Source organism: Pygocentrus nattereri, chromosome 6, assembly GCF_015220715.1.
Source record: "Pygocentrus nattereri isolate fPygNat1 chromosome 6, fPygNat1.pri, whole genome shotgun sequence".
NCBI classification, from domain to species: domain Eukaryota; kingdom Metazoa; phylum Chordata; class Actinopteri; order Characiformes; family Serrasalmidae; genus Pygocentrus; species Pygocentrus nattereri.
In genome coordinates this window covers 14,963,967-15,085,661 of record NC_051216.1, presented here as the reverse complement: position 1 = coordinate 15,085,661, position 121,695 = coordinate 14,963,967, and the positions used below count along the sequence as shown (strand labels likewise).

At 40.7% G+C, this 121,695-nt stretch overlaps 6 protein-coding genes and 1 long non-coding RNA gene across 11 annotated transcripts; 3 read left to right on the top strand and 4 right to left on the bottom strand.

Moving 5' to 3' along the window:
* Positions 1-6,812: 6,812 nt before the first annotated feature.
* On the bottom strand, positions 6,813-33,664 carry marchf4 (membrane associated ring-CH-type finger 4). The gene is made up of 4 exons (XM_017691574.2): positions 32,184-33,664; positions 19,049-19,204; positions 17,516-17,708; positions 6,813-9,320 (listed from the first exon to the last, which is right to left on the bottom strand). The coding sequence occupies exons 1-4, from the start codon at positions 32,580-32,582 to the stop codon at positions 8,890-8,892; spliced, it is 1,179 nt and encodes a 392-aa protein (XP_017547063.1). The 5' UTR covers positions 32,583-33,664; the 3' UTR covers positions 6,813-8,889.
* A 4,782-nt stretch (positions 33,665-38,446) lies between these two features.
* Positions 38,447-51,086, top strand: smarcal1 (SWI/SNF related, matrix associated, actin dependent regulator of chromatin, subfamily a-like 1). The gene is made up of 18 exons (XM_017691572.2): positions 38,447-38,504; positions 38,852-39,185; positions 39,267-39,615; positions 42,635-42,685; positions 42,892-43,152; positions 43,418-43,468; positions 43,892-44,075; positions 45,801-45,951; positions 46,162-46,323; positions 47,431-47,496; positions 47,743-47,883; positions 48,072-48,290; positions 48,474-48,544; positions 48,946-49,048; positions 49,360-49,542; positions 50,327-50,427; positions 50,517-50,613; positions 50,876-51,086. Exons 2-18 carry the CDS (start codon positions 38,931-38,933, stop codon positions 51,062-51,064), a joined length of 2,634 nt encoding a protein of 877 aa, XP_017547061.1. The 5' UTR covers positions 38,447-38,504; positions 38,852-38,930; the 3' UTR covers positions 51,065-51,086.
* A 23-nt stretch (positions 51,087-51,109) lies between these two features.
* Positions 51,110-68,590, bottom strand: nme9 (NME/NM23 family member 9). The gene is made up of 19 exons (XM_017691573.2): positions 68,541-68,590; positions 68,396-68,438; positions 66,785-66,842; positions 66,184-66,287; positions 65,899-65,970; positions 64,190-64,306; positions 63,857-63,932; positions 63,688-63,770; positions 62,566-62,658; positions 61,425-61,579; positions 59,649-59,857; positions 58,473-58,617; positions 58,036-58,143; positions 57,091-57,242; positions 55,142-55,286; positions 53,661-53,926; positions 52,763-52,858; positions 52,323-52,451; positions 51,110-51,824 (listed from the first exon to the last, which is right to left on the bottom strand). Exons 2-18 carry the CDS (start codon positions 68,426-68,428, stop codon positions 52,324-52,326), a joined length of 2,040 nt encoding a protein of 679 aa, XP_017547062.1. The 5' UTR covers positions 68,429-68,438; positions 68,541-68,590; the 3' UTR covers positions 51,110-51,824; position 52,323.
* On the top strand, positions 60,115-71,132 carry LOC119263622. Of its 2 annotated transcripts, XR_005130394.1 has the most exons (4): positions 60,121-60,546; positions 61,447-68,215; positions 70,563-70,725; positions 70,943-71,132. It is a non-coding gene; the product is annotated as an uncharacterized LOC119263622 (long non-coding RNA). The 2 variants fall into 2 exon arrangements; XR_005130393.1 differs by having other exon boundaries at positions 60,115-60,546; positions 61,447-70,725.
* A 5,064-nt stretch (positions 71,133-76,196) lies between these two features.
* LOC108423913 (death-associated protein-like 1-A) lies at positions 76,197-80,019 on the top strand. Of its 2 annotated transcripts, none has more exons than XM_017691571.2 (4): positions 76,197-76,355; positions 78,328-78,415; positions 78,720-78,777; positions 79,523-80,019. In XM_017691571.2, the coding sequence occupies exons 1-4, from the start codon at positions 76,289-76,291 to the stop codon at positions 79,637-79,639; spliced, it is 330 nt and encodes a 109-aa protein (XP_017547060.1). In that variant the 5' UTR covers positions 76,197-76,288; the 3' UTR covers positions 79,640-80,019. The 2 variants fall into 2 exon arrangements, with proteins under 2 accessions (XP_017547060.1, XP_017547059.1); XM_017691570.2 differs by having other exon boundaries at positions 78,717-78,777.
* Positions 80,020-81,151: 1,132 nt separating this feature from the next.
* On the bottom strand, positions 81,152-87,101 carry si:dkey-10c21.1. Of its 3 annotated transcripts, XR_001857591.2 has the most exons (6): positions 86,863-87,101; positions 86,354-86,656; positions 82,889-82,927; positions 82,492-82,634; positions 82,139-82,189; positions 81,152-81,978 (listed from the first exon to the last, which is right to left on the bottom strand). XR_001857591.2 is itself a non-coding variant. In XM_017691566.2 (5 exons), the coding sequence occupies exons 2-5, from the start codon at positions 86,649-86,651 to the stop codon at positions 81,734-81,736; spliced, it is 633 nt and encodes a 210-aa protein (XP_017547055.1). In that variant the 5' UTR covers positions 86,652-86,656; positions 86,863-87,096; the 3' UTR covers positions 81,152-81,733. The 3 variants fall into 3 exon arrangements, 2 of the variants coding, with proteins under 2 accessions (XP_017547055.1, XP_017547056.1); XM_017691566.2 differs by lacking the exon at positions 82,492-82,634 and having other exon boundaries at positions 86,863-87,096; XM_017691567.2 differs by lacking the exons at positions 82,492-82,634; positions 86,863-87,101 and having other exon boundaries at positions 86,354-86,852.
* Positions 87,102-89,822: 2,721 nt separating this feature from the next.
* Positions 89,823-115,066, bottom strand: LOC108423911 (protein FAM171B-like). Its single transcript, XM_017691565.2, has 8 exons — positions 114,811-115,066; positions 94,984-95,217; positions 94,657-94,749; positions 93,484-93,627; positions 93,215-93,385; positions 92,824-92,940; positions 92,580-92,703; positions 89,823-92,029 (listed from the first exon to the last, which is right to left on the bottom strand). The coding sequence occupies exons 1-8, from the start codon at positions 114,971-114,973 to the stop codon at positions 90,763-90,765; spliced, it is 2,313 nt and encodes a 770-aa protein (XP_017547054.2). The 5' UTR covers positions 114,974-115,066; the 3' UTR covers positions 89,823-90,762.
* Between the last annotated feature and the right edge of the window lie 6,629 nt (positions 115,067-121,695).

Here is a 121,695-nt window from a genome sequence, read left to right as displayed (position 1 = left end):
CAAGCAGCTGGTGTCCTGGTGCAGCAGCAACCACCTGTTGCTCAACACAAAAGACTAGAGATAGTGGTGGACTTCAGGCACAGCGCCCCCCTCACCTCACCTCACCTCAATGGCTCTGTGGTTTCCACTTTGTAGTCTCTCAGGTTCCTGAGCACTGCTAGTAAAGTGACCTGAAGTGGGATAGCAACACAGCCCCATCGCCAAGAAAGCACAGCAGAGAATGTCCTTCATGAGACAGCTGAGTCGTACACAGCAATCATCAAGTCTAACCTCACATCATCCTTAACCATCTGGCTTGGTTGCTCCACCTCACAAGACGGAGGCAAACATCAGTGCGTCATCAGGAAGTCAGGTAGTCTGTCAACGCTTCAGGACATCTACAATAGCAGAGTGATGAAGCACACCAGCAAAATAACAACTGACCCCTCTCGTCCTGGACCTGGTAGAGGATTCAGGACCATCAATACCAGCACAGCAAGACAGGCTGCCTGTGGTGCAGTGGATCAACTACTTTATGATCTTCAAAGGCGACACATTTAAATGACTATTTTTTTTTATTGCATATTGCACAGTGAGATGATAAAGCAGCTGTCTGCCAATGTTCTGTCAGCATACTTACTAGCAGTTTATATCTTGTGGTGTAACAACATATCTGCCTTCACCTTGGATACAGTACAGATCTTGATCTTCTAAAAATGTGTATTTCTTCTCAGTCAACAGCTTCCATTTATTTTTTGTCAGGTCATTTGCTGAATAGATCTTGTCGTCTTTGTAATGATGTACGGCTTGCCTCACTTCCTAAACTGTCACTAACAACACATTTCAAAAGCAAATGTAACTCTGTAATTAAGACTAGCTCTGAAATGAACACACCTGTTTAATTAGGCACAGCTGCAAAGTGTATTTTCCTAAACCTCTGCTTTTGCTTCCCTGAAACAACATGAATATTCAAAATGTGCCAATTTAAATCAGCATTAGAATTGGATACAAATAAGTTTAATGCTCCCAGACTGTACACGTTCAAAGAGATCTCAGTCAAAACTTGGTGAAGGACGTGTTTCTAAGGACGAGTAAGTGAAATACCTCATATTGTCATCATATCTTCATTTTTTTGCATTTGAGGCTTAAACATCTTGGATCTGATTCGGTGGGAGATGTTGTTATGCAAAGATGTACGACGTGGTCTAAAAACCTCACCAAATCTGACCTGATGCCTCTGACTTTTGAATGATCATTTCAGCTGCTGTTGCAGGGTGAAACACACATGTGCACACATGCATGCATACATACGTGTGTGTGTGTGTGTGTGTATATATGTGTGTGTGGGTGTTTATTTATATACTTAAATGGTGCTGCTTTGAGTTTTCATTTGTCTGGCCTTATTTTCCATGCAATAAGAATGCAGACTAAAGTACACAGTAAATAAATGAGTGAAATTACATTCCTCCAGGAACAAGGTGCACCATGGAACTTCTTTGTTGAGTCAAGAATTCTCCCAGCCTCTGTTTCTAGGTCTGCATCTCTTGATAAACAAAACTAAATGTGCCTTTTTTTTTTCTCAATGTCTAAATTAGCTGGCGCTCCTTCTGTCACACAATCCCATCTGCCATATTTTTCTCATGGGCTTGCAGATATGGACACCTGTGACACTGCTGGAATTCAAACTCACAATCTCCTGGTGTTGGGAGGAATTATTATACAGTTGCACCACAAGAGACTGTGCCCTGCTTTAAACTTAGAACAACAAATATCTTCTCAAGTGTATTAAATATTTGTAGGCACAAAAGCTGAGTTGCTTCATGTGTTCCTGAGTGGTGCAGTGGGCTAAGCCAGATGTGAGCAATGCCATCCATAACTGAGTATCCAAGAGGAAATATCTAGCAGGACTGTGTGATGGAAACGGTCTTGGTCAGAGAGGAAGTTGGGTATAAAAACAAGTTAATTTTATAATAAATTTAATTTTATAAGTAAGAAACATTTTTTTAAAGCTTTTGACTCAACTAAGAAGTTTGTTTTGGGTGAACTCTTGTGTCCTCAAGTTGAATCAACTCAAGAAAAGCCATGTAATCAGTTGCTATATCGTTTTGAGTTGAGCTGACCTCTCATTTTTAACAGTGTATGTATTGTAAACAACCAATGCTCACCAATGTAATTTAGCTGATCTTCACCCCAAAAAAAGTCCATGTTAAATGGATCAACCGTGCATGGAGCAGTGATGGAGGAGTCAGGAATAGGTTTTTTAAAGAGAAGTAATTTAATACAGATCTGTTAACATTCGGGGGGAGGGGGGGGGGGGGGGGGGGGGGGCTTTGAAATACAGCTGTGTGAGAAGCTGTGAATTGTAATTATAGAGGAAAGCTGTGATAAAAGCTGGTGTGAAAGAGATAGTATAGGAGAAAATCAGTGAATCTGTTGAATAAAATTCATTGTCTAACAATTAGAGCGGAAATTATTTTTTGCCATATGATCGAAATAATGGGTGTTAAATGTGAGCTTAAAACCTATTAGTGTTATTGCTTTTATTTCGCTGCAGGAATGAAATGCTGTTTGATTTTAGTGCTTCTCCTAAAGTGCAGAGAGGTCAATTAGAGATTTTCATTAGAGAACATGGAGATGCTCATTGCCTCCTAAAACTCAAAGCTTTCTGCCCTGTCTCACTTCCAGAGGTGAGTAAAGTAGCATAGTGTAGTGTTGTTGCTTCTGTCAATGATGACTCATGTAAAAATAAAAAGTAGTCATGCTACATTTTACATTTTGTGTTTTAATTTTTCCAACATGTTAACCTCAAGAAATGAGAAAAAAAACAAACATGCACTAAATATGCCATATTTAAGTTCTTTGTAGAGGGTGTGTTAACTTCTCCACTTTCAAAATCAATAAAACATTTATTGAGGGTGTTCAAACTTTTGCATATGACTGTACCTGAACAGGAGTAAAACCTATCATGTGAAAATACCTGTGTAAGTGTAACTGAGTAAATTGTGATTTCACGCCTTAGCTCACTCTGCCTCATACACTCTTCAGGGTTCATTTCATTTTCCCTTTATGTGGTTTTTGCATGACTAAAGGCTCATAAATTGTGAATATAGTGCTGTGCTGAGTCAGAGACCACCTTTTAATTATTAACCTCAACTTAAAATAGCCATTAAGAACAAGATATACAGTACCTCACAGAAGTGAATACACCCCTCACATTTCTGCAAATATTTGATTATATCCTTTCATAGGACAACACTATAGAAATAAAACTTGGATATAACTTAAAGTAGGCAGTGTACAGCGTGTATAGCAGTACAGATTTACTGTCCTCTAAAAATAATTCAACACACCACCGTTAATGTCTAAATAGCTGGCAACACAAGTGAGTACACCTCACAGTGAACATGTCCAAATTGTGCTCAAAGTGTCAATATTTTGTGAGACCACCATTAATATTTAGCACTGCTTTAACCCTCTTGGCCATGGAATTCAACAGAGCCACACAGGTTGCTACTGGAATCCTCTTCCACTCCTCCATGATGACGTCATGATGTTAGACACCTTGAGTTCCTCCACCTTCTGCTTGAGGATGCCCCACAGGTGTCGTCCATCACCTTTACCTTCAGATTCCTCAGCAAGGAGATTGTTATCTTGAAGGTGTGTTTGGGGTCGTTATCATGTTGGAAAACTGCTGCAGTTTCCAAAGGGAGGGGATCATGCTCTGCCTCAGAATGTCACAGTACATGTTGGAATTCATGTTCCCCTTAATGAACCGCACCTCCCCAGTGCCAGCAGCACTCATGCAGCCACAGAGCATGATGCTACCACCACTATGCTTGACTGTAGGCAAGAGACAGTCTTGGTACTCCTCACCAGGGCACCGCCACAAAAACTGGACACCATCTGCACCAAACAAGTTCATCTTGGTCTTATCAGAACACAGGATATGGTTCCAGTAATCCATGTTCTTGGACTGCTTGTCTTCAGCGAACTGTTTGCGGGCTTTCTTGTGCATCAGCTTCAGAAGAGCTTCCTTCTGGGACGACGGCCACGCAGACCGAGTTGACGCATTGTGCAGCGTATGGTCTGAGCACTGACAGGCTGACTTCCCACTTCTTCAACCTCTGCAGCAATGCTGGCAGCACTCATGCGTCTATTTTTTGAGGCCAACCTCTGGACATGACGCTGAACACGTGGACTCAGCTTCTTTGCTCGACCCTGGCATGGCCTGTTCTGAGTGGAACCTTGGGTACCATGCTATAGCTCAGTTTCTGGGTGTTAGCAATCTTCTTATAGCCCAGGTCATCTTTGTGGAGAGCAACAATTCTATTGCTTACATCCTCAGAGAGTTCTTTGCCATGAGGTGCCATATTGAATCAAGTGGTTAGTATGAGTGAATTGTACCCAAAACACCAAATTTAACAGCCCTGCTCCCCATTCACACCTGGAACCTTATAACTCTAATGAGTCACATGACCAGGGAGGGACAACAACACAATCGGGCACAATTTGGACTTGTTCACTGTGAGGTGTACTCACTTGTGTTGCCAGCTATTTAGACATTAATGGATGTGTGTTGAGTTCTTTTCAGAGGACAGTAAATTTATACTGCTATACAAGCTGATTAGCTATCTGTGTTAACAAGCAATTGAACATGTGTACCTAATAAAGTGGCCGGTGAGTGTGTGTGTGTGTGTGTGTGTATATAAATATAAATATATATATATATATATATATATATATATATATATATATATATATATATATATATATATACACACACACATATATCTCCTTCTCAAGCGCGGGGGGAGCTATGAGCACATCCCAGCAGTCATGAGGTGGAAGGCAGGATACACCCTTGACAGGCCCCTAGTCCACTTTTCACAGCTTCCATTCTTTTCGGGAGTCCAACCTCTTAAGACTGAACTTTTCAAGTGTTTACAAATATCCCTGCAGATTTCTTTAAAAAACTGAAAGCAAGACTCCTGAAAAGAAGGGAAGCTGTGAAAAATGGACACACAAAATATAAGAAAAGATATTACATCTAGTTGTTGAGGCTTCTGTGTAATATTATGTTAAATATTTTTTTTCTTGACACTGAAAAATGAATAACATACTGATTAGTTGTTTTGACTGCAAATTGAATGCATGCTGGGTGGACTAGCACAGTACTGTAGATATGAAATGTACTAAACTATGAGCTATAAAAGTTCATTAGCGAACCAGATAAAGGATAAAAGAAGCTTCTACTTTTGTAATGGAAGTTTGAAATCTAGCTGTCAAGCGCTGTTGACTGCCAGGGGTCACCTGCTACATTGGATTGTGTTTGGCCTAGTCCAGGCCTGCCCAAAGTGTGTCCCATGGGTCAAGGTTACTTGTGAGGATGTTTGACTTGGCTCAACAGAAAATCACTCTAAAGCCACCTCTTCACCCAATGCAAACTTTAAACTATAAATAACGTATTCCATGTTTATTTAAAATGAAAATTGTATTTTTGAACTAAAACTTAGTAAAATGTTTTAAATTGCATTTATTTATTCATTTAAAACCTACCTACCTTATTAATTTGTATAGTCTTTTTCGGCCCTCAGTCAACCACAAGTGGACCCCCAAGACAAAAAGTTCTGAAAAACGAATGCTGCCACTACAAAAATCATTCTGTAACAAAGTTCCTGCATAGGAGCAACATCTATAAAACCTGATTGCATTCAAGTCCTTCATTTTCTGTCACACTGCAAAGCCTGTCCTAAAAGAATAATGCAGTAAAGTAGCACATACTCTCAAACATTTCCATTGATTCTAATCCCAAACTTTTGTTAAATACAGTACTTTTTAGTCTTATGGCCATAATGACCTGATATTACCTTGATACTATTTCATCTCACGTGTCATTACTCTCGCTCCTGAGCAAATGTCTCTCTTCTTGCCACAGTTCTGTCAGCTTAATGAAGAAGGAATGGAGTAGACCGCCTTAGAAAAGAGGTTTTTTCTTTTTCTTCAGGCAGAGATTTGTACTCTGCACATCTGCCACATCATTTTAATGTCTTCAGCTTGGAAAAAAATGGTAACAACCTGTAATGACTATCATTTCAAACTCTGAAAGGGAACAGTGCAGCACTCTGATGTTCTCAGTAATGCTTTATCCTTTTTCGTCAGTTAGGCCTCCTGAAAAAGAACATAAAAGAACAGTGAGGAAGAGGGCTGAGGATTTTGGTTTTGTGATCAGAGAGTTCCAGTAAATGCAGACAGTTCTGGATATTACAGTCTGCTCTCTCAGGCTGTGAGGCTGTACAGTTGCATTATGTTATTTGTCATGTAACCTTTGTTAATCTTTTTTTTTTCTCGGAGATTTAGTATATGTGAAGAGCGTATATGTCTGAGTTTAAACAAATCCTTTCTTTATGTCACATCCTAAAGCAACATTCATCCATCTTATAAGATGCTTATCCTTCTGGGTTGCTGAGGGTGCTGGAGGCAATTCCAGTGTTCATTGGGTAGAAGGCAGGAAACACCCTAGACATGCTGCTAGTTCACCGCAGGGCAGACACACAGAAATACACATACACACACACCTAGGGGCAATTTAGCATCTCCACTTGGCCTGACTGCATGTCTTTGGACTGTGGAAGGAAACCCACACAGACACGGGGAGAATATGCAAACACCACACAGAAAGGACCCTGGTCACCCAGCCGAGGAACCAAACACAGGCCTTTCTTGAGGCAACAGTGCTACCCGCACGAACAAAATGTACACAGTTGCTTGGGTCACATGGTACAATCAATATTTGTGTCATGGCCTTTGTGTCATAGAAGCTGAAGCAAATGATCTTTGTAAACCTCAGTGCTTTAATATGGAACCTTAAACGTCAAAATGTACTGCATTATTTGTGCATTACTTTGACAAGTACATCAGGATTACCACAATTGTTCAAATGAATGCTATGTGGTATTTTTTCCTCTGGTTTTTCTTTTTCCATGCTTCTCTGTTCAATCACTGAGATCAAGGCAGTGTTTTTTTCACAATTCTCATGTTTGATACACTAAAAAAAAAGTGTAAGGCTCAACTGCAAAGCGTGCGCCTGGTATATGTTTGATATCTCTTCCTTTAAAAATAAAAAAAAGATATTCAACTTTTAAACTCTTCTCAAACAGGCTCCGCTCCTCCTACTTCAAGTCATTTCCAAAAGCACTGCAGCAAGAAGGCGCTGACTTCAAGAAAAGTGTGAAGAGAAGTGGGGCAAATGAATTCATAGTGAACTCTCAACAACCCCCCTCTTCCAAGAAGGCTGTTATTGTACCTCTTGCCCATTGATATCAGCTCTCCATGGATTGAATTATTCAGCGGTCAAAGACAGACAGTTCGAAACTCGGCAGATTCTGGCCTTTTAAAAGCGCCGCCTGCTCATCCACATCCAACACAGCCAAACGGAGGCAGGCCTGGAGTGACTGTGCCTACAAATCCTTACAAAACACCCTCTATGTTTGTGTTTACCATTTTATATGGAAATCCATTTCAAAAATTCATGCTCATGTTCACAATGGCTTACTGGAAGTTTATTTCCTTTTCAGTTAGATGTGAAATGGCAACAACACAAAAATAATCTCAAAAAACACCATCATTAAAGGTGGAAAATTGGGAACATCAGACATAAGCACTTAATGGAAACCCATATGACTGAGACAGCAATGTTTTTTTTCTTCTTTAACACTCCACAAGCGTAAGATAGAGTTCTCATCATTGAGTCAGAAATCTTCATCTTGCCCTTTGCGAAAAGGCTTATGAGAACCATTTGAACCGACTGAAAGCAGTTATGCTGTAGAACTGTAGAATACATAATGTCCATAGAAGAGACATGATAATGCAGATCTGCTCTCTCAGCGTTTCAGGAGATGCTGGCCAGGTTGTGCTTTGTGAATGAGACAGAGGTGACCGCCTGCTGTTTACCTTCAGCAAGTGGACTGCTTTCTATGCTGTTTTCCCTGGAGAGCTCACACTTATTTAACATGTGTTTAACGTAAGTTAAACATGAAAGTAAATGTGTGACAGACTGATTAAGAGACACAGCTGTGTCAGAAAGGTACTGTGAAAAGTCTGAGACCTTGCTTTATTATTTAAATTTCCAGTCAAATTGGCAATTAATGCAAGCTTTTCAGCATTAGAAAAAAGCAGAAATCATGTATTATTTTTATTATTATATATTAATCCAGTTAGAATTGCAGATTGCACAGAAATCTCAACAACCATTTGCATCACTCTTTGCATTTTCTGCTTCTCACCAACCAAGGAATCCCAAACACATTCAAAGATATTGAGGTCTGGACTCTGGGGTGGCCAATCCATTGTCAGTAGGGGCTTCTTGACAGCTGCATGTCCTTTCAGACCTATAGTATTGAATTATTATCTCACAGTGGACAGATGGACAGAAACACCTGTGGATTTTTTTTCAGATCTGAATCAAGAGTGGAGCTTGATTTTTTCCTCTCTCTCAAAGATCAAAGCTTTAATATTTAATCTCCTAAGAAATATTCCCTATTAATAACTTGTACTTAATGGCGGTTTTGACTGGAAAATCAGTGAATAAAGGGTGGTCTCTGACTTGTGTGCCGTACTGTATGTAAGAAATTATTTTTTTTCAATCTCCAGTACCACAACAAAGGTATCCCATTATGTAATCCCCTCTACTATACCAATTCATGTTCTACTCTTCTGTCAGAAAGGACACAGCATCCAAAGCCCTGAGGAGGCCCATTTCAACCCAACACAATAAGCACTTTTCACAGGAACAGCATTGTGCTTTTTCCATTTTTGACAAGAGCTCCTGTTTTTATGAAGAAAACAATCACCTATTTGTGCTTTTTTTGGCTGTCAGAGTGTGCAATGATAAGGCCTATGGTCCCATTTTGTTCACACAGTGGTTACTCTCATGACCAGTTCTCTGGGCTGGTGGCTGCTGTTGCTGGTATTGCTGGGCTGGCTGCGCAGCTCGAGGGGCCGAAGGTGGCTCAGGAGATGGAGGAAGTTGTAAGGACAGTGATGGTCAGTCATAGCTGACCCATTGTCATGGTTATGTGTAGAGTCGGTGTGTAATGCCATGGCGTTCGGTGTTTCAGGGGATGCCATGGCTGCAGCAGCCATTAGAGAAGAGGTGGAGGGTGATATGGCGGCTCCGGCCTGCTCCTGCTGCTGCAGCAGAGAGAGTGTCCACTCACTTTCGCTGGCCTTCAACTCCTCACTGTCCCTCTTCTTATCATAGTTCAGCACTTTCCACTTCTGATTCACCGCCTGCCAGCGATGGAATATGCGGAACACGGAAGGGCCCTCATGGACAATCAGAGCTGAGAGAGATATAAAAGAGTGCTGGTTATACACCGCAAATCAAAGTCTGGAATCAACAGTTACAGTAATACAAAACCAATTTTATTGTAAGTAAATGATTAGAAGGTAGATTGCTTGTGTGCAAAAGGCCTGGAGATCTCCAACCAGACTGCGCTAAGGTTACTATAAAGCACAGAGGTGGAAAAGCCAGTGTTGTCAGTAAGCTTGAGTTCATTGATGTGCTCATAAACTCATGAGCGTACAAGGGCATTTTGGATGCAAACCTGCAGAAGCCATCAAAGAAACTGCTCAAACTGTAATCATCTGAAAAATACCAACCACCCTTTGAAAGAATAACTTGCTAAAAACAAGTTTTGGAATGTTCTTTTTATTTTAAATACCACTTGGTTTGACATTTTCTGTCCTAACGCAATGAACTGAATATGCTTTAAGTATCGAACAAATGTCTCAGCAATTTCTAAGGACTCTGCATGTGTCAAAACAGGGCCCAAGGCCATACACCATTCTTTTTTGCATGGCTTTAATATCCCTGATTCAGTTGATGAGCTAATAATGAAGCTGAGTCAGAGGTGCTCTAGCACAGAACCTGAAACAGTGCAGGCTGGTTTGTCTTCAAAGCTAGACTAGCTAGGTTATCTTTCTCTTATTTATGAGGCCTGCCATAAAGTAAAGGATAATTCTGGTTGATTCCAGTTGAAGCAATTACATAGATTAGAGTCAGAATTATCTGAAACTTGCTTTTATACTAAGTGGCAAGCTTACTTCAAGCATTGTAGCACAGAAATCATCGTAAGTTGACAGAGTGATCTAAGATGATATTAGCCATGTTTTTGAGAAAATGGCTGCACCAAAGACCTATGATAATAGTTTCAGGCTGAATGTAGATAGTAATTGAAAGAAGAGAGGAATACAGCTTCTATACTCTCCAGCTACCATCCATCTGGCAGATATAAATGAATCCATAACAACAGAAATAATGTGTATATACACATGAAATGAAATGCATGGTTCTCTCCTGCTTCGGTAGTGTGCCACTTAACAAGATGGAATACAGACTGCGCACAGACACTAAGACTAGATTGTTAAGTCTCAGATAAGTGAGAGCTACACCTGATACTGAAAAACAAACAGAAGGGAAGCAATGCTGTAGCTGGGGGAAAAAAGGTTCATCGGCAGGTCGGATCACAGTGAGAGATCTATAATATCTCTTGTTTCCCAGAATAAGTGCCAAACTGTCACATGTTGAAGCAGACTGTTGTTAGGTAATTACATGCTGATGTAGAGCTACAATGCAGCACTGCATGTCAGAAATCTTCTATAGAATCTGGCAGGAGTGGAAAAAGTACAGAGAAACTATACTTAAGAAAAAGTATGTTCAAAATGTTACTCAATTAAAAGTGGAAAAAGCCAAAAATACAAAAAAAATCTTAAGAAAAGTTATAAAGAAGTGGGGATGAGCTCTTGCCTCAAGTGGAGGAGTTTAAGTATCTCGGGATCTTAGGATGGATGGATGGATGGATGGATGGATGGAAGTCATAAAGAAGCTATATTCCCATATGCAAAACAAATATACACCACCCTCTAGTCCTTCATCAGTGGTGACAGGGCACTGCCCGCAGGATGCTGTTGGCTGGATATTTTGGGTTGGTGGACTGTTCTCAGTCCAGCAGTGACACTAAGGTGTTTAAAAACTCCAGCAGCACTGTGTCTGATCCACTCAGACCAGCCCAACACACCACCTCCAGCATTACTGCAGTGCTGAGAGCGATCCACCACCCAAATAATAACCTCCAGTGGGGGTGCGGACCTTTGAATAACAGGGTAAAAGGAGGCTATCAATGCAAAACATCAGACGGACTACAGTCTGTAATTGTCGATCTATAAACTGCACCTATATGGTAAATGGAGCTGATAAAATGGACAATGAGCGTAGAAACAAGTGGGTGTATTTAATGAAGTGACTGGCCAGTGTATATCTGTATATTTTTCACCATATGTGTCACATTTGTAATAAATTTTCTTATATGTTTGACATATGTGTAAATATAAGAATTTATATTATTATGCATATTTCATCTAAATATGTTCACATTTATTTATTTCAAAATATATACAAATATGTGCATATATTGATGTGTATTTAAATACTCAAAAATAACACAATATATTTTTTAATATAACATATAATTTTAACATGAGCGAAAAATAGGCATGTGAAAGTACAAAGTAAATGTTTTAACAAATAAATGTAAGGTTTTAATTCTTGGTATTGTGTTACATGATGATGTATACAGTAAGAATAAGGAATAAAGTATTAATCTTTCAAAATCATAATTAATTTCAGTTTAATTCAGAACCATCAGCCTACTGTGTTTTGCACACAGAGGAATTTCGACCAGTGTATTTAACCCATCCGTGCAGTGAAACACCCACATACATGCACACTAGGGGGCAGTAAACACAACTCGCCCGGAGCAGTGGGCAGCCCTATCCAGGGCCCCCGAGGAGCAGGTGGGAGTTAGATGCCTTGCTCAAGGGCGTTTCAGTCATGTGCTGTCAGCCCAGGCGGATCGAACAGGTGACCTTCCAGTCACATGGCTGGTTCCCTAACTGCCAGCCCACGACTTCTAAATGCTGAGAGCTATGGTCGTAAAATCTGATTGGCTGAGCCACGTTCAAAGCCATTGTAAAGTACCTAATATAACAGGCCAAAAGATATCTAACAGGCTAAACTCCTCCATTAATATTCAATGTTAGACTTTGATTTTAAGTATTTCCTGAATGATTCATTGTAAAACTGCAATTTAAAAGTAAAGAATGTGTTACTTGATTGTCATACATACCACATTTGGTGATGTTGTTGCCTTGATGCTAGCCTAACATGGGAAACTGCACTGTGGTGCTAGAGGATATTAGCACTATTGTTGGATGGTGATCTGATGAGCAAAAACTGAAGGTGAAGGTTCATGTATTAACCAGTACTATATTAAGATATTTTCATTATTATATGATTAGGAATCATTAAAACATTCTTTAAAACATCAAGTTGGCAGATGAATCTGTTCAGGGAAGGAGCCAGAAGCACAACCCATGTTACACAATGTTCCCTCTGCATGTTGTGTTCATTTACACATTTACACCAGAGAGGTCTCCAAATCCAAGAAACTCAAATAGTGTAGCTTTAAATTATTTATTTGTCATACGTTATTTTGTCAATGTTCTGTAAAAGCAGTAAGACTAGAGTTACAGTGGATCACAGGAGTCTTACCACACATTAGGGGGTTTTACTCTGCTTCTCTAAGAAAACCCCTTATCCATGATGAAATTACAGTAACACATGGCTTATTATAGTATAATATAGTAACAAAACACAATCACTTAACTATCTTCCACCCCTGGAAAATCTGGTTCAGTTTTCTCTGCATTTTACGATAAAGTATAGAAGATTCCTTTCACCGAGGACGATCTGAGTCAAGACATTCATTGGAGCCAGCTTGCCCTTTTTTTCTGCGGAACGCCTGCAGGCTGCCACGTTCATCTCAGCAGAGTGGCATTAACCGTCCACAGCCAGTCACATCACTGCAGATAGTTCAGCACTCCTCTGCTCATCCCTCAAGTCATTCTGTCATCCTCCTCTCCTCTCACTTCTCTTTTAACTTGACAATTAGCCTTCTACTAATGATCAGTAGAGTCTTTTGTTCATGGCTGCTTGACAAATGAAATCTTTCCCACTTTGTATCTTTCGCTTTCTCTCTCTTCCTCGATATGCATAAGACTGTGTGTGTTCATGCATATTTAGTGCAGTATTAAATTGCTGTTTGGCTTGAGCAGAATAACTCAAGAGCCAGGAGATCACAGAGCCCATATCTAATTCACACCAGTCACCCAGAATCATTCGAGTGAGTCTGTTCAATCATGATTCAGAGGTTATACCATGTAGGTTCTAGTGGCGTCCTTGTCCTGGTTATTTTTTAATAAGCCTTTCCTTTGTATTTGCTTTGGTTTTCACAAGACAGAAAACATGAATGGGTGCTATCAAGTAGAAAAAACATGCTTATAAATATGCATTTAAATTTGCATTCTAATTGAGTTAGATAATTTGTAGTCAAAATGTTAAAGATTCAAAAGAGGATGCACTATATGACCAAACATATCCGTTATACACTGCTCAAAAAAATAAACACATCCTAGATCTGAATGAATGAAATATTCTCATTGAATACTTTGTTCTGTACAAAGTTGAATGTGCTGACAACAAAATCACACAAAAATCATCAATGGAAATCAAATGTATTAACCAATGGAGGCCTGGATTTGGACTCACACACAATTAAAGTGGAAAGACACACTACAGGCTGATTCAACTTTGATGTAATGTCCTTAAAACAAGTCAAAATGAGGCTCAGTATTGTGTGTGGCCTCCACGTGCCTGTATGACCTCCCTACAACGCCTGGGCATGCTCCTGATGAGGTGGCGGATGGTCTCCTGAGGGATCTCCTCCCAGACCTGGACTAAAGCATCCACCAACTCCTGGACAGTCTGTGGTGCAACGTGGTGTTGGTGCATGGAGCGAGACATGATATCCCAGATGTGCTCAATCGGATTCAGGTCTGGGGAACGGGTGGGCCAGTCCATAGCTTCAATGCCTTCATCTTGCAGGAACTGCTGACACACTCCAGCCACATGAGGTCTAGCATTGTCCTGCATTAGGAGGAACCCAGGGCCAACCGCACCAGCATATGGTCTCAAAGGGGTCTGAGGATCTCATCTCGGTACCTAATGGCAGTCAGGCTACCTCTGCCGAGCACATGGAGGGCTGTGCGGGCCTCCAAAGAAATGCCACCCCACACCATTACTGACCCACTGCTGAAGGATGCTGCAGGCAGCAGATCGCTCTCCACGGCGTCTCCAGACTCTGTCACGTCTGTCACATGTGCTCAGTGTGAACCTGCTTTCATCTGTGAAGAGCACAGGGCGCCAGTGGCAAATTTGCCAATCCTGGTGTTCTCTGGCAAATGCCAAGCGTCCTGCAGGGTGTTGGGCTGTGAGCACAACCCCATCTGTGGATGTCGGGCCCTCATACCATCCTCATGGAGTCGGTTTCTAACCGTTTGTGCAGACACATGCACATTTGTGGCCTGCTGGAGGTCATTTTGCAGGGCTCTGGCAGTGCTCCTGCTGTTCCTCCTTGCACAAAGGATGAGGTAGCAGTCCTGCTGCTGGGTTGTTGCCCTCCTACGGCCTCCTCCACGTCTCCTGGTAGCTCCTCCAGACTCTGGACACTACGGCTGACAGACAGCAAACCTTCTTGCCACAGCTTGCATTGATGTGCCATCCTGGATGAGCTGCACTACCTGAGCCACTTGTGTGGGTTGTAGAGACCGTCTCATGCTACCACAAGTGTGAAAGCACCACCAACATTCAAAAGTGACCAAAACATCAGCCAGAAAGCAGAAAGGTACTGAGAAGTGGTCTGTGGTCCCCACCTGCAGAACCACTCCTTTATTGAGTGTGACTTGTTAATCGCCAATGATTTCCACCTGTTGTCTATTCCATTTGCACAACAGCTGTGAAATTGATTGTCAATCAGTGTTGCTTCCTAAGTGGACAGTTTGATTTCACAGAAGTTTGATTTACTTGGAGTTATATTGTGTTGTTTAAGTGTTCCCTTTATTTTTTGAGCAGTGTAATTAGTGAATTCAGCTACCTTAATGTGCACCTTTTACTGATACAGGTGATTGTGCTCACACAGCTTGTAAAATCTTCACAGAAATGCATCAGCAGCCACACATGAGTCTGAGGTCACCATGCCCAATACCTCACCAAAGCTCTTATGGCTGAATGCAATCAAATCACAGCAATGTTCCAACATCTAGTGCAAAGCCATCCCAGAAGTATAGAAGCTGTTAGTGCAGCAAATGAGAGGTCAGCTCCACTTAAAATGACAAGTTAACTGATTATACAGCTGTTTTGAATTAACTGAAGGGCACCACACACACACACACACACACACACACACACACACACACACACACACACACATACATTTTCTGAACTGCTTATCCTTCTAGTTCACAGAGGGGTGCTGGAGTCTATCCCCAGTGGTCATTGGACGGAAGGCAGAATACATCCTACACAGGTTTATGGGTACTAGTTCACCTGATTCAAACTTGGTTTAGTCAGTTCTCAAAACTCCCTTATCTAGTTCTGCTAAACAACATCGAGTTTGTAATTTTTAACTCTGTTTCCTCAGTGGCTGGGGCTCTTACCTTCACACACTCCCATCATTTTCTCCTGTTGGGTTTCCAGATATGGACAGCTGTGGCTTTGCTGGGCTTTAAACTCACAGTTCCCTGATGCTGGGATGAAGTGTTAGACGTGATCATGTTGCTTTTCAGAGTTAAAAACAACAAATATTTTACTTTCTCATATTTTCTACTACTCAACATTTATGGACACAAAATGTAAGGCATTCCCAAGTGGTGCAATGACTAGGCCTTCACCCCAACAGGAGATTGTGAGTCTGAACCCCAGCAACTCCGTGGCCATCCGTAAGTGGGTACCCAAGGGAAGAAAATGTCTGATGGCACTGTGTGATGAAAAGTTGATCATTTATCACACTGAGAAGTAGAACTAAAAAAAATAAGGGAACTTCTGACTCAACTAAGATGTTCGAGTTGGGTGAACTCTAGAGTTCTCAAGTTTACTTAACTCTAGAAAGCTGTGTAATCATTTACTTTATAATTTTAAGTTAAGCTGACTTTAATTTTTACAGTCCAAAGGGGCACAAATTCCCCATTAATACCATTGATTTCAGAGGTTAAGCAGCTGTCTACAAACTTTTGGACGTATTGTATCTCAAGGAGTAGAAAGGTAATTTTGTACCCACTTTCTTCAAACTGAGATATCTTTAAACCAACCTCACTCCTGTGTCAGTTGGGAATACGCTCTGCCCCACATTTGAAAGCTAACACTCCTCTGCTTAAGCACAGCTGAGTACAGCTGAACTTAAACCTTAATCTCATTTAGTCATTTCATTTCACAGCCAGCACACACACTGATGGATTTATGGAAGAGTCACATAAATCCAGAACACTCTCTCTCCTAAATCTCCTGATAAAGCTGCAAAGATGTCAGAGCAAGCAAGAGACTTTTGGTTTCTGTATAAGAGCTCATTCAGTTCTGAAGTCAATGGCTCTGTGGTCTCACCTCAATCATATCCTTTTAGGAAAGACACTACAGACAGTAATGAATTCTTGTTCTCTCAGTCATTCTTCAGATTTTTTGAATAAATGGCATCTACAACATGTCTTCTAACTTCTTTTCACAAACAACTGTAATTTCCAAAGATTAGCAAATTCAGTGAATGCTTAGCTTGGCACAACCACATCTATTCATCTATCCCTGAAAGGTTTCTAACTGGAATCTAACCAGAATATCCAAATATATGTATTTCCTTTGTACTAAAGACAATATTCACACAAAAGGGCATGTTTTGTGAGATCTTATTGGGTAAGTCTGAGTCACTGGGCAGTTCTGAGGTTATTTTTTATTTTTTTTTCTCAAAATCAGCTTTTCTCTACATTCAGCTCCAACGATTCCAGAACACCTGCTTTCTTGAATATTTGCAGGTTCGTACATAACCCTATTCTAAAGGGTATTACAGAATATAATCCTTGTTGCTGCATTTATACTTGATTTTGTACAAAATGACCTGAATATGTTTTATAATAACAGTGCATAGTGCTGTCCCAATTAAAAAATAAAACAATGTTTTTAAAACATTTTTATTCTTACATTTTTTTTTAACTTTTTTAAGTATGTAAATGCTTTTTTTCATGTTTTTTTTTCACAAAATTTCCAAAACAAAAAACTGTGCGAGAAAGATTCATTGTAATATCTACTATTTAAAAAATGACCCATTTCACCTGTAGTGTCTCGCATTAAAAGTTGTCTTTGGCAAATCTCAGCTTCACTCATCCACTGAAAAAAAGTGACTGAATTGATTTGGCTCAAAGGAGTACAAAATTTCCACAGGAAGAAAACAGGTTACATTAACACGATTAAGGCAAAACTATGCTGATGTAATATATTTCATTTGTGTGGAAAAGATTTCTGCATTTGAATCAAGTAAGCGCAGTACGTGACATCATCCACTGCAGACAAACTTTGACCAAATGGCTCCAAACTCACCGATGCAGACCACGTCCATGAAGCCATACATGCCGTAGCAGATCTGGAAGAGCAGGTCCTGCCGCTGCCACTTGGCCGAGGGGCTGAAAGAAGACCACACCAGCCAGGAAATGCTGGCTATAAGGAAGAGTGAGCCCAAGATGGCTGCTGCAATCTGGACCTTCTCTATTACTGTTAAGGAGATGGCCTGCCACTTAAAGAAAGCACAGAGAAAGAAATGGTGGCTTTTTCGTCTTGATTTGAGAAAATATTTACCATAATTCTGACATAATGTTTCAGCAGATTGTCACCATTAACACTGCACAAGATCTAGACTAGATTTAAAGAGGAATTCCACAGATTTGTTCAACATTTATGCGCATTTCAACTATTGATACGTGACGTCACTTGATGAGTAATAAGAATGTACTGACTCAGATTTCTTTACAGTGGTGCTGATTGGAACCAGGGGTTGCCATATCTACAGTGCAAATATAGCCATTTTATCTACTGTGCAAAATGATCAGTGAACCTATGTGTCCTCTGAGTTTTATATGTAATGTTGATAATGACAAAATAGTGGTAAGTCTAAAAAGATGAGGGCCATTTTGCCTCAAAAACCCTGAATGTATTTCTCTGCCACAGCCAAAGCCTAATCTCAAGACCATTACATAACTATAATAAAATACTCTCTCAGGCCTTAAGTGGTAATTGCAACCATTAAATCTAATAGCTCTCTATGATGTATCTTTTAGAGACATTAAGTAGTTTGAAAGTCTGGTTCCTATCACCACTACTGAATTCTGACTTGATAAGTTTCTCTAGAACATTTAAGCACAGTTTACATCCGATTAATCCGAATGACTTTGATACTAACTGATCTTACTGATTGAAATATGCAATAATTTTGAAAAACACTGGTGGATCTCAACATTTTCACCCCAGACATGTGAAGTTTACTCACATATGTATTCAGAATATAGAGCATTCAAAATACTATGAAGTTATTTCAATGCACCATCATACCCCTGCACACAACATAAAGTGTGTGATGAGAAGTATGGAAAAAAAGAATAAAGCGTAGTGGGTATTACAAATAGAACACAAGACAACAAGTAACAATAACTATAAGAAATCAAGCAATAAAGATGGCTGGTTAGTATAGAATGAAGTGGAAGTGACAGGGTTAAATAGTGTGGTGCAAACTGGCAGGTATGAATTTGTGTATATACATCTCAGAACAGTGCAAAATAATACAGTATAACACAATGTAACACCAATTCAACAGTAAAATACAATATAAGATACAATGTGTGTACAGCATGTTATGGTACACCACACCGTAATGCAATGTGTACAGTTGGGAAAACAACCAAAAAGATAATGTACACAGTGATGTCCAGTGAGTGAGACAGGGCCCTGCCAATGTTTACTGTTGAGACTCGTCCTACTGGAATAATTCATTTCCATTTCCAAATTTAGATGTTTTCACTGTCAGCACATTTAAAGCTCTCTGATTCAGACTCTGAGAGGCAGGCCAAAGCAAAGGCTCACCTGCAGGGGGTTCTTGGTGCTGATGGCGATGACCTGGTACTTATAGTAGCAGAGCTCGCACGTCCAGGAGCCTCTCTCACTGATCCACTTAATGAGACAAGGCTGGTGGGTACTGCGCACCGAGCCGCTGCAGCGACATGGACTAAGCAGCTCTCCCTAACACACAGAGACATAGGAGTTACAGAGCTTAAGGCAGCAAACTTCCCCATGCACAAGTGCTGAACTGGCAGGAGCATTTGACCTATGTTTCAATAGTGACAGAAAAATGTGTAAGTTTTAGTTTCATTAGTTGGAGATTTGATGGTGTGTGAAATGCTAATAAATACAGAAATACAGTAAGGTCAATTTGACCTGAATTCAATTGAAAGCAGTACAAAAACGTAAAATGTAACATTTTTAAAACTATTTATTTTCTATTATAAATAATAATAAAATAGTAAATATTTGTTCATTTCTAAAAAGTTTGTATGGGATGTTACCACCATGTTGCATCACCTTTCCTTTAAAAAACTAAGAATCATTCATAATCATTTGGGGACTGAAAACACTAATTGATCTGGTTTTGAAGCAGTTTTTCTTTGCTTTACAGTGTGTTACACATTTTCAGTGGGAGACAGGCCCACACATCTACCCGTACTGTACACAGTCATAATGTGTAGAATGTGACATTATCTAAAATGCAACATATGTTGCTCCAAAATATCATAGAAATGTTTCACAGATGTGCAAGTTGCACACGTTGTGGACACTGATACACTCCCCTCATGACAGACTCGAGCTTTTGAACTTTACCCTGGTAACAATCTGAATGTTTTTTTTCTTCTTTTTGTCCATTGTTCCCATTAAAATCGGAAAGGTTAACTCGTCAAACCACAATACACATTCCACATCAGTACATTTCAGAGAAGTCGGCCCCATCTATGGATGTTGTTGACAAATGGATTTTCACTTTCTTAACTTGTATTTGTGGAAGACGTGAAGAATGATTGTTTACTTATGCAATTTTGGCAAAATGGTGAGCCTCAAATGATCCTTGCTCGTAAAGGCCTGGGCCATTCTTGGATGCTCCTTTTATACCCAGGCACCACTGCATCACCTGTTTAAGACATTTCACACATTCCTAGCTTTCTGTTTTTATTTGCCTCTCATGTGCTGTTCCACGTTTTTCTTTAATTAAATACATCCAGCTAAAGTTCATACTGCTTTTGTCGTTCACACTGGCCTCTTCATCATGCTTCATATGCTGTGATTGATGGTGTAAAAATGCAAATGCTTGTTAAACAGATGAGTAAACTGCATCAATTGCAGAATGTTGTGGAATCAATTAGAATTAATTATGATGATATTCAGTAGAGTATGTACTGAATCAGAAGAATTGTAACTGAATTGAATTGTTGCAAGGTTACAGATTAATTTACACCTCTTTCTCATTTTGTAAACTCTGTGCTGCCAAGAAGAGGCAGATTCTTCTTCCTTCTTCCACAGTTTTTATAAATTACATGCTGTCTCTCCCTTCATCCCTGCAGGCATTTTACATTATTAATAAGATCAGAATGGTGGAGTCCACATATAATGCCAGCCTTAGTGCAGAACTATTGCACATATTTTATTGATATCCTGTAAGAAGCATCAGTGTCTCCCATCTGAAGCAAAAACATTTCTCTGTAAGTGATCATAATTGGTGATTAATTAGTGATGAATACCTACTAAATTGCCACAATAGTTTTGTTGGATAAGTCTCCTTGTTGACAATGCATTCTTACAGCTTTGTAACGGTTGTCTTTAGTATCCTCCATTTAAATCACCTCCAATCAAGTCGTCTTTTTGGAATTCATAGCACTATATGCTGTACATGAGAAATGATGCCAGGTGAGAACTTATCCTGGAAGAAAGTCAGGAGTTTTGAGATTTACAATTGATGTGTAATAACTAATTTAGATTACTGATTATAGGACTGCAAACATTTTGGAAGGCATTAATTGGTCACACATACACAAGAATGAAGGAGGTTGGGTTATGCTCCTTAACCCTGTCAATATGTCTGTGTTGATGCTCACTAGCCTATGACCATCATTTAGACACTCCATCAAGTCGGTCTGAGATTTATTTAACATTGACCCCTAATGTGGTTTCCTAACATGGCTTAGAAGCAGAGCTGTTCCAGAAACTTAGAAAGACCACTATATTGCACAGAGATGGTGTATCAACATCATCAGGCTTTGAATTACAGAGAAAAGAGGAATGAATCTGATTCAGTCTTGTAACAAATCTAATCTGAAATGGCACACATTCCCACTGTGTGATGTAATGTTGTTAGCTGTGTATCTTTTCCTGTGGGGTAGTACAGTGTTCGAGTAGTAAGAGCATGACAGCCTTTACATTATAAAGATATACACACTATAGCAACGCAATTTAAAACCACAGTATAGAATGAGCCACGATACTACTGGACACATCCTAGCCTGAACGATACGTTTTACAGCTGGATTTAAAAAAACCCTTTTGTCTTTACTAAACCATTCAAATCAATACTGAAACATAGTACCAAATGTTTCAAAACTGTATCAAATCTACAGCCAGTACATGACTAGAAAACACAGCTTTGAACAGCTGTACACATCATATTTTGTAATCATCATATTTTATTAACACAAAACAGTTTGCTTATTTCTTTCTTTCTTTCTTTATTTATATTTTTACAATGAGTTTTTAGCGTTTTTTTAGTGTCTATTTAAGTTCACACTTTTCCTGTTTACTGTCTATTTAATGTTATCGCTACACCATGGGGTCAATACTCTGTATGTCCTGTACATATTGTAGTATGGACAATAAAGCTGACTTGACTTGACTTGAAGAAAATATGTGTTTCATGCTGATTTTCTGTCACGATTGGCTCCTCCCACTCCTCCATGTGCTTCTTTGTTTGGTTTCCTCCCGGTTCTGCCCCTTGTTTCTTGTCTCCGCCCTTGATTGTTTCCACCTGTTTTCCACCTGTCTTGTGAACCCTTGTTAGCCCTCTTGTATTTAAGCCCTGTGTTTTCCTCTAGTGCTGGTGTTTGATATGTTTGATCGTGTTGGATGTATTGTATTCTCTTCTCATGGTGTTTGGTTCTTGTTTGAGGTTCTGTGTTGACTTTGTCATGTCTGTCCCTCCTGCTCTTCGTATCGGCTGTTTGAACCTGGACCGTTTTGACCATGACCCTGGATTTGCCCTTAATAAAAGTCGCTTATCTCTGCATATTCGTCCGCCTCCTCACTCCGCATTACATTTTCAGACTTTGGGACATATTTACCTCAAAACAATGTGACATAACTGCTCAGTATGTGGCCATGAAGGACAGGAATGTAGTCTAAAATAAATGTGGCTAAAATGAGGCTATGCCCATAGACTAAAACGCTTTTTAATTCAGTAGTTGCATGAAAACAGAAGACGGTGTTTTTGAATATATTTTTAAAGGTTTTTAATGAAAAAAATGTTAATCTAAATCTTTCAAGTTCACTTTAAAGAAATCAAAAATTAGCCATTGCTTCCGCAAGTTGACAGTTGTAATGAAATGTTGTAAAAAGCAAAAAGAGATTCCTTTAAATACTAATAAATAGTCATAAGCTGAAAACAAGTAACACATTCTCTACAAGAAACAAAGTTAATGTGATTTTTAAAATGTATTTTACTATATTATACTACACTATTTTATACCATTTGCTTGCTGAGATTAAACAAGCAAAAAAATTAAAACATATAAAATGTGCCATAAGTTTTGCACAGGCCACAATTTATGTTTTATTTTTTAATATGCAGAATTTTAAATATATAATATTTTCTTATTACAGTGCTCTTGCAGTTCTGTCATATATATATACAAACTATAGCAATTGTCCAATTGCCTATTATAGGAATCTTTTGAAGTTCCTTTATAATTATGGTAATTATTTTTCCGAAGGCTGAAATATTTTATGCACCTAGTTTTAAAAACTAGTACAAAGTGTCAATACTGTGCGTTGAAAACATGTTATTACATGTTATCAGGCAGTGAATGCATATGGAGCAGCTCTGCTGTTTGTATAGTTTGTAAACGATAGTGTTATAGAGGAAAGGATCAGGCTGAAATCTCCAGGCCGCTCTGCCAGAGAGCTCTGAGTGAAGAGCAGACTCGGGAACAGGTGCTGCACAGTTGGAGTGGTCATCTCAGCCCAAACGCTCCACCTTCCTACTGAGCAACATGAACATTCAAATACATAGTGTGCTCTCCCTCTGCTCTCAGGGAGAAAGGCACAAAGTGGATGGAGTTTTGGTTCCATTTCTAGATTTTAGTTTTTGTTCAGAACACAGTTAAAGGTTGGGTGTTATTACCCTCTGAAGGAAAACACAGACTGATGCATGCATCTTTGAACCCAAGCCAGTAAGAGAGACAGCTTGGGGCCATTAAAGCAAAAAAACCTCGCAGGCTCTTGACAGCACTTACTGTAAAATGGTTCACATACTCAACAACTCTTCAGTTCCATCTACTGCATACTGTCTTTTTTCACCCTATTGCACCATAGAGCACAAATTATTGTTATTAATATTAATGTGGATGCCTGTTAAAGTGAGTGATCCATGGGGACTATTGTTTATTGCTCACTAGTGTCTCCTCTGTTGAGCCTATGAAGGGAAATCCTTGCCAACTATGCAGGTATAGAAACAAATACTGTAGTTTCATCTTGAATCTACTCATTAAAACCAGGAGAGTGGTCAACGCACAACAAAAAGGCATCAACACCACGCTGAGATGCATGTAGTTCCACAGATAAACTGGCATAATAGTTTCTGGTGGAAGTGTTAATGGAGAATTCTACTGATTTATCGGGTTTTCTGCATGATTTAAAGGTTGAGCTGTAAACAAAGTCATTCAGAGTGGTTTGATGTGAAGTGGTTCACTGTAGAGACACTTACAGGCAGTTTTCTTCACAGTGGTGGTGATAGGAACCAGGGGTCACAACATCTACAACACAGATGTAGCCATTTTTAATTAACTTTATATCAAAACCCACCAGTGAACCTACATGAGTCTTTTAAATGTAATGTTGATAATGTTAGTGTATTATGAAAAAAATTGTCTTAGGGGACTGTTTTGCTGTACTACAGCCTGCATGTATCTTTCCACCATGAATGCATTTAAAAAAGAAGGACATTATCTTATCTCGATACTGTCATAAAACAATGTCTCAGATATCAGCCAGCATATAATCATTTCACATAATAACGCTCTATGATGTAATTTTTAAAGGCATTAAATGTTCAGACATTGGCTTAAGAGAGCATTTCCCAACAAACCACTCTGAATTACTTTTTTAAACTTCTGAACCATTTAATTATGAAGAAGTTTTGGAAAATAGATGGAAAATCCCTTTAATGTCAAACCCCGAGTGTTGCGGTCTTTGAACTTAGAGGTCAACAATACTTGTAGTTAGAGGATTTAGTCTGAGCTTAAAACCTACCCTCTTAAAAATAAATGTGTCAAAAGATCCCTCAAGAACTTTTTCCGAGTTTTGCCAGATGCAAGTGTATAGAACCTTTTGGTTTGTAAGGAACCTCCACATAGCATATACACTTAAAATTATGGTTCTTCAAGGGATTTTATTAATAAAATAACACTTAAAATCCTTTACATAATTAAACAGTTCTTTGCATCATGAAAGGATTTTTAGACTGATATGGAACGTGCTGTAAATGTTTCTATGTAGAACCTTTTTGATAAGGGTTCTATATAGCACCAAAAAGGTTCTTCTGTTGTAACAAGCTTGGCATCGTAACAATAGAATAAGCTTTTTGGTAATACATAGAACACTTTTCAAAAAGGTTCTATATAAAACCACCTATAGCAAATTCGGTTTTACGATCCAGAGAACCCTTCATGGAGAGGATTAATTCTTTGAATGTTCATGGTTCTATATAGAACCATCTTTACTAAAGAACCCTTGAAGAACCATCATTGTTAAGTGTATACTGATCAATTATTTTCTTCCTAGAACCACACATCCAAGCCAAGAACCGTTTAGGAACCTTTATTTTTAAGGGTTCAGAGTTAGATAAGAAGTGACACTTCAGTTGCAGCAAACTGGGAGCAAGTGCAAGTGCAGGAACAGGCCCGTTTGCAGATGGACGCGGTTGGAGAAACTTGGCAGGAGTGCGTGAGGAGAGCTGAACTGACCAATGGGAGCGAGGTGGCCCAGGGGGAGAAAGGGAACCAAGCCAGACACCCAGGCTAATCCACCTCCATGTGCTTGGGGCAGAGAATGAGCAGCAGCAATCAGACTCTCATTACAACAGTGACAATCTGCTCTGTGTACACTCGTTCACTCTCACTATGAAATGTCCCTGACAAGTTAGTTATTGGCCTGCAGCAAGCAAGAGAGCTTTCACCACAAGTCTGCAAGGAGCCATCTCCATGACCTGGCGTGGGTCTGCACTAAATCAATGCAAACAGTAGAATCTTAATGTCTTATTTAAAGTGAAAATCTCTTCGCAAACACCAGCTGGACGGTGCTCCAATCTATGAATTAACAAGACTCAAATGAATGTCTCATTACCCCATTAGACAGGTTCTCAAGTAGGTACTCTGAACTTGGGCTGAACTTCAAGGAAACACAGAAATTGTCTGACAGACTCTATTTGTAAATGTGTTTTAGTCTGGCATGATTACAATCTGCAGTCCTCATTTGAATTTTCAAATGCTTGTAGGCATTAGATAAAAGCCAGATATGGGCTTTATGCTGATCTAAAGGCAGATTAGGACATAGTACCAAGACAATTGACCAACCTAGTAAAACTGAAGCTACAAGAGCAAAACAAATGCGATGTCCTGTAGACATTCTCTTTCTTAAGGCTCTAGGTTATCCACTATAGAACATTCAGCCTCAGTGGGCAGAAGAGACTAACATTTAATGCCATTTCTTTGGGGTTACTTAGTTGACTTTGGCTGATGTTGAAATATCCAAAACACTCCAGGGCAGATGTTTTGCTGCATCCAAGATTAGTGCAAGATAAATTATTCTAATTCCTTCTGACTTATTCCCTTATTTGGATTTTACCTCACAAAAAGACTTTTGCATGTTTACCTCTAGTGACTTTGAAGCATAAATGTAGTCGAATAATCAGAGTCTTTTCCAGGGATGCAGGACTCCTAGATTTCAGGATTTTTTAATTGTATTTTTTCACATTATATCACAGGTTCAAACAAATCACACTTAATCAAATCCCCCACTCCTCAAGTACCAGACCTACACACATAAACATTATACATAGCCAGATTTTCATAAAAGAAAAATATATAATACAAGTAAAATGAAATGACAGAAATATTGGTTACACTTTCATGCTGTCAGCTTTCATAACCTTATCAAAGGCTAAGGAAGGCTGGCAACTAGTATGAAACGTCCTAGTAGACCTTCTGACAGTTCATCTAATCTTCTCCAATTTGAGATGGTACATGTCTTCCCTGATTCAGTGACTGTATGTCTGAGGAATAGAGTCTTTCTATTTAAACAATATTAGTCTCCTGGCCAGGAAAGAACAGAAAGCCAACATTTTAATTTCCCACCGCTACTACTTTTCCAAATATTCTGGAAAAGGTCTCAAAGATGGATTACCAGAAAGTGTACCGCTTGGAACATGTCCAAGGATTACAGGATTATTAAATTGCAACTGCTGCAAAAAATAATGGAACAATAACAAAAAACAGACCTTTAAAATATCTTGTGGAAAGCAAAGAATCATGTGTTCTTTTGGATGGGTGGAGTTTTTATTTTCATTTTGTTTTATTTAAACAAGTGTCCTTGGAGTTGTGAAAGGAGCTATATAAATTTAACTTTAAAAGTATTCAACTAGCATAATTGTCTCCCACTCCCACCCATTTTTTTCATTGTAAAAATCTCCCACCACATGCGGGATGTTGCTTGTCTGTGTTTGGCTATATGTGGTGAAACTTTCATGCAATGTTAATTACTCAAAACATACACGAAACCAAAATAGAGCATCATGTGATCTGTTCCAGTGACACACTTTCAAACCACTGATTTCACCACATTAGTGGACAAAAAATTAAAACAGAAGATGTCTTTTTGTGTGGTTAAAAAGGATGAAAAAAAGCCGTGGTTGCAATGTCAGTTATCTGCATACAGCTATATCTTTTTGCCTCTCTCCAAATAATTCATATGAAAAAGGAATGAAAGAGATGTAAATGTTACTAACAACTTCTGCACACTCAACTTAAAACATTTGTCATAGCATTAGTGACTTAGAAACTACAGGAATAAAATGTTATCAATTATACTCAAATAAGATATGAATTTAGATGATAATTCTTGCTCATTAAGTTGCACAACAAGGTCTTAACAAAGTGCTCATTGTGTATTATTACGCAGATAATAGCGCATTTATTTGTGATTTTTATGCAACATAACTCCAATTATGTATTAATAAAGGTCATCATAAAGCTTAATACACATTAAACAATTGATAAATGTCTTGGGCTTAACTGAACTAAGAACAATAGATCAATAGACCCCCAAAGTTGGTTGAAATATGTGCTCATGTTTATACGTCACACACTACCAAACTGTGGTGTGTCTATTCTCCCTTATGTCTCCTGTGCTTTTTCAAGTGTAGACTAAAAATACTAAGAAAGCATGGCGGCAAAGTACTAGGAAAAATCAATCGTCATGTAATTACAGCAGTATGTGTCAGATTAAGTGTTATCTGGTGGGCCAAACAAGAAGTTGCAGGCCCTTGGGCCACAGTCTGACCAGCCTTGTCCGGCACATTCCAGATCTCTGTGAAAGATTGGTTTGTTTAGTCTGTAAATCAATGTCACTCTTCAGTGATGTCCCTGCCACTTCAAAGGAGAGATATGAATTGCATCTGTCACAAGCAACAAAAGAAATATACATCAGGAAAGGGCAGCCTTTGACTCTTAATAGTACACAGATGTGCTCTACAACAAAAGGCCCATGAGAGGAGAGCCCTGAGCTGTGCTGAAATAAATAGATTTTTCCATTGCTGCTTCGCTGGGAGGGCAGAGGGCACTGTGATGGGAATTTAATGTGGCAGTAGAGTGGAATGCAGTCTCATGTTATTGTGAAGACTGAAGTGCAGACAAGCTTCCGCTGGCTTTTTCAATGTACAGTAAGAAGAACAGCACACCTCAAATGAACCTCCTAAATGGTAGATATTGCTAGAATTCTGTTTCTGTCCATCATTTGTCTGCTATGTACTTTAAAGTACACTAAATGCAATGCTTTGCAGAGGAAATTATCCAGTTATCTAATAGCAAAAAAAATAGATCAACTGACTCAACTGACGATATTGAAGGCAATAAATCCTAGGAATGTAATGCTTCAGATGATATTTCAGAATTAGTTGGTTTAAAGAAATTCAGTAAATGTGTCAACATTTCATCAGGAGAGAAAAAAACTGGCAGGTGGGAAACTGGCGGAAGGGTTATACCCCTTGGGGCTTCTTCTAACATGCCACCATACATTAAGTAAAGATCCAAAAAGACTTTGGAATTATGTTATTTTAGTTCCCTAAAGAACCTCTCAAAGCATGTTTTTGAAGCTCTTGCCCACTCACTCACATTTAGCAGGCTAGAATTTTCCAGAAGGTGGCAGCATTAGCAAGTCAAATAGCTCATAATGCTTCAAAAGAGTTTTGCATGAGTGACTTTTACATTGCATGTATTTTTTATGTTTAGAATCAAATATGTCAAATATACATTTTAAATTGTTTTAATGAAAAGAGTTAAGTTAATAAGACAACATGATAAAACATTTTAGCAATATGTTCTGATTTCTAATCATTCTAATCATCTAATCATCTAACATCTAATCAACTTTCTTTCGATCTGTGTTTACACAAGCGCAGAGAACGAGTGTACTAAAGGGGAAAAAATGTTATGGACATTAATGGGTTAAGCCTGAAAGCAGCAAATGGAACTGAGGCCTAAAATGGCCTTAAAGAAGGCACCATGCAAAGTGACACTGGACCCAAGCTGTCATTCTGTTGCACAGAATAAATGAAAGCCAAACACATTGTACAACATGGTAGCTAACATACAACTGTTAAATGTTTACTGAATAACATTCCTGAATGGGGTATATACACCAATTATTCATGTGCTGATTGTCACCATATCTACTAACTGGCTTACAAGTCAGCCAACATAGCGTGTCTGCATTAAACCTAAGGGACAAGACTGTGTAAGAGGAATGCACAATACTAGCATTCCACTGGGAATATCCTTCATGTGAACTTTCTCTTATTTTAATTAATTATTTCTGAACAGATTCTCTTCTGCTCCGTCTTTTTGTGCATGCAACAAACAACAGCTGGTATGATAACAATGTAGGTTTTATTCTTCTCTGACTGGAACAGCAGTCTGCTAGATTGTCTTTTGTTAGGGGAGTTTAATGTCTCTGGGTTGTGTTGTGTGTGGTAGACTCCCATTTGTATTCACTGCTCTAACAGCAAATTTGGTGAGCCTCCTAAATAACACATTCCAGGTGCTTCAGGTTACAATCCTGTAATAGGAGGAGACAGAGGAAAATGATTGGTTTGAAGTGTGCATCACGGCAGCATCCTCCTCCCTGACTGCTTAATAAAACAACGATTCAAGGGTTAGATAGATGCCAACTCTGTTCAATTCATAGCAGTGTGCATAAACCATCCTCTGGGAATTTGAAGAGAAGATGCGGGACATGACCCATTTGAATGTACTCTGAAGGGGAAAAAGAAGGTAGAATTTTTCTGCCTTTGGAAAGTCATGGATGTTAAACCTGCTTCATTTGTCATTGTATGAAAACGCTACCGTGTGCAGCATGCTTATCAGCAGAGCGGGGTCAGGTTTCTTTCCTTCTGTACAGGTGAAACCTGCACTCAGGTAACAGGAGCTGACACAAAGCTGCTGTTCTTTTTACTGTGTTACGCATTTATTCAAAAAGCACGTGTTTGAAACCGTTTGTCCTTTAAATGGAGGTGAATAACCTCTCCTTCAGATGATGATGTTGCTGGGATTGCTCAGTTATATTCTGGTCTATGTTCCCTGAATGCTGAATGACTCACAGAAGAGGGGTGTGTTCAGTGTGTGTATTTGTGTATGTGTGTGTGTGTGTGTGTGTGTGTGTGTGTGTTTGGAGTGGCAGGGGTGGTCTAAATAAAGTTCTAGACTAAACACACCTCTAAAAGCAAACCAAAATAAGTCATCATAGGAAACCTTTTCTAGAATTTCCCCCACAAATCTGGTTCAAGTGAACTCAAGAGTTTAAAACAGTTTAGACCTCCACAATATCACAATATCACAATATATCAGATATCACAATATCACTGCGGCCTAGATTAATTACAATTACAGTGCAGCCTCTTTCTGCAGGCCCCCTAGTGGGCATTCCATGGGCTGAATGGAAGTTTTTCCATCAACATAATCAAATAAAATGTATAGCACATCAGATTAACTAGGACACTACTGGCTCTCTATGTGTGAAATGTTGTGACTCTAATACACTCTCAGAAAAAAAGGTATGACACTGTCACTGGGGCAGTACCCCTCTTGTCACTGTGTACCCCTCAGGGGTACATCCCAATACCTTTAATCAGGGAACATAACTGTACCAGAATCCATTGAAATGATATTTTCTAAGTTGTATTGACTCCACACCTCCCGTCTCATCTCCAGGCTTCATGTTTTATTGTTCTGATTTAAAACGTTTGGTTATGAAAAGGTACAAATATCTACTTTTCCACTAGGAAAAACTCATGTAAGGTACACCACTGGACCTTAAAACCACTGCTGTACCTTTGAGGGTACACTTACATTGTTTGTACCTTGATAAATGAATCATGTACCTGCATAGTACGTTTATTTCTAACAGTGTAGTGAGCAATGAGAGATGAAAGGGGAGGTGTGAGTCCCCCCTGCTGTGAAAACAATTCATACCTCTCCACAAAGACTGACATTCCAGGACAGCACAACTGTATTCTTGGTATATATATATCTAACTGCCATGATAAAAAATAGCCTTTAAACACAATAAAAACACTTTTGTTAAAGCTTTTCATTTACAGAGACAAAAAATCCAATTTGTTTCTTTTAGATATTCTTTTTTTCTAAATCATACACATTTCCATCTATGTATTTCTTTAAAAGTTACTAAATAAAAATTTCCCCTGTACATGTAAATGTAACTCTTGAGTTCATTTAAAGTTAATACATTAAAAACAAATATGCCAAGAAGGGTTCTTTTGAGTGATGCCACAGAACCACTCTTGGTCCCCTTAAGAATCTTGGTCCCCTTAAGTTTCAGTGGGTAGCCTTTCTAGGTCCTATACCATTTACAGATCACAGCCTTACATCTAAGCCATGAAGCATTTAGCAACCTTTAATTTTAAGAGTGCTAGTGATTTTACTGATAATTCTATACAATGAAGCAATCCTTAAAAAAAATCAACATAACTCTGTACTTTTACCAAGAAAGCTTCTATATAGCACCAAATAAAGGTTCTATGACTTTTAACAATAGCAAAGGCCTTTTTTTATTGCTATACAGAACCATTTTTAAAAGGTTCTTTTTATGACACATTTCCATCATAGAGAAGAACCATTTAAACATACAAAGAACTATATTTCTTTGTGTGTCATGGTTCTATGTATTTGTATACAAATGTGTATATGCATACGCATTGCCTTTACTTAAGAGCTCCTGAGAAATCCTTGAAGATTCATGAATATTTGAAAAAAAATTACTACTTCAGTCTGAAAGACAAACATGACAAAATGGGTGCTTTGGATCAGCGCCATTCCACGAATGATAACACAATTATGATTCTAACTCGTGAAAAACAAAGAACATGCTTCTGTTTCAGTAAACAACCTGCCTGTGGATGGTTCTTTCATTTGTGTAAATAAGACGTGTGCAGTTCACAGCTCCAGAACCTCCACATCATGTAAAGGGTCTATACTAATTAAGCTCAAGAACCATTTAGGAACCTTCATTGTTAAGACTATAGTGATATGAGGCAGCTGAAGTTTAGACTGAATCGTAATTTTAACCAGGACTCTTGTTAAAGGGACAAAGACACTTTCAGCACAGTGTGGATTCATACCTGCTCTGGCCCCTGGAAGCATATCCTGCACACCGGTGTGCCCTCAGCATAACTGATGAAGGAGAAGCGCTCGTCTCGTTTGTCTTTGGAGAACTCTTCGGCCGCTGTGGCCCTTTGTGCGTCCGGCCCCACTGCACCCTCTGTGGAGGGGATGCTCCAGTGCTGGAGCCGAAAGCTGGTGTTGTTGTTGTTGGCTGCACACGAGCAGGGGTTGCCTTCGCTTTCACAGCGTGTGGCCGGTGGTCCACTCATGGGGCTGAGCACAGGAGGCGACTGTGGAGCCTGTGGAGCTTGTTGAGCCTGCGGGACCTGAGAGGCCTGTGGCCTGAGCAGCAGCACCTTCAGGTCACTGAAAAGAACACAGCAGCGGCCCTTCAGCATGCCGGGGCCACTCAGCATCCACCTCTTGAGTAAAAAAAACGATGGCCAGTGGTGCTGGTGACTATCAGTTCTTAGAGAAACTCTCTGTGAAGAAGGTAGAAAAGGATATGTATATTTCCCAGTATTCCTTTAAATAGCTACAAACGTGCTGGTCATTGATGTCCTTCACTTCTGTGTGAATGTTTATTTTAACTTGGCTTCAAGTTTCATTGTCCCTCAGACCCACAGACTTTGTCCAACATTAATTTCCAGTAGATATGGATTGCACGAATGTAAGCAGGTGTCAGAAGCCATGGGATTCAGTCAGAAGAGAAATCAATGCTATTAATCAATGAGTAATCCAGATTTCCAGGCACCGGTCCCACGAATGGTAACATAGTTATGATGCTAACCTAAGAAAAACGAAAACCATGCCACATAAAATGTCACACTGTTTTGTTTTCTGCAACATGAGCATGTTGTATAGCCTAAGGAGTCTCCAGGTTGAAAAGCAGCCGGCTCCAGTCCAGTCAATGCGAAGTGAACAACGTCCTCACCTACTTTCCAGCACTTCTGCTCTATTGATTTCTGCTCGCTGCATCCTTTCTCACACGCTCGTAGTAAAACATACGCGTAGCTTCAGCATATTTGCGTGCGGGCTACTTCACATCTTCATCCCGTGAGGCTGGCTGCACTTCCAGCACAACTCGACTCAATCCTCACCCATCCTCGTCTCCCCTAGTAGTCGTGCTCGCCTCCAGCAGCGTTTAGAAGAGAAACGGATTATAATCCAAGCACGGAGCTGCAGGCTCAGCTTTCCTAGCGCAGATAAGTCAGGTTTTGCCTCCCAGGACTGCCGCTGTTGCCCGGAGTCTCTCTCGGTGGCTCTGCTCTGCAGGCTGGCTGGCGCTGCGGTTTCAGCACCACGCTTGCCGGGACAGCTCCCCAACAGCAGCGTCACCCAAACCTGCGTGACGATACCGAGCTCCTCCCAGCTGCCTGCGAGGACTCATCACTCCGTGTTAAAACCAGCCTCAGGCCCCCACTTCGTTTCACGTTCAGACTCGTTACGGATATTACTGCACAGCTGGGCTTTTGATGCAGTAAAAGTTGTGTTTTCAGAGTGTAAAACCATCTATTCCAGGCTAAACTCATCTATTTGTTTTGTATTATCTACAACCTTAGTGATGGATCGAGGTGCTACTATCCTGTATGTCTTGATGTTGGCTCTACAGTGACATTAGTTTGCCTTAATAACCCACACACACGATACACCGTACTGGCCCTAAGGAGAAAGTTTACCATGGACACACTGTGGTCCTGCACATTAGATATAACAGTAGTAATAGTAAAACTATGATGTAATAATATACAGCACTGCCTTTCACTTATGTAATACCTAGTCATGGCCGTTAAATCCAAGTTATTCTCTTTCTTCAGAGATTAAAAAAGAATAAAGCATACATGTAAAAGAACATGTATATCACCGCTGTCAGAAGAAAACTCCATTTCTCCATTTTTGTTGTTTTTCAGTTTTTGACATAAATTGAAAATGCCTGTTGTCCTTTACATTGTGTGAAAATTTCATGATGAATGGACCAAAAGAAATGGCCTAAAATAACGTCTTTCCAAGTGTGGTTCTATTGACTTACATTAAAATTGAAGCATGTTTTTTCCTTCTCCTGTAAAGTTACCATTTTGGAGATACAAGGTTTTATTTAAACAGCACACACACATCTTCTAAGCCACTTCTCCTTCTGGGTCACAGGGGGTGCTGGAGCCTATCCCAGCTGTCATAGGGTGAAAGGCAGGATACACCCTGGACAGGTCACCAGTTCATCACAGGGCAGATAGACAGACACATTCACACCTAGGGGCAATTTAGCATGTCCAAACGGCCTAAATGCATGTCTTTGGACTGTGGAAGGAAAACAGAGAACCTGGAAGAAATCCATGCAGACACAGGACAGAACATGCAAACTCCACACAGAGAGGACCGTGGTCGCTTGGCTGGGGACTCAAACCCAGGCCCTTGCTGTGAGGCAACAGCACTACCCACCATGCCACCATGTTCCGACAACAGCGATATTTAAACATATATATGTATAAGATATACACTGCTCAAAAAAATAAAGGGAACACTTAAACACAATATAACTCCAAGTAAATCAAACTTCTGTGAAATCAAACTGTCCATTTAGGAAGCAACACAGATTGACAATCAATTTCACAGCTGTTGTGTAAATGGAATAGACAACAGGTGGAAATTATTGGCAATTAGCAAGACACACTCAATAAAGGAGTAGTTCTGCAGGTGGGGACCACAGACCACTTCTCAGTACCTTTTTGCTTTCTGGCTGATGTTTTGGTCACTTTTGAATGTTGGTGGTGCTTTCACACTCGTGGTAGCATGAGACGGACTCTACAACCCACACAAGTGGCTCAGGTAGTACAGCTCATCCAGGATGGCACATCAATGCAAGCTGTGGCAAGAAGGTTTGCTGTGTCTGTCAGCGTAGTTTCCAGAGGCTGGAGGAGCTACCAGGAGACAGGCCAGTACACCAGGAGACGTGGAGGAGGCCGTAGGAGGGCAACAACCCAGCAGCAGGACTGCTACCTCCGCCTTTGTGCAAGGAGGAACAGGAGGAGCACTGCCAGAGCCCTGCAAAATGACCTCCAGCAGGCCACAAATGTGCATGTGTCTGCACAAACGGTTAGAAACCGACTCCATGAGGATGGTATGAGGGCCCAACGTCCACAGATGGGGGTTGTGCTCACAGCCCAACACCCTGCAGGATGCTTGGCATTTGCCAGAGAACACCAGGATTGGCAAATTCGCCACTGGCGCCCTGTGCTCTTCACAGATGAAAGCAGGTTCACACTGAGCACATGTGACAGATGTGACAGAGTCTGGAGACGCCGCGGAGAGCGATCTGCTGCCTGCAACATCCTTCAGCATGACCGGTTTGGCAGTGGGTCAGTAATGGTGTGGGGTGGCATTTCTTTGGAGGGCCGCACAGCCCTCCATGTGCTCGCCAGAGGTAGCCTGACTGCCATTAGGTACCGAGATGAGATCCTCAGACCCCTTGTGAGACAATATGCTGGTGTGGTTGGCCCTGGGTTCCTCCTAATGCAGGACAATGCTAGACCTCATGTGGCTGGAGTGTGTCAGTAGTTCCTGCAAGATGAAGGCATTGAAGCTATGGACTGACCCGCCGGTTCCCCAGACCTGAATCCGATTGTGCACATCTGGGACATCATGTCTCGCTCCATCCACCAACGCCACGTTGCACCACAGACTGTCCAGGAGTTGGCGGATGCTTTAGTCCAGGTCTGGGAGGAGATCCCTCAGGAGACCATCCGCCACCTCATCAGGAGCATGCCCAGGCATTGTAGGGAGGTCATATAGGCACGTGGAGGCCACACACAATACTGAGCCTCATTTTGACTTGTTTTGACTCCAAATCCAGGCCTCCATTGGTTAATAAATTTGATATCCATTGATGATTTTTGTGCTATTTTGTTGTCAGCACATACAACTTTGTACAGAACAAAGTATTCAATGAAAATATTTCATTCATTCAGATCTAGGATGTGTTATTTGAGTGTTCCCTTTATTTTTTTTGAGCAGTGTATTTTTTCAGTATTTAGCGTTCCCTCCTTTGCGTCCATTCTTTTTTGAATGATCTGCAGGGGTATTCGTCCACAAAAAAGTACAAAGTTCAGTCTTAGAAACTGGTTGCAGTTTATGCTATAGTCCCAAACACATTCTGTGATGTTGAGGCCTGGCCTCTGGGGGTGGTCAGTCCATTGTTTTGAGAACACCAGCAGCTTCCTTGTTTGATTTACAGGTTTTCTTCTTTTTTGTCTATTTACTTTTCTCAATAACTTCTTGACAGCTGCACATCATTTCAGACCCTTAGTGTTGAGTTGTCTACTCACAATGGAAGGATGGACAGAAACACCTGTGGATTTTTTAAGATCTGTGGTAAGAGCGGAGCTTGATTTTCTCCTCTCTTAAAGATGAAAGCTTTAAGTGCTGATAGGGACAGTTTTGGCAAGCTACTCGGTCTTGCATGGTTGTTAAGAGCCCCTTTTCTCTCTATAACTTTTGACGTTTTGAACTGCACTTTGAAAAGTTACATTTTTTTTCCTTTAGCTTTTTTTGTCCTTGTGCACATGGATTATTTTATATCTAATCTCCTCAGAAATATCTCCTAAAAATGAATAATTTGTATTTAATGACTGCTTTTGACTGGTTAAAAAACAAAAGGTGGTCTCTGACATTTGCATAGTGCTATATGTAATTGTAAATAAATTAAAGCCTTTCAATTAATAATAAATAAATTAAAGCCACACAAGTGGCTCAGGTAGTGCAGCTCATCCAGGATTGCACATCAATGCAAGCTGTGGCAAGAAGGTTTGCTGTGTCTGTCAGCATAGTGTCCAGAGGCTGGAGGAGCTACCAGGAGACAGGCCAGTACACCAGGAGACGTGGAGGAGGCCGTAGGAGGTCAACAACCCAGCAGCAGGACCGCTACCTCCGCCTTTGTGCAAGGAGGAACAGGAGGAGCACTGCCAAAGCCCTGCAAAATGACCTCCAGCAGCCCACAAATGTGCATGTGTCTGCACAAACTGTTAGAAACCATTTATAAACCGTAAATAAATTAAAGAACAAGGTAATGAACAACCACCACACTATTTCACACGTGCCCTTTATGTTTACTGTGTTAATAGCTGTAATGCCTGGAGTTGCATTTTCCAGTTTGGTAGTATTTTAGAGGCAGCATTGTGTGTGGTGTCCTGGATAAGTTACACTATATATTGCCAGAACGGGGTCAGCGGAGGCAGTTTCCAATGCCGAGCAGCTACATCCAAGCCTTGCATCACCAAACGCAATGCGCTTCTGGAAGAATGGTCAAAAATTCCCATAAACACACTCCTAACCCTTGTGGAAAGTCTTCCCAGAAGAGTTGAAGCTGTTATAGCTGCAAAGGATGAGCCGACATCATATTAAACCCTATGGGTTAAGAATGGGAAGTCACTCAATTCATATGCGTGTGAAGGCAGATTAAATACTTTTGGCAATATAGCGTGTATGCATATATATATATATATATATATATATATATATATATATATATATATATATATATGTGAGTAGGATAGTCTGCGCTCGCAAACTACTTGTTTCTAAACGTCAGAAATGTGTCTCATTTCTTAAATGATATGTTAATTAACCTATTATAGAAATTCTTTTTGGAAGGTTGGTGCACTTACAGAAATAAAAAAGGTGGGGTATATCCATCCATCCATCCATCCATTTTCTAAGCCGCTTCTCCGTCAGGGTCGCGGGGGGAGCTGGAGCCTATCCCAGCAGTCTTCGGGCGGAAGGCAGGATACACCCTGGACAGGTCGCCAGTCCATCGCAGGGCAGACACACAGACACAGACAGTCACTCACACCTAGGGACAATTTAGCACGTCCAATTGGCCTGACTGCATGTCTTTGGACTGTGGGAGGAAACCGGAGAACCCGGAGGAAACCCACACAGACACGGGGAGAACATGCAAACTCCACACAGAGAGGATCCCAGTCACCCGGCCGGGGAATCGAACCCAGGCAGGTGGGTTTTTTTTTTTTTTTTTTTTTCTTTTTTGGGTGTGTGTGTGTGTGTGTGTGTGTGTGTGTTTGCGTGCGTGCGCGCGCGCGCGTATTGTTATTTTTTTTTTTTTTGAGAAACAAGCTACAGCCAGGTGAGAGAGACCAGAAATAATCAATCAGAAAATGAAATAATAAATAAAAAGTAAATAAAGTAAATTACCGTATTAAACTGTTTTGTGAATTGTATAAAGTCCCAATTTTACGTCACACCCTGTCCAACGTCATGTCCGGTTGTGACGTGCTGGAGTTGAAAACTTTAGCTGGCTGGCGGCGCGAGCCCGACCGAAGATTAAACCTGTTAGTTATTCGTTTTTAAACATTCCTCCATTTATCCTGCTCTATCAGCGCAAAGCGGGGTTTTGATATCATTTTATCGCCCGGTTTAGCACATGACAAACCGAGTTAATGAGTTGATTTGCAGCTCAGAGCTAACCAGAAGCTGCTGCGCTTTTACGACGAAGCCGATGTAAACACACACACACACACACACACTCACACACTCACACACACTCACACACACACACACACACACTCACACACTCACACACAGAGTGCGGCAGATTCAGGTTTTACTTTAAACGCGGTGTCTAGCTAATTAACTGACTATCTACATCTACAGTGGGTCTGCATCTGTTTATTTTAAGGCGGGCTGGATGCGCACAGCCAGCTGTCTCAGTAGCTGCTGTTGGTACAGAGGAAGGTGGAGGATTTATTCTAGCAGGGATGTCAAGCAATCTGACCCCGGAACAGCAGAAAAAAATCGAGGAAAACAGACAGCGAGCACTTGCGAGAAGAGCTGAGAGACTTGCACAGGGAAATCTACAAGCTCCGGTTGCTCAAAACGAACTGTTTTCACAGCAGCATGTCTCCCCAGCTCATCTGTCCCATTCAAAAGGGCCATTAACGAAGTACACACCACCTTTTCCTGTAAAACGGGAAAGCAAGCCCTCAACAAGCAGCACTTCCACTGCAAGACAGGTATGAACAATATGTGGCTCCATCGTGTCCTTCAGTAATAATCTACATACCCAGTTGTATTCTGTGTTTCTCTTCTCTAAGGCCCAGCTCATAGATCCTCTTCCCCTCCCTAAAAGACCATTTCCAAGTAATGAGTCTCAGGCATCGACTCCTTCAGTTAGTTTCAACCCTCCTGGGCCCAAATCTGATGGAGAGAAGTCAGCTTTCGAGGCTGGCAGTTTCTATGGACAGAGCCAGGGGATGGCTACCCAGACTTCTGAGAAGCAGACAGCTAAACCTACAGACAGGGTCTCTGCTGGGCCTGTAAAGAAACCAGCTGTGTCTGTGAGGGGGCGATGTGTGCCACACTCAGAGGAGCGTTTTAGAGTAGAGGTCGGCTACCATGCAGAGCTCATCGCGGTGTTCAAGAATATACCATCCAGAAACTATGGTAAGAAGACCTAACTGCTACTAGAAATTCACTCTTGAGCACATAATGCAGATCTATATGTTTAAACATGCATAATCTGCAACATATTTGTAATGTGAGGTTTTGAGCTTTTAAGATGTCTTACATTAAAAAGTTTATATCAGTGTTTTCAAAAATAAAAGTAATTTGATTGCAGACGCGTATAAAATGATTTTCATCATGCTTTGTAACTTTACAAAATAAGTAGTTGACCACTGGGACGCTGTAAGTAAGAATAAATACATTTTTTGAGATGCGACCTGAATGATCATTGGAGCCATAGAAGATTGCCAATTGAGTGGCATGGCATAGGGAAGAAAGATAAAATAAATATCCAGACTCATATTTCAAATTAACTGGCTAAAGAATTTATGGGACAGGAAAGGTTGGGACACTGTGCCAAATGTAAATGAAAACAAATGCAATTATTTTATATATTTATTTGTGTATATTTATTAATAGTGTAAAGACAACATATCAAATATATAAAGACAACATATCAAATGCTAAAACTGAGAAATGTAAAAAAACAAAAATTTGCCCATTTTGAACTTGATAGCAGCAGCACGTTCCAGCAGGTTCTGGGTCATGTTTACCATTGTATTGCATCACATCTTCTTTTAGCTACACTCTGTAAATGTTCTAAAAACTTAAATGTTTTCCCATTCTTGCTTGCTGTAGGATTTCAGGAGCTCATCAGTTGGGGGTCTCTTTTGTTGTATTTCTCGTTTCGTAATGCGCCAGATATTTTCAGTGTGTGACGAGTCTGTCTAGCACCCTAACTTTTTTTTTTCTTCAATACCATAGAGCAGTGTTGTTCTAATACATGCAGAATGTGATTTTACATTTACACTTGCAGAAATTAAGGCCTTCCCTGAAAAAGATGTCTAATCTTAGATGCTGAACTGATAACAAGCCTGATGGTCTTCAGGCCTGAGGACACAGTGTCCATGATTTCCAAAATGAATTTCAAATTTTGATTTGTTGGACCATAGGGCACTTCACCTCATTCCATCTAAAATGAGTTCAGGCCCAGAGAAGGCAGTGGCATTTCTGGATCCTGTTTATATATGATTTCTTCTTTGCATTTAAAGTTTTACCTTGCATTTGTTGATGCAGTGATGAACTGTGTTCTCAGACAGTGGTTTTCACAAGTGTTCCACAGCCCATGCAGTGATTTCCACTAGAGAATCATGTCTGTTTTTAATGCAGTGCTGCCTGAGGGCCCAAAGATCATCGCTATCAAATACTGGTTTTTGGCCTTGTCCCTTACATACAGAGATTTCTCTGGATTTTCTGAATCTTTTAATGATATTACCTTCTGTAGATGATGAAAAGCAAAAGTTCTTTGCTATTTTACACTGAGAAACGTTATTCCAGACACCCACTCATCCAGCATGTCTTTTATAATTCCAAGGGAGTGTGTTCTTATTTGCTGCAGTAACAGCCTTCATTCTTCTGGGAGGGATTTACAGTAGACATTTACATTATTGTGAGTATTTGACTGTATTCAGCCACAAGAGTGTTAATAAGGTGTGGTACAGAGGTTGGATAATGAAGAGGAAGGGGCTTTTATACCCTCTACCCAATTCTTGGCATTGGGCATGGTGACCTTGGGCTCGCATGCAGCTCCTCCAGAGTGTCTGACTCTGTTGGCAGTGCTTTTCTATGGAGATTGTACAGTCACCATATCAGCATTGACTTCATATTGGGCCTTGTAGTATTAGCATACAGATGTATGCAGAAGTTAGATTTTTAAAAATTATTTTCTAAGTGAAACTGTTAGCACACCCTTGACAGAGAGCAAATGTAAAGATGGCATTTTTCTGCAAATTATAGTGCACAGTTTCTGTTTATTTGCTAAATTTAGCATATTGGAAAAAAATATGCACTGGAGAGGAGAGGAATGAAGGTCAGTAGAGACAAGACGGAATACATGTGTGTGAATGAGAGGGAGGCAGGTGGAAAGGTGAAGATGCAAGGAGTAGAGGTCGTACAGGTGGATGACTTCAAATATCTTGGGTCAACCATCCAGAGCAATGGACAGTGTAGAAAAGAGGTGAGGAAGAGGGTGCAGGCAGGATGGAGTGGGTGGAGACAGGTGTCAGGGCTGATGTGTCACAGAAGGATAGCAGCAAGAGTGAAAGGGAAGGTTTACAAGACAGTAGTGCGTCCTGCTATGATGTATGGTTTGGAGACTGTGGCTCTGTTTAAAAGACAGGAGGCTGAGCTGGAGGTGGCGGAGATGAAGATGCTGAGATTTTCGTTGGGAGTGACAAGGATGGACAAGATTAGAAATGAGCAGATCAGAGGGACAGTGAAGGTGGAGCAGTTTGGAGATAAAGCCAGAGAGGCCAGGTTGAGATGGTTTGGACATGTGTTGAGGAGGAATAGTGGATATATTGGGCACAGAATGTTGGAGATGGAGCTGCCGGGTAGAAGGAGAAGAGGTAGACCTCAGAGAAGGTTTATGGATGTAGTGAAGGTGGACATGGAGATGGTTGGTGTGAAAGTAGAGGAGGTAATAGATAGGGCAAGATGGAGGCAGATGATCCGCTGTGGTGACCCCTAAAGGGAGCAGCCGAAAGAAGAAGAAGAAGAAGCATATTGGAAAAAATAAAATATAAAATATGCTGTATCTTTTGCGCAGTCTACATTTATGCTTTATTTTATGTAAAAGTGCACATTGCTGGGGGAATGATCCTGCACTTTATATTTTCCCTGCCTGCTGGTGTATGAAGGACAGAAATCTGAAAACATTTATGAAGCAGGCATAAGTCATTACATTTTAATGGAAATTTGCAGTAATTGTGCACGTTAAATCACGTACTCTGCATTAACATTTGCATTCTAATAGGCTTTTTGTGGTGAATAATAGATTTCCTTTTTTGAGCTCCTCTTAAGGTTTTAATGTATTAGTTGCATTTGGACAATCTAGTTTCATACATAAATGTGACTATTATATTAACTTGATTACTCAAAGAAATGCTTCTTTTTACAGACCCTGCCACCAAGATGTGGAACTTCAGCCTTGAGGACTATAAACTATTGAGTAGGTCTTAATTGCACCCTCCAAATAACACATCTGTTAACAGGCACTTTGTGCTTTCTACACAAGCTACAGTAATAAGCCCACAGTAGAAATGTAAAAATGTTTTACAGTTTTGTGTGAATCATTTGGTAAGTGAAGCTCTGTGGTACTACTGAGTGTCAGGAGCTGAAGGATGCATCTTATTGTGTATTTTTTTCTCCTCTTAGTGGAGGAGGCAGCAGGCATCCCTTCTGTATCTCTGAAAGCCCTGGAAGGAATGGAGGGGTTGGATCTGTCTGCCTCCAGTGGCCGCCCCAAAGACGCCGCTGCCCTGGCTGCGCTGATGAAACTATGCCAAGGCTGGCAGAAGCCTGGGGCCACAGTTAAGGGCAAATGCACCCTCATCTCCCGCTCTCGCCTAGAAGTAGATATTGGATACCATGCAGATGTTATAGGTATCTTCAAACAGATGCCTTCAAGGAATTATGGTGAGTTTTTGTGTCTAATCAGTTTGTTAGTAAAAAAATGTAATTTTTGCAGTTCAGTTTATTTTTAGGTGAGAGTTAGCTTGGCTAAGGAACTTAATAATAATATTATAGAAACAAGATTAATTACACTGAGAAGCGGAAGATGGATGGATGGTTAATGACTCCCATTTAATGCTTATAACTGAAAATCAGTTACTTATCAGTTTGAGTTTAAATTTAACAAATCAGTGCAGTATGTGAATTAAATTGCTTTCTTTTATTGAAGATATGAAAACAAGAAAATGGAGTTTCCTGCTTGAGGAATATGGACAATTGAGTGAGTATTTAATTCAGTTTAACAGTTGAAAGCCTTAAGCAGAGATAAAGCATCCTGAGATGAAACAGTACATACAAATGTGTTGATTGGAGTACTTTATTGAGATGGTTATTAGGTCTTTATTGGCAGTATAATTCTTATGAAAATGGAATGGATTTAAAAGTAATACTTATCTGATATCAGTGCTAAATAGTTTATGACAGGGGTGCTAAACCTGGTTCTGGTGGTCTACAAACACAGCTGGCTCAAATCTGGATCTGGGCCCATATTTATGAAGCTAGGAATGCTGATCTAGTATTAGATACCACTTCAGGATCAGACTTGGGCACCCCTGTCTAATGTAGTTCTTCATTTTACAACTTTCAGTGCAGAAGTTGCAGAATAAGCTGTCTTTTTGCTTTTTTTGGTGATCTGTGTGACCAGTGGAGGCTCTAAACGACATTTCAGCTGTGGAGATTGAACCGCTGCCACGTGCAGTGCTGCAGGCCTTCTCCTCACAGTTTGAGAAGAGCCAGTCTAAAGCTCAAGAGATCCCTGAGGCTGATCTCTCAAGTGTTGACCCCACTCTTACACGTAGCCTCATGCCCTTCCAGCTGTATGGTGTCAAGTAAGTTTCACTTGTATCCAGCTATGTGGCCTTCATTGTTTGTCTTTGTGGTTGTCTTGCTGCATTTAATATGCTTTCACGTGCAAGTTGTTTTTTGAAGTTTATTAAGGAGTGGGAGAAAAAGATTCACACACAAGTATAATATAGGACTGCAGTAAACAGCTATTTTTTCATACTTGATTAATTGGTCAGTTAAAAACTTCATTAAATCAATTATTTGGGAAGCGGCACATATTAGTCCAGTAATATTGTTTCATTCAGCAAATTACAAAAAAATAAGGAATATTCAAAAAACATAAAGCACATACACAATCTTATTCATATTTTCTAAAAAAAAATTTACACTGTAAAAAGTGGCTTGTCAGATCTACTTTAAAAAATGACTTCATGTGGTAAGTAAATTAACTAGTTTAATTGAACCTAAATAAATACTTTGAATGAACGATACTTTAAATCAAAGCATTTTTTTTGAGTTGAATAAAACTAGCTCGATTGCTTGTTACCACGTAAGCGGATCAAGAGGAAGAAACCTAGGTTCCTCTCAAGGTTTCTTCTTCTTGCTCTTAGAGAGTTTTTCCTTGCCCCTGTCGTCATTGGCTTGCTCATGGGGGCTTGGACCTGAATTTCTCTGTAAAGCTGCTTTGTGGCAACACCTGTTGTAAAATGCACTATATATAAACTTTGACTTGACTTGAGATCTGACGAGCCACTTTTTACAGTGTACCAAGGACACTGCAGCAAAATTTTCTACATTTCTCACGAAACAATGGAAACCATAAAATAACGAACAAATGTTCTGTGGCAGTTTTACTCCTCTAATGACCTTACAAAACACACGGTCCACTAATTAGCCGTGTCAGATATGGGGACCTACTTCAACTCATCACACGTAAAACAAAAATAAACTAAAAACATCTGTGTACAGTAGCGGACAAGCAACCCTGATAACTATAGTTTAGCCGAGCGGATTCAAAATACATTTTGTCCCTTCAGTCAGCGCGGCGATTTCTCTCTGCTAAACTAGAACAGACTTAGCTGAAAAACAGACAGTGGTTTTTCATTTTTGACTATGGTTTTAATAAGAGATTAGTATCTCACCGTGATGTCTTTCTCTTGAACACTTGCGCCTGGCAGTGGTGCTGCCTGCAGCGCTCGGTTTTTGCTTTTTCGGTATCATTGGATGAAGTTAATGTGAAGTGTTTTCATAGTTTGTTTTTTTTTTCTTTGGTTGCACTGCACTGCACTGCAGTCTCTCTTTCGTCATGTCAGTCAGATAAATGAGAAGTACAAACTAATTTATAACATGATTCATTTCCAACAGTTGTTTTTGTTATGTATTATGTTAGGTTTAAAAACAAAATCAGCACACAGAGACCCATGCATCAGTGTAGTTCTTTTTCTTCTTCTACTAATTGATCATATTTTCTTGTACTAAGGCCGTTGCTAGACTGTTTTTTGTCTGTGGAGAAATTGTTAGAAACGGTCGGATTATATTTGATCCTCAGTCCAGATAACAATCAGGAACACTAATATCAAACTGCAATTTAGCCGTATCATGGCTCAAGTATTGTGATATCCTATTGTGGAGCCTGCAGTGATTCCTGTGGCTAAAGGATATAAACCAAATAAACATGTCAGCTAATACTGTCAGTTCGTAAGATTATTAAGATGCTGCAAAAAATATTCATAGCTGTAAACTGCGTATGTAAATCCTTTTATGTAAAGCTTTGCAGTGTCCAGAGAAGGCCGTCTGCTCCTGGCTGATGATATGGGTCTGGGAAAGACTGTACAAGCCATCTGTATTGCAGCTTACTATAGGAAAGAGTGGCCACTGCTGGTAGTCACTCCATCCTCTGTACGCTTCACATGGGCAGAGGTAAGAGTTTTATGTACCTGACAAAAGACTAAGAATTTAATCCCTTAAAGCATGTTTACAGAGCTGTTACTATTAAACAGCCTTTTGACAGAAATGTTCTGTGAAATGTGCCCTGGTCTGTCATAGCATTTGCTAAATCTGGTAGATTAAGTGTGTTATGCTCAGTAATATATTTACTCTGTTTCTCTTTTCTTGAATGTTTTGCGTCAGGCGTTTCGGCGCTGGTTGCCCTCGGTAGCAGCAGACCGCATTAACGTGGTGGTGAAGGGCAAAGACAAACTTCGCTCTGGTCTGGTCAACATCATCAGCTATGACCTCCTCAGCAAGATGGACAAGCAGCATTTAGCCAACCCTTTCAGTGTGCTCATCATGGTATGCTGCCCTTTCTAGCTGTAGTCTTATGAAACGAAAGAGGATATGAGGTTAAATGTGGCTTAGGGAAGGCAAGAAATGTAGTGCTCGATGAGGGTGTCATACAGGCTGAGATGGGACAGGATATAGCCCTCTTGATCTCTATCTAATGAACTGTTTGGCCAGCCTCCAATATTTTCTTGAGGTATAGAAGTACAACATGCACTTTTTAAAACTGTTACTCAGTTTTCCACTACTTGAATGTAGTCCCTCACAAAGATTAATTGTTAATCACTGAATGTCTGAGTTTTAAATAAAACACAGCGCTGATGCCAGCAATATCAGTAATGTCATTAATGTTAGCATAGGAGAACGCCTTCAGCAGACTGGACAGCACTTGTGAGAGAACTATGGATAAACCAATAAGCAGCAAACCAACAAAAGCAACAAAGTGGAAATCTAATGTTCCCATTGAGGCAAGATGTAACATAGTGGTATGGGAGTGAGGAAGGCAGCAGCTGAGGAGCCACTGTTGCTCTCCCTGGGCCTCAGGAGGAGAAGTGCAAACTGTTCAGCCTGCAATCAATGGAAATTACACCATTTTCATGTTTAGGTTCAAGTGAATACATAATCACACAATGAAAATGTCAGTTCGTTATTGAAACTTATAAATACATGCTTATAAACTTATAAATACATGATGAACTTATTTTGTCCACTCAAACATCTGTATGCCAAAGTTTTAACACCCCTGATCAAATTAAATGTTTTGTTGATTTTCGAACTGACAGTAAGTAAACACATTCTCTGCAGGGAACAAACTTAAATATGGCATTTTTCTGCTAATTGTCCTGCATAATTACAGTTTATTTGTTGAGTTTAACATATTGGTAAAATCTAAACATGCACACATGTTCCTTATATGTTAAACTCAGCTAATAAACAGTAATATGCAGTAAAATGTCTAGAAGTATGTTCACTGTATAAGATGTGTTAACTTATTTTCAACTAGAAAAGAAACAAAAAACAATCTAACAGTTTAACTAGTCTCTAAATTAGTATTAATATATTGTATGGACATTGCCTGATGTCTTTCATTCTTGTTTGTGTATTTTCATGCATATACAGGATGAATCCCACTTCCTGAAGAACATTAAAACAGCTCGCTGCAGGGCTTCTCTTTCTCTACTGAAGGTTTGATGAATTCCTCCATTATCTCCAGGGTGCACAGGCGCCAGACACAAAGGCACAATTAGTCTGCACTGACTCAGAACCATTTATGAAAGTTTGCTCATAGTGTCTCGCACTGAAGCCTCACTTAGTCTACTCAAATGCTCAACGATTTTGTAAATTACTCTGTTTGTTCTGCTGCCTTTTTTTAATCTTTCTGCATTACTAAATTGTTTTTTGTTCCTGTCTCATGCTGTGTGAATGTGGCAGGCAGCTAAGAGAGTAGTCCTACTGTCAGGAACTCCTGCCATGTCCCGTCCGGCTGAGCTCTACACTCAGATCTTGGCTGTGAGGCCCACGCTCTTCCCCCGTTTCCATGACTTTGGGGTGAGGTACTGCGATGCTAAACAGGTACTGGAACCCTTGAATGCTCAAGGGCTTTAATCAGTTTAAATGAGGTCACTTCACCGCTCTATGTTCAGTTCTGAAATGATATGGATATAACCATAAATAATGTCACCGTAACTAGGATATTGTCCATTCCCAACATTTAATATTGCTCTTTCTCCCTCTTTCATGCCCTCTCTGTCTCTCTGTAGCTCCCCTGGGGCTGGGACTACTCTGGCTCCTCTAACCTGACTGAGTTGAAGCTGCTTTTGGAGGAGTCTCTGATGTTGAGGCGGCTCAAGTCTGATGTGCTCTCACAGCTTCCTGCAAAGCAGCGCAAAGTGGTTACTGTGACTACAGATGGCATCAACGCTCGCACCAAGGCTGCTCTCTCAGCTGCAGCCAAGGAGCTGGCCAGCGGACGCCACAATGCAAGTGACCTTAGATTGTAATTAGAAAGACAAACTCTTTAGCACTTTGAAAATCATAAGGTTATATTGCATGTCATAACCCCAAAGCTGTAGTGTAGTTGTGATTGATGCCATGTTTATACTTTTTAACTTGTATTACACAAATGTTATTGATTTCTCTGACTTGGGTTTGTGTTTCTACAGAAGATGCAAGAGAAAGAGGCTCTGCTAGTCTTCTTTAACCACACAGCAGAGGCCAAAATCAGAGCCATCATGTGAGTATCGCTGGACTTGGTCATGGTTTACTCAGACATTCCAACAGAGTAGAGAGTGCACACTCAGCTTTGGACTCACATTATAGAAATGCTCCAAAGTTGCTTATAATAAAAACTTTTTTTATTAACTTACATTGAAAGTCAAGAAGGATTTTGCCCTCTCCTGTAAAGTTTCTATTTTGGAGATACTTGTTTGTCATTGGACAGCGACGATATGCTGGATAAAAAAAACAGTAGACTGCCTTGATCCTATTGGGAAATGTGAGACTTAACATTTAGTGAATGCCTGTTCACTAGTCCAATACCAAAAGTGAAAAATATGAGAGAGAAACCTGCGAGACTATTGAATACCTCAAATCTGCTTTTCTATGAGCTTGTTTTTCTTATACCCTTTTACTAAGGGAGTACATATCGGACATGCTGGAGTGTGGACGAGAGAAGTTTCTGGTGTTTGCACATCACAAACGAGTCCTAGACAGCATAAGCAAAGAGCTGACTGATAAGGTAAGAGTTCCAGACAGAAATTCAAACAACTTGAAAATTCAAGGAAATGTGTGAATAGGGAAGAAGGGGTCAGTAATGGTTTGACATCTCAAGTGTGGTGAATTAGGTAAACGTCCAGATTGTTTTATTAGAGTGGCACGTGTCTGTTTTTGTGTCCTGTATTTGTACGCGACTCTGGGATATGCACACTCTTCTATGATTTTGTATTGATGTGTATTGTGCACACCACTTATTGCATAAATTATTTGCCTATGTTGGACTGTTGAAATGTTCTTAACCACTGTTTTGTGTTGATGCTCCCCGCACTACAGGGGGTCTGTTATATCCGTATCGATGGCTCCACGCCCTCAGCTGAGCGGCAGCAGTTGTGTGAGAAGTTTCAGTTCTCACAACAGAGCTGCGTAGCTGTGCTCTCAATCACAGCTGCAAACATGGGCCTTACACTGCATGCTGCAGATCTTGTGGTTTTTGCAGAGCTCTTCTGGAACCCAGGGGTTAGTATGCTCCTTAGAGTCCTACCTGAGGGACTAGGAAGGCTGATTTTGTCTCAAGAATTTTTAGTAGATCTTCATTTGAAACTCTGAACCCTGTAAATTCTCCTGATTATTTTGTTTCCTCTAGGATTTATTCTTTTTTTTTTTTTGGTCCCCACTTCATGACATAAAATTCTGAAGCAGCAGCAGCAGTAAAATATATAGCAGAAACACTGAAGTTTTCAGGCCCAGATTTGCTCATTAGATTTAGCATCCCTGCTGATTGGCCCTATCACATATCTGTTTGCCCAGTAAAGTAGACACAGAATAGAAGAGCGCCATAATTACCTATAGCCTTTAATATCTGGCTCTGAAGTTACTGACAAAGAGCAGTTTTGAAAGCAGAAGATGAAATGAACTTGACAAAATGGAACAATGAGGCAAGTATGCAGGCTCAGTAAAAAGTGTTGTACTGCTGTAGAGATGACTATGACTATTATTATCATGATACATTATTGTGCAGATAACCAGTGCTTGAAGAAAAGTGACCAACTGCATGTTTCATTATAAAGACAACAAAATTTGTGTGGTTTCCTGCAGGATTTACTGCAGTGTAGAATGAGAAACTATTGTTGAATAAAGTAATTGTACATAGTTTTTGAGGTTATGTTTTACAAAAACATGCATCGTGTCTGTTACAGTTGATCAGGTCCCTAATAAACACCATGAAGCATGTAGTTTTCATGATTTTTACTTTTTTTTTTTTTGCCATGTTGCCCACCATTATTTCTTTATATATGTACAGATATTAATTCAAGCAGAAGACAGAGTGCATCGAATTGGTCAAACCAGCAGTGTGGACATACACTACCTGGTGGCCAGAGGCACAGCTGATGACTACCTCTGGTAAATGAAATCTTAGGTACTTTTTTTAATCAATATTATCTGGCTTCCTTCATTTGTTGTGACATTGTCACACTCTTTTCTGTCCACAGGCCTATGATCCAGGAGAAGATGAACGTTTTAGAACAAGTTGGCCTGTCTGAATCCAATATTTCAGACAAGGCAGAGTGCTCCAGCTTTCATAGCAAGGTTAGATGAAACTTTATTTGTAATACTCTAACTAAACAGACGGCCAAAAAAAGAAACTGTCAATCTGCAAATACTAGAAATCTGGCACTATTAAAATGAAACTCCAATTCTGTATTATTGCACAAATGGAAACTGTAATGAATTGAAAGATTCACCAGTTTACAGATACTTCTGTAAAATGACGATTACATCCACACAACTTATATGCAACAGCTGAACCTTGATGGGTCTTAAAGACCATGTCATTTCCTCCCTTTATAAGGACCCCAAGCAGCAGACCATCACTGAGATGTTCCAGAGGTCATTCTCAGAGGAGGATATGGATGAATCACTTCTGGAGGCTATGAATGACTGGGAGGATACAGGGCACACAGACTCAGGTCACCAGGAAAGTCACTTCTCTGAGAGCCCCAGCAAGAAAAGGCGTATTGAAGATTACTTCAACAGATAACCAAATATGCTAGGAATTAAAACAAAAAAAAAAAAACGGTGGTAGTGGTTAACTGTCTTCACTACCACTCAACTTTATAAGTGGTTTGCTTTGTAGGGTTGAGTGTGTGTGTGTGTGTGTGTGTGTGTGTGTGTGTGTGTGTGTGTGTATATATATATTTTATTTAAATATCATGAATAAAGGAACACATGGCTGTGACTTAACTGTTGTACATATTGTTTGAGAATTGTTAATAAAGCATTGTTGGTAAACTTGCTGCAAAAATACTAAATTAATGTAAAATGCTACTGAATAAATGACCTTTTTCACCACTTATGTAATTGGCAAAATAAAAGCCACATTAGTGTTTTCTGGTTTGTTTAAATCAAAGAATGCCCGCATGAGAATCACGCAGGCCACAGAAGACACGCAGCTCTGATGCAGATAAGTCACCCTGCTTGAGGGACAGTTGTGGTCAATATAACAATGTGAAGTCAATTCAAAACATTTAGGCTACCTACAAGTCATCCCTTAAAATACAAATTTCAGAAATTGTTCATGTTCTTCCCAGAACTCACTAAACCATGCTCAGACTTCCAAAAACATTTTAGTGTATTGGTGTTATTTGAAAGGTTAAAATGATTTGAGATTATCCATACATCTGCTTTACCGCCTTCTGACAAAATGTCTTCATAGACCACAGGAACACTTGCTTTCTCTGCTTAGGAGTCCTCCATCCTGCCTGATAACCAGTCCTGTAGATCTGAAGCAGGTGTGTCTTCTAAAATCAAGAAGAAAAAAAAATTAAGAATCCATTCAATACAGATATTTACTTCACTGATATAAACAGTTTTGTACAGTTTGATCTGGCACACCAGACTTCCCATTTATTTTGCATTAAAGACAAGATTTTCCCCTAAATTATTAACTGACTTTATAACTTAAAAGGAAGGTTATGCCTTGCCATCAGAACAGACGCAAGCTAAAAACTGCAGCCCACCACTCCCTTAAGCCTAATCCAGGACTAAAGAGAAAAGGTTTTAGTGGGGAGTGGAAACTGTCATGCAGTCTAAGGTCAGGGCACAGTCTTTGGTCAAGAAGCATACATGGCTGCGTTTCCTTAGCATAACAGTAGTGGTTTCATGGTGGACAGTGATGCCTGTTCTATCTTGTAACAATCATCATTATGCCTCAGTGCTTTTGGGAAACTGAAAAAGCATTGAGGCATAATGATTTCTTTCTAAGACCTAGATATCAGTGGTGCCAGTGGGACACAGACCTCAATTACCACTGTTGGGAGTGGACGTCTCTCGTGCTTCCCTTTGCTCTGACGAGTTTGTGGTTAATTCAGCAGACACTTGGTGACTCTTTGTTGCCTCTGGGTCCAAATGTGCAGGGCTTCCTGCTTCTGTACAAATATCAAAGGCTTTCATTAGTTCAGTTATCCAGGCGTTTCTATCATACATGAAAAATTTGTTTATGTTTCATTTAAAAGAAAAAAGGATTTACAAAGCAGTATTTCACAATGTGTTTAGTCTGATACTAAGCTTGCTAAATAGAGTTAGGTTTTGTTAATTTTGTTACCAGCAATACAGTATGAAAACATTTTCTATCTTCATGTTTGACAAACCGACCGCTGGGATAGGCTCCACCCCCCCCCCGTGGTCCTGACGGAGAAGCGGCTTAGAAAGTGGATGGATGGATGGATGTTTGACAAACCTTCACTGTTTGGCTCAGTCTGGTTCTGCAGTTCACTAAATGAGGGTGATCTTGATGTCTGGAGGTTCCTCAGCTCTGCAAAGCTCTCTTCTGCTTCTAGTGAATAGACAATTTTACATTTACCCTTAAACACTGTGCTTTTCTCCAAGTGCACTGCAAACCTCTCATGAAGGGACTGAATTAACCTTTTCTTGAACGAAGCCAGAGTAAAAACAGTTTCTTAGCCCTGCACAGACAGTCTGGTGAATATAAAATATAAATATAGCTGCAGCAACTCTTCCCTGGGGCTTTATTCTATAGACGGCAAATCATCTTCAGTTAATCAATTGTTAAATTACAGTTATATAGACGTTAACCCTAAACTGAGGCAGTCATGGGCTGGAGGTTAGGGACTCAGTCTTGTAACCGGAAAGTCGCCAGTTCGATCCCCAGAGCTGACAGTACATGACTGAGGTGTCCTTGAGCAAGACACCTAACCCCCAAATACTCCCCGGGCGCTACGGATAGGACTTCCCACCACTCCGGGCAAATGTGCTCACTGCCCCCTGGTGTGTGTGTGCTCACTAGTTTGTATGTACTGTTTCACTTCATGGATGGGTTAAATGCAGAGGTGAAATTTCCCCGTTGCGGGACTATATCAACACAGAATCACCAATGGAAGTTGGAATTACTAATCAAAATTTAGCTAGAAATTCAAAAAACAAAAAAATATATATACAAATAACAATAACAAAGCACATCTGAAGGTGATTTCAACCTGCAATATTAATCATTTGAAGATGATTTTAAGCTTCAAGTTGTTGATGTTTGCTCAACTTGTAGATATAATGCAGTTTTTCCTTAATTGTACATTATAATGTAGTCAGGCTATAGAAATTATCATCACTGATGAGATTACCTAACGGAGGGGGTTCCTCATCTTCTCCTGCACTTACGACCTCAGACTCTGAGCTGATCTCTCCAAAGACGAAGTGTATTTTCTCCTGTGCGTGCTGTTTGTTGGATGAACCATGGACAGTGTTCTCTAGGATGTCTTTAGCAAAGCGTGCTCTCAGGGACTCTGGTGCTGTCTCTTTTGCCTTGCTGGGGTCAGTAGGCCCCATCATGGCCCTCCATTCTTCGACTGCATTCTCTTTAGTCAGAATCAGCATTGTACACGGACCACTGCAAGAAAGGAGAGACCCATGTTTATCAGCTGGATCAGATCTACAGTCTAAAATCAGTTCTTTCTGTCCATGTAAGCATATTAATTACAATATCAGCGGCAAAACTGATTCTAAATAAAACAAACTAGTATTCTGAGAAGAGAAATATGTACAAGCCAGAGCAAAACAACACAGAATACAAAAGCTTTCTTTTGCCTGTAGAAACATTTGCTGATGCAGGGATTTCTTGATAGGCTGGATCAGATGCATTTGTGTTAGATGCAACCCCCTTACCTAACAAGTTGGAACTAAACTCAGCAGGAATGTAGATCGCCAGGAGAAGGGCTAGCGACAACTACATTAGAGGTCAGTTTATAATTATTCGTTTTGCGGAGTCTCCTGCTTGTTGGGTATTTTATCTCAACATGCCAATACAGCAAAATATACATAGAGCAAAAATGACCGCAAGTTATTTACTAATTATTATTGATCTAAAATGAGTTCCATTTAATGTAATTGTGGAATAATTGAAATTTGAAGCCCTGACTCTAGGGGGTCTGCTCTTGTAGCTCTAGCCCAGTTTCTCAGAGTTCTCTCACCTCCCTCAATCAGAGCCTCCCTTCATACATCAACATAAAAGGTATGGTTCAAACTCACAAAATCGGTATGAGGCCATAAGGTGATTGACATTTATTCATAACAAAAAACAACAATGAACTTACACCAGCAATATACTCATGTTAGTTACAGCCCTTAGGACGCACTCTACACACTGTACATGAGTTTGCCTTAAATAGATCTGAGTGAAAGTCTCATCTTTGCTGATAATCATCAAAACAGCTTCAGAGGAATTTAAATGAGACACAAGGATCAGCTGATGCTAGAGAAAGAATGAGCACATGCAGCACCCCCTAGGCCCTGAGGAGAACAGACACTTGCACAAATTCTGTAGAGGAGCACATCTTAGGTGTCTGAATTTAAATGTAGAATATGATGAAACTAAACCACAAGGAACAGGTAGACTCAGGGACAAACCCTGAAGATATTTTTGGGCAAACTTAGAGTGAGCTGTCCAATTTTGAAAGGTTGACTGCATTATTAACATGTAATTGAAATTCTGACCTTACCAACACATAATTTGCCTATACTCGTAAGTAACTGAAGTGTATGACAGATATACTTTGGATTTGCAAAGCAGGTTTGAGCACACGTTTTTCCATGTGTATGAGCTTACCGACACATGTAATCCACTAACTGGCTAAAGAAAGGCTTCTCTTGGTGTTCTTTGTAGAACTCTTCTGCCATTTCTCTGGACAAAACTGTCTCCTGCAGTTGGGAGATGGTGAAGCCTCTTGCTTGGATCTCTTTGAGGATTTCCTCTGCAGAACAGATATGCAAAATTAAACCCAGAATAATATATACACTATATTGGCAAAAGCATTCGCTCGTCTGCCTTCACACACATATGAAATTGAGTGAGATCCCATTCTTAATCCATAGGGTTTAATATGATCTCAGCCCACCCTTTGCAGCTATAATAGCTTCAATTCTTCTGGGTAGCCTTTCCACAAGGTTTAGGAGTGTGTTTATGGGAATTTTTGACCATTCTTCCAGAAGCGCATTTGTAAGGCAAAACATTGATGTTGGACAAGAAGGCCTGGCTCACAGTCTCTGCTCTAAATTGTCCCAAAGGTGCAGGCCAGTCAAATTAAATTTATTTGTATAGCGCTTTTTACAACTGATTTAGTCACAAAGCAGCTTCACAGAATTCCAGAAAAGACAAAGTTTTAACAAGAATGTAAAAAAAAAAAAAAACCTTGCTTTGAGCACTGGTGCACAGTGATCTTGGAACAGGAAGGGGACATCCCCAAACTGTTTCCACAAAATTGGGAGCATAAAATTGTCCAAAATCACTTGTTCTGCTAAAGCATTAAGAGTTCCTGTCACTGGAACTAAAGGGCCAAGCCCAACTCCTGAAAAAACAACCCCGCAACATAATCCCCCCCTCCACCAAACTTTACACTTGGTACAATGGAGTCAGAAAAGTACCATTCTCCTGGCAACCGCCAAACCCAGACTTGTCCAACAGATTGCCAGATTGTGATTCATCACTCCAGAGAACACGTCTCCACTGCTCTAGAGTCCAGTGGCGGTGCTTTACAACACTGCATTCAATGCTTTGTATTGTGCTAAGGCTTGGATGCAGCTACCTCGGCCTTGGAAACCCATTCCATGAAGCTCTCTATGCTGTTCTTGAGCTACTCTGAAGGCCACATGAGGAAGTTTGGAGGTCTGTAGCGATTGACTCTGCAGAAAGTTGGTGACCTTTATGTGCCTCAGTTGGTGCATTATGTGCCTCAGCATCCATTGACCCCGCTCTGTTATTTTACATGGCCTAAAACTTTGTGACTGAGTTGCTGTCGTTCCCAATCTCTTCCACTTTGTTATAGACAGCTGACTGTGGAACAGGATGCACAGGTAGCATCCTACCATGCTGGAATTCACTGAGCTCCTGAGAGCAACCCATTCTTTCATAAATGTTTATGGAGGCAGTCTGCAGGCCTAGGTGGTCGGTTTTATACACCTGTGGCCATGGAAGTGTTTGGAACACTTGAATTAAATGTTTTGGATAGGTGAGTGAATACTTTGGCAATATAGTATAAGATCATAGATATGGAATGAGGTAAAATGCTTTACAGCTACTACAAAATATTGAGAAGCAAGAGAGCAATACAGACTATCTACCACATGTATTGGTCTAATCAGTTCTAGTAACTTCAGTTCCACACTAGAGTAATTAGTAAAAGTCAGTCATTTATAAGTGGCATTATTAAACATCATACTATTTATGGGATTCAAGGTTTTACTTATTTATTATTTTATTATTATTATTTATTTATTTACTTATTAGTCATCACAGAATTTGGTTCAAATTACATGTTACATGACCAGTGGCCACTCTGGCCAATAAGACATGATGTTTTCCTACCCTCTCCACTCTTTCCTTGTAAATGTGATTTGGCGTGTTTAAAAAAAAAAAAAGTTTATATAAGCTGAACACAATGGCTCCATAAACCATGAGCTGCTGGAACAAGTGTGGAGAGACAGTAACACTTGTACAATAATAGAACGTGAACTGTAGGAAATTGTTGTAGACACTCTTAACACGGATTGTTACGGTACCTCTGTGTTCCTCTGGAGTGTCAGGTTTAATAACAGCCAGTGTATGCTCTTTAGGGAAGAAGAAGCTGATCTCATTCTCAGCCTCCTCCAAGCTCACACTTCCATGCAGCTGGTTCACACACTCACTCGCCCCCACAAAGTGAGCTCGCAGGCTTGAGAATCGTACACACACATAAAACACACAAAAAGGGCTGAACATAGAACTACAAGACTGTGCCAACATCAGAAACCACCCTTCAATTATTCATTTTTAAGTGTCAAAATAAGCAGAAATGTTTTACTCAATAGAACATGATTTAGAGGTCTGGACTTTGGGGTGAGTAGTCCATTGTTCTGAGAACACCAGCATATTTTCTTTTTTTTTGTCTATTTCCCTTTGTTGCTAACAGCTTCATGATAGTTACATATCCTTTCAGACCCATAGTGTTGAGTTGTCTTCTCACAATTGATGATGGACAGAAACATGGATTTTTTCAGATCTGAATCAAGCGTGGAGCCTGATTTTATCCTCTCTCTCAAAGATGACAGCTTTAAGTATTGGTGACAGTGACACTGGTGGTATCTGCTGGTGACAGTTCTGGTGTTCTACCTTGTCTTGCATAGTTGTTAGAAGTCCCATTTTCAGTTTTGGTAATGTCTGAATGTTTATGCCTGATTTTCCCCTCCCTTATGCAAGTGGATTATCTTATGTCTTATATCCCCTCAAAATATCTACTGAAAAAATGAATAACTTGTAGGTAATGGCCATTTTGTCTAGAAATTAAATGAAGAGTGGTCTCTGACTTATGCAGAGTACTGTAAACAGGCAGACACAACATCTTATAGAGTTTACACTTGAAAATGTATTTGTTTAAAAGGGTAGTCATTTAAATGTGTAGATTAAGATTGGCAGTGTTCACCAGTATTATTGGATTGATATTATTACAAACTGAAATGTCAGCATACCACATTGGCTGTTCCTCCTTCGCCTGTGTGGGGTTTTTGGGTCCCAGAAGGTTTCTCCAGTGCTTCACAGCCCCTTGCTTAGCCAGGGCCAGAGCCAGCACAGGACCGCTACACACAACACAACCTATCACACTACTTATTCAATATACAGTATATCCAATATCACAAAAAAGGATTTTTTTATGAGCAGTGCTTCATGTGAAGACATTGCTAAAATTGGAAGCTTTGCAGTTAAAAAAAATAAATGATGTATTCTTATCTTGGCCAGTTTCTTTTATGGAATTGGCCATAAAAAATTCTTATAACCAATAAAGGAGAAAGTGTGCATGCTTTCAGTTTGGTAGTAGAAAGCAAGAAATGTACAGGAATTTACTCTGTCAGTCAAGGACAGTGGGGAATATAATCTGTTGAATCCTACAGTCGTGAAAGCTGATTACCTAGTCATGCTTGAGAGGAGAGCAGGGAAATAGTCCTCATCCAGATGCTGACTGTAGAACTGGCGCACCTGTTCCTCTGTGAGCATCACCTCCTTCTGCATTGCCACTGTAAAACCTGCCTCGTGGATTCTTGCTAGGATCTCCTCTGTCAACACAAGATTTTCTTTAATTACTACGAAATTAATTTCCAATATATACACCGATCAGGCATAACATTATGACCACCTCCTTTTTTCTACGCTCATTGTCCATGTTATCAGCTCCACTTACTATCTAGGTGCACTTTGTAGTTCTACAATTACAGACTGTAGTCCATCTGCTCATGTAGTCAGGACCCACATGGACCCTTAAAGAGCAGGTACTGTTTGTGTTGTGGATCATTCTCAGCACAGCAGTAACACTGATGTGGTGGTGGGGTGTTAGTGTGTGTTGTGCAGGTCTGAGTGGATCAGACACAGCAGTGCTGCTGGAGTTTTTAAACACTGTGTCCACTTACTGTTCACTCTATTAGACACTCCTCCTTTGTCAGATCACCTTGTAGATCAGAGACGATAGCTCATCTGCTGCTGCACAGTTTGTGCTGGTCAGTTTGTGATTTTTTGGGTTGGTGGACTATTCTCTGTCCAGTAGTGACACTGTGGTGTTTTAAAACTCCAGCAGCACTGATGTGTGATTCACTCAGACTAGCGCAACACACACTTAACACACCACCACCACGTCAGTGTTACTGCAGTGCTGAGAATGTTCCACCACCCAAACAGTACCTGCTCTGTGATGGTCCATGGGGGTCCTGACCACTGAAGAACAGGTTAAAAGGGGGTGAACAAAGTATGCAGAGAAGCAGATGGACTACAGTCTGTAATTGTAGAACTACAAAGTGCACCTATACCATATAACATAGAAAAAAGTAGGTGGTCATAATGTTATTATCCAATTACAATAACAATTTTAGATTATAAGTACTTAAGAATTGTTTTTTTTTTTAGGAGACTTTAGATTACTGGCACCAAGGCTGTAAGTAATAGGTGCTCTAATAGGGAAAATCTACTGGTATTGTACCCAGCCTAGGCAATTACATAACTGTGTACGTATTTCTGTTACTCTCTCTTTTCTCTCTGCATGTGTGTGCCTACAGGCCTGCATTTCCGTGCACACAGACATGGTTTTGGCACATGCCTCTGTTTTCTCTGGCTGCGTCAGGCCGGATGAGTGCCAGTGTCCTCTCCACAGGCTCTGGTTCCGGCCCGGCAAGGCCCAAGCGCTCGCCTGACACCGCCGACCTGAAGCTGGGGAAGAAGAAGGCCAGCTCCCTACTGGCTTGCTCGCCATCATGACTACCATGTAGAGCGTTGAAAAGGGTCTCTGATCCATACTGAGCTCGCAGACTGGAGAAGAAGTGGAAGAAGAGCAGGAAGAAGAGTACGGTTAGGAGCAGGAATAATGAGTAAGACAGAATGAAAGAGATGCAGGAAAGGGAGACAGGGAGAAAAGGACAGGGAGGGAAATAGAGAGTTAAAGCAGGTGCACAGGAATGGCTGAAAGTTAGAGATACAAAGTTAGTGTAGAGAGGAAGAACTAGACAAAGAGAAAGAAGAGACAAAGAAAATGAGAGAAAAAGAGAAAAGGAAAGAGACTCAGAGAGAGAGAGAAGAAGAAGAACAGATGGTGTGACTGCTGGTTCCTCAGCAAGGGCAGAGAGAAGGGGAAGCTGGCGATAAGCACAGGATGCATACTGTTATATCTGTTAACGCTCAAATCTGTGAAAACAATATGGGACCTTCTCTCTAAGAACACACAGCTGCTCTTCCTGATCTCTCTTCTGTTATGCAACAAGATATTTAGAGCTCACCAACGAACCATTAGCAAACCAAATCCACATACAATATAACTATCTTTTTAAAGATCTAGTTTACATTTTCAGGAGCTTTGATTTAAATTAAGCTAATTCTTTTGAATATACTACACCAGTGATTCTTAGACCAACTGGGGGCACATAGGACTGGTTTGAGGACCACTGTACTATACCAATGTATAGGGAGTAAGAAGCACATCTCCAGGTGCTCTTTCTGCCATGGTAGGTGTATTTTACATTATATGTCAGTCAAATTTCTTTTCAAAAACTCGTTATAGCAATCATTGTTTTTTTTTTTTTTATAGTGGTTTGATGTGATGTAGTGCATTATAGAGCAATGACCAGTGAACCTACATGTGTCTATTGAATTTTTAAATGTTGATAATGATAAAATAGTGGTAAATCTGAAAAAGAAATTATTTTGCCTTAAAAAGCTATGCTCTCCACCTTTAGAAACATTTACATAATATATTTAGGCCAAATCTCAAACAGTGTCTCAGACACTGAGATTACAAGCATAACTTGCTTTAAATATTGTGCTTAGGTGACTGTTGCTGGTTTGTGCAAAGTTAACACCAGTACAGACTTTATTAGCCTACAGCAAAATGTGTTGCGGCATTTACCCTTTTGTATCCACAGTCATGACACAACAAAGGCTTTTTAATTTTCAGAGGAGTACCCTGGAAATTTAGGAGACTTTTGATTACCACTACCAAGGCTTTAAGTAATAGGTGCTCCAATAGGGAAAAACTACTGGTATGGTAGCCAGCCTAGACGATTACATAACTGTGTCCGTATTTCTGTTTCTCTCTCTTTCCTCGCTACATGTGTGGAGTCTCTAACCAAGTCCATACGTTGCTCTAGAACAGAAAATTTCATGTCAAACCACCCTGACTTTACACCTTAACCTTTCAATTATGCACAAATTTTTAAAAGTTTGTGGCATTTCCTTTCAAAATCCTAAGTTGTATTATTTAAAAACTATATGGAAAAAAATGCTTGCAGTTATTCTTAAGTTATACGAGTGAGGAATGTGAGTCTGGACCTACGTACTGGCGGGCCTTAGACATTAAAAGGGTCAATGCTGTAAGGTACTTTACCTTTCTGGATGCTCTCTCTTAGCCTCCTCTACATCCGTCGGGCCTAGAAATTCCTGCCAGGCCGGAATGACATCATCACAACCTTCGGGCTTAGAAATGACCAGAACATGGGAGGGGCCACTGGACATGAATTGGACCAGCTCCTGAAAATATGGCTAAGAATATACATACACACCCACACACCAACAAACAGAAAAAAGGTTAACACACTCCATATCTACGGTAAAGACAACCTGAGGCTCCGTTTCATGTGATTCTGCAGAATAAGCAAAAGCAAGAGGGCATGCTCAACGTCAGCAGCTCTATTCTTAGGCTTCTACACAGACTGCATCCACAAAGAGCAGAATTCAGAGGCAGTGAATGAATTTGGCTGTGCTGCATTTCAAAGTATAGCATTCTTTTGGTGTTACTGCCAAGGCCGCAACACTCCACAAGACTCCAGGCTGCAAGAAATGTGTGTCAACTTTGGGAACTGTAATTTATAATTCCTATACCATCAAAGTACTGATCCAGAAAAGCCATATGTGCTTTACACGGAGTGTGATAAACAGATAACTGGCCCCTTGAGCAGTATATCTTGATTATTTGATTAAACTGAAATATTTAAAATAAAACAAACAAAAAGCACCTTCTTGAATGGACAGTGTTGCCGATCTGAATAATGATAATGAGATAAATGAGAATTTTCTACTGACCTCTTCTACACCAACAAGAGACCAGTGGACACTACAGGGACAGAGCCCATCTTTTCCAGATATATGTGCAAGCTATAGAAACCTATAGCTTGCACATAAAAGCTATAGATTAAGCTATAGATTAAGTCTCCAGTAATTAAGTAGGCAAAGTTGTAAAGGTAAACACAGTGATGTTACAGTAAAGTTCTGAGTTATCATGAAATAAAAATGACTGCCAACTCTGTAAAAGCAACAACAAAAGCATGCATATTTATGTTAATTTACAATATGTTCATTTACTTAATATAGGTGCTGAAAGGCTAGTCATGGTTTATTAGTGTTCCCTTAAAAAACATTTTTATTTTTAAAAACTCTGCTCATTTAATAATCTAAATATTTTGCAGATCACTTGCATATTAATATAATCAATAAAGCCCTAGTGCATGACATAAGCTAGATGACAGTACCTCTGCTGCTTTGTGGTGGTAAAACTCCTGAGCTTCTGACTCACTGAGAGTTCGCTCCTCATGGGCCAGAATCTCAAAGCCTGCATCCTGAATCTGAGAGAGAAAAAATAACCACTGAGACTACAGCCTAATTAGGCAGCTAAGCACATGGATATCAGATCATATTTTGATTAGATTTTTTTATATGGTAAGTGTAGCATTACAGCACCAAAAAAACTTCTACAGTGCTGTGCTAAAGTCAGAGACCACCCTTCATTTATTTAGTGTCCAGTCAAAATGACCACAAGCTCATGTTCAGCGTCAACAACAAAAGCAAAAAACTTATTTAACAGAAGCCTGTTAAAGTTCGGATGTGGGCTTGTTTACATAGAAGCCTCAACAACTAAATATAATATAAAAATCTTTACTACTTAGTATGTTCTTCGTCTTTATTACAGCTTTCATTCTTTTCAGGAGTCTTGCTTTCAATGTTTCAAATAAATCTGCAGGGATATTTTCCACACCTCCCAAGTTAAGTCAGAAGTTGGTTGGATTAATTCCAAACACCTTCCATGTTGTTGAGGTCTGGACTCCTCTGGAGGTCAGGTCATAGTTATGAAACATTAAACAGCCTCTTTGCTTGATTTTCATCTTTACTTGTTTACTTCCTTTTTCAAGCAACAGTTTCTTGTTAGCTACACAGCATTTCAGACCTATAGTGTTGTCTTCTCAGGAGGGAAATTTTCAAATCCAAAGCAAGTGTGGAGCTCGCGTTTCCCTCATATCTTGAATATGAAAGCTTTAAGTATTGTTTATCTGATGATGACAGTTTTGGCGGTCGACCACATCTTGCGCGGTTGTTAGGAGTCCCACTGACTCCATAACTTGAAATAGATTTTTGAACTTCAGTTATGAAACTCCTGTAATTTCACTTATTTCCCTTTGAATTTCTCATTGCTTATGCAAGTGGATTACCTTATATCTAATCTCTTCAAAAATACCTTAAAAAATGAATAACTTGTGCCTAGCATTTTCACTGGAGATTAAATACATGAAGGGTGGTCTCTGACTTTTGCACAGTACTGTATGTGTTGGTGACAAGTATTTGAACTTGTCTTTTGTATATATTATATGTGGGTTTACCTTCATAATGATTTCATTGGTCTTTCCATGTGCCACAGCATCTGGCTTAATGATTGCCACTGTGAAAGACCTGTTCACAGGCACTACAGGAGAAAAAGTAAAGTAGTGATCATCACTGTATGTTGGCACTTCACTATAAGTAAGTGTGAATTAAATTAGGTGTGAATACCAAGAATGTCCCCATCATTTTGATGGGCCACAGCATCCTCTTCCTGTTCTTCTTCAACCAGTCCCTCATCTTTTACCTATGAGAATGTATAGCAAGTGCTCAATGCAAGAGATTTCAGAACTGTTTATTTAATAAGGAAAGGCCATGGAAACTCAGACTTTTTGAGGGAGAATGTAGAAACTTGCCTAGTAAAATATTATGAGGTTGTTTCTCACATTGGAGTTTAGTCTAGGCTAGCTTTATGTATGTCAGTGAAACTGGCCCTACATTATGCAACACATTTTGAAACAACTGTTTTGAGTTTGCAATTTTTGTGGTCGAATTTCAGCTCACCATAATGCGCTTGACGCCCTGCTCCAGCACCCGTTTCTCTTTGGCCAACTCCTCCACAATTATTCTCTGCAGGAGAGGAGCATTAGCCCCTCGGAGCACAGCCACCAGCTCCCCACCCTGCACGGACATGAGCAAAACAAACAAAAACAAACATTACAACACAGAAAAGCAGCTTTCACTCTTCACATGCAGCACAATCATAATATACAGTGCCTGGATTCGTCTGGACTACAATGACATACAACCAATATGCTTTTAAAGTAAATAAAATTCTGCTTTCATAAGTATTCAACCTCTTCAGACTGACTGGAACCACCTTTTGCTACAATAACAGCTGTCAGTCTTCAAGTTGCTAAGGCTTTGCACACTGTTTGATAGAGATTTTCATCCATACTTCTTGGCAGATTTGATGCAGTTTTTTCAGGTTGGCTGGATGATGCCTGAGGGCTGCGATTTTCAAACAGGATTGAAGTCTGGACTTGGACATCATAGGACAGTCACATTTTTGATGTTTAACCATTTCTGTGTTGCTTTGGCCTTGGGCTTCCGGTGCTTGGGATCACTGTCCTGCTGAAAGGTGAAGTTTTTTTTTTTTGCAGACTGAAAGAGGTTGTCTTTCTGTATATCCCTGTAGTTTGCAATATACACCCATTCTTCAGTTTTAACAAGATGCCCAGTCTCTGCTGAAGCAAAGCACCCCTACAGCATATTGTCACCCCCGTACCTCACTGTTGGGATGGTGGTTATTCAGGAAGGGGTAGAAACTGTTAGGCTTGTACCAAACATGTGGTCTCGTCTGATCACAAAACCTTATACCATATTTTAGTTGGGTCACTTTCTAGCAATGCTTCCTAGCAAAATCTACAAGCTTTAATGTGTTTTTTTTTCAGCAATTGCTTTTTGGTAGCCACCCTCTCGTACAAGCCAGTTGTACTTAGAGCTGTTTATATTGTTGACTGGTGCACCTTCACTCCAGCCTCAGCCACTGAACTCTGCAGCAACTGCAGCTCTCTGAAAGTGATTGTTGGACTCTCTGTGGCTTTCCTCACAGGTACCCTTCTTGATCTGTGCACAGGTGGCTGTGCAGGTTCCATTTCCTTACAAATGATCCAACAGAGCTCTCAGGGATATCCAGAGACTTGGATATTACTTTCTAGCTATTTCTCATCTGTGCATGCAAATAACATTATTTCTAATTTTCTTAGTGTTCTTTGATCTTCATTTTCACAGTTTTCTTTCAGATTCACAGTCTGACCAATAGTACTTGAATTAATGGGGTCTTTTAGCCAGAAAAGCTGAACTTGTTTCACAGGTAGGGGCCAATTGTAAGCCAACTGTGTCCTTACTAGGGCAGTGTCTTCTGTGTACACCTGGAATAGCATAGGGGATGAACACTTATGCAATTAGTATTTTCAGTTAGCAGTTTTTGTCAAAGAATATGTAATCGTCCACCAAACCATACCCTGTTAAATCCATTCATTTTGAGGGTGAGTCCTTTAAAATAAAATGCAACACAGCACAAATATCAAAGAGTCATCTGTAATCCAGACAAATCTTATGACTTTTAAAGGGGCTGAATATTCTTGCAAGGCGCTATACTATAATCTCATCAGATGTTCAGTTTGTTGTATTGTGAAATGATCTTTAAGTTCTTTTGTGAGTTATATGTGTCTAAAATGCACAAAAAGGAATTCAAAATGATCTCTTACAGCAAAGAACAGGAAGGTGGGCTCACACTTTCCTCTGTATTTCTCCAGTGCATCAATATTGTCAGCCTCTGCCTTTGGAGTTTAAAACATAAAAAGAAATATTACAAATGGCCAGAATTCAAAAAGCAGTGCAGAGCAAAAGTACTAAAGGATCGGTTATCATGAAGATCAGCATAATAACAAAATCAATGGGCAACTGTCAAAACAACCACACAGTACAGATGTGGCAGATAAGGATCAGTACATTCAACAACCATTCTACACGAAATCTGTTTACTAGCTTACTATGGCGAAGTGTAACAGGTCGTCCCCTAGCTCGTTTTTGATTTTTCTGAATAGGCTGAGGACTGCGCGGCAGGGTCCACACCACTGCTGGTACACATCCACCACTGCCAAAGACACACAGCACACAGACACTTCACAAGAGACACTTCACATCTCGACACACAGTGTCCCACGCAGCCTGCAGTTATTAGCGTGAGCATCTGCAGGCCTAGCTGAGTAAGAGGTTTCAAAACAAATGAGTATAGTCATATGTGCAATTCTTTTATTCACATCCGATGCAAAGCATTCTTGAAGATAACACCTTTGAGACACTGCATTTTTCCAAACATAACTAGCCCAAAGCCCTGCTGTAAAAAAAACTGAGAACATAAACAAAACCATATGAGCTTATTAAAGCTTATTATCTGTGATACTGCTGAGTTTTGACTGTGAATAAATAATTACTAGACAGAGTTTATGTATTTTAGGAGGAAAACCAAAACCATAACTCCTTCCTTTAGAAAATTCAGGCTTAGCTGGTCTAAAATGTATGACTGTGACTTTCACATCTATCACGTTTAAAGAACACTTCCTCTCCTGTCATTCTCCAAGCTCCTCTCACCTGTCAAGCCCTTTGATGCCAGCATTTCTCCCCATTGCTCGTCATTACTGATGGACACCTGAAATATAAAAACATAAGCTTTCAAGACTGTGAAAATAAGGTTAACCCAAACAGACTGAGACTATGCACCATTATGAGCTTCTAATAGCATGGAAACTATTGACTGCGGAAGCACAAATACAGGGACTGTGGACTGATGCCAGTGTCCAATATTTTGTGAGTTTAGACCACGTCTGTATCAAATCATTGTGAAGAAGTATGAGAAGGACTGGAGTTCTGCCCGGCTTCTGCTTTAAACTTGTAACTTGACCAGAGTGTCCAAACTTTTGCATATGACTATCTCTACCAAATCTGATATATACGCAGAGCTCAGCAATATGACCGTATTTATTGTTATTGCAATAAATTACATGACAATATAACACAGTACACTTTTCTTAGTATATTGTGGATGTTGTCAGTACCTGAAAAACACTTCTCTACCACCAGCATAGCATAGTATGTGAATGTTGAATACAAATCATTGGATTTATTTGTGTTTGATAGTATTTTCTAAATGTGGCTCTGCTTTGTTTGTTCCAACTTATGTCTGAAAAAATACTAAAGTATTGTGATATTACAATTTTGCTGTTTCACCTGCCTCTATATGTACATTTATTGTCTACTATATGATATATCCACATTTATCATTTACTATACAATATATACATCATCATTTACTATGATGGAGAAATGTAACATTTATTTCTGTACAGTTACACATACAAGAAAACATATACAGGAAAATATAATATAGTATAATATAAAAGTGCTTCTCCTTAACATAAATACATCTGTTTGCTGCCAATGTTTCTAGGCAATTTTTATCATTCTGGTATCATAAAGCATCTTTACTACTGACTTTTTGCTCAGGATTTTCAGTTATATACATGATTGTAAAGTAATGTAACATTACCTTACATTTACCAACTTAAATGTAATGCTATATTAAGTAGGTCCTCGTTGTTTTATGTAATAAATGCCTTTTCTCTAAAATGGATTCTTATACTATACACGTCCCCAAAATGACATGTGGGACATTTTTTTTAAAGGTGAAAAGAAGTCCTGCCTGTGAAATGCCCCGAGATAATTATCATGAGATAACAATGTCAAGATAATAAATTTGAGAAAAAAAAAACTACTACACAAAAATCCATGTCATTTTCCTCCATGTCCTTTTGGGGTCTCCATAAACTACAGTGGAGTCCTGGAGTGTCCCTTTGGTCTCAGAGAGAGATGCTTGGGATCCTTTCACTGGAGGACATGGGTTTGGTGCAGATGCTCATTCAGAGAAACAGCCTACAGGTTTAACTCAATGGACCACTTCGTTCTCCACTGTCCCACAACAATAACGAGAGAAATAAAGAAATAAACCAGACCTGGCGCCACACGGTAAGCTAGCTAGCTTAGTTAACCACTTTTAAACTCAAACTCCCTTGTGTATTGTGTCTAAACAGGGTGTATTGACATATTTTAGCATTTTACCATCAGTGTTTTTCCTACACAGCAGCTGAACCCTGAGGCGTACAGTGACCAGCGCTGAGAGAAGCACTGCTAGCTACGTTCATTTACCTGTAAACTGACTTCTTTCTTCTTCCCAGCCATAAATGTCCCTCTAAAGCGAAGTATTTACGTATTAATGAAATTAAAGTACTCAGTCAAATCTTTTTATAATGTTTGGAAGACACTGTGTAATTAAAACAGCAGGCCAAGTTACTTTCTCTTCGTCGGCACCAGGTGCTTGTTTGGCGTTCCTCGTTACCAAGGAGTTTGGCACGACGCGGATCATTACGCCTACAGCGCCATCTGCTGGAGAACACGTGTTAATGCTGTCTGAAGCCATCTAGAGCAGTGGTCACCCACCCTGGTCCTGGAGATCCTTCTCTGTAGAGTACAGTCTGATATAACCGTCCTTGATTGACTGGATCAGGTGCATTAGCAGTAGGTAAAGGGGGAGGAGGATGTTATATTCAGGTTGGTGCTAAACTCTTCAGAAAAGTTTTTTTAGCAGCTTGTTACTTGTTTAATGACCGGTTTTTGTGGTGTTACGGGGAAATAAGGCAGACTGATACTTAAAGAGATGCGTCCGAGTGCCATTATAGGGAGAAAATGCCACTCATAGAACAAGTTGGACCTAACTGTGGGTTGGTGACCACTGATTATGAGCAATTGGACTGTATTCTTCTGGACTATACGAATAAAGAAAATGGTATTATTGATTTTTTTTCCATATTAAATCAGTCCAGAGGAATTTTACACAGCGCTGTAGTCAGGACGGGGTTACACTAATAACTTCACACTAAAGCCGCACCACAACGTGTTAAGGGGCCTATATCATGGAAAACTGAATTATCCTTACTTTTTTATCCTCACATTTGCTTCTTAAATGAGGCACAGCACACAGTGGTCAATCAGACCAAAATTCATTTATCAATTAGACACATTAACAAGAACAGCCTGATTAATTCCAATGGATTACTTTGAAGAATAATGTTTAACAATGTAAAAACCAAAGCCATGGAAAGCTCTGATGCTTGGACTTTCGGTGGAATCCACACAATGTGCTTTCATGACTTTTGTACTGCATTCTAGAGCCTTACTATAATTTTGAGATGAGAAAAAGAGAGAGGAGAAGTGGGGGCAGCAGACAAAGGGAAAGGGTGGACAGAGAGAGAGAGAGAGAGAGAGAGAGAGAGAGGAGAGGGAAATTAAAGAAGACAGAGCAGGAGGACAAGCATGAATGAAAACAAGAGATTAAAGGAAAGAGGAAATGAAAGTATTTGAGAGAAATAAAGAAAATGCAAAGGAAATAAAGGAACGCTGAAGAAGATCAGAAACAGAGAGCAAGCGTTCACAGTCACACACCTTCCAATCACATGCCCTCATCATGTGCTGTGGGGGAGTTAAGTACAGAGACAGTACTTTAGAAAGAGCAGACTACACAAACACACAACTAGAGCACACAGAAATGAATTAAGCAAGAATATAAGAGGGAAAGGGAGGGTATTTTGTAGTGTGGCATTTACATGCATCATTTCATTTTTTGCCACTGTTGGGGGTAATAAATATAAAAACACATTGCAACTGATGTGGTGAACTAGCTACATACTTTACATGTGTGTAACACATTCAAAATATTAGTAACTCACAGCAGATTAAAAACACAGTACCACTAACTGAAACTCCCAGCAGGCTAGCAACGTCCTTATAAAATCAGAGAAATGTTTATACAGCTCACTTTCCTCCATCTCAAATCAAATCACGTTTATTGTCACATCACATTTACACAGGTGGCAAGTGAGTGAAAATCGTAGGTGCATAGCCCCCTTATAGAATTTAAATACCAAAAAATCTATAAATATCTAAGAAGAAAACGATGTGTCAGAATTGTCCAGAGTGGTGGGGATTGGAATCAGACCTCTGAAGAGTTTGATGCTCCTAAAAGCTCATGCACAAACATTTATTACATGACATGCTGCCTGATGCATGACACATTGTTTTATGATAGTTTTGTGACAAAGGTTTGGCCTAAAACCTATTTTAATCCATTCATTTTAATCTAGTCCTGGCGGAGGGATACTTGCAGGGTGTGATATTCAGTATAAACAAGTCAGATGTCAAAAAAGTCAGATATCAGAGAGAAAACAGAAAGAACCAGAAACACAGAGTCTGGTACAAAGTGGACAGTTCAAAAGTACAGGCTTGTAGACATTCTTTCTCTCTTCCTCTTTTCCTCTAGGAATATGGTATAGAGATAGCCTGCTGGGACATTCCGCACGCCAGCCGCTGTCAGCGTGAAAAGCAGCCAAAGAAAACATCAGCCCACAAACTCAACAAGGAAGAGCAGAGGTCTGGCCACGTGATCTTCTATCCCATACAGTTCAACTGTTTCTCATATGAGGGTAATAATGGATTTGTTTGTGTCTAGTATACAGTCGTATACACCTTTTCTAATTAAATACATTCAGCTTCTTTATTATATACATCTCCAGTTGTTTGAGAAAAAAGTCTCTGCTGGGCCTTAAAATACAGAAAAGTATTCAGACATCCCTTCTAATTATTGAATTCAGTTAATTCAAGCCATTTAATTGCACACATATGCTTCTATAATCTCCACAGAAAAGCACTGCCAACAGAGTGCTCTGGAGACCCTCACATGACCTTAAGTGTCAAGCATCAGCCAAAGGGGTATGACACCCCCACCATAAAGCTGTGAAGCAGTGGTACTGCATTCTCTGGAGTGACGGAGCTCCATTCAATACCTTTAGGATGAAGTGGAGTGGGCTGGAGGTTAGGGAACTGGCCCTGTAACCGGAAGGTTGCCAGTTCGATCCTCTGTGCCGACAGTCCATGTCTGAGCTGTCCTTGAGCAAGACACCTAACCCCCAATTGCTCCCCGGGCGCCGTGGATAGGGCTGCCCACCGCTCCGGGCAAGTGAGCTGTGTGTGGTTTCACTTCATGGATGGGTTAAATGTGGAGGTAGAATTTCCCTGTTTGTGGGATTAAAAAAAAAAAACCTTAACTTAATACCCTTGAATTCAGAAGAAATGCTGGAAGAAGAAGAAGAAGAAATGTACACTGCTCCAAAAAAAAAAAAAAAAAAAAAAAAAAAAGGGAACACTCAAATAACATCCTAGATCTGAATGAATGAGATACTCATTGAATACTTTGTTCTGTACAAAGTTGAATGTGCTGACAACAAAATCACACAAAAATCATCAATGGAAATCAAATTTGTTATCCAATGGAGGCCTGGATTTGGAGTCACACACAAAATTAAAGTGAAAAAACACACTACAGGCTGATCCAACTTTGATGTAATGTCCTTAAAACAAGTCAAAATGAGGCTCAGTATTGTGTGTGGCCTCCACGTGCCTGTATGACCTCCCTACAACACCTGGGCATGCTCCTGATGAGGTGGCGGATGGTCTCCTGAGGGATCTCCTCCCAGACCTGGACAGTCTGTGGTGCAACGTGGCGTTGGTGGATGGAGCGAGACATGATGTCCCAGATGTGCTCAATCGGATTCAGGTCTGGGGAACGGGCGGGCCAGTCCATAGCTTCAATGCCTTCATCTTGCAGGAACTGCTGACACACTCCAGCCACATGAGGTCTAGCATTGTCCTGCATTAGGAGGAACCCAGGGCCAACCACACCAGCATATGGTCTCTCACAAGGGGTCTGAGGAGCTCATCTCGGTACCTAATGGCAGTCAGGCTACCTCTGGCGCGCACATGGAGGGCTGTGCGGCCCTCCAAAGAAATGCCACCCCACACCATTACTGACCCACTGCCAAACCGGTCATGACAGACACAGCAAACCTTCTTGCCACAGCTTGCATTGATGCGCCATCCTGGATGAGCTGCACTACCTGAGCCACTTGTGTGGGTTGTAGAGTCCGTCTCATGCTACCACGAGTGTGAAAGCACCACCAACAGTGATCAAAACATCAGCCAGAAAGCATAGGTACTGAGAAGTGGTCTGTGGTCCCCACCTGCAGAACCACTCCTTTATTGAGTGTGTCTTGCTAATTGCCAATAATTTCCACTTATTGTCTATTCCATTTGCACAACAGCTGTGAAATTGATTGTCAATCAGTGTTGCTTCCTAAGTGGACAGTTTGATTTACTTGGAGTTATATTGTGTTGTTTAACTGTTCCCTTTATTTTTTTGAGCAGTGTACATAGGCTTAATTATTATTTATTAATCCAGTCAAATTTCACAGATGTAAGATAACCCTCTTGCATAAGAAGCAAAATACCAAAGTAAATTAACTGAAAAAGAGCACATTCTTTCCAAAACTGAGTTCATTTTTTTTTTACAAATATAGATGTAGATACACCACAAAAGCTTCCCTCTTTGAGAGAGAGGAGAAAATCAAGCTTCATTCCTTCTTCAGATCTAAAAAATCCACAACTCAACACAGTCTGAAATGATGTGTAGCTGTCTAGCAGTTCTTACTGAGAAAAGGAAATAGACAAAAAAAAGAACAAAATGTGTAAAAGAAACAAAGAAGCTGCTGGTGATCTCAGAATGCAACAAACTTCTAAAACTGAACTTTGGAGGTGTGGAAAAGGCCTGTAAATTTCTTTGAAACTTAAAACTTTAAAAGAAAGGTCACCACAAAAAAATGGAAGTCTACAAATGCTAAATACTTAAAAATCTGAAACTATGTTTAGTCGTCGAGGCTTCTGTGTAAATTTCTGATACTATATATTGTTTATACTTTTTTGTGACAATGAAAAATGAATAACTTAATGGCCATGTTGACTGGCAAACAAATGAGGTATGGTTTCTGGCTTTTGCACAGTGCTGTACCTTTTTAAAAACCTTATTCTAAACCTGCCTGCCTTCTTTATTTACATTTTTATTGTCATTTAGGCCCTTAGCCACCACAGACACTGCACTTTACCCCCTAAGACAAAAAGACAGGACACAGTTGATCTAGAGAGGAATGAGACGTAGCTCAGTCAAAGCTGTTTGTTACATTCCGCTCAATATAAATGACGTGACAGTGTGTCACAAATGTTATTCACTTCCGGCACCGCTCGAGATGACTGCCTGTTCCAGTACTCTTTGGAGGTTGTAGCAGAACAGAGGATGATCAACAAGCTGTTAGCCATCTCAAGCTGTTAGCCATCTTGGACACCTCACACCCTCTGCATGCTACACTGGATAAACAGAGAAGCACATTCAGTGGCCGTCTGTTACAGCTGTGCTGTGTTTAAGAGTGAGATCTTTCTTACCTACTGCTATAAGGCTCTACAACAGTTCTCCTTACTGCAGAGATGGTACTGATCTTCTGCTGTCTGAACTGTGCTGAACCACATCACTGCATCTCCTCTCTGATCAACACACTGTGCAATATCTCACAATAATTACTGTAATGACACTTTCACTATGCACTTTACACTGTAGTATTGATGGAACTCTGAGTTAGTCATGTCTCTAATAAGTGCTGTTAGACCACCTCATACCACTCAGTGCTTGCTGTCTGTAAATACAGTAAATCTGTCTCATATGCCATGTAAATATGTAAGTAGATATACTTTTATACTTTATTTCTCTTGTACTTTAACTTATGTCTAGATTTATTTCTAGTTTATATTTTTCTGCATAGTTTGTGTAATTATATGTCTTGCTACTGAAACCCTGCAAGTTCCCTCCAGGATCAATACATACATTTATTTGTTTGTTTGTTTCTATTAAGTTCCAAAGCTGAAGCAGGCAAATGTCTAAATAATCCACTTTGAAAATGAAACTATATTCAGCAGTACCCATATAAACACACGTCACATTTACTACAAAATCTCTTGAAGATCAAGTTTAAATTTTGGGAAAATATTTCAGTTGTCGGTGTTGTAAATATGGCTGTTTTGAGAATGCAGAGTACAAAGTAGTGTACAGCTGCTGATGGCTGAACAGAGACAGGTGCTTCTGCTCTGGTTCACTAGTTTTGCCTAGACTTGTCCCTCCTATAGAAGGAATGACTTCTCTTGGTGCCTAGAGGTAGAGCACTTATTAATATTTATACTAATAAATGAACACACACATACACACATACATGCAGGATGTAATTACTCTTCCGGTTGAGTGTTAGAAGTGTCAGTATGCTAATTCATTTTCTCCATCCGTTGAGAAAAGCAGTTAAACCGACTGACAATGACACAAACACTGCCTGGAGTGCTTTATGTTCAGGCAAATAAGTGAAAACAAAACACCAGCATCAAAAAACCCACACAAAAGAAGCAGTGTGCACAGTGGGCTGATCCTACTGTGGGTGTTTTTGTGTAGGTTGTTGCAGCAGGTGCCTTGACTACAACAGCATGAGGATGGATTTAATACCCCTGCAGCAAATTCAGATGCTACTTATTTCTCCTAGTTAAAAAGTTAACCACATGGAACTTTTTTCTTATTTTGTAACTTTTTGTACTAGGAAAGAAAATCATGGATTGAAATTACATATATAAAAGGTTCTATGTGGTCAAATTTTATACACAATAAAACTAAGTAGAATTATTGCTATCTAATTATTGATATATAATTATATTGATACCTCTTTTATCTTAGTGCTGCTCAAAGTGTGGCCTACAGGCCAAAGTTGACCTGTGAGGACATTTGATTTGGCCCACCAAACAAGAGCCCACCAAACTACATTCTTAACCATTTTATCAGCTCCACTTACTGTATATGTGCACTTTGTAGTTTTACAGTTACAGACTAGTCCATCTGTTTCTCTGCATACTTTGTTAGCCCTCGTTTACCCCTATAGAACCACCACAGAGCAGGTATTATTTGGCTGGTGGATCATTCTCAGCACTGCAGTAACATTGATGTGGTGGTGGCATGTTAATGTGTGTTGTGCTAGTGTGAGCGGATCAGATACAGCAGTGCTGTTGGAGACACACTGTGTCCAGTCATTGGCCACTGTATTACACACTCTTACCTCATTGGTCCACCTAGTAGACGTAAAAGTCAGAGATGATAGCTCATCTGCTGCTGCACAGTTTGTGTTGGCCATCCTTTAGTCCTTCATCATTGGTCACAGGACGCTGTTGGCTGGACATTTGTGGTTGGTGGACTGTTCTCAGTCCAACAGTAACACTGAGGTGTTTAAAAACTCCAGTAGCACTGCTGCATCTAATCCACTCGTACCAGCACAACACACACTAACGCACCACCACCAGAACCACAAAGTGCACATATATTGTCAGTGGCGCTGATAAAATGGACGAGTGTGGACACAAAGAGGTGTGCTTGGTGTATATGTACAGCGTATATGTAATTTATTATCCATCTATTTTTGAAATATTTTAGGCAAAGGTAACAAAACTACAGCATAATGTTAAAAAAAAAAACTTAATTTAAAAAACTACTTTGTTTGTATCCTGTTTTGTCTGTTTGGGGCCGTCCACCACATATATGTATATCCATCCCTCCTCTACATAGATACAAATGAACATATATACCTGCCACAGTCTATGACTTATTTTCCCCATTATGTTCAATTCAGAAAATTATCAGTAATAAAGTGTGTGGAAGTGTGTTTTAGACCATGTATTAACTTATTTTCCCTTACAAAATCAACAAAACAAGCTGTTACATACGATGTAGCATGATATATATCATAAAAATAAATATAAATAAAAAGCCAATGAATCAAATCCCTGCATTAAAGACCCAGTGCTGCTTGTGTGTATGTACAGTATGCGCTCCACCGTGTAAACTCACAGCTCGCTGTTTCTTGTATTGTTACCCGATTTAACTTGCAGTGTTGAGTCAAATTCTACACGGAGAACTTATCGGTGTGTATCAGAGTTTAGCTGCAGACTCAGAGGAGTTCACTAAACGCTCTGAACTTCCGGACCTGCGCTCCGCTCCGCTCCGCTCAGCCCGTGTGGTCGGCGAGTATAAAGAGGCGCAGAGGGGGGCGAGGGGGCCTGCTGAAGTACACAGAGCTCGATATGGTGCAACTCTCCAAAGCAGGAATGAAAGATACTCTAACCCTGAAGGCTGGCCATCCTCCTGCAGGTCTGGTATTTCGTTTTAAGCGCCTCTTTTGGTCGCCTGGCCGTTTAGAGTTGTTATTGACTTCTCTCGGTGGAGGTGATTGTCTCTGCAGGCATTGACGGCTGTTAACTACAGACCCCTTGTAGGTGGATAAAGGCTCTGTTTCTGTTTAATCCACTGAACGCGCCGTATGAACTGGAGAAAATCGTTAGTTCGTCTTCGGAGATGTTTTTTGTGCGTTTTCCCTTCATTTCAGTCGATTGCAGGCTTAGTTTTGGTGCTCGAACGAGTCCCAACTACACAGGAAAGCCAAGTTCAGGGCAAATTAACTTTTTAATCTGACCTACTTTCTGTTATCTGACTTTCGGTGAGGAGCAACGTCGAGAACTGAGCAGGAGCCGTTCAGATTGCTTCACATGTGGCGGCAGATGGAAAGTAATACATGAGGCTTAAGTTGTTTTCCTGTTTGCTGGATTCTTGTTCGAATTCTCCCGTTCCACCTTAAATGGTGCAGCAGCAATTGCTCCACGTTAAAGGGTACAGCAGTAGCTGCTGGACCAGTTGGGGTTGAACGGGAGAACTCGAACAAGATTCCAGCGAACATTCAATTTTCTTCTTTGAATTCTACCGTTCCACCTTAAATTGTGCAGCAGTAACTGATGGACCACTTAAGCTGGAAGGAGAAAATTTAAAGCAAGGGCGTTCACTTAAGCCTTCCAGGTGTTGTTTAAGCACTTTAAACAACACCTTGTCCTCCACGTCATGGGGGTCTTGTAGCCTAATGACTCGTTTGCTGATTCTGTAAATGAACCCAGTATTTCTGTACTGGCACTGATGACTGGTGAGTAACGTCACTGAGTGAATCCAGACAAGTGGATAATTGGATCATTTGTAATTTCATGTATTCAGGGTCACAGGATGTCACTGTTGCATAATGATTGCATAATTCTTGCTTATTGGTGCTCTGTTGATGCTCCCTTTAGGAGACTAGAGCAAACCCAAGAACTTACCATTATAAAACAGTCATTAAGTGTGGATACAGAGCCTTTCTTGGATGTCTTCTGCCAAGTGCTGCTGCATCTTTTACAACTGCATTGCTGCAGCCTGTTGCACATGTCGCCTCTCTCTGGTAGTCTCTAGGTTCTTGGACTTTACAGCCTGGTTTCGCAACCAAACTGCTCCTATGTCACTTTTCAGACTTGAAATTTGGCTGATGCTGTTGTGCCGATCCCAGTACTCTCTCTGCCCTGGGGTCTTTAGGCAGGCAAGTCACCCAGCTGGTTCCAATAACACTGGCTGCTCTGTGTACACTGGCCTGGTGGGGATCGACATACCACAAATGAGTTTAACCATGCAGATTGGATTAATTAAAAAAAAAAAAAAAAAGTGTAGATTCTTGACATCCCAAGCAGAGAAGTGTTACAGAACCATCTGGGTTATGTGTTTAGTATTGAGGGCCAAACTTTGAGACCTTTTACACAATTACTTTGTTGTTTGTCATAAATTAACTTAATAATTAACAGTACAGATTAAAGAGCACATTTGTTTTATGAGAGCGTAACTAGGCCTAGTTGACAGGATTTGGGGCAGCACAGTACTTACTTTTTTTTTTTTTTTTTTTTGGTCAATTCTAACACTAATAATTGTGGTGCCTGTTGTGTATCAGGAATGTCTAAGTATCAACGTTCTGCTTTTGCCATATTGACCTCTAATGAATGAGGTGTTTGCAGCCTTACTGATATTGCTGGTCTACTAGGAAGGTGGAAATATTAAAACCTGTAAGACCTAAGATCCAAATCCGGCCCCTTTTAAAAGATGGTCATGGGGGGGAAACAAAGATTTAGCTGAATTGGCCATGGAATTCAATTAAGCTTTCCACACTTCTTGTTTAAATGCTGCATTTGTCCAAGTTGGGGATGGGTTGAACAGAGGCCTTATAGTGCATTTATGGTACACTTTATTTATTGTTGTAATTTCTCCTATTTTTGTGCAGTGAAGGCAGGAGGAAAACGAGTGGTTAAGAAAAGTAATGAGGACAATGGAACCCCGGAGAAAGAAGGCAAGAGACCAGAGAAGCCAAGGTACTCTGATTTGTTTTTATGTCTCCTTTGTCTTTTGTGCATACATCGGTGCTACAACCACAACATTGAGATTCTTTCAAGATCTGCAGCAGAAAGCAGGAAATGTTGCTGCAATGTGCTACTCTTACTTCTGACACTTAACACTCGTTAGTACTGTTTATACATGGAGCTAGTAAGAACAGAAATGGCACAGGGTGAAGTACTGATTGATTTGCATGAAATACTTGGTGCATGCAGGATTAGTGATGTGTGAAAACAATGCATGTTTTCCTCCACCTTAAATGGAGTTGTTTGTTTTAAGCAGGTCCTTGACTATCTCTTCTCGGATGCAACAGATTGGTATTCTGATGGGACTGGAGAAGGTTTGTGTCTTTGCACCCGACAGCTGAAACATGTAGTAAGGGATATAGTAGACGTTGTATAAATGTCTTAACGTGTTAATCTTCTTTCAAGAACAATTTACATTGGAACCCACAATCATTTTCAGTTGCCTCTGGCTGAAGTCCTTTAGGCACTGTCATTTGCTGTAGGGATAAAATTTGTGCAGTATGGGTAGTGAAAGTGTATTAAAAGGTAATTTTAAAAGGCTTTACTAGGTGCTTGTTGATTTCTTAAAATCAGTAAGGATTATGGATTTGTATGACCCATTCCACTATCTTTATAGCTAAATTGCTGAATGCGCACAGGAAGCACGGTTCTGCTTCCTATTGCCTTTTGGCAAAAATTGCCTTATAAATAACATTTTATTCTTTAAGCAGTGAAACTTTTTTTTTCTTTTTTTTTTTTCTTTCTTTCTTTCTAAAATGAAACATTGTTTGATTAATGCAATTCATATTGGCAACTAAAGTGCTGCACTGAAAGAGGCACCTGGCTGTTTAGCACAATGAGTCTTGTATAATTATGCTACAATATTTAGTTTGAGTTGCTTTCAAATACTGTGGTTGATGTTATTTGCATCATAAAATTGCTGACTTCAATCTTGGCCAATTCTGGTCATGCATCCCCAAAGTTTGGACACCCTGTAGCTGGACCAAGCTTGATATTTGCTATCTGGAAACAAATGACTTGTCTAATTGTGTATTTCTTCACCATGTGTTGTTCCTGCAGTTGGGCCATGATTTCCCTGAGACTCCAGTTTCAGTGCGGCACAGCAGGGTCCGGCCCAGTATGGAGAAACCGCACATTCAGCGCACCTTCTTCATTCAGCAGCCCCGCAAGTGTTGAGCCAAAATGGCTGCTGTTGAGGATGTGGGTAGCTGTGTGAAGGAAGTGAGTTTGGGGTGAATGGTGCACAGCAAGGACCTGACACAAAGTCCCCTTTAAAAAAAAAAAAATATATATATATATTTAACTTGTCATTACATGGCGTCTGTCTAAGTTTGTAGATATGTCTGCTTAACCTTGCAGTTGTGCAATGGAATGCTTATGCTTTATGCCCATCCTTGTACTTGGACATCTGTCTGCTTCTTTTTGGTACATGTAGGAGTCATTTTGTAGCCCAATGTGGAGCAATGTTTCTTATGACTGTACTAATGTTCAGCTTCAATGCCTGTGAGCTAGTTTACACTGCTTAAATAAATATGCATGACGTTTCAGAAAAAAAATCTGCTTTGTTGTGGAGTGTTTAGGATTTTTTTTTTTTTTTTTTTTTTTTTTTTTTCCCCTCCCCTCAAAGTGATCAATACAGTCAGATTTTAGGTAGAGCTGTATGCAAAAAATTAACTTTTGGTTATGTTCAGTGTTTTGTCTTTTTTGTTTCATGACCACGAGGCCAGAAGCTGCTCAACACATTTAATCTCTGTTTGAGTGGAAATGGTTTAAATGAACACTGCATATCTTTTCATGGGACACAATTCCACCAATTTTCAAGCTCCTCTTGATGGAAGGAAAAAAACTAACTTCTCTCATGACATAAAACATTAATGCACCTCTCTCTTGCTACATGTTTGTATAGGCTCTTTAATTAATGATGATTTAACTTGACAATTTAGTATTGAAAGCAACGGCTTTTCTTTGTCAGGTAGTGCGAAGTAGGCAGTGTCATTTGACATAAAGGTAGCAGCAGGTTTTAAAGAAGCCTTGTAGTAAATGTGAATCTACAAAAGGCAACTAAATCTTTTCCTTTGAGATGTGCTCACAACTCTAATGCGTTATAATGCACAGTATGAGGCAATGACCTACTGTTTTAAATACACCTACCTTATGTCTACATTCACTGTCCTTTTAATCAGCTCCACTTTACTGTATAGGTACACTTTGTATTTCTACAGACTGTAGTCAGCTGATGTTCATTCAATATTTGGACAATGGTGAGATTAAAAAATACATTTACTACTGTGTTTCAAACATGCATGTTTCTATAAGTCAGTAATGAGTAAAAGTAAAGTTTATATATTGTCAGAACAAAACTTTGCATCTCTATTTTTAATGTTACTTTTTTCCATATTTCAAAAGTCTGCCATTTTTATTGCCTCGAAATTTAATCACAAACAGACCAATAGAAGTGGCCCAGAATGACTTAAAATCTTGGAACATTAACTTACATTGAAAGGGTTTACTTCAGAGTCAACTCTGGTTTCTCTGAGTTCACAGTTCACATTTTGAAGTGTTCATGAAATCAGTTTGTACCAACAGAAATGTAAGCTGCCAGAGAATGGGTACTCATCTGTAGAGGATGGAGCAATGTTCTTTAAAATTAACCATTTTTAAATAAGCACATCCATGTCAAGTCACACATGTTGTTTAAAAACATTTAATTAAAATAGATCAAATGTAGAAAACAGATTCTTAGAAAGTCAAGAATGCATTCACACAATTTTATTCCTTAATCTTTGTTTCCGTTTTGAAAAGCTTGTCATTGACCCTCCCACATACCACCCGCAATGGGACACACATGGAAAAAAGTTTATAAAAATGTGAAAATTCATATAAAATCTACAACTACAGTTCCAAATAAGTGTTAACATGCACAATTAATAGCATTTAGATCCCTGAAAGATTTTGGAAAGTAAAACAAGAATAACAGACATCTTCACAAACATTATGCATTATCCCTCAGGCCATTTTAACAGATAAAACAAATAATGGTTAAAAAAAAAGTATGTCCTATGAATGTTAACAATCTCATTTATATAGACAACAAGCAGGATTAATAGTTGTGGGTCATATAAAATCAATGTGTAAAGCACTTTGCTTAAAAAAACTAACTTTGGAATGTAGGTATATGATCTAACATGATTTCTAGTTTAGCTGGTTTAGAATTCACAGCACGCACTGCGTGAGTTTGTAAAAGAGGTTTAAAAGGCCACATTAGATTTCTTAGGCTCTGGTCAGGTCCTCCATGACATCACCAGCATGCTCCCACAAGGCCTCGACCAGGCGCTTAGCAGCGGTTGAGCTGTTTGTAAACTCCAGAACTTTCCTCATTTTGGCCTGATCCGTTGGCTCTGCTTGCACCAGTGCCCTCATTTCGTCTGTCAGGTGGAGGTTATCAGTAATTCTAACAACATTTTTTACTTTATCAATTAAGGCACATCTGTTTCTCTTCAGAAACTCCTCGTTATCTGTGTTATGTAAGGAAGAAAGGAAAAGAAACAAAGGAGAAATTCACCATTAAGTGACTTTAAACAGAAAAAGAGATGAACAACACTACAGCACAGAAAATCTCTCGGGATACTGAATTTTCTCATGGAAGCTCTAATTGTATGTTTGATCAGGGGTTACCTGCTATTGTCTGGTTTCCAGCATGAGAGGTACTGCTGTTTGGGTTGTTAGCTGCAAAACACGAAAAGACATGAAGAAATTACTGGAATTAATTTGCCTGCATCTCACATATGCAGATAACAGTCTGCATTTTTTGGAGCTGATGCTGTTCTAGTTTGCTCCTTGGAGCTTTTTACGGGTTGTTGCACAGGTTTGCGCGAGCTTGTGATAGAGCTCCCTGTAGTGCTAGGTTTTAAATGGTGAGAGAGAAACATTTCATTGAATGTTTAAACTGTGCCCTCAGGTTATCTACATTTAGAGCAAAATCTTTGAAAACTCTTCAGAGTGCAACAAAATTGTAATACTATATTTACCATAGTACATGCATGCTTTTCCATCAGTTCTTAGGATTTAGACCCCATATTCACATTCATACTGAAGTCACCAGTGTTCATGTTACTATATACAGGGGCAAAAACATTACTGCCACCATCTGCCTGAATGCACACGAGTTGACCTGTTGACACAGAGAATCACGTCATGATTTACATTCAATGAATATCTGCACCCCCTCATTAGTAGGCCTGATGAATGGACTTAAAGTTAAAATGTCAACTCAGTAGAATATTAAGTACTATATTGTGCACCTCACAAAGCCTTCTAAATGCTAAATATGAGGCCATATAAAATGTCTATTGGCTTGTCCAATTGAGATCATCATGATTTTTACATATGTACAAATGACCTTCACATTAAAAAGATTAAACATACCTGCACTGGAGCTTTTAGTCCCTGAAGCTGCACTTGGTCCTGCAGAAAAGAAGAACAGGGAGACTGCATGAGTTCATATAACTCTGTATGAGATGTTGTCTGTGTCATGTGTCTGTACTCTGAACACTATATTTTCTACACTTCCCCAGTTACATTCACTTAAGTACATTGTTGACAGATATTTTGAGTTTGAGTATTTTCAAATAATAATATTGTGCTTTTTTCTATACATGATATGACGGCGCCTAAACTGCAGCTCTATAGGAACTTTAAGGGACTTTTTTTTGTTTGTTTGTTTTATGCTTTTTTACACTACATGCTAAATTGTTGGCACTACTAGTCAAAAGTTTGAGCACACTTACTTATTAGAAAGGATTGCTCATTTTTTACTGGTCTACACATTTTAGAATAACTGAAGACATTAAAACTATGAAATAACTCGAATGGACTTCTTGAGTGACCATAAAGTGTTACAAAGTCAAACTATTATCTGTTTTAGATTCTTTTACAACAGTGGAGATGTAACTTCCAGTGAACTGCAGTCTGAACTACAATCTGCCCCCACTTGCTCCAGTGAATTAACATCTTTAGAAGTCCATGATTAACTGGATCTAACACTGGGCAAGAGGATGAATATGGCATTAGGTAAAGGGGTGCGAAAGCATTTGGTACTAAACTCAGCAGGAAAGTAAATCTCCAAGAGTATGTTTGGTGACCGCTGTTTTAGAAATTAGCTCTCATTTGTCTTAATGCAACTTTGTGCACTTTTGGCATCGCAGTTTCATGATGAGTAACCTGAGATGCTTTTCCAGCAGAGCTGAATAAGGCAGTCATATGCTGACATCTCATTGTAGCTGAAAACTACTTGTGGGTGGCTTTTTTTTTTTTACACAGAGCCCTACTGGCCTCACCTGTATAAATTAAACTAATGCGTGGCCACAACATAGTAAGGCATGGGAACAAGATTCTAATGCATGGCCACGGCTTAGTAAGGCATGGAAACGAGATTCTAATGCGTAGCAATGAGTTAGTAAGGCATGGGAACAAGATTCTAATGCATGGCCACGGCTTAGTAAGGCATGGGAACAAGATTCTAATGCATGGCCACGGCTTAGTAAGGCATGGAAACGAGATTCTAATGCATGGCCACGGCTTAGTAAGGCATGGAAACGAGATTCTAATGCGTGGCAATGAATTAGTAAGGCACGGGAACGAGATTCTAATGCACGGCCACGGCTTAGTAAGGCATGGAAACGAGATTCTAATGCGTGGCAATGAGTTAGTAAGGCACGGGAACAAGATTCTAATGCATGGCCACGGCTTAGTAAGGCACGGGAACAAGATTCTAATGCACGGCCACGGCTTAGTAAGGCATGGAAACGAGATTCTAATGCATGGCCACGGCTTAGTAAGGCATGGAAACGAGATTCTAATGCGTGGCCACGGCTTAGTAAGGCATGGAAACGAGATTCTAATGCGTGGCAATGAGTTAGTAAGGCACGGGAACAAGATTCTAATGCATGGCCACGGCTTAGTAAGGCATGGAAACGAGATTCTAATGCGTGGCAATGAGTTAGTAAGGCACGGGAACAAGATTCTAATGCATGGCCACGGCTTAGTAAGGCACGGGAACAAGATTCTAATGCACGGCCACGGCTTAGTAAGGCATGGGAACGAGATTCTAATGCACGGCCACGGCTTAGTAAGGCATGGAAACGAGATTCTAATGCGTGGCCACGGCTTAGTAAGGCATGGAAACGAGATTCTAATGCGTGGCAATGAGTTAGTAAGGCACGGGAACAAGATTCTAATGCATGGCCACGGCTTAGTAAGGCATGGAAACGAGATTCTAATGCGTGGCAATGAGTTAGTAAGGCACGGGAACAAGATTCTAATGCATGGCCACGGCTTAGTAAGGCATGGAAACGAGATTCTAATGCGTAGCAATGAGTTAGTAAGGCATGGGAACAAGATTCTAATGCATGGCCACGGCTTAGTAAGGCATGGGAACAAGATTCTAATGCATGGCCACGGCTTAGTAAGGCATGGAAACGAGATTCTAATGCATGGCCACGGCTTAGTAAGGCATGGAAACGAGATTCTAATGCGTGGCAATGAATTAGTAAGGCACGGGAACGAGATTCTAATGCACGGCCACGGCTTAGTAAGGCATGGAAACGAGATTCTAATGCGTGGCAATGAGTTAGTAAGGCACGGGAACAAGATTCTAATGCACGGCCACGGCTTAGTAAGGCACGGGAACAAGATTCTAATGCACGGCCACGGCTTAGTAAGGCATGGGAACGAGATTCTAATGCACGGCCACGGCTTAGTAAGGCACGGGAACAAGATTCTAATGCACGGCCACGGCTTAGTAAGGCATGGAAACGAGATTCTAATGCGTGGCCACGGCTTAGTAAGGCATGGAAACGAGATTCTAATGCGTGGCCACGGCTTAGTAAGGCATGGAAACAAGATTCTAATGCGTGGCAATGGGTTAGTAAGGCATGGGAACGAGATTCTAATGCGTGGCAATGGGTTAGTAAGGCACGGGAACGAGATTCTAATGCGCGGCCACGGCTTAGTAAGGCATGGAAACAAGATTCTAATGCATGGCCACGGCTTAGTAAGGCATGGAAACGAGATTCTAATGCACGGCCACGATTTAGTAAGGCATGGAAATGAGATTCTAATGCGTGGCCACGGGTTAGTAAGGCACGGGAACGAGATTCTAATGCGCGGCCACGGCTTAGTAAGGCATGGAAACAAGATTCTAATGCATGGCCACGGCTTAGTAAGGCATGGAAACGAGATTCTAATGCACGGCCACGGATTGGTAAGGCATGGGAACGAGATTCTAATGCGCGGCCACGGCTTAGTAAGGCATGGAAACGAGATTCTAATGCACGGCCACGGATTGGTAAGGCATGGGAACGAGATTCTAATGCACGGCCACGGATTAGTAAGGCACGGGAACGAGATTCTAATGCACGGCCATGGATTGGTAAGGCATGGGAACGAGATTCTAATGCATGGCCACGGCTTAATAAGGCATGTGAATGAGATAATCAATCCCTGACCACAGCTTAATAAGGCATGATCTCATTCCTACTAGTAAGGCATGGCCACGACTTAATAATCGTATTCCCACACATTAATTTTAAGTTTATAAACACATTTTAATTAATTTTAATATTTAAGTGCTATGTCACAAGCAAGGCTCCGTATTTTTAAGGCTTTTTTTAAAAATAAAACATCTCGTGCCTCTGCCTCACCTTCACTTCACAGTGTCTTAGAAATAAATGTAATGTGCATTTAGTCATAAGCAATTATATCAAAATATGACATGAAAAATAATATTTTCAGTTAGGGGTGTCTAAACGTCTGACAGAAAGTCAAACGTTTCTGCCTGATTAACTGATTCAGTACTGAAATGCTGAAGTACTGAGTGGGGCTTTCACCTACCTGAGGTGTTGACTCCAGTTATCCACTCTCTGAGTTCTGGGCAGGACTCATTCACGTTTTTATCTCGCAACAAGTTCAAAAACTGGCCGCAAACCAACGTCCCCTTTTTCATAATCCTGTCCAGAAGCTCTCCAATCATCTTCTGCACTCCGTTGCGCTCTTCGAATTGCTTAAGCTTCTCATATTCGTCGTCTGTTATAAGCCCCTCTGATTGTAATTCGTGTAAGATCATATCATTCAAGCTTAGCCAAAAGATCAGATCCCGTTTCTTACGCCTGATAATATCCTTTTCATCCATTCTCCCTAAAATCGAAGATACAGAACAATAACCAGACGCTGCAGAGTAACTACAGAGTGTAACAGCATAGACACACTATTCAAACACCCAGCCTGACAGAGAGCAGCTCCCGGCCGCTGTACTCCAGCCAACACATTCATCACTTGCCTGAGCGTCTTGGATAAAATAACTCTCACTAAGTTTTCACTGAAAGTTTAATTCAGAACTGTACCTTCCTATCGCCGAGTCTTCCGCCTTCTGGAGCTCCACGTAGCTCCTTTCACTTTCCATTTCTAAGCACCACCAGCAGAAACAGCGACCCCCTCTTACCAGCGCCAACGCCCACTGCAGGCAAAGTATGAACTGGTGAAAATCACACTGCTGCAGTCGTGTGTAAAAGTTTGGCAGAGGTGGATGAAGTACACAAATCATGTACTTGAGTTAAAGTAGAGACACCCAAGGTAAAATATTACTCCAGTAAAAGTAGAAGTCCTTATTCTAGACCTCAACTTGCGTAAAAGTACAAAAGTATTTGCTTTCAAATGTACTTGAGTATCAAAAGTAAAAGTACTAAAAGATTAATTATGGCTCTAATTTCCTTTTATCATTTTTATAACAAGACTCGCTTCATGAACTCATTGTAGGTGAAAGTCCTCCAGCGTCTCTCTTGGTAAACCAGTCTTTTAATAGAACGTCATTAATAAGTGACGTTGACGTCTATTATAAAGTTTCAGTTTAAGATTACTTTGTAACTTAGTTACAAATTGATTAAAAACTTGCTTTAAATTCAGGTTCACAAATACGTTTTCCTTTACTATGTTGATCTGTAGGTCTCTGTTCATAAAGATAAACTAACCCAAACTAATTTACTATAAAATGAAAGTGTTTGTATGAATTCAGAAAAAAAGAAACCAGCCAGTCACGACTGCATATGTGGACATATTTCTATATTGTGGTCTATTTACACAAAGTTAGGTTAGTTCATCATTTAGGTGACGCATGTGCTCCCAAATTTTTACGCTGCCACACTGACGTTGAACTCTGTGCTGCACTGGGTTGGTATGACCAACAGGTCAAAACCAGCTCAGAACAAAGTGACCGCTGTGCCCTGATTGGTGCTCTGGCTTTGCGCTTCTTTTGTTTTGAGATGTTACATTTTTATACACACAGAAACCAAAAGGAATGACAGATTTCTCACAATGTAGTGGAGTAAAAAGTAAGATATCTGACTTTGAAATGTAGTGGAGTGAAAGTGAAAAGTCACCCAAAATGGAAATACTTAAGTAAAGTACAGATACACAAAAAACTACTTAAGTACAGTAACAAATTACATTTACTTAGTTACTGTCCACCACTGAAGTTTGGTTAGTTGCCTCACAGCAAGGTCCTGGGACTGATTACCTGGCTGGATGGTCCTTTCTGAGTGGAGTTAGCATGTTCTCCCCATGTCTGCATGGGTTTCCTCCCACAGGCCAAAGACATGCAGCCAGGCGACCTGGAGATGCTAAATTGCCCCGGGTGTGAGTGTGTGTGACTGTATATGTCTGTCTGTCTGCCCTGTGATGGACTGGCAGCATGTTCAGGTGTTTCCTGCCTTCTACCCAGTGAGAGGCTCCATCACAACATTGCTTCTGAATTTAAGGTTACCTATACATATACTGCAGTAACAGCCTCCATTCCTCTGGGACAGCTTTACACTAGATGTTGGAACAATGCTGTGAGGATTTGATTGCGTTCAAAGAGCAGCAGTGAGGTCACATAATGATTTTGGATGATAAGTTCTAGATCACAAACGGCACTCCAACTCATTCCAAAGGTACTGGATGGAGCTCCATCACTTCAGTGAACGCAATTTAGTGCTCCACAGCCCACTGCTGGGGGGTTTATATCCATCTGGCAGACACATGGCATTGAGTATCTTAGGCTCATGATCGGCTGCTCTAGAGCACCCCATTGTATTGGCACAGCTATTCTATACAAGCTTTGTGGGCACAATTAAACACTTTAAAGTAGCTGAATTCACTAAGGGCTGTCTGGATACTCTTGGATATGTAATGTGTCATAAAGAAGGCCCAGCAGACACATTTTCTCAGTATACAGCAAAGAAAAGTGCTGATACAATTCTATTCTTCAGTCATCCAAAGCATTTGGCAACAGACTCTGTGTCAAATTTTGAATGCAAAGCCTCAAACGTCATCTGATGGGATCCCCAACCAGCGCAATCTCCTAGGCCTATGTTAAATATTAGAAGGGCTTTAAAATCACCTCTGACTCCTCTCCCGTATCACATTCCATGCTGATTTTGGCCCCTTCCTTCTGGTAGATGAGAGGGTTTTCATCATTAAAATGAGCAGTTATGAGAGAAACTCACTCCTGACTGCACTTCAGTGATTCCTGCATACCAGATTCTTTCAATTTGTATTACTAGAATATGTAGATCACAGTCTCCTATGATTGCAGGCCTGAGCTCAGACAGCAGCAGTTACTGTGCATTACTATGTTTCACTACTATTTCTCTGTTGTGCTATTATTTCTAACTTTTTGTGTTGTTTCTCATGTTTGCCTGTTTTGCGCCGTGTCTTATTTTGCACCTTTATTGTATTTTACTACTTGGAGAAGGAACCACAAGATGGAGACATTTAGTCACATTTTTAGAGCTAACATGGCACCAAAAGTCAGTGTTTTGTTTTCCCACCCATAGACCTCCAACTCTTTCCATCTACTAAATTATAGCCCAGCTACAACATTATGTTACCCCTGCTTGTCAGAATATGGATGACAAAGTTAATTTTAAACACTCTTCCACTCTGCCAATCATAGCACATAAGGGGATGATGTGTCAGAATACAAGTGGGGAAAAAAAGAAAAACCATTGTGGGTGGGCTATTCATGGTCTACAGAGGAATGTTTAACCTGTTTAATCTACACTGTATGGCTAATTAGGCCACACATTTCAGCAATAAATAATGATTCAGTTTGGGTATTGACTAAATGGACCCTGTGCATAGACTGTGAAATAGAGAAATGTAGTCATTAACTATAAAGTGGCTTTTTAATTCTTCTCATTAGGCTCCCTGATGCCTGGCTGACACCTGCATTCAATTAGTGAATTTTACAGAGCTGCACACAAACAGGCAAAACGCATTAGACAAATCTAATTCAGCCTATTTGAATAAGTGCTCCTCAGCTGTATGCTGATTGTCACAAAGGACCTTTTATTTAGTCATGAAAATGTTAATTTGGTGTTTGACAACAATAATGCAATGTAACAGAACATAAAGTAGGAAAAGTCATATTGGTAAGGCAGTATTGTATTTATACAATTAGGGGATTGACGCAAACATGTTGAGTACAACAGACTCTTATATTTTCTAACTATATTGCCTACCTATATTGTACAAATGATACAGTCTGTATAGAAACTGGTATACTGTTTTTTCAAAATGTACACACACGCACGCACGCACGCACGCACGCACGCACGCACGCACACATACACACACACACACTTTCTAAGCTGCTCCTCCTTCCGGGAGCCTATCCCAGCGGTCAACGGGCAGAAGGCAGGATACACCCTGAACAGGTCACCAGTCCCTCTGGGATCAATAAAGTAAAAATCAAATGTGATCTATTTTAGGTTTTGTTGATGTGTGTAATTCTTAGAAGTTAAAAGGTGTTTTAATATTAGTTCAAAGGAAACATCAAAACCAAGATTTCTGTTGTATAGAATTAAATTCTTTTAACTCATATTGCTTTAGAGAACTATTTATTTATAGTGTGGGCTGTTAATCACACAATGTTTGGTATTTTTTAAGTGGACCAAGTCTGTGTGTAACATTTAGCTTATTTATTTTTGGTAAATGTGATTCAGGTACCTGATTACAAAAAAAACAAAAAACAAAAAAAATGTAACTAAGTAATTAAGATCACATTTCTGTGTTTCAATATAAACACTAAATAAGAGGATTTCCCAAGCTCCCCTTTATTCCCTCAACACAATAACATAAAAAGAAGGAAATGAAAGAAAGATGAAATTTGGTAGGAAAACTGAACTGTTGGATATTGGATCAGCTGATCAATGCTAATGGGGTATGTTTCAACATAAACAACCTTTCAAACTCTGAGCATGCCTTTAGTTAAGCTTCCAAAGTGGCCTCTCCTCCCTTAGGTGCCAAGTGTTTTTCAGCGTGTCCACTCGTCCCTTCTCTTTTGACTTTCCAATTCTGTGTACTCGTGAGCTGGTCGCACACTCACTGCCCTCACGTGTCTTGGACATGTCTGCAGGCTGTCTGTCCTCTGGAAGGTTGGAGATGGTCCCGCTGCTGCTGTGGAGGGTGTTTTTGAGGATAGGCTCCTCTGGGCTGCAAGCTGTGGTTGTTCCACTCTCACTGCTGCTCAGATCGACATCTTCTGAGCAGAGAGGTCGACTCTGGGCCATGCTCCTCACATGCTTCCGAGCTGACTGCTGCTCATTCAGGTCAACCCCAGAGTCCAGACTGGTGTCATTGCTGTCAGTGAGGAGGTGACTTCTTCGAAGGTCTCGGACAGAGTGACGTACCTGAGCAGCAGGTTTGCCCTCCAAGGAGACGAACCAAGCCCTGGGGTGAGGGAAGGGCTTACTTTTGGACAATTCTAGCAGAGTCTGTTCTGAAATTCCCTGATGATGTTCGCAGAAGGAGTCCATCCCCACAGCTTCATTGAGGGTTCCTGGAACGGACACGGACTCCAGCAAGCCATTAAAGCAGCTCCAGCCTCCTGGACTGCTAGACAATCCAGGGTCCCCATATGTGATCTTCATGGTAACTACTTCTTCTTTGAGCTGTTGCTGGATGTCTGAAAGCTGATTTGGTTTTGGTAAAGTTTGTGCAAACGTGTCCTTGCTAACTGGCTTTTTCAGATTCTCATACTGGACAACTTTCCTGGGTAGTGTGGCGGACCTGCTGCCCGATGCTTTCCCTGATGACCTAAAGCCCTCTGGTACCTGTAATATAGCCACAGGCTGGTTGTAGAGGACTAAACTCTCTGGAAGAAATATATTTTCGTTCAGAGATACAGGCATCACTAGCTCACTGCTGGTGATACACAGGTGAGGCTGCTGTAAGGGCTTTGAAGATTCTGCAACTATTCCACCAAAATTTTCATAGATATGAAGTGCTGGAAGCCCACTTTTCTTCTTAAAGGTACTGAAGTTCCCTTTGATCTCACAGTTGACAGACCGATTCTTTTGACAAGTACTTTGAGATGCAGCTGTGTGAGACCTCTCCTCAGGAGAGTGCTCTGGGTTTTTGAAGGAAATGTCCAGGTGGTCACTGTTGTTTGTGTAGGTGGTCTGATCTTTCTTCTGAACTGCTTTTGTTGTGCTGCTGACTCTCTTCCTCTCTAATTTACATAGAGAGTCCCTAAAGGAAACAAAAAAATAGTAGTATTTTCAGCTGAAGTAGTCAGACATCGAACCACATGTTAGCAGGTTTTATACATGACAGAACATTATATGGTAGCTCCTAGGATGAAACTAGATCATGTATTGCTGGCTTGTGATGACACATTTACAGCTGACATAACAGCTGACAATTTAATATAACAAAATGCAGCAAAGATAAGCATCTATTATTTAATTCTAATCTAAATTTTATTCTTATGCAATTAGTAGAAATATATATTGCTGATAATTCTTAAGCTGACAATTAACCCTATTTAACTGGATCTAGTGGAACACATGAAATGTTGAATAAAAATGACTGTCCTTATAGTTTTTGGCACCTTTTTTGTCTGTTCCAACTTATCAAACCTCAATATTGTAATGCATATTGTGTGTTGTGAAAATGTGTTTTCGGGTATTACAATGTTATAAATCTACTACTCTTTCTAAGATGATTAACAATGAGGACAACAGTGTCACAGTGAGGACATTAATTTCAATGCAAAACTCAACCCAGAACAACGTCTCACCTACAGTAGCAAGTCACCACACCAAACAGTCCAATAGCAATCACTAATGTTCCACCTAGTGTTGCCATCAGAAGGTGCGTATGGTATGGAATGAAGTCTAGAGTGCTTTCACCTCCCATGTAACCTATTTTTCAAAAAGAGAACTCTGGTTACTGATGTTTTTCCCTGAAAAGGAGTGAAAGCACTGACATCAAAGGTCAAAAAAGAGGACAATGATGTTGAGGACAATGACAATGAGTTCTACCTGTGGGTGAGGGAAAAGGGGCAGCAATCCAGTAGCCAAGATGGGGAGCGACGTATACCCAGACCAAACGGCTGTCCTCCTTCTTCACTGTTCCCAGACCACGATTAACCCATGCTCCTGCATCAATGAAAAGGTATAATTAGTCATATTTTATTCATACAACACTTTTTATACAGTTTCTAATACAACTCAAAATGCTGTTCAATCATGAAATAAAGACAGACAATTAACAAGGCATGAAAAAAGAAAGCATGAGCTTATTCCAGGCATCATACAGACCTTTTCACTACTTTGGAAGAAGTTACTACTGTATGAAGATAATATTTTATATACAGGATATTTCTTAATTAAAATAGTAGTTGGGATGTGATTGTAGGAAGTCCAGACTTACCAGTCTTTCTGTTGAAGGACCAGGCTGGGATAGTGTCAGAAGGCTTTGATTGGCTGCTTTCTGAGAGAGGCAGAGTGATCTGGATAGGCCCTGTGACCTGGACTTCTCCTCCATTACACAGGAGCTGGACACTAACTGCAGCAACTGGCTTTAGTTCAATACTCCTATACCCTGTGAGTACGAAACACACTCACAAACATACATGACTGCTTTCAAAATGGTTGTTTCAGTAATACTAAATACATGCATTCAGTAATAATAAGTCTCACCTGACTTGCTAACGATAATTCCTGTGGTGTAGGGGAAGTAGTGTTTCTGAGGCCCAGTCAGGTAGGCTGTTAAGGACGAGATGTTGCTCACTGGTAAAGACAGCAGGCTCTTTGGGAACTGCACATTTGGCTGGGGCATGGAATCTGGTGACAGATAGGCAATGTAGAGAGCTTTTTATAGCCAGTAACCAATACAAGTACAATATAATTTGCTTGTTTACATGCTATTGTCTCAAACAAGCTCTCAAGGCATGCTACTCCAACTAGCATCTAACGTTTACCTAAATGTTTACATTAGACTACCTATATGAGATGTCATTCATTTCATAATGAATACAGTCAAATTATTTGTTTTATTGATTGAAGTGAAAATAAGTTAACACATCCTCTACAGAGAACACACTTCTGCATATTTAAATACACAATTACTGATTGCTTATTGATTTGAACATATTGGAAAAAAAAACATGGCCTGTGCAAAAGTTATGCCACATTTTATATTTTATTGCTTTCTTATATGTTAAATTCAAATTGAGCAAATAAAATAAATTGTGCACTAAAATTTCCCGAAAGATGCCACATTTAAGTTTGTTCCCTGTTGAGGATGTGTTCTAGAAAATATTTCTATAAATAATATATCTAGAAGATTAACAAAACAAATCAATTGACCATGGGTGTTTAAACTTTTGGACAGACTGACAGATTTGAGCATTTGACATATAATGAAAAACACATACACACATATTTCTTATTTCTTTAATTAAGGTGGTATTAATTATAAAACGTATAAATGTAAAGAAAAAATTATAAATGTAAAGTCAGCTCACAGCAACTTTTCATAAAAAATCTTGAAAACGGTCTATGATCTTTTATATCATGTTGCAGGTTCTGAAGGATCTGTTTGAAAACTGTTGCCATAGATGAGATGCGTGATGGATAAGAGGGAGATAAACAGACATCACTGCTGGCTGTGTAGTGCTGATGATTGTTATATACTTGTATCAGTATTTATATGAGGTGCCCAATAAAGATTTTAGGTCACCATGGCCCCCAGTGTGATTGCCCTCATTCCCCCTGCCAAAATCTTCTATACCCCCCCAAAAGTTGCATCGCTGCTACCTTTGTACTGTACCACAGTTTTCTTCTGACAAAATGCAAGATATGTCTCCATACCAGAGGTTTTGCCTGTTATGAGGACAGAATCTTCAAATAGCCATATGTTTCCTTGGTGTTGGGAGAAAAGTGACAAAGTCACAGATGAAAATACTGAAAAACAAATAAAAACAAAACCAAACATTACCACACATTCTTAATACAATGGTACCGATCACAAAAATATTCCTCTCACTATGCAGCTACACTTAGGCTCAGCTAGATGGCGACAGCCCACTGCGCAAAAATGAGTTCATTAGACTTGTTCACAGTTGTTCATAGAAACCTTTTTCTCTCTTAAACTTCCCTGTCAGTTATTTGTTTTACTCATCATTTGTTTTTACTTACTTGGTCTCTTGGTGGTTTTCCAAGGCAGTGCTGTTTGGATGTAGCCATCCTTGCTGGCCACCAGGGTGAGTGCCCTGCCCTGTGCATATGGTATGCTGAGTACACTGGATCCATCACTGCTGGTCTTAGTGGAGCTGATAAGTGTGTAGTGTGCAAAGACGTCCACAGACACCTCACTCAGAAGCTGGTGGCTCACTGCATTCTTCACCTGAACCCTGAGGGTGAATGCTGTGTCTGAAGCATCAACAGAATCAAAGTTAGAGCTGATGTTCATTAAGACACAAGGTTTTTTCTTCTGTTTCAACACACCTGCATCAAGTAATGCAGGACTGAGGAAGGCGGAAGACTGAAAACCTTTGGGTTTTCTGGGTCTATTAACCACACTGAAAGATCGTAATTAGAGTGCAGAGAAAATGAAATATGTTGGGGTTTTTTTGGTTCTTCTTAAGAACGGTTGGTAAATGAGGCCCAATGTTTACACTAAACTCTTATTCTCAGTTTTGCTGACCTTTAACATAGCTGAATTCACTAATTAGAAGGGGTGTCTGTAAACCTTATAGTGCAATATAGTGCAAAATTATGCCCATGCATGCATAAAGAGTATACCAAACAGAAATAGCAGGACAGAAATAGTACACTCATTAGTACAGCAAAGTTCTGATCTAGTAAGCTTAGTTTTTGTCAGAAATATGTCTGTATATCATTACTGTTGGAAAAAAAACCTTGTATCTGTTAACTTTGTATGGAGGTTAATGGAACAATACTTTTTTCCAATATATTTCCATGTAATTGTGGACCATTTTTATTTGTCCATTCATCATCAAATTAAACGGTGTAAAGAGTTGATGGTTTCAAATTCAGTTAAAAACATAAAAATGAAGAACAAAATGCAAACACAAGGTTTTGTTTTCACAACAAAAATATACTGTATCACTCAGTAGGTATGTAACAGTCTATGCAGCCTGTAACAGTCTGAATAATGCAACAGCATAACAATCTGTTTACAGCGTGTTACAAGTGTTGGTATATGTACAATGGATATGTGCACCTTACACATTAGCTTCCCAAATGGATGTGGAGGACATCCAAAGACAAAGCAGCAGCTCATTAGTCATATTAGCAGATTTAACCTCCATTATGTACTAAATAGATGCCAATGAGAGAAACTCTACAGCTGATTTGATCTAAAACCAACAGTTTTGCTCCAGGACTGTCAACAGCAACAAGACTTCCATTTCACAAACATCCTAAGTGAATTTATCATGCATTTTTAATAAACACCAGGGAGGTTATAATAAACACAACAGAGAGAGGAAAAAGATGAATACTGTCAACCACTGCCTGTACAGGTTCTCTGCTTTCAGTGTTCTCTGTCCTTTGTTCTCTCGCTGCTGCTTTCCCTTTCTTTCTTTGTCCTCTCCTTATCCTGGTCCCCTTCTTTCTGTCTTACTGTCTTTTTATCACCTCATCCCTCTCTTACGCCTTAGTTCTGTCTGTTTTGTGATCTATTGTCATAATACACACTCCATGAGCTAACTCTCCTGGGACTGCACGTTACCCGTGTCAGCAGGAGCACTCTTTACACAGCACCTAGTGTGGGATGGCTAATTAAACCAGCAGTAGGGAGTGGGTGAAGAGCTGAAACTAAGCTGTCAAGCCAAAAAAAAAAGACATCACTGCCAGCCTTCTGCTGTGAGTCCCTCACAGTGTCCACCCACGCTGCAGCCCCACCGCTAACCTCCAGATGGGTTACTAAACAGGAAAACATTGCATTCAGTCCACAATGTAAAGAACAGGCCTACGGCAACTGATCAGAGAAATGAATGACACCTTTTATCTATACGACTACAAGACAATATATTTTAACTGCAAAAATAACGGCCAAAAACACATTCTTTAAAACAATGGCATAAAAGAACCACTTCTGTACCCTCATGAACCTTTTTGTACAGTACTGTACACAATTCTGGGACTGGCCTTCATTTATTTAGAGTCAAAACAGATAAAGTCAAAAGAAAATAAGTAATTTCCTGAACAAATTTCCTAAAAAGAGCAAATGTGACTCCTCGTAACCATCCAAGGCCGTGTAGACCACCAAAACTGTCTCAATAAAAACAATAAGATAAACAATACTTCATGTATTCCTCTCCTCTCTCTCAAAAAAGCCATAAGTTAAATACAGTAGAAAAACAAGCTCTACTCTTCAAATCTGAAAAAAATCAACAGATGTTTCTGTCCATCCTTCCACTGTGAGAAGACAGCTCAAAATTATTGGCCTGAAGGGATAACCAGCTTTCAAGAAGCACTTACTGAGAAAAGGAAATAGAGAAAAAGCAGAAAACCTGCAAATCTAACAAAGAAGTTCTAAAACTGAACTTTGCAGGTATGGAACAATTTCCCTGCAGATTTCTTTGAGAAACTGAAAGCAATTGTCCTGAAAAGAATGGGAACTGTAACAAATGTGTTGTGTGGACACAACAAATACTGACAAGTCTGATATTAAATTTAGTTGTTGAGGCTTCTGTGCAATTGCTTTCTGCTTTTACACTGAAAAATGCATATCTTGTACTTGGCTGTTTTGTTTTGGTATTAAAAATGAAAGGTGGTGGACGTTTGCACATTACTATATATGAGCTGTGTCAGAATAAAAAACCTTTTTAAACTTTACAGAACCTTCCACCTGATGTGAAGGTTCCATCGTAATTCAAGATTTTTCCTAGAAATATAGCTCCAATTTAGGTACCGCTGTGGAACCCTTATTATTAAGAATGTAGGTGAATGGTGCACGAGCGATATGAAACAGGAACAGAACACACAGAACGGGCAAGTTCTCTGATGCTGCCGTCCATTTTTCAGAAAGATAGTATGTCAGAGTGACAGCAGTGCTACACAGCTGACATGGTGGAGCTGGGAAAAGCACATCCGAGACAGATAATGACTACTCAAGGAACAGTTGTTAGCAAAGCCATTTTTCTTTTTAAAAAAGTGCTGTAATGACTTCTGAGCATATACAATTGACCCAACTTGCTATACAAAGCTGCAGTAAAGTGCTCTGCAGATGCAGAAGTCAATAGTTACAGAATTGCAAAAAGGCTTGTACAAGAATTTGAACCATGGCATCAATATGTGAAATCAATGCAAGAGGAGAGAAAGGGAGAATAATTTCTACAAAATTATGACCTGCGATAATGATGAGGGAAATAATTTAACTGGGTGCATTATTATTGATTTATGTTGATTTTGCACATTACATCCCTTTTATAATGCACCAAGTTGTAGGTAATCATTCATAGAAGTTCAGAGGGTTGTCCCACAGGACTTCACAGAGCCAGAAAAATACGTATGATGAATTTACACCATTAGTATGTACAACGTCTGTAAGATGGAAAGTTGTTCTCGTAAAAGAGAGGAGTTAAATTTAAAGCACTTTCCATTTGCGGACAGTACACATAATTTCATAAGAGTACAAAAGTTAATACATGCAGCGCTGACTTTCTAGTCTAAAATAACCTTCACATTTAATTATCCTCATGGGACTATTAAGAGATGCAGAATCAATTTTTACATGGAGTGGATGAAGGAGGGCTACAGGTTTGCCCAATAGACTCAGAGTCATGAATTGATAATTAACTAAGCCCTTTTACACAGTAGGTACAGTTTTAATTGACTGAAATTAATTCAAAAGGCTATATCCCTATTTATGAGCATCAGTTTGCTGAGTCGGATCACTGGCCCTAAGTGATTTCAGTTACTCAGATGGCTAAAGCAAATATAAGCTGTAATTTCTAGCAGTTAATCATTGTAGACTGTGCACTCCAGTTTAAGTGTATATCACATTTTAAGTGTAAAAGTATAAAGAGGCTAAATAAAGTCAACATGGAAATACTGCATGAGAATCACTGACAGTCACCAACTCCAGCTGTCATTTATAAAGCAGCTTTTTTAATGCTTTTTCACAGTAAACAAAAACTTGCACAAAAAATGCAATTTTTAATGTATTTTTATTCAATAATATTCATGGAGTATATTTACAAAATCAGAAGGGAACTGGATTTTTGTCTTCGCTGGTGAGCAAAAAAATAACATCTATCAAACATCACTGTTGAAAACATATCTCTGTTTTTTAATCACTATGTGATGAAATACATAATTTGAAAATACCAGCTGCCCTTTGCATTGTGTGGAAGTTTTATGATGAATGGACCAAAAGAAAAGTCAGAAATGACTTGGATTCAAATGCCATTGCATTGACTTCCATTTTTTTCTTTTTTTTGTAAAATAACCATTTTAGAGATACAAAGTTTTGTTCAAACAGCAATGAAAAGTGTTTTTATACTATTTTTTGCAGCTGTTGTAGATGATTAATTGATATGAAGAAAGCAGCTTGCTGTCTGTTTTATCTCAACACAGGCATTTTTGTGGAGAGGTGTGGATTGTTTCCACAGCAGGGGGTCCTCACCCCTCATCTTTCGCCCAACATTGCTCACTAGCAGCTACACACAGAGTCACATTTTACTCAAAGGGAGCCAACAATGTTCTAGTCAATCTAATAACAGAGTTATGGGAAAATATTTTAATTGATTATATTGGCCCCATTAATTCCCAGACTTATTATATACTAAGGCTTATCATACAGAAACTACAGGGACTTCAAAGCAAACTGGTTAAGCTATTCTTGGGTAATAAAAGTGTGTAATTAGACTTGGGGCCGCTGGCAGACCCTGGCTATCTTCTAAGGTGCTTATCCTTCAGGATTGTGGCGGGGCGGGGGAGGGGTGAAGCGTGGAAGGCAGGATACACCCTGGACAGGTCACCAGTCCATCACAGGACAGACAGACCAACATATACTGCTGCTCTTTGTGTGGCCATGTGCTTGGGCCTGCATACCTCTGCCAAAAGATCTTTGAAGAAATGCCAGAGGACACCGCTACTGAATTTGATTACTGGTAAACCCGACTCTGTCACTGATGTTCAGTAGGATTTGCAGCATCTGATGTGGTCATTAATTATGCAGACTTTATCAATGTGACAGTCACAATGAACTAGAACATTTTACATTCCCGACTGCTGATGCACATCAGCCATAATGTCTGTGTATTGTTTTACATAGTATATTACACCTTTCAACACACTGTATACTGTTGAGAAATCACAATTAAGACAGTTTAAGGTCATTCACAACACAACAGATGTCATACTTTCAATGACATCATCACAAGCATAAAAACTATGCGGTTTACACAGCAGTGGTGCCAAAAGAGAGACAGCCAGTTTGACAGGCCTGATAAATCTGTCTGGGATTGAATGATGACAGATTACTATAATCCCCTTGTACAGAGATCCATTCCTCCTCCATGAGACCCTCTGGTGCAAAAGCTTTGCAATGTGTAGAACCAAGCTTTTGGGCTTCTACATGGACATGACTGTTAAATCTGCAGGATATGGTACACAGAGGAGTGTACCTAGGGCTGTCACTACAGATTACATTAGTAATTGAGTCATCTACTGATTATTTTTGACAATCAAGTAAAAGTATCAAGCAGAGTTTTAAAAAATGGCCAAATAATGAAAATGGTACAAAAATAAATGATACCTTTCCAAAGCCTCCCAAAAATTCAAAAATATGCTGGCTGTTAGGTTACTACAAAACACATGTGGCTTTAATTGCAATGTGGTGTGATGCTGTTCATACATACATACATACATACATACATACATATATATATATATATATATATATATATATATATATATACACACACACACACACACACACACACACACACACACACACACACACACACACACACTCTTCTGTGTACCATATTCTACTAATTTAACAGCAGACATGTCCATGTAGAGGCTCAAAAGCTTGGTCTTACCATAAAAAAGGAGAGTCTGAAATATGGATTATTATGGATTTTTCCACTTTAGTTTAACAGCAGAAACAGTATCTGCTTGGAATTCAGATAGCTTGCCATACACATATGAAATAAATGCTTTAAAATACTGTTTGTACTTTATTGTATCCTCTAGGAGGAGAGAAAGAAGAGGCGTGTGTTTGTACTTTCATATAAAAATACTTTGTATGTATGTTTGCATCGAGTAACAGAATCTCTCTCTGTGTTTGATTTCATTCTGCTCTGTTAATAAGCACTTGGCCTGCTTTGCTGTTGCTCACACCTCTCAGTTTAAAACTTTAGCATTTTTTTGACTGAAAAGATCATAATAGTTTCTTTAGTCATTCTGCTGATAGATACTGAATTCTCTATAGCTTGTTTTACGTCTACTTCAGTCACTATTTCCGCAACTATACTTTACTCGAGGATGGGTTTAGGCTTTTCTTCCCACCTACCGGTGATACATGATATTTACTTTATCCTTGGGCGTCTCCTTTATTTGCCCTTTCATGTCTATTTTTCCAACAAAGGCTACAACAGCATCAAATCTGTGGTGTCAGCTTCACACTACATCCTGAGAGGGTTATTTGCTGATGATGCTGAACGCCGGCCACGTTTACTGTTCCAGCACTGGATGGTTATAGTGTGTTTCAATTACTAGCCTTGCATGCCCTTGTTGAGTCACAGTGGTGCTTACATTTGCGTTTAATTTAATTGCATTTAAATGCTTATCAGCCCAGGCAATGGCCCAAGGACTAACTGGCAGTGGGGATATCTTCTCTTATTAGGTTATTATTGAATTTGCCTGCTGCTTTTATGCTGGAGAAACTTATTTGTGTGAGGAGAACAGTGAAAGATGACCTTTTAAAGTCATGCTCAAACAGCGTTCAACACTTTGTAGTGACTGAGAAATCACAGTAACTACTTATAGCAGAGGAATCAAAGTGGAAAGCATAAAGAAACAATAAAATGCCAGCAGGGCTAGATAAGACAGAGCATCACCAACAGCATGAACGTGTCTTTCATCACTGGCCTACTTTCATAGCTACATAGATGTTTTGTCCTGGTGATATTATTAATGTTGTACCCTTAGGCACAGATATTGTATTATGATATAAGCTTGGCTGGGTTCAGCCACAGCTGCACTGGATTCATCCTCAATTTGAAAGTCGGAAAAATGTATCATGCAAGTTCTGCAACTAGCATGACATGTTTTGGTAAAAGTTTCTTTTACAGTCCTTTATGTTTTAGGTATTAACCAGTGAAGTGGGAGGTATAAACTCCAAAGTACAAGGTAATTTTTAGGCAATATGATAATTAGTGCAGGGATATTTTAACTACATTACAATGAAATGCCAAATAGGTTCCTGGATATTAACTACATTACACTGAAGTGCCAAACAGGTTCTAGATATTAACTACATTACACTGAAATGCCAAACAGGTTCCAGATATTAACTACATTACACTGAAATGCCAAACAGGTTCCTGGATATTAACTACATTACACTGAAATGCCAAACAGGTTCCTGGATATTAACTACATTACACTGAAATGCCAAATAGGTTCTAGATATTAACTACATTACACTGAAATGCCAAACAGGTTCTAGATATTAACTACATTACACTGAAATGCCAAACAGGTTCCAGATATTAACTACATTACACTGAAATGCCAAACAGGTTCCTGGATATTAACTACATTACACTGAAATGCCAAACAGGTTCCTGGATATTAACTACATTACACTGAAGTGCCAAACAGGTTCTAGATATTAACTACATTACACTGAAATGCCAAACAGGTTCTAGATATTAACTACATTACACTGAAATGCCAAACAGGTTCCAGATATTAACTACATTACACTGAAATGCCAAACAGGTTCCTGGATATTAACTACATTACACTGAAATGCCAAACAGGTTCCTGGATATTAACTACATTACACTGAAATGCCAAATAGGTTCTAGATATTAACTACATTACACTGAAATGCCAAACAGGTTCTAGATATTAACTACATTACACTGAAATGCCAAACAGGTTCCAGATATTAACTACATTACACTGAAATGCCAAACAGGTTCCTGGATATTAACTACATTACACTGAAATGCCAAACAGGTTCCTGGATATTAACTACATTACACTGAAGTGCCAAACAGGTTCCAGATATTAACTACATTACACTGAAATGCCAAATAGGTTCTACCTATTAAGCTGATAAAAAGTTGGAGTAACCAAGGTGAAGTACAAACATACACTACGTTCCACTGTAATGTTGTAACTATGTTCCACTGTAATGTTTAAACAGGAATTAAGATTTTTTTACTTCTACCCCATATAATTACCCAGTACATTTTAAGTGATAATTATTAGGCACCCCCTCCCATCGACCCACCACCGATGGGAGGCGCAGTAGTAGGGGTTCGGTGCTTTGTGGATTTGGCAGTGTCCGAAGGCGTGGGCCTTGACGTTCTGATCCTCGGTTGCTGAAACTGGCTTTTGGAACTTGGAATGTTACTTCACTGGCGGGGAAAGAGCCTGAGTTGGTGCGCGAGGTTGAGAGATACCGGCTAGATATAGTCGGGCTCACCTCAACACACAGCTTGGGCTCTGGGTCCAATCTCCTTGAGAGGGGCTGGACTTTATTCTTTTCTGGAGTTGCCCATGGTGAGAGGTGGTGGGCAGGTGTGGGCTTTCTCAACTCGGTGCCTGTATGTTGGGGTTTTCTCTGGTGGACGAGAGGGTAGCTTCCCTACGTCTTCGGGTTGGGGATTGGGTCCTGACTGTTGTCTGTGCTTATGCACCAAACAGCAGTTCAGAGTACCCAGCCTTCTTAGAGTCCTTGGGAAGGGTGCTTGAAAGTGCTCCTCCCGGAGACTCTATTGTCCTAATGACAATAGTGGCAATGACAGTGAGACCTGGAAGGGTGTGATTGAGAGGAATGGCCTCTCTGATGTGAACCTGAGTGGTGTTCAGTTTTTGGACTTCTGTGCAAAGCACAGTTTGTCCATCACGAACACCATGTTTGAACACAAGGATGTCCATAAGTGCACATGGCACCAGGACACCCTAGGCCGCAGTTCAATGATTGACTTTGTAGTCGTGTCATTGGACTTGCGGCCATGTGTTTTGGACACTTGGGTAAAGAGAGGAGCTGAGCTGTCAACTAAGAAGGAGTCCTACCGGGCATGGTTGGTCTGTGGGACACCAGAGGGAGCTGGCAGGTATCGACAGGCCAAGCAATCTGCGGCTTCAGTCGTCACCAAGGCAAAAACCCGTGTGTGGAGAAGTTTGGTGAGGCCTTGGAAAGTGACTTTAAGTCAGCTCCGAAAAGATTCTGGCAAACCGTCAGGCAAGTCAGAAGGGGAAAGCAGTGTACCACTACCACTGTATATAGTGGAGATGGTGTGCTGTTGACTTCGACTGAAGACGTCATTGGACGGTGGAAGGAATACTTTGAGGACCTTCTCAATCCCACCGACACATTCTCCAGTGAGGAGGCAGAGTCTGGGGACACGGGAATAGGCTTGTCCATTACTGAGGCCGAAGTCGCTAAGGTAGTTAAAAGGCTCCTTGGTGGCAAGGCTCCAGGGGTGGATGAGATCTGTCCGGAGTTCCTCAAAGCTCTGGATGTTGTGGGGCTGTCTTGGCTGACACACCTTTTCAACATTGCATGGACATCGGGGGGTGGTGCCACTGGATTGGCAGACTGGGGTGGTGGTGCCTCTTTTTAAAAAAGGGGACCGGAGGGTGTGTTCCAACTACAGGGGAATCACACTCCTCAGCCTCCCTGGTAAGGTCTATGCAGGGGTACTGGAGAAGAGAGTCCGGCCTATAGGCGAACCTCAGATTCAGGAGGAGCAGTGCGGGTTCCGCCCTGGTCGTGGAACACTGGACCAACTCTTCACCCTCTACAGGATTCTGGAGGGTTCATGGGAGTTTGCCCAACCAGTCCACATGTGCTTTGTAGATTTGGAGAAGGCATTTGACTGTGTTCTCTAGGGTATTCTGTGGGAGGTGCTCCGGGAGTACAGGGTACATGGCTCTTTGTTACGAGCCATTCAGGCCATGTACAAACAAAGCAGGAGTTTGGTTCGCATGGCCGGCAGTAAGTCAAACTCATTCCCAGTGAGAGTTGGACTCCATCAGGGCTGCCCTTTGTCACCGATTCTATTCATAATTTTTATGGATAGAATTTCTAGGCGCAGTCAGGGGATGGAGGGTGTCCGGTTTGGTGACCTCAAGAATGAGGGATGAGAATCAGTACCTCCAAATCCGAGGCCATGGTTCTCAGGCGGAAAAGGGTGGAGAGCGCCGTCTGGGTCGGGGATAGGCTCTTGCCTCAAGTGGAGGAGTTTAAGTATCTCGGGGTCTTGTTCACGAGTGATGGCAAAAGGGAGCGGGAGATTGACAGGCGGATTGGTGCTGGGTCAGGCTCAAGAAAGAGCTGAGCCATAAGGGTGAGAAGTTCGGTCATCTGGGAGGGACTTGGAGTTGAGCTGCTGCTTCTCCACGTCGAGAGTAGCCAGCTGAGGTGGTTCGGACATCTGGTTAGGATGCCTCCTGGACGCCTCCCTTGGGAGGTGTCACAGGCAAGTCCACCTGTGAGGAGATCCCGGGGAAGACCCAGGACACGCTGGCGTGACTATATTGCCCATCTGGCCTGGGAGCGCCTCGGAATCCCCCCCGGGGGAGCTAGTGGAAGTGGCTGGGGAAAGGGAGGTCTAGGCCTCATAGGATGCTGCCCCCGCAACCTGAACCCTGGAGAAGCAGAAGATAATGGATGGATGGATGGACTTATTAGTCACACAAACAGGGAAATTTCATCTCCGCATTTAACCCATCCATAAAGTGAAACATCACATACACACTAGTGAGCACACACATACTAGGGGGCAGTGAGCACACTTGCCCGGAGCAGTGGGCAGCCCTATCCACGGCACCCGGGGAGCAGTTGGGGGTTAGGTGTCTTGCTCAAGGACACCTCAGTCATGGACTGTCAGCACTGGGGATTGAACTGGCAATCTTATGGTCACAGGGCCAGTTCCCTAACCTCCAGCCCATGACTGCCCTTATCAAATATAACTGCACAGCACTTGCACTTGCTCAGTTAATACGTGGAACCTGTTGGGCCCAAAACTATTAGCTAGTGCTTTAGAGATTGTACCTGACTCTTACCTGGTTAATACCTAATTTTACTGTGCCCTTATTTCAATAGAAATTGTGGCTGTCTGAATAAGGGTGGGTGTTTGAAGATTAAAGGCTGACCCATGATCATGTAAAGAGGGGAGAACGTTACATGTTTCTGTGAGGCCTTTAGGTTGCTGGAAGTTTGGTGACTTGTCACGCTGTTGTTAAAACTGTAGCCACATTAGTTTCAGTTCTGCCTTGGCCTCACTTTGTCACTCTCTCTCTCTTGCTGAGTTGGCAGGCAGTTTGGGCACACCTTTACATCTAACATGGTAGTATCGCTTTGTAAAGGCAGACTAGGTAAGGGGCGAGTGCTTCTCGCTCTACTTTTGTGAAGTTTAGCTCCAGTTAGGCAGGTTAGAAATTTTATTCTTTTCATTGCTTTGGCATCGTCCATAGTCCACCATTGCTGCTGGCTTTGTACAGTGTTCTCACTCCCAGTGTTCTCAGTATCGATAGCAGATTTGACTTTTTGATCAAACTGAGTCTTATAAATTAAGCTTGTTAGCCGGTTAGTAATTCACTTTATTGACGTAGTCTAGCTGGATGTTTTCTTTTAATGTATTATAAAATGTTCAATTTCCCTGTCCTATTCCACTACAAAACCTTTAAAGACGAATGTATATTCTCCTGCTGTCCATGTCTCTCCCTTTCACCCCTCATCACAGATTCCATGTTAAGTCCCCTTTACCTCTAGATACAAATACAGGGGGCACATAACATTAATCAAATTTGATACACTTTTCATGTTGATCAGTCTAAACATTTAATACTAACACTGCTGTGGCACATTAAAAATCCCAAGCCCGGTAGCTAGAAGCTTTGTCAGTTACTGGTAACTTTTCCAAGTTGGAATGACAGTGGGTCATGACAAATCTTTCAAAATCCAACATTCCTTCCTGTATTGCAGGCAGTTCTACTGAAAATGTAAAGTGATGTTTCAGCCTTTATGCTACAGACTGAAGCCTCACAACGACTACAGCTAAACTGAATGGTTTGACAACGCTACAATCCAAGCATATTTTACAAGGATAGAGTATAATCCCTATTGATACATTATCAAATTGATACATTATTAAATTAACATCTTCATGATATACAATATGTAAAATGATATCACATTACTTTTTTTCATCTACAAGTTAGATCAGACAAAAGGCTGCAACAAGGCCAAATTTACCAGAAGACTACAAAAATGAGAGGGATTTAGCATTTCAGGAAAACTAGGAAGGCATTATTTTTTATCTACATACCTGAACATCTGCTGATACAAGAACTTGTGCTAAATGTAGAAACTGGGAATAGCATTATGGAGAAATATAACATTTATTTAGTTAGGATTACAAACTAAGGGTGTAGGAATTTTTAAAAATCAGTATGTTATGTGGGTGTCTTGATTTGACACATTAAATAAAAGGCAGACTGTGGCAGTCGCCTGGCCTACAGGCACCATCGTCAGCCATGAGAGAGGGCAGGAAGGCAGTGCCCGGGGCTCACACACAAGTGACAGCAGAGGTGGATGTCAGATGCTAGAGAGAGCAGGAGAGTGACAACAGCCACGAGAGGCATGAGGACGACTGCTAGACTATGCCTCACATTTGATCCCTGTTACCGAGCCGAAGCGGGGACAGGGGTGGGGAAGATGATGCTGATCTGGTTTTGGCAATGTGACTGCTTTTGAAAGGAGCAGAGAGGGAACAGAGCGAGAGGAAGATAAGCAGCAGCATAACAGACTGGTGAGCTGAAAAGCTCGCACATGAGAAAAAGGGACTGAAAAGTTGCGTAGAAGCCACAGAGAGGTGGGCAGCTCTGAGCTTTGTTTGTGTCTTGTGTTTTGAGTGTAAAATAAGTGTGTTAAGAATGTGTTAGAGTGTGTTGCGCTGGTCTGAGTCGATCAGACACTGCAGTGCTGCTGGAGTTTGTAAACACCTCAATGTCAGTGCCGATATAGTGCAGAATAGCCGATTAACCAAAAATATCCAGCCAACAGCATCCTGTGCGCAGCATCCTGTGACCACTGATGAAAGACTAAAGGATGACCAACACAAACTGTGCAGCAGCAGATGAGCTATGAGCTAAAAACTCCAGCACCACTGCTGTATCTGAACCACTCGTACCAGCACAACGCACACTAACACACCACCACCACACCAATATTACTGCAGTGATGAGAATGATCCACCACCCAAACAGTACCTGTGCTGTGATGGTCCATGGGGGTCCTGACCACTAGAACAGGGTAAAAGGGGGCTAACAAAGGATGCATAGAAACAGATGGACTACAGTCTGTAACCGTAGAACTACAAAGTACACCTAGATAGTAAGTGCAGCTGATAAAATGGACAACGAGCATAGAAACAAGGAGATGGTCATAATGCTATGCCTGACTGGTGAATACCACCTCATACTTTATGTCAATAAATCCGTATTGTCAGAGAGCGCATAAATCACTGGTGCTGAAACCTGCAAAGACATAAAACAGACCAAAGTCAATCCAGAGGAAAAGTGGACTTCAGCAGAAGAGATATTCAGGCCAACATTCAAAAAGGTAATTAAATTATGTATAAATTAAACAAGAAGATTTAACCCACAAGTGAGGTTCCCAAACAGTTTATTTAAATTGTTACGTTTGAAATTCTACATCTGTTTAGACATATACCTTTACAGCAATATGGCTTTATGTAGTCAGCAAAACAGGCAAATATAGCCCTTTTGTAACTCTGAGCTTGAGGCTTGGATAAAATCTAGGCACACCAGGCCAAAATGCTTGGGTAACCTAGGATAAACAAATGAACAAGCTTGCTTGAGAAGGGAACACTAAATTCCACTGTGCTGTGGCCTGACCAGACTATAAGAACAGAAGCCTAAACAAGAGGAAACATAGAGTATATACGCCATAATAATATTAGAAACTTCTCAAATGTTAACATGACTTACAATTATTCTAGTTTATATCATTCACATCGAAGCAGAAATCTCCTTTATTCCAGTATCCAGTAGAGCCACAAAGGAAAGCTTTCATATTCCAACACACATCTCTTCTCCTATCCTATAAAATATTCCATATTCCAGCATAGATCTTGATTCCTTTAAAAAAAAAAACTCCCAAACTGAAGGCTTTTCCTGTCGTTTCGCACAGAAGCACACTCCCAGATGGCATGAATAAATCATTACCATCAGCCAGATGGAATCACAATTACTACAGTCATGAACCAACACAAACACTAATATAAGGTGGGGATGTGCATGGAAGCAAAATCAAAGTTTGCTAAAAAGCATACTTTTGGATTTCTGAAACTTATTAAAGGGTGTAATGGCTATTGTTACAGGAGCTTGACTTGGTTTCGATGTGTCCTAAATTTTAAAGGGCCTGTTTCATGCTTTGTCGCAATAGAAGTGTTTGATGTGATATGTAAAGATTGTTAACAGCAAACTGTACCATTCAGTTTACATAGTTTGCATATTTCTACAGTCGGTTTACAAAAAAATAAGCTGCAAAAACAGCCTGTTTTAAATTCACTGTTTTTGTGATGTCACAGAAAAAAACATTTACTTATATCTGCACGTTCAGCACACAGCAGTTTAGCCTCGCTCATTCAAGTGAAGTGAAGTGTAATGAGTGCTTTTTGAATGAGGCACAATACAAGGCAGCCAATGAGAGATCATGAACATATATGGAATCGTAACAAATACAGTCTCTGTAATTCTAAGGGATAAGAAGAGGTCAGAAAATAGTCAAGTAAAAAAGAATTATGACTCATTTGGTATATAAAAGCACACAAACATTATAAGCGCACTCTTTAAAGCCAAACACGACATAAACAGCAGGCTAAATAAATTGGTCCACCTCTTAAGTGTTTTCTATTTCTCTTGCTCTGAAGCCTTTTTAAAAAAAAATTGAAAAAAGAAAAAAAAAGAAAATGTGAACTTGTGCATACAGCACAAGTATCAGTCTGCTCTACATTTGTCTTAATCTTTTATTTAGATTCACTAACAAGGCACCTACCATACACTGAAAATAACAGATACCCTTTGATGCCAGGAGGACAGTAGCCTAGCACAAAAGTGGTAGGTTTCAAGGGCTGTTATGCTCTTTTGTGGGCCATTGATGGCCTTATACTTCATATTTATGTCCTTCAGTATGCCTCACCTGGCTTCATTCTGGTAACAAAATCGATTTAAAATAAAGAGGATATATGGGCTTAAATGTGTTCTGGTTAGGGGTGGGCAATGTGATGCTATTTTATTGTTATTGTCATAAATGATCTGATGCCTGAGCAAATCAAGGATATCACCAGTACATAAAGAACACTGACCAACTGCGAGAGTCATTACAAAGACAGCATAACTAGTACTGTTTAACTGGATTTAGCGCAGTGTAAACTGAAACTTGTAAAAAAATGACAGAGTAATCATTAGTAGTTTTTCACAGTATTCTTTTATACTTTGAAAGTGTTTGTTTTTTCCATTTATCCAAAACCTAATATATGATTTAAGTATCATGATATATCATGGTATGTTTGTCATATCGCCTGCCCCTAATTTGTTTCGTTTTAAACCTGTATTCTGGTGAAGACTTCCAAAAAAGTTGGGACAGTATGTGAAATGCAAATAAAAAGAAAAGCCAGTGATTAGTACATGCACTTTAACCTGTATGTTCCTCAATGAGTTCTTGCAAGGATTTTAGGTATTTTATACCCTACAGTGCATAATATTAACAAAAGATTCAGTGAATCTGGAGAAATTCAGGGAACTCCAACTCCCAGAAGCCCTCAGGCTGATTAGGCCCAACCTGTCACACCTGTGGACTCCTCTACTTAAGGCTGTGGCAAACAGCAGCCCTTTGTCAAACCTTTGCAGAGGGGTAACTGGTATGGTAAGGTAAATACCCTAAATACTTAGGGTATTTAAACAAAAAGCAAAGAGGGCTAAAAAAAAAACCCAAAAAATAGAGAGAAGCTGCCCCAAAACTGCTTAAAACCTAGAAAACTAAGAAGGCTTGAACAAGAAATGGTTCCAAGCCATACAAATGGTGTTTGCTTCTTAAAGAGCAAACAGGTGAAACAAAGTCTACCTTCCTCTCATAATCACAGAGGAAGTACTTTTTGTTTTCTGAAAACTTTTTTTTTTATCCCTTTCACTTTTCTATTCCAGCCTTTGTTTGCCTTTTTCTTCACCTTTTTATTTCCCATTCTTTGGTGTTTTTCCTGTTTTTACCTGTGCTTCCTGGGGGCACAGCAGTAACTCCTCAGACCACCAATCAGTACGTTGGCAGTTTGAGCCTGAAACTGAGCCACTTCAACTTCAGTGTGCACAATCAGCAAATTCTCACTCCATCACCTCAATAAATATGTCTAAAACCCTTTCCCATGGGTTTCCCCCTCTGCACTTGGGTCCGCCTCCCTGTCGTCCTCTACATAAAAAGAAATGGACAAAAACCACAACTGAATGCCTGTTACCTTTGACCCCTCAGAAGGCACTGCGTTAGAAACCCACATGCTTCTGTGATGGACATAACTGCTAGGGCTCTGGAACACTTTGACAAACCCTTTTCAATGAACGCTGTTACTGCATCCACAAACACAAGTTAAGCCTCTTCTGTGCACAGTGGAAACATCATGTCAACAATGTCCAGAAACTGTGCTGAATTCTGGACCCAAGTTCCTCTGAAATGGAGTCATGTGGAAACATGTATTGTGGTCTGACGAGGCAACTTTTCAGTCTGTTTATGGAAATAATAGACATTAAGTTGCCATCCTTTTCAGGGATGCCCATGCTTACTTTAACATGACAACAGCAAGAAACATTCTGCACATTGCAACAGCATGGCTCTGCAATCAAATGGGCTGGGCACTAGACTGGCCTGCCTGTCTTCTACTGAAAACATGTGACGCATAATGAAGTGCAAAATATGACAACAAAGGCCCCGTGTGGTTGTGCAGCTGAAGACTTGTATAACTGAAGAGAAAAAAAATCCACTTTTAAAACCAGATCCACTAGTGTCTTCGGGTCCCAAATGTATATTAAGTGCTGTTAAACGGAAAGGTGATGTAATACTGGTCACACAGAAATCACAGCCTTCTGGTTTTACCAGTGTTCCACATTCTGTCCCAACTTTTTTAGACTTTGTGGATTTGTGAAATCCTAGTGAGTGGTAGGAAAACTGGGTACAATGTTTCCACAACTGTTACGGAATCACTTGTCTTTCAAGTAGAGTTAGTTTCGCCTAACTGTCAGCTATTGGGTATTAAATGAAATGTAAACCAAAAATACTAAGCCACAAAAACAGCCCATTGACTGAATGTTGATAGACTGAGGTCTTAAAAGAATAGTTCATTTAACAATGCTAATATTACAAATAACAAACATTAGTAGATTAAGATGGGTATCTGTGTTGGGTATTCCTTTGACAAAACAATCCCTTCTTTTCCCCACCTTTTGGATGATCCTATGCCAAAAGAGATTAAGCAACGGGCAAATGCTCATTTGAACTGGCGACTGGCATATACAAGGCTGTGAGACTGTGGTTATGGTTATTTTTTATTTCTTGCTTTAAAGACATTCTTCCCAAATCTGTCCTCTTGGACCCCCAGGCTGACCACATTTGTTCAGCACTTTTTTTTTTTTCACTTAGGTATGTAAGAAGCTTGACTACAGCAAACCGAAGATGGTGTGGGATTCAATGGGACTTTGGTCAGGAATGACTGCTCTTAAGGATTTTAGAAAATTCTGAGCGCCCTGCTGCTCAGCTCGGTGAAAAACAGCAGATGGAGAGCAGAGCAGGAGGGAGCCATTTAGCAGATCCAAATGCAGCGCTAGAGCAGAGCAAAAGCACTGAGCTGCTTCCTGTATGAACATTCAGCCTTAGAGATGCAGTGGGACCAAATCCAAGGAAAAAATACTTTTGCACTTATGCAATATGCAGTCTTACTGTCTTCATTTCAGTAAAATTATTATTGGGCTTACAGTATAATGCACATCAAAGGTCTACGTATGTGATGAAGCCATATGCATAATTACTGTTAATTTCAAGTTTGCTAATTACCGTTTCAACAAACTAATTCTAGGACTCTTATGCATATAGTGTACGGTATAATAAGTGTATATTTAAGGTCCCATGGGTAACAACACAGGAGAATATAATTAAGTCCAGCAAACCAAGCAAAAGCAGCTTTGACTCTCAGACAAAAGAAATTAGTTTCTTTAAATAGCTGATGTTTACTGAGCCATGCAACGCCTACAATAAAGACCTATTGCAAGCTAATTCACCCTTATATAGTGAAGCAAGCTGTAATTCTCCTGCATTGTTCAGAGAAGTGTCTGTGTGTGTGGGTGGGTGTTGGTGGAAAGTGGGGAGTGGAGGTCCTGGGAGACTTTCTACTCTATTATGTAAGCTTTGCTATTAAACTCACTACCTGTTCAGCAAAAACAACCTGACAGTAATGATCACTACAGCCACAAACATACACCATTGTAGTCACCAATATAAACAAAGCATCTATAACTGAATAAAAGAATAAACACAAACTGTACAGGTACAATAAATTTAAGCTCCTACAGTTGTATGCAAATGTTAAGGGTGCCCATGGTTAAATTACCTGGTACACTGATTTTAGATTTTGTGAATGAATATACATTCACGGAGCTCTTATTATGTACACCTCATTGTATTTACACTCTGATCATTTTTTTAGCTCCACTTAGGTGCATTTTGTAGCTTTATAATGACAGACTGTAGTCCCTCTGTTTGTGCATAATTTCTCACATTTAGTGTTCACCAATGGTCAGGACCACTACAGAGAAGGTAGTATTTGGGCGTTGGATCATTCTTAGCACTGCAGTAACACTGATGTGGTGGTGGCAATTTAGTGTGTGTTGTGCTGATACAAGTGGATCAGACACAGCGGTGCTTCTGGAGCTTTTAAACACTGTCTCTACCTACCTTCTATCTCCACCTTGTAGACTGGAGACGGTAGCTCATCTGTTGTTGAACAATTCATGTTGATCATCCTCTAGTCCCTCATCAGTGATCACAGGACAGCAGTGACACTGAGGTGTTAAAAACCTCCAGCAGCACTGCTGTGTCTGATCCACTTGTACCAGCACAAAATACACTTACACACCACCACCACATCATTGTTGCTGAGAATGATCCACCACCCAAATGGTACCTTCTCTGTGAGGGTCCATGAAGGTCCTGCCCACTGAAGAACAGGGTAAAAGACCGCCAACAACAAAGTATGCAAAGAAACAGATGGGCAACAGACTGTAACTAGAATTACAAAGTGAACCTGCATGGTAAATGAGTGTAGACATAAGGTGGGTGTACCTAATAATAAAAAGCTCAGTGAGTATATATCAGCACTGTCAAATATATACATGAAAAATACTGGATAACAACATTGGCCCACTTCCCAATTTCCATATCTGTGCATCTCTATTAATAATAAAATAATAATACAGTCTGATCTTTACAGCTCTGGCCAGTGTATAGTGAGCACAGCAATGTTACTGTACTCTACAGTACTCTATGGGTCTCTAATCGTGAGATCAGTCATGGAGCTGTAAACTCACACAGCCCATTAATCCCAGTGTACCAGAACAGCAGCCTACAAGAACACTTGTAATAGCAGAGTTAGTGACTGACGTACAGGTCAGGACGTTGAAACCACAGAAGCAGCAGAGTACACGCAAACACGCCGTAGTCTAAGGACATGAACATACCCAGCACAGCTGGCGTGGCGGAGACCCCTCGCGCCTTCCGCGGGCGATAGTTGAGCAAGTCCTGTGGAAGAACGAAGCTGCGGCCGCCCTCGACCCCCCTCAACCCATCCTTACTGCATACAGACAAAGTTAGCAAGAACAGTAACGCAGGAAACGAGAACATGGCGATGAAAAACGGGAAAAGGGCGACATCACTGAGGGAGTAAAGCTACTGAAGAATACAGTCCCTCCTTGAATTCTCCATGTGGAGAACCGGGGGTGGCGGGGATTTTTTTTTTTGGGGGGGGGGTGATAAAATCCCTGCACACGCAGCCTGAGTATGAACACCTCCCAGTTCGGGAGGGAGGGAGTGTGGAGGGCGAGGGGATTACGATGCCACCTTCTGGTTAAATCAGTGAATTATTCCGATTTGGAGCCCATGTCCTACATTTCTCTTCTGTACGTCATTCTTTCCCACCCTTGCCGTATGTAATGGCTGTTTTCACTGTGCTTTTATGGCTGGTGTAGGATAGACGAGCTTGGTTCTGAGCGGATGCCCTGCGTTATACCTCATTCAAAAAGCACTGCGAAGTGAAAACACTGCTTAGAACTTCAGCGTAAATGGGCGGGGCTAAACTGCTGTTGGCTGAATAGGTGTTTATATTATAGCGTCTTGGCGAAGCTGCGGGAGAGGCCGTGATTTCTGCTGTGAGAAATGCTCTTCATGAAGGAAAGTGGTTGTTTGGTGAGAACGACGGCCCGGCAAACACACATTGTTACAACGCTGTCGAGTTAGCCTACGTTGTCTCAACCTCATTATTTAGGGACGTTGTCAGACGGTATTGTGACTGTCGATCGTCACAGTCACGCTGCCACCATTTCTCGTGGGTAACTTCAAGCTCATTCAGCCGCGCTGTGTCGGCTTGTAACAAGAACAACCCAACGTTGTTTGCCTCTACAGAGGCTGTTTACATTGTCTCAACGTTGTCTGTCTCTTTACAGAGGTGGTGCTGTTTACATTGTCTCAACGTTGACACAAACTTTGTCACGACCTCATTTAACCAATAGAACACAAGGGGGAGTGTTATCGCGAAATAACATTGATGTCAGCAATTCCTTCCGCCACATGATTAGTTCCTTAACAAATATCAAATATAATCTTCAAAATATCCATTTTCTGTTTGTGTGCAAAGTAAAAGTAAAAACGTTCAAATAGGTTGAGCATCTAATAGCAAAGTCGTTCTTTAGCAACGGCGTCTCAGCGGAGTGATTGTGTTTTGTGAAAAACCCGCAATGTTATGGTGAATTAACAGTGAATTAACGCAGTTAGCGCTTCTCAACCAATCAGCTTGCTTGGCCGGAACGAACTGTTTGTCATACGGCGTCATGAATACCTGTTGGCAACAAAACAAACTCCATGGAGTTCAATACATAACATAATATAACTTGCGAGGGTTCTAGGAAGTTGTGAAAAGATAAAGACAGCGCTGCCACTAACGTAATTTTGTTGGGTAATGTTGTCACAACTTCCTGAGCAATTGCATTTTAGTGTTGTGGTCACCAAAACAGGTTTTCACAACCAATGCAGCAAATACAGTATGTTGTGACAACCTGTTGTTTTGGTGCCCACAATGTTAAAATGCAATTCCTTCCAAAGTTATCTAACAATATTGTGACATGGTAGCAGCAATGCCCTGCTGAGAAAGGTTGTATCTAATTGCACTAATAGCTTTGCTTTCTAATGGGAATTGGCTTAAATGTTTCCAAAAAAAAAACACTAGTTGGCTGTAAAACACCTTTTTTTTAGATTCCATTAAATCATTTCACCATCAAATGCATTTAGAATCAGCCATTGTTCACCTGTAAAACCATTAGGATCCTTTTACAATGTGATATCAACCTAGTAAAAAAGCCAGATAACATTTACAAAACTACTTTTTTCAGCCAGGCATTGTTAGTATATTGTCACAACCTCTTAGAATCCCTTAAGTTTTGTGTGGACCTCAAGAGTTTGCTCAGTTGCCAATAGGTAAAGCCATAACCCAGCAAAGGCAGTAAAACACAATTGTAAGCACTTTTTTTGTGCTCAAGTGAATTAACTTGATTTCATTTGATTTGTTGCTGCAATGACGACAAACAAAAGCAAAAATCTAAAGGCCTGAGATTTCACACTGCTTTATTATTTTCGCATCCCAAACCATATACTAGCACACGGAATAGTTTGCAACAAATGGCATATGAACCATTTAGAAATGCACTCACTGGTGTAGTAGGTGAAGTATAGATGTGTGGTTTGGGTCGCAGCATTAGCTCCGCCAATTCAACAGCTGCTCTACTGTGCTGCTCATGCGCTGCTCAGCAAAGATTTCCAAGCCAAAGTTTGAGATATTTGTTGATTTAAGGATGAAGTTATTGAAGTAAACTGATGCATTTATTGATGAAAGCTGAAGTTAGCTTCGTATTCGGCAACTTCCAAAATTCAATCTACGTTTAAGGCACCTATTTATTGCAGCACCATTTAAGGTGAAATGGTACATTCAAATAAGAATGTGGCGAATGACTAGCTGACTTGAGCTTCATATACACACATACATACGGGTCGCAATGAGGCCCAGACCTCCCCTTCCCTGGGGTCTCCTCCCAGGTGGACTTGCCTGTGACACCTCCCGAGGGAGGCGTCCAGGAGGCATCCTAATCAGATGCCCGGCTCAGCTGGCTCCTCTCGACGTGAAGAAGCAGCGGCTCTACTCCGAGTCCCTCCTGGATGACCGAACTTCTCACCCTATCTCTAAGGGAGAGTCCAGACACCCTGCGGAGGAAACTCTTTTCGGCCACTTGTATTCTCAATCTTATTCTTTCGGTCATTACCCAAAGCTCATGACCATAGGTGAGGGTGGGAGCCTTGGCTTTATGGCTCAGCTCTTTCTTTACCACAACAGACCGTTAAAGAGCTCGCATCACTGCTGACCCAGCACCAATCCGCCTGTCAATCTCCCGCTCCCTTTTGCCATCACTCATGAACAAGACCCTGAGATACTTGAACTCCTCCACTTGAGGCAGGAGCCTATCCCCGACCCAGAGAGGGCTCTCCTCCCTTTTCTGCCTGAGAACCATGGTCTCGGATTTAGAGGTACTGATTCTCATCCCGGCCACTTCACGCTCGGCTGCAAACTAATCCAGCGAAAGCTGAAGTTCGTGGCCTGATGTCCCCAATAGGACCACTGGGGGGTCACTGGGAACGAGTCTGACTTACTGCCGGCTATCTGAACCAAACTCCAGCTTTGTTTGTACAGGGTCTGAATGGCTCGTAGCAAAGAGCCATGTACCCCGTACTCCCAAAGCACCTCCTACAGAATACCCCGGGGAACACAGTCGAATGCCTTCTCCAGATCCACAAAGCACATGTGGACTGGTTGGGCAAACTCCCATGAACCCTCTAGAATCCTGGAGAGGGTGAAGAGTTGGTCCAGTGTTCCACGACCAGGGCAGAACCCACACTGCTCCTCCTGGATCCGAGGTTTGACTATAAGCCGGACTCTCTTCTCCAGTACCTCTGCATAGAACTTACCAGGGAGGCTGAGGAGTGTGATTCCCCAGTAGTTGGAACATACCCTCCAGCCCCCCTTTTTAAAAAGAGGCACCACCACCTCAGTCTGCCAGTCCAGTGACACCGCCCCCAATGTCCATGCAATGTTGAAAAGGTGTGTCAGCCAAGACAGCCCCACAACATCCAGAGCCTTGAGGAACTCAGGGCGGATCTCATCCACCCCTGGAGCCTTGCCACCAAGGAGCTTCTTAACTACCTTAGTGACTTCGGCCTCAGTAATGGACAAGCCTATTCTCATGTCCCCAGACTCTGCCTCCTCACTGGAGAACGTGTCGGTGGGATTGAGAAGGTCCTCAAAGTATTCCTTCCACCGCCCAATGACGTCTTCAGTCGAAGTCAGCAGCACACCATCTCCACTATATACAGTGCTAATGGCACACTGCTTTCCCCTTCTGAGTCGCCTGACGGTTTGCCAGAATCTTTTCGGAGCCAACTTAGTCACTTTCCAAGGCCTCACCAAACTCCTCCCACACATGGGTTTTTGCCTTGGGGACAACTGAAGCGCAGATTGCTTGGCCTGTTGATACCTGCCAGCTGCCTCTGGTGTCCCACAGGCCAACCATGCCCGGTAGGACTCCTTCAGCTTGACGGCGTCTCTCACCTGGGGTGTCTACCACCGGGTTCGAGGATTACTGCCCCGACAGACACCAACTACCTTATGGCCACAGCTACAGTCAGCCGCTTCAACAATGAAGGAGCAGAACATGGCCCATTCAGAGTCAATGTCCCTCACCTCCCCCGATATCTGGTCAAAGTTCTGACGGAGGTGTGAGTTGAAGATCAATCTGACCGGTTCTTCTGCCAGACGTTCCCAGCAAACCCTCACTATATGTTTGGGCTTGCCTGGTCTGACCGGTATCTTCCCCCATCACCTGATCCAACTCACCACCAGGTGGTGATCAGTTGACAGCTCAGCTCCTCTCTTTACCAGAGTGTCCAAAACACATGGCCGCAAGTCCGATGACACAACTACAAAGTCAATCATTGAACTGCGGCCTTGGGTGTCCTGGTGCCATGTGCACTTATGGACATCCTTGTGTTCAAACATGGTGTTCGTGATGGACAAACTGTGGTTTGCACAGAAGTCCAAAAACTGAACACCACTCGGGTTCAGATCAGAGAGGCCATTCCTCCCAATCAGTCCCCTCCAGGTCTCACTATCATTGCCCACATGAGCGTCAAAGTCCCCCAGTAGGACAATAATGTCTCCAGGAGGAGCACTTTCAAGCACCCTTCCCAAGGACGGTGCATAAGCACAGACAGCAGTCAGGACCCGCTCCCCAACCCGAAGGCGTAGGGAAGCTACCCTCTCGTCCACTGGAGAAAACCACAACATACAGGCGCTGAGTTGAGGGGCTATGAGAAAGCCCACACCTGCCCGCCGCCTCTCACCATGGGCAACTCTAGAAAAGAATAAAGTCCAGCCCCTCTCAAGGAGATTGGACCCAGAGCCCAAGCTGTGTGTTGAGGTGAGCCCGACTATATCTAGCCAGTATCTCTCAACCTCGCGCACCAACTCAGGCTCCTTCCCCGCCAGTGACGTAATGTTCCAAGTTCCAAAAGCCAGTTTCAGCAACCGAGGATCAGAACGCGAAGGCCCACACCTTCGGACACTGCCCGATCCTCAAAGCACCGAACCCCTACTACTGCCCCTCCCATTGGTGGTGGGTCGATGGGAGGGGGGACTCATGTAACTCCTTCAGGCTGGGCCCGGCCGGGCACCATAAGTAAATGCCCGGCCACCATACGCTCGCTGGCGAGCCCCTCCCCCAGGCCTGGCTCCAGGGTGTGGCCCCGGTAACCCTTTCCGGGCAGGGTACACAAGTCCTGTTTTCGTCTTTTCATAGGGGTTATTATGGATCACACTTTGTCTGACCACCTAGGACCAGTTTGTCATAGGAGACCCTACCAGGAGCATTTGCTCCAGACAACATAGCTCCTAGGATCATTCAAGCACGCAAACCCCTCCACCACGATAAGGTGGTGATCCATGGAGGTGTGTGTGTGTGTGTGTGTGTGTGTGTGTGTGTGTGTATGTATGTATAAACACTGCTCAAAAAAATAAAGGGAACACTGAAATAACACATCCTAGATCTGAAAGAATGAAATATTCTCATTGAATACTTTGGTCTGTACAAAGTTGAATGTGCTGACAACAAAATCACACAAAAACCATCAAAGGAAATCAAATTTATTAACCAATGGAGGCCTGGATTTGGAGTCACACACAAAATGAAAGTGGAAAAACACACTACAGGCTGATCCAACTTTGATGTAATGTCCCTAAAACAAGTCAAAAGTGGGGCTCAGTATTGTGTGTGTGTGTGGCCTCCACATGCCTGTATGACCTCCCTACAATGCCTGGGCATGCTCCTGATGAGGTGGCAGATGGTCTCCTGAGGGATCTCCACCCAGACCTGGACTAAAGCATCCGCCAACTCCTGGACAGTCTGTGGTGCAACGTGGCATTGGTGGATGGAGCGAGACATGATGTCCCAGATGTGCTCAATCGGATTCAGGTCTGGGCAATGGGCGGGCCAGTCCATAGCTTCAATGCCTTCATCTTGCAGGAACTGTCGACACACTCCAGCCACATGAGGTCTAGCATTGGTCTCACGAGGGGTCTGAGGATCTCATCTCGGTACCTAATGGCAGTCAGGCTACCTCTAGCGAGCACATGGAGGGCTGTGCAGCCCTCCAAAGAAATGCCACCCCACACCATTACTGACCCACTGCCAAACCAGTCATGCTGAAGGATGTTGCAGGCAGCAGATCGCTCTCCACGGCGTCTCCAGACTCTATCACGTCTGTCACATGTGCTCAGTGTGAACCTGCTTTCATCTGTGAAGAGCACAGGGTGCCAGTGGCGAATTCGCCAATCCTGGTGTTCTCTGGCAAATGCCATGCGTCCTGCACGGTGTTGGGCTGTGAGCACAACCCCCATCTGTGGACGTCGGTTCCCTCATACCATCCTCATGGAGTCGGTTTCTAACTGTTTGTGCAGACACATGCACATTTGTGGCCTGCTGGAGGTCATTTACAGGGCTCTGGCAGTGCTCCTCCTGTTCCTCCTTGCACAAAGGCGGAGGTAGCGGTCCTGCTGCTGGGTTGTTGCCCTCCTACGGCCTCCTCCACGTCTCCTGGTGTACTGGCCTGTCTCCTGGTAGCGCCTCCAGCCTCTGGACACTACACTGACACACAGCAAACCTTATTGCCACAGCTCGCATTGATGTGCCATCCTGGATGAGCTGCACTGCCTGAGCCACTTGTATGGGTTGTAGAGTCCGTCTCATGCTACC

What these genes read in the sequence shown, in the direction of transcription:
- marchf4 (XM_017691574.2), bottom strand. Translation starts at nt 32,582, where the DNA reads ATGCTGAGTGGCCCCGGCATGCTGAAGGGCCGCTGCTGTGTTCTTTTC. An exon ending in GCTTCCAGGGGCCAGAGCAG is followed by an intron (nt 19,205 to 32,183) that starts GTATGAATCCAC and finishes TCTGTGTGTTAG; the next exon opens with GGAGAGCTGCTTAGTCCATG. An exon ending in GCACCAAGAACCCCCTGCAG is followed by an intron (nt 17,709 to 19,048) that starts GTGAGCCTTTGC and finishes GCTTTCTTTAAG; the next exon opens with TGGCAGGCCATCTCCTTAAC.
- smarcal1 (XM_017691572.2), top strand. Translation starts at nt 38,931, where the DNA reads ATGTCAAGCAATCTGACCCCGGAACAGCAGAAAAAAATCGAGGAAAAC. An exon ending in TATACCATCCAGAAACTATG is followed by an intron (nt 39,616 to 42,634) that starts GTAAGAAGACCT and finishes TTCTTTTTACAG; the next exon opens with ACCCTGCCACCAAGATGTGG. An exon ending in ACAGCTGATGACTACCTCTG is followed by an intron (nt 50,428 to 50,516) that starts GTAAATGAAATC and finishes TTCTGTCCACAG; the next exon opens with GCCTATGATCCAGGAGAAGA.
- nme9 (XM_017691573.2), bottom strand. Translation starts at nt 68,428, where the DNA reads ATGGCTGGGAAGAAGAAAGAAGTCAGTTTACAG. An exon ending in AAATGATGGGGACATTCTTG is followed by an intron (nt 63,771 to 63,856) that starts GTATTCACACCT and finishes TTTCTCCTGTAG; the next exon opens with TGCCTGTGAACAGGTCTTTC. An exon ending in AAGGAGGAACAGCCAATGTG is followed by an intron (nt 57,243 to 58,035) that starts GTATGCTGACAT and finishes ACGATTCTCAAG; the next exon opens with CCTGCGAGCTCACTTTGTGG.
- LOC108423913 (XM_017691570.2), top strand. Translation starts at nt 76,289, where the DNA reads ATGGTGCAACTCTCCAAAGCAGGAATGAAAGATACTCTAACCCTGAAG. An exon ending in GGCTGGCCATCCTCCTGCAG is followed by an intron (nt 76,356 to 78,327) that starts GTCTGGTATTTC and finishes ATTTTTGTGCAG; the next exon opens with TGAAGGCAGGAGGAAAACGA. An exon ending in TTCTGATGGGACTGGAGAAG is followed by an intron (nt 78,778 to 79,522) that starts GTTTGTGTCTTT and finishes TTGTTCCTGCAG; the next exon opens with TTGGGCCATGATTTCCCTGA.
- si:dkey-10c21.1 (XM_017691566.2), bottom strand. Translation starts at nt 86,651, where the DNA reads ATGGATGAAAAGGATATTATCAGGCGTAAGAAACGGGATCTGATCTTT. An exon ending in GACTAAAAGCTCCAGTGCAG is followed by an intron (nt 82,190 to 82,888) that starts GTATGTTTAATC and finishes CGTGTTTTGCAG; the next exon opens with CTAACAACCCAAACAGCAGT. An exon ending in TGGAAACCAGACAATAGCAG is followed by an intron (nt 81,979 to 82,138) that starts GTAACCCCTGAT and finishes TACATAACACAG; the next exon opens with ATAACGAGGAGTTTCTGAAG.
- LOC108423911 (XM_017691565.2), bottom strand. Translation starts at nt 114,973, where the DNA reads ATGTTCTCGTTTCCTGCGTTACTGTTCTTGCTAACTTTGTCTGTATGC. An exon ending in GTCCTTCAACAGAAAGACTG is followed by an intron (nt 92,941 to 93,214) that starts GTAAGTCTGGAC and finishes TCATTGATGCAG; the next exon opens with GAGCATGGGTTAATCGTGGT. An exon ending in GTGGTGACTTGCTACTGTAG is followed by an intron (nt 92,030 to 92,579) that starts GTGAGACGTTGT and finishes TGTTTCCTTTAG; the next exon opens with GGACTCTCTATGTAAATTAG.